The sequence below is a fragment of the Oryza sativa genome, chromosome 2, assembly GCF_034140825.1.
Source record: "Oryza sativa Japonica Group chromosome 2, ASM3414082v1".
In the NCBI taxonomy this organism is placed as follows: Eukaryota; Viridiplantae; Streptophyta; class Magnoliopsida; order Poales; family Poaceae; genus Oryza; species Oryza sativa.
In genome coordinates this window covers 31,094,141-31,211,927 of record NC_089036.1, presented here as the reverse complement: position 1 = coordinate 31,211,927, position 117,787 = coordinate 31,094,141, and the positions used below count along the sequence as shown (strand labels likewise).

The 117,787-nt window shown below is 46.0% G+C and overlaps 11 protein-coding genes, 1 long non-coding RNA gene and 1 other non-coding gene across 19 annotated transcripts; 2 read left to right on the top strand and 11 right to left on the bottom strand.

Moving 5' to 3' along the window:
• Positions 1-2,809: 2,809 nt before the first annotated feature.
• LOC112937982 (uncharacterized) lies at positions 2,810-3,790 on the bottom strand. Its single transcript, XR_003241018.2, has 2 exons — positions 3,648-3,790; positions 2,810-3,242 (listed from the first exon to the last, which is right to left on the bottom strand). It is a non-coding gene; the product is annotated as an uncharacterized lncRNA (long non-coding RNA).
• An 8,780-nt stretch (positions 3,791-12,570) lies between these two features.
• LOC4330653 (E3 ubiquitin protein ligase RIE1) lies at positions 12,571-15,100 on the top strand. Its single transcript, XM_015771537.3, has 5 exons — positions 12,571-13,175; positions 13,325-13,444; positions 13,865-13,997; positions 14,104-14,262; positions 14,549-15,100. The coding sequence occupies exons 1-5, from the start codon at positions 12,646-12,648 to the stop codon at positions 14,708-14,710; spliced, it is 1,104 nt and encodes a 367-aa protein (XP_015627023.1). The 5' UTR covers positions 12,571-12,645; the 3' UTR covers positions 14,711-15,100.
• A 607-nt stretch (positions 15,101-15,707) lies between these two features.
• Positions 15,708-18,027, bottom strand: LOC4330652 (pentatricopeptide repeat-containing protein At4g04370). The gene has a single exon (XM_015771536.3). The coding sequence runs from the start codon at positions 17,999-18,001 to the stop codon at positions 16,061-16,063; it is 1,941 nt and encodes a 646-aa protein (XP_015627022.1). The 5' UTR covers positions 18,002-18,027; the 3' UTR covers positions 15,708-16,060.
• Positions 18,028-18,740: 713 nt separating this feature from the next.
• On the bottom strand, positions 18,741-21,735 carry LOC4330651 (ankyrin repeat-containing protein At2g01680). Its single transcript, XM_015771778.3, has 3 exons — positions 21,362-21,735; positions 20,498-20,907; positions 18,741-19,853 (listed from the first exon to the last, which is right to left on the bottom strand). Exons 1-3 carry the CDS (start codon positions 21,648-21,650, stop codon positions 18,972-18,974), a joined length of 1,581 nt encoding a protein of 526 aa, XP_015627264.1. The 5' UTR covers positions 21,651-21,735; the 3' UTR covers positions 18,741-18,971.
• A 16,664-nt stretch (positions 21,736-38,399) lies between these two features.
• Positions 38,400-42,280, top strand: LOC4330649 (glutamine synthetase cytosolic isozyme 1-1-like). Of its 2 annotated transcripts, none has more exons than NM_001401969.1 (11): positions 38,400-38,714; positions 39,405-39,444; positions 39,647-39,750; positions 39,859-39,907; positions 40,328-40,434; positions 40,549-40,636; positions 40,753-40,881; positions 41,009-41,083; positions 41,171-41,262; positions 41,356-41,515; positions 41,699-42,279. In NM_001401969.1, the coding sequence occupies exons 1-11, from the start codon at positions 38,641-38,643 to the stop codon at positions 41,849-41,851; spliced, it is 1,071 nt and encodes a 356-aa protein (NP_001388898.1). In that variant the 5' UTR covers positions 38,400-38,640; the 3' UTR covers positions 41,852-42,279. The 2 variants fall into 2 exon arrangements, with proteins under 2 accessions (NP_001388898.1, XP_066163150.1); XM_066307053.1 differs by having other exon boundaries at positions 38,582-39,230; positions 41,699-42,280.
• Positions 42,281-44,196: 1,916 nt separating this feature from the next.
• LOC4330648 (mitochondrial metalloendopeptidase OMA1) lies at positions 44,197-47,820 on the bottom strand. The gene is made up of 3 exons (XM_015767381.3): positions 46,823-47,820; positions 46,581-46,732; positions 44,197-44,725 (listed from the first exon to the last, which is right to left on the bottom strand). Exons 1-3 carry the CDS (start codon positions 47,765-47,767, stop codon positions 44,476-44,478), a joined length of 1,347 nt encoding a protein of 448 aa, XP_015622867.1. The 5' UTR covers positions 47,768-47,820; the 3' UTR covers positions 44,197-44,475.
• Positions 47,821-52,540: 4,720 nt separating this feature from the next.
• On the bottom strand, positions 52,541-56,947 carry LOC107280146 (uncharacterized). Of its 2 annotated transcripts, none has more exons than XR_010739221.1 (3): positions 56,734-56,947; positions 53,023-53,180; positions 52,541-52,932 (listed from the first exon to the last, which is right to left on the bottom strand). It is a non-coding gene; the product is annotated as an uncharacterized protein (transcript). The 2 variants fall into 2 exon arrangements; XR_010739222.1 differs by lacking the exon at positions 56,734-56,947 and adding an exon at positions 53,736-54,456.
• Positions 56,948-57,760: 813 nt separating this feature from the next.
• On the bottom strand, positions 57,761-58,595 carry LOC4330647 (uncharacterized). Its single transcript, XM_015770492.2, has one exon. It carries the CDS (start codon positions 58,559-58,561, stop codon positions 58,163-58,165), a length of 399 nt encoding a protein of 132 aa, XP_015625978.1. The 5' UTR covers positions 58,562-58,595; the 3' UTR covers positions 57,761-58,162.
• A 2,031-nt stretch (positions 58,596-60,626) lies between these two features.
• LOC4330646 (plasmodesmata-located protein 6) lies at positions 60,627-61,743 on the bottom strand. The gene has a single exon (XM_015770488.3). It carries the CDS (start codon positions 61,697-61,699, stop codon positions 60,863-60,865), a length of 837 nt encoding a protein of 278 aa, XP_015625974.2. The 5' UTR covers positions 61,700-61,743; the 3' UTR covers positions 60,627-60,862.
• A 717-nt stretch (positions 61,744-62,460) lies between these two features.
• On the bottom strand, positions 62,461-74,789 carry LOC4330644 (peroxygenase). 3 transcript variants are annotated; one of them, XM_066307348.1, is made up of 10 exons: positions 74,730-74,789; positions 74,391-74,485; positions 74,184-74,309; positions 73,968-74,053; positions 64,324-64,531; positions 64,087-64,221; positions 63,875-63,960; positions 63,273-63,367; positions 62,995-63,120; positions 62,461-62,892 (listed from the first exon to the last, which is right to left on the bottom strand). In XM_066307348.1, the coding sequence occupies exons 2-10, from the start codon at positions 74,461-74,463 to the stop codon at positions 62,742-62,744; spliced, it is 1,086 nt and encodes a 361-aa protein (XP_066163445.1). In that variant the 5' UTR covers positions 74,464-74,485; positions 74,730-74,789; the 3' UTR covers positions 62,461-62,741. The 3 variants fall into 3 exon arrangements, with proteins under 3 accessions (XP_066163445.1, XP_066163444.1, XP_015625977.1); XM_066307347.1 differs by lacking the exon at positions 74,730-74,789 and adding an exon at positions 74,622-74,650; XM_015770491.3 differs by lacking the exon at positions 74,730-74,789 and having other exon boundaries at positions 74,391-74,666.
• A 1,216-nt stretch (positions 74,790-76,005) lies between these two features.
• On the bottom strand, positions 76,006-81,025 carry LOC107275967 (probable peroxygenase 4). Of its 3 annotated transcripts, XR_010739220.1 has the most exons (8): positions 80,885-81,021; positions 80,458-80,571; positions 79,988-80,073; positions 79,578-79,672; positions 79,067-79,201; positions 78,578-78,714; positions 77,816-77,985; positions 76,006-76,055 (listed from the first exon to the last, which is right to left on the bottom strand). XR_010739220.1 is itself a non-coding variant. In XM_066307351.1 (6 exons), exons 2-6 carry the CDS (start codon positions 80,588-80,590, stop codon positions 78,579-78,581), a joined length of 585 nt encoding a protein of 194 aa, XP_066163448.1. In that variant the 5' UTR covers positions 80,591-80,641; positions 80,885-81,025; the 3' UTR covers positions 78,014-78,578. The 3 variants fall into 3 exon arrangements, 2 of the variants coding, with proteins under 2 accessions (XP_066163448.1, XP_066163446.1); XM_066307351.1 differs by lacking the exons at positions 76,006-76,055; positions 77,816-77,985 and having other exon boundaries at positions 78,014-78,714; positions 80,458-80,641; positions 80,885-81,025; XM_066307349.1 differs by lacking the exons at positions 76,006-76,055; positions 77,816-77,985 and having other exon boundaries at positions 78,014-78,714.
• Positions 81,026-84,289: 3,264 nt separating this feature from the next.
• Positions 84,290-85,947, bottom strand: LOC4330643 (probable peroxygenase 5). The gene is made up of 6 exons (XM_015768698.3): positions 85,661-85,947; positions 85,410-85,520; positions 85,159-85,244; positions 84,946-85,040; positions 84,652-84,777; positions 84,290-84,542 (listed from the first exon to the last, which is right to left on the bottom strand). The coding sequence occupies exons 1-6, from the start codon at positions 85,737-85,739 to the stop codon at positions 84,389-84,391; spliced, it is 651 nt and encodes a 216-aa protein (XP_015624184.1). The 5' UTR covers positions 85,740-85,947; the 3' UTR covers positions 84,290-84,388.
• A 4,345-nt stretch (positions 85,948-90,292) lies between these two features.
• LOC4330642 (nudix hydrolase 21, chloroplastic) lies at positions 90,293-91,389 on the bottom strand. The gene is made up of 2 exons (XM_015767454.3): positions 90,936-91,389; positions 90,293-90,800 (listed from the first exon to the last, which is right to left on the bottom strand). Exons 1-2 carry the CDS (start codon positions 91,308-91,310, stop codon positions 90,693-90,695), a joined length of 483 nt encoding a protein of 160 aa, XP_015622940.1. The 5' UTR covers positions 91,311-91,389; the 3' UTR covers positions 90,293-90,692.
• Between the last annotated feature and the right edge of the window lie 26,398 nt (positions 91,390-117,787).

Below are 117,787 nucleotides of genomic sequence, written 5' to 3'. Positions count from 1 at the left end.
TAAATGATATGTCATCGGCACCTAGCCGATCGGCTATCATTTATAAATTTAACCGCAGTTTCTTTGCTTCTATTTCTTGTTGATTACAGGATTAAATCAACTGGCACGCTAACACACCCGAAGGCGAGCTTTGAACCTGCACTGGAGTTAAGCAGATCTCCCAAGCCTCGTGTTTTCTGTCAACAACCCTCTAAACTTGCTCATAGGATGCTCAACTTTGGTCCACACTCCATGCTTCAAAGTACACAGCACATTGGCACGCATGGGTACGAAAATCTCATGACGAACTGACGATCCTGAACAAACCCCCAGCAATTCTGCACTGCCCGAGACGAGAAAAAAGGCCCAGGCCACGTGGGAGAAAAAGCGGCGCCTCGGCCGGATCCATCCGCGGTGAGTCGGTCGATGGCCGGTTAAAAAAAAAAGAAGGCTGCGTTTGTCCAGCAAAACCATGTTGCGACAAACAGACACGGATTATCTTTTCCGGGTGTGTTGGTTAATCTGTCTAGCTCTTCCTGGTAATAAAACCACCAGTATTGCGTCCTACGACCTGTACGTGATGCCAAGGCGATCCAGTCATCCAGACGTTGGCAGTTTGGCACTGTACCACGCGTCTTTCCTATTCGCGGTAGACCGCGATACGACGACACGGTTGGTAGCGTAGCGCGTATCCTACCGGACGGGCTGTGAGAAAAACCGACGCCACGACGAGCACGCACCCGGCAGGCCGGCACCCGTGACCGCGCGCACGCACGTACGTACGTGGTCTCATATGTCACGGCGCGGCGGTTTTCTCCTCGCCCGTGTGCGGGTTAGCCCGTACTCCCGTAGCCAGCTGCCTCTGCCCGCGTCGCCGGTGGAGCGTGTTTACCCTCCTCCTGCATGTGCCCGGTAACGCAGTACGCAGCCGCGCTGTATCGAACTGGCTCTCGCGTGATGCCATCTTGACTTCCTGTCGCGCACCACCAGCGCGAGCGTCCATCCGCGCGCGCGGTTGTTTGTTCGTTCGCCTCGTTCGATCGGTCGCGTGTATTGGTAGATCGATCTGACCACTGACGAGATACGGCTGTTCTTCGCTGGCGTGAAGACCGACTCCGCCGGACCATGTGTAACTACTGTGTGCGCGTATATACGACGTGTTCGCCTCCGACCGACGCGTTGTTTACCCTGCAACGAAGGAAAGCCGGCGAGCCACGGCGCGTTGCTTCTTCTACCTGCTGCAGCCCGCAACCGTGACGTGAAGTCCAGGACCCTGAAGTATACACTAATAATGATATAACTGAAATGCTAAACCTCAAAAGATTAGAACTAAGACCCTGAACTAGACACAGCAGGTCTAATGCATAAAACTAAATGTAATATCATTCTATGAATCATATTGTGACGATCACAGTAACAAAAGACCTTGGATATTTGGCTATCAAATTGTAAGGCCCTATTATACATTTTTGCATCGGGGCCTCCAATTGTTAGCTAGACCCTGCCGTCAACGGATGATGTCACGGTGGTTGTTAACGGTGTAGGACCACAGTTTGCACCGGTGCATGTCGATGCTACTGATAGACGCACAGACATTTGAGGGTTCACATCCTTTACTATAATAACATTACAATTATAGATATAACGGGTGTGATAATAGAAAGATGTAACTCATATGTCAATGATTGTAATGATAGTATTATTACAGTAAAAGATTAGGCAAGAGAGGCTCAAACGTAGGTTTGGTTGTCGATCGGGCACAAATAAAGGCATCTTTATCAATTATCAGGACTTGTTTGGCACTAACACTGACAAGTTTTAACAAGTTTTAGTAATCCCTACAAAAGGAATTTGCCTTTTATTTTTTTGGCCAAATCGGGATTACGAGGACACGCATAAATAAACAGGCTAAGCTAAAGACGAAGAAAAGTCTTCTTGTTGCTTCAAGTCACAACGTTCAACTCAAGGTCCCAAAAAACAGAATCTAACTGCTCAATGCATGCAGTGGACCCTGTGTAACGATCAGTGTTATGGTTGGGTTGGTACTGTGGATTGGAGAGGATCCGAGGTGGTAAAAGCTGGCGTCACATCATAAGAAGAGTACCGACTAATCATCTCGTAGCTTTGCCAGGTCGGTCCCTAAACTCCTCAAGTGAGATGCTGTGCTTAGTGCTCAGTAGATCCTTTAAGGTCCACGTGTTATCATATTAGGTGACGTCCACTTCAGCTATTTTATCATATTATTTATGATGGATTGTTTATTTTATCGTATTATGATGGAGTATTTTATTAAAAGAATTTAACTGCGTTATTGAACCATTTGTTCTAAGCTATTTACTGAGTTTACTTTTTTCTGAAAAATATATATTTTACCTATGCAAACAAGTAGATTGTTAATCAGTTTTAATAATCCTCTGAATAATTTGTTTTAAGCTAGGCTAGAAAGATGGATAGTTACATGCTAGTGTAGAGTGTAGTGTTTGTTGCTGTTTTTTTTTTTTGAGGGAAGTGCTTGTTGCTGATGATCCTGTTTGTTAGGTGCGACTGAGCGCATAAGTAAAAAAAGAAAAGAAGTACTAGGTATGTTTGAGTGTTTGACAGATAATAAATTGTTCCGTAGACTACAATTATCTCCTACGTACGGTATATATAATCAGTGGAATAATGAAGTAAGTTAGTTGGTGAACAGCCTTTTTCCTTTTGCCATTTATAAGCATGTTTTCCCTTTGCATTGGATTGCATATTGCTTGCTTAGATTGCATGGGCCCATTGAGATGGTGCAACCTAGCCACATGGAGAAGTCAAAGCCAAGAGGACAGATGGCACCACATTCCAGTCATTAGTGATTTAGTGACATCACAAACCACATAATTCCCCCCCTAATAAAATAAATCGGATGCTTGGGGTCCAAAGCAGGGGATAATTTACACAAAAGAACAGATGATGGAGACACCACACATGATATGCTTGTGTTTGAAGGCCACAATGACGCCGGATGCCCATGTTGTATTACTGTCACATATAAGCTCATTACCAAGCAACATGAAGTGTTTTCTGAAGCTTTGCTTGTCTGCATACTGAGGAGTGACCAGCTGGAGAAAGTTTCTACTGAGGAGTGACCACTTCGCCATCAAAAGGCACCGGCTAGTGGCCAGCCAACTCCTCCATATGATGGATGGAGGAAAGAAAACCCCACTTTTGTTCATGCCACTAGCTGCTAAAAATCATGTGAACTTGTGCTTGCACCCGGTCCCTACTCTCATCTGAGAACGAATCATGATTTCAGCCAATAGACAGTAAAAACATATACACGCCCCACGACCCATAATTGTTCCATACTTAAGTTTTTGCAAGCATAGATGTTTTTTTTTATCAGCACTAACAAAACGACCTAAGATGTGTGCTTTGTGCCTGAGTACTATAACGAAGACAGAATCCTTTGACTTTGATATTGTGACGGATTCGTGGGTGTATGATCGTGCTTAAATGCTGATGTTCATAAATATAGTTATGTGTATCTTTGGTTGATATAGACATCGAAAGTTATGCTTATTTTTTATGATAAAAGAATAGAAAAATAGGCCAATAAAGAAAACCGGCATTGTGAAAGAAATCCATGTCAGTTGAATAATAGGTGTCTTTTACATATGATAAACGTCAATTGTTACCTTCGGAGGGTCGCCTCTCTTTTGTATTATCTTCTTTGTACTCCCCGTGTATCTTCTGCTACTATCTTCTAGGATTCTTGCGCTTGTGCGGGTGAAACCTGCCCTGTGTACTTTCGTTTGATGCAATATATTCAGGTGGGGAAACTCTCCCCCGGTGAATTAGTAAAAAAAAATAGATGTATGGATAGATTTCTATACAACTTTCAGAAACAGCGACCAACAAGGCAACAGAGCAAGAAAAATAATCCACCAGTCTGAGCTGAGCATGGTTACCGGGAAGATCACCACAAAAGTTTTGTTGGTACGCGAGGCCTGTCAGCGCCGCAGGTGAGTCCCACTGCAATGCAAATGTCGGCGGTCAAGAGTCAAAGCCTGTGAGCTTTCACGCTGCGAGCCTGCAACCGTCCACATGTACAGTCTACCTGACAAATCTTTAACTTTGCACCCAGCTCATCAGCCTCTGAACAGCCAGCGTGCATGCACTTCTTAATTGTTGATTGTTGCTTGCTTCGCTGCCCGGTTTAGGATTCCAAGCTTGATGCAAGGGCCTCTCTCTTCTTGGAGTAGCAGAAACTGCAACAGCGACAGCCAAGCACGAACGAGCTATCGAGAAAAAGGTGTACGTCGCCATGAACCCGCAGCAGTTGGAGTTGTTCGCCATGAACCCGCAGCAGTTGGAGTTGTTCGCCATGAACCGAGAGCTTTGCTTGCAACCGCACGCCGCCGTCGCCGAGGAATCCTATGCGAGCTAGGAGTAGTAGGCAGTAGCACAGTGCGAGCCGGCTATCGAGATAGCCACTTGTCAGAGGCTGTGTCGAGTTGGTGAGGCACCAGAAAGGCATGGGCAAGTAGTGAAGGCTGGCTGGATCGATACGCACACGACGTACGCGCGTCGTGGCTTGAAGCCACCGCTCTCGATCGTAGGCAATGCCAACAGAAACGGCCGAGCCTATGGCGAAGCCAAGGCAAAGTCGCCATCCATCGCAAGTGCACACCCACGCACCAGATCGGGCAGATCGCGCGCGTGTGCGCGTGGAGGAGGCGTCGTCACCAAGCTTGCCGACGGGATGGCGAGCCGCGAATCCGCCGATGTATATGCGATGCGGGCCATCGCGCGGCGGGCCGCGCGCGCGGGTGCATGCATGCGCCGTCGCACCGCGCTCGCTGGCTTTTGCCTTTTTTTTTTTCCTGTCAACTCTCTTTGTCCGATCACGACTAGACGGAGGCATGCACGATTGCGCGGTGTGTGGAGGTGCACAGGTGTTGTAGTGCAGGTGAGACCGTAGTGGCATCGTATCAGGATTGGGCATGTGGATCGATATGGCGAGCCGTCGACGCGTTGCTTTCGGATCAGTTGTTGTCCTGTCGAGTTGGGCCGTCGTCTTGCACTTGAAGATGGTTAGGACGGCCTAATCTGACCAATGTTGGTGTACGATCGATGTCCTTGGACAAGTTAGCTTATGTGATGTTTCCAGGACTCGTCTAGGTCCTGTTAGGAAGATTAGCACAGGGCTAATTTTAAGAGCTAATGTTTAGTCATAAATTGTTAGGCTAAACATTAGTCTAGGGTGGCATGTTTGGATCCATGGGCTAATTCAAAGCTAAAAGGTGGAGAGAGAGAGAGTAGAAAGAGAGGAGAGAGAAGGAGAAAGAGAGATAGCTGCTTTTTGATGGTCCCACATAAAATTAGCACCATTAGCACCTCTTGGAGGGGCTAATATTTTGAGGGGGGCTAAATTCACTTTAGCAAAAAATTAGCCCACCTTTTGAATCATTGAGGGCTAATTCAAAACTAAAAGGTAGGGGCTAATGTTTAGCCCATGGAACCAAACAGGGCCTAGGATTTACTCATTCCCTCCCCCCAAAAAAATTCTATTCTTAGCATCCCAAGATAAAACTAGTGAAGAGTGAAAATGGCTAAAATACTTTTATTATTAAAAAATAGTAATGATAATAGATAGATAAATGATATTGAAAGAATAAAATTACTCGTTTTATGTGCTGATGATAAGTATAATGGTAAATTTTGGTTTTTTATGGGATATAATTTAAACTTCAGAAGTTAAATTTTTTTTGAGACGATGGAATATAGCTTGTGTTTGTTTACCATCTTCTGTCTCCCTCTAGGAATCTTCACGGTAGTGAACTAGTGCTTGTTAATTCCAAGTTCATGTTACTTTCAGTTTATTCATCGGATTGTTGGATATTTGTTCCATAGTTCCATGTATGAAAAAATGTTTTAAAAGTTTTTTACTGCATTATTTAGACGACATGGTTTGATTATTTGTTAAATTTATTTTCAACAGTACTTAACTTATCTCTATAATAAAATAGATGATCTGCAATTCTGCATCGATGATACCAAGCTTCTTGTAAAGGTTTTCCTCTCCGCTTTCCTGTGTTTTTTTACTACGACAGACAGTAGTGAAAACTTATCATTTTTACTAATAGAATATATGTGGACTTGATAAAAGATAATCTACATCAATAATCTAAATCAAAACGGTGTTATTTATTTTTTCAGTGGTAGGTGACATACCTGTTGATAATGAGAGGTTCAATCTCAAAATCTATGTTGATCCATTTTTTCGGGAGTACTCAATGGTTACGACGTGTGTTAGTAGGGGTGAGCGTGTGCATGTTATATGATTTTGTTTTTTTACCGTGTTTCTTTTTTTAAAAAATCTAAATCAATCTGGCTCAAATTGCAGTACTTCTCCGTGCATAAACTTATGGCCGAGGATGCTTAATTGGGCTGGTCTCAGTGCAACCGTTGGGAACTTGGGCTCCAGAAGAAACGGCGTGGGCTTCCTTCGCTATATCATGTCGATATTCTAGCCCAGTCGTGACAGGGCAAGCTATACTTTAGGAGGGTTTGCGAGAAAACAAAAAAAAATGTAGAGTGGAGACTGGAGAGAATGATAGTGTTTAGTAGTTGTTGGTGTTTAGTAGAGCTGAAATATTTATACAGGACGATGCGTCTCTGTGTGTACGTAAACCGCAGGCTCCATAATTCTGCCTCCACTACACTATACATTAATCAAATGCACGTTGTGTGCTTGGAATTAATTAACCGGCAAATTAAGACCAGCTGTGCGCGCGTATTACACCTCTATGGCTCTATCTATCATGAACACAAGCAGGTACGTGCGGACGGAGCGGTAATGGTACGAGGTCCGGACCAATCAGTGCTGTTGTTACACGGTACGAATATAAACTTTGACACTTTGTTGGTTTCTTTTTTCAGTCAAGTTGCTATCGATTATACTCATCATCACTGCCTTTTCGAATTGTGACCTTGAGAAAATTATGAGCGAAACACGAAATTAAGCACCACCGACAGCTAGCAAAACCGATCGACGTAGCTCGCGAGCAATTAAGACTAAACATTCCCGGTGATTACCTGTCTGCACGTTCCAAGGCCATAAACAACCCAAATTAAGAGCTGTTAACGGTCCACGGATTGATCTTCCTGATCACGTACTCCTCTCGGCGTTTCCACCTTAGCCAACTTCCCGTGGGCCGTACGTGGCCAATCGCCACGCTACTCTAGCAAATAACCTCATCGTTGACCGACTCTCGTATGAGTATATGGCCATATGGGAATTTTTAATCCTCACTTCCAGCTACACTAGCCGTGCTACTTAACTTTCGGACGTCGAGTGTAGCATATGCTGTGTTGACGTGTTGTATGTTGGTTACTCCTATTTTTCGAGTGGTAAAAGTGTCCGAGAGAAAATGTCGCTGTTTCGTACTACTACTCCACCTGTTTTATAATATAAATCAATTTAAATTTTTTCTAAGTTAATTTTTGTTAAGTTTAAAAGTTAAACAACATCTACGACACCAAATAATTTTTATTAAATCTAAATTAAATATGTTTTGATAATATATTTGTTTTATATTCAAAATGCTATCATGTTTTTATGTAAATTTAAAGAAGTTTGATTAGAACGAAAATAAACGACTTATGGCATTGAGACGGATGGATTATGTACTAGCAGCTGTAGCAACGTGTTGCCTCGCCATGGCACGGCTATACCTGGCCAAATGGGCCGTGCCAAGCCGGGCCGGCCCAACCACGACCGCACTATAGAAGGCCCAGGCCCGGCACAGCACGCCGGCCTGTGGGCCATGCCGGCACGGCCCGTTTACCCGTGCCGTGTCTGGGCCGACGCCATAGCCCGTGGGCCAGCACGGCACGGCACGTTTACTGTAGAGGGCTGGCACGGCACGGCACGGCACGGGAGCGGCCTAGGGTAGGCACACCGCGCACGTGGCGCCAAGCGGCCGAGCCGCCGAGGGCAGCCGCGGGGCCAAGCGGCGGGAAGCGCGCGTCGCTGCGTTCACGCGTGGCACGTGGCAAGCGGCGTCGCGACGTGTCGCTGGGGCTGGGAGGCTGGGTCGCTCTCGCTCTGACTGCCTCCGTCACTCCGTGCCTCGTTGGGAGCAGCCGAGACGGTGACAGGCGACTCAGCGAGACCCCGTACGGCGGCCGAACAGCTAGTCAAACGACGAATGCGAGAGTGCCACGTGTCCCCAACGGCTAGTGAGCTAATCCAACGACCGCTGTTTTTGAGAAGTAGCCGTTGGAGAGCAAAAAAATGGAAAAAAATTCGAAAAAAATATGAAATTTATTTCTATAAATAGGACACCCACCGGAGCATTCTGAATCATCCATACCTCCCATTTTGTGCTCTGTTGTGCTCTTTCGTGTGATAGATCGATTTTTTGATTTAGACAAAATTTGACAAAATTTTGTCTAAAATCAAAAATAGTTTGTGAATAAAAATAGTGCATACAAGAGGTGTAAAGCCAAGCAAAGGTGGTAAGAAAGAAGTACGTCATATATTCAGTTTTATGTATTATTTTATTTTATGTTATGCGAATAAATATTCTGAAATTTGTTTATGTTGTTTTAAATTTTCAGAATGGACGAATCGAACATTCCATCGTTCACGTTAGGTGATTTCGACCCTAACTACATGTCGAGGTCATTCCCAACTGGTGAGTATGATGCCACCGGATCGGCTCCAACACCACCAGTTATGGAGCCACCGGCGGGTTCAGAAGCATCTGGCACTATGAGTGGGAGTGCATCGACGAACACCGGCTCAAAGAGATCAAGAACTTCCGGTGTTTGGCAACATTTCGATGAGGTGGCCATGACAGGCCCTGATGGAAGGCAGGTAACATTCGCGAGATGTAGAATATGCAAAAATAAGTTATCTGCAAAATCATCTGGTGGAACAGGACATTTGAAGCGGCATGCCGAGGCTTGTGCAAAGAAGCAAGGAATCCAACTACGACAGCAACAACTACTACTAAATCGTGATGGTACGGTACGTACGTGGGAGTATGATCCTATGGTAGCTCGAGAAAATCTTGCCCGTTTAATTGCTAGACAAGATTTACCCTTGAACTTTGGTGAGAGTCCTGCATTTGAAAATTACATAAAAAATTCTCATAATCCTAGGTTTCAAGCTGTTAGTAGACAAACCACAACCCGTGATTTGAAAAATGTCTATGACAAAGGTTATGAATCACTGAAGGAATTATTTAGTACATGCACCTTTTTCTGTCAGTGTCACCTTAGACATATGGAGTAGTAGGGCTAAAGAGGATTACCTTAGTGTAGTTGTACATTTCATTGATGATGATTGGCAAATGCAAAAAATAGTTCTTGGCTTAAGGTTAATTGATGTTTCACATACTGGTGAAAATATAGCAGAGAGAATTCGAGAGGTTATTGATGAGTTTAACCTTGCAGATAAAATTTTTGCTGTAACAATGGATAATGCATCTGCAAATTCTAGGGCCATGGAAATTCTACAACCATTATTTTGTATTTATGCTCAATCATTTCTTCTACATCAGCGTTGTGCATGCCATATCATTAATCTAATTGTTAAATGTGGGTTTAGGAGAGTTAATGTACACATCGACGCTGTTCGTCAAGCAATCACGTGGTTAACTGCTTCAAACCCACGGATTGCACAGTGGAAAAGGTATTGTTGTGCATCGGGTGAGCCCCCACGTAAGTTTTTAACCGATGCAGACCATCGGTGGAATGCCACTTATTTTATGTTAAAGGTTGTATTACCTTACAAGGATTTACTTACTGTTTTCCTTCAAACACGTAATGGCCCAAAAAACAGTGACGGCCAGCCAATACTGACTGATCATACCTGGCACATTGTTGAAAGGTTCAATCAATTTCTTGAAACGTTTCATGACTGTACTCTTCTGTTATCTCAAGTATATTATCCAACAGCTAATTTAATTTTGCATAATATTCTTGAAATTGCCACTTTGTTGAAAGAGTATGAAAATGATGACCTTTTAATGCCCGTTGTCTTTAATATGAAACAAAAATATCTTAAATATTGGAAAGACATCCCCATGTTGTATTCTTTTGCATTTATTCTTGATCCTAGGGGAAAATTACAGGGATTCCTCAATATTCTTTCACTTATTGGAGATATTATTAATGTTGATTATTCTACCTATTATGCTGATGTCAAAACTAAATTCTATGAGGTATTTCGAAAGTATGAATTAAAGTTTTAGGGAGATCGCTTGCAAAGACCCCCACCTGTCCCTGCAGTAGGTAAGAAAAAATTACAGTGGAGCAGAATTTGGGGCGGTTCATCTTCTAGCCATGGTGGTGGTACCAGTTCATCAGCAGCAAGTGGGGACGCTAGATCGCATGGTCCTGCCGAAGAGTTGTCCAACTATTTGGATAGCGATGCCATCAGGCATGAAACGTCAGACTTCAACGTACTCGGGTGGTGGAATGATCATAAGATGTAATATCCTGTGCTATCAAAACTAGCACGGGATGTGTTGACGGTGCCCGTATCTTCGGTATCCTCCGAATCAGCCTTCAGTCTATGCGGAAGAATTATCGAGGATAGGAGAACAAGTCTGAGCAGCGATCATGTGGAAATACTATTAAGCGTCAAAAACTGGGAACTTGCTGCAGAACATGCCCAATACACTGCTGACAACCAAGAATTGGCCGCACAGTTCGAAAACCTTTATTTAGATGACGAACAATTAGGGTAGCTAGTTTATATTTTTTAAGTATTGACCTGTTGGCTGTATTCTTTTCTTTGTCATGGTTTTCTCAAATATGAGTTTTTACATGACAAAGTTTTTAACGAGGCAGCATGTATCATGTAAACATTAATAAAGGTCATTACTCTTTTTTCCCCATATTTTTCTAATATTTTTCTAAGTCTAATTATTTTTCTATTTTTCTCCAACTATCCATTAATTTTCTCTTAGCTTAGTTAACTTTCGGACCTTTCTCTTTGATTTGAATTGTTCCACTGACAGAGTGACATGCGATAGACACACGGACAGAGGCAAGTCACTGAGTCAGCATTCAGCAAGTCCAGCGCCACGTGTCGCCCTTCGGCCGGCCGGTCCCGCGGCCCCGGCCGCTCGCTCCCGGGTGCCGCGTCCAAATTTTCATCCGCGCGCGCGCCTTGTCGGCGTTGTCGCCTTGCCAGCTTGCCTGCAGTCGATCGTGCCAACGGGCCGACCACGACCCATGGGCCATTGACGTGCCCGTGCCGGCACGGCACGGCACGACGTTCCCTCGGGCCGTGCTTGGGCCGGGGAGTAGGCACGTGGGCCGGCACGGCACGGCCCGCTACAGGAGTCGTGCCTAACGGGCCGTGCCCTAGCGGGCCGTGCCGCCGGCGTGCCCGTGCCGTGCTGGGCCGGGCCGCCCGTTTGGCCAGGTATAGGCACGGCTCACCCGCGGGAACCAATAGTAGGGTTGACCACGCGTGATACCACCAAGTGCACCAACTCGCGCGGCATAAATGTTGCTGCGCCCAGCCGCCCACACACTGACAGCCTCTGCACCATATCCCACCTCGACCCGATTTTGAGTACTTGACTCGCCTCCTCGGCTCTCCTCCCATCTCACACTCTCGCCTCCGGCACTCAGGCTCTACCATCTCCATGGATCCACCGGCGAAGGCGGCGGTGGTGGCGGAGGAGGAGGAGGAGGCAACCGTGGGAGCGCAGCCGCCACTACCGGCGCGGTCGCCGGGGAAGGGGACGACGCTGCTGGACGTGTACGAGGTGGAGTGGATCACGCGGGAACTGGAGAGGCTGCTCGTGAGGGAGAGTGGGTGCCGCGGCGGCGGCGGTGGCGGACGAGCGGGTGGTGATGGGCGCCGTCGACGGAAGGGGACGACGACGAAGGCGGCGGCCGGTTCATACACGAGGCCGGCGACCGACAAGGGCGGCTTCCTGACCGAGCTCCTGGGGAGGCACGCCGTCTCGGTATGCGGCGACACCGCCGCCGTGGTCAGCGGCGGCCGCGCGCGGCGAGGGCGAGGAAGCTTCCGGGAGGTGGAGAAGGTGTAGAGTCTCGAGGTGTTCAAGCGTGGATTACTGCATAGGTTTGGTCGTGGATGTAGGTCTATACAGCTCTCTCTCATTTGGCAGTCAAATCTTCTGAAATCTGAGTGGTTAGTACTGGACTTGCTAATGGCACCGTTAATCTATAATTTCATGTACATTCGTTTCGCGTTTTTTGTTAGGATCCTTTTCCATTGACCCATCACCCATGTAAATATATATGGATGTGAAAATATTGTCGTGCCGGCTTGATATTGATCTATAAACATTTTTTTCTGAATGAGGCGTGTGCTTGAAGCAAGGTTATTTCTTAATTTGGATTAATCTGCATGAAATGTGGACTAATATGGAGAAATTTGCGTGGTGTTTGGCAAAAAGATTATGATATTTGTGGATTAATCTACAAAACTTCGGACATGGGCTATTTACGTGCAACACGGTGGATCGGCCCAGCCCAAATTGAAAATCAGAACGGCCTGGCCCAAAATGAAGGGAGCGGAGAGAGAGAGAGAGAGAGAGAGAGAGAGTCCGAGAGGCCTGTGTGGTGGAGTCGGGAAAGCAGCAGAGCGAAGACAACGGAAGGACGCGCACGGAAGCTCCCCCCACATCTCCCGAGATGGAGGCGGCCGCCGCCTCGTCGCCGTCGCCGGAGCAGCCGCTGCTGCGGCCGTCGGCCGCACGCGCCGGGTCGGGGTCCGGGAACCTGTCGTCGTCGCCGCCGCCGCCCGCGGCGAGGCCGAGCCGGCTCGCGGCGCTCATCGGGCGCGCGGCGGGGCGGCGCGGGCCGTCGATGCTGGTGCGGGAGACGGCGGCGATGCAGCTGGAGAGGCGGCGCGCGGACTGGGCCCACTCCCGCCCCGTCGTCGCGCTCGACATCGCGTGGAACGTCGCCTTCGCCGCCGCCGCCGCGGCCGTGCTCGTCGCCTCCACGGAGGAGAGCCCCGTCACGCCGCTCCGCCTGTGGCTTGTCGGGTACGCCCTCCAGTGCCTCGTGCACGTCGGCCTCGTCTGCTCCGACTCCCGCCGCCGCCCGGCCCATGCTCGGAGCTCCGACGTCGAGTCCGCCGACGGTGACGCCGCGGGCGCTGGGACCGACAGCTCGGACAGCGACGACGACGACGACGAGGGTAGGGAGCAGAGGAGCAGGTAACGCAAGAGGGTGAAACCCCGAATTCCGGTTTCGCCGTGTGGTGGAACTTGGGATTAGGGTTCGTGCTACGAATTTATGCCCGTGTAGTGAGTGTTGACTCACCAACTAACTCAACCACGTCTGATGATTTGGGCTACTCATGCAGTTTTGCGAAGCGTTGTGAGTCGATAAACACGATGGTGTCATTTCTGTGGTGGATAATTGGGTTCTACTGGGTGGTGTCTGGCGGGGATGTGCTCGAGCAAGATGCTCCAAGGCTGTATTGGTATTGTGGCCCTAAACCTGTACCCATCACTGACTACTTTATGATCGTACAATCAAATGTTCACATGTAAATTGATTTTCATACTGGTGCCATGGTCAGTGTAATAATGCCATGATTGGAAATTGCAACATCCGAATTACAGTAAATCCTGTGTTCTTGGGGGTTGGGGACAGGCCTCTACTTGAACAAGTGCACTAAGGCACCTATTTGATTAAGGTGTCACACTTGTTTACATAAGCAATTTTAAAAATCATTAGTTGTGAATTGTGATGTGTATTGTCTAGGTAATGACATGAAGCTGCTAATTTTTCTATCAAAATATTGCATGCGATTGATTTATATGTCTCCACTACTAATTAATTAGAGCTATTCTGTCTGTTATGCCTGACATAGTTACCTGCTTTGGAATATTTTGTGCAGGCTAAGTGTTGTTTTTCTAGCATTTGATGTCTTCTTCGCTGTGTTTTGCGTTGCTATGGCCTGCTTCATCGGGATCGCATTGTGCTGCTGCTTGCCTTGTGTCATTGCAATTCTATATGCACTGGCTGGCCAGGTAAATAAGAAGAACTCTGCATTTGAGAAATTTTCTTCTTCTCTACCTTGGTACTACCAACATTGTTGATACATATTGCTTACTTCGTTCTCTTCGAAATATGTAGGAGGGTGCATCAGATGCGGATATTGGCTTTCTTCCCAGATATAGATATTCTGATCCCAGTGAGGATGGACAAAAAGGAACTGACGAGGGAGTTATGATCCCTGTTCTGAATAATAGCGGAACATCAACCAGTGAACGTATTCTCCTTCATGAGGATGCTGTAAGAACTTTGCTCTTTTTCTTACAACATTCTGCAGTTGGACCTTATTGTTTCCACATGAAATTGTTCATTAGAGTATTGATAAAAATGATCAGAGATTTCTTGGCATTGGCCCTCCATAGCGCAGATAAGTTCCTTAGAGATGTCATTGGTTGCTTGAATTGCTTTGCCCATTAATCCAGAAATGAATCTGAACATGTCAGTGCAAAGGTTGCAGACAACCTATTATTGTGAGTTGGATATCCCATTCTACGCTTATAGCTTCTTTCGCTCTTTGTTCTGTCAGGAATGCTGTATCTGCCTCTCATCATATGAGGATGGAGCGGAGCTATCTGCCCTCCCTTGCAACCATCACTTCCATTGGACATGTATTACCAAATGGCTACGCATGCATGCAACCTGTCCACTTTGCAAGTACAACATTCTTAAAGGCAGTGAAAGTGCATGACCAACTTACACTGACACAATTTCCATACTCAAAGGCTGTATGATTGGAGATCCTACTTGACCACTTGTAGAGAAAGCAGCAAGTGATGCTTTGTGATTCCGATCTGTTTGTAAGCTGATGATAAGAGTTTTTCCCCCCTTCTAAGTGAGAATTGGTCGTGTGCCTTCCTGTTTAGGATGTGGTGACGGCCTGTACATGAGTAAACTCACTATACCGTGCTAATATCAGTTGTAAAGATCTTCTCAAGTTGTGCTGTCTTTTTTTCCTTTTGTACATAATGGGGTTTGAAATTGATGAAAAGTCCTGGTTATGAACTCGTCAGACTTTACAACATTGTCTGGTGGAAGCTGGTGAATTTCTATTTGAATAGAAGCATTATAGATGGATATCCACGCAGTTTATTTGAATGGTCTGAGGGGTTTTGGATCTCTAAATTTACAGATTGTAGAGGCTACCAGCCTAAAACTTTGTTTAAATCACATTTTAGCTGGTGTGTTTTTGACATGAATCGTCGTGGAAATAAATCATAAATATTGTCACAGCTAAGACTCTTGCTTGGAATTTTCCATGACTTATGGGTATGTAAGTGGTAGTTTTACTACAATGGCTATCATCAAATATTCAAATGTGTTTCTCTGGAATGATGCAGAATTCAAATTTCAAGACAAGCCTGCCACCTATTAATTGTAAGGGTTTTGAATGAGTAATGTATCGGAAGGAAAGGGAATAACATGCTCAATTCACGCAATCCTTGCGCATTTTTCTTTTCATTCATGTGGGATTAAACTCTTACAGGCCGGTTAAAGCAGTGGTTTGCACTACATCATTCTACAGAAACTAAAACCCACTGTCTTCCAGAATGAACCTGCCTACTTTCCCTTATGATCATATGACTGTTGGAATCTAGTAGTAGTAGCTAAAATTTGATCTTTGAAACCCTTGCGATTCACGGACAAATGTAATGCTACGGCTGAAAAAAGGCAGTCCACAATCTTGATTTCATGAAAAAATGAACCTTGTATACAGCTATCAATCAGCTGTTCAATAGAACATATACAGTACAGGTCCACATGCATAAACATATCATCAAACCAGACTGAAGGCAGAGAATGTATACTCTATTTGACTTGACAACAACTCTTCTCTACTATTACCCTCTTTTTAGGATATGAGGCACTTCCTTTTCCTTGAACAATCACAGAACTAGAATCCAAGTTAGTGACGAAAAACTACTATAGTCCTTAGTATACAGGAAATACAAATTTTGCATCTAAGATTTGTATCCACAAGGAAGACAAAAGTATTCCCATACATTCTAACTCCAGTGTAAAATGAGATATTTTCTTTTCTTCAGATCAAGTAGTCATCTCCATAGACCTTTGAAAATGCATCAAGCACATATGAATTCCTTTCTTCGATCATTATACAAACATTTTCAGCATCCTGCTGACGCATGCACTTGATATACATATGAACAAGTATAGTTTGCATTACCACGTTCATTTCAGAACCCATCTTGATGAGATGAGCGTGTATCTGCCTTCCATAATGCAATAGTCCTTGGTACCGGCAAAGGCTTAAAAGCCCTGCCAAAGTGTATTTGTCAGGCCTAATGCATGCCAGCTCCATTTGGCGGTAAATATTTATCGTTGCAACTGGCTGTCCATCTGCTGCATAACCTGAAAGTAGGGCATTCCAGGAAATAAGGTTTCTCTCATTCATCCGAAGAAATAGTAGCCGAGCGACCTCAATGCAGCCACACTTTGCGTACATGTCAATAAGCTCCGTTTCCAAAACCACATTCATCTTGTTTATGGTCTTAATGGCATGCCCGTGAATTTGCCTTCCATACTCTTTATACCTCTGACTGCCACAGAGCTTAAGAAGGTTAGCAAAATTATGCTGGTTATACTTTATGTTTGCACAACCCATTTGCCGGAAAATCTCAAGTGCTAAATCAACCTGCTCATTCTCAACATACCCAGACAAGAGTGCATCCCATGATACATAATTCCTCTCATCCATCCTGTCGAATACAATGTGTGCAAGTTCCATGTTGTGGCATTTACCATACATGTCAACAAGCGCGCTGCCCTGGATGACATCAGTATCCAACAATCTTCTAACCAAATAACCATGGAATGCACGGCCGCTATCTATATCAGCCAAACGGGCACAAGCTGTAACTCCGCTGCCAAGGGTGAAGCGATCGACAATGTAACCAGACTCTTGCATCTGCACAATCATGTCGAGTGCCTCTTCACAAAGACCAACACGGGCATAACTTGAGATTAGCGTGTTCCAACTCACTTGATCCCTGCCGATCATCGTCTCAAAAACCATCTTGCAACTGTCAATGTCACCACACTTCCCATACATGTCCATCAGGCAGTTCCAAACAGTAGCATTCCTATCAAATCCAAGGACAACTGCTAAGCCATGCAGCTGCTTCCCATGTACCAGGCGTCCCAATGCACCGCACGCCTGAATCGCCATTACAAGAACAGAATCATTTGGAAGCACCCCAGCACGCCGCATTGCGGAGAAAGCATCCAATGTTTCTTCCCACCGAGAAGAACGGGCATAGCCACCAATGAGCACACTCCAAGAAACTATATTGGCGTCTGTTATCTCATCGAACGCCTTCCTCGCATCATCCACCAATCCAAAATCAGTATACCCGTCAACCAATGCAGTGCCCACGATGACATGCTGGCACAGGCCGCACTTGATGACCAAGGCGTGCACGGCTCGGAGCATCCCGATGTCCCGCAGGCCGGCGCAAGCCGCGAGCACGCTCGGGAGCACGAACCTGCTTACGGGGACGCCGCCCCTCCGCATCCGGCAGAAGAGCTCGACGACCTCCGCGTGCCGGCCGGCATGCGCCAGCGCCACGATCGCGGCGCTCGCGCTCTTCCCGCCGCCGTCCCGAGGAGGCGCCTCCAGAGGCCGACCACGCTGGCCCGCGCCGCACGTCCGAGACATTTCGTCGAGCAGGTTATCCGCAGCGGAAACCGTCGCGACGCTCCTCTCGGGCATTCTGTCGAACAGCGTAGGCGGGTTCACTGGACCGGGGCTCTGCGCGGCTGTTGGGGTGCGCGGCACCGTGAGTTCCTTCTGCAGGGTGGCAGCGGAGGCGGCGACGCACCGGAGGAAGTGGTGGCGGCGGCGGCGGCGGCGGAGGACACCCCATTGGAGGTGGGTAGGTCGAGGAGTAGAGGTCGGGGGAGGGGGAGGGGGAGGGAGAGGGAGCGGCTGTGGATAAGGGTGCAGGAGGCGGCAAGAATCCATCCGTTTGGTGGCCGGCTCGGAAGCCGCTCAAAAGGAGCTCTCATTTCACCGAGTGCTAGTGGCCAAATGACCAAATCTACTGCCTTTGGAATGAAAATTTTGCCCGCTGTAGCAAATCACATTATTACCGAGATGAAATAAATAAGATAAATAAAACACACCCCTCCATTTTAAAATATATAGCACACTAGTATTAGATTGAACATAACCTTATCCTTATCTAGATTCAAAATAGTAGGTTGTGTCCAGTTAGGTTGCTAATATTTTGTAACAAAGAGAGTACGAAGTTAGAACTGTTTGGAATAGCGATGTTTTTGCAAGAAATTCATGGGAGTGATGAAGTTCAGTTCCGATATACTACCTTTGATTTTAAATATGACACCGTCGATTTTTAAGTTTATGTGACTATTCATTTCTTTTAGGATATTTGTGCAAATGGACAAAAATATAAGGAACATTTAAAATACTTTTGATGCCAAATCTAGTTAATACTCTTTTCACTTTACTTGAATAAGTAATTGAAGAAATATTATTGGTCAGAGTTTGAGGTGAAAAATCACTGGTACTATTATACATTAAAACAGGAGAGTAATAATTACTTGAAAACAACCTCTGTTTTTTTCTAGAGTAACAACAACAAAGTTTCACTTCAGTTGGGAAGGATTCATTTGGGGGGGGGGGGGGGGGTCAAAGATTTCCAGCACATGTGATCCTCAATAGATGGATGGAATTGTAACCATAGCTTCAAACTGCATAGGTGCTCTTCATTGTTAAGTGCTAATACTAGTACACATTAGCAGGTACCAAGTATCCAAGTACACAAACCATCAAGATGGTGCAGAAAAAGGTCTGCTTGGGCCACCTCACCACAGACCTAAAACAGCTGAGCAACTATATACAGGGATGATTGTTTTCATCCAATTACATGTTCTTAAGTGTTACATGCAGCTAAAGCAAGACCTTTTACAATCTACAGGGCATAAATTCTCTTCTCATGATCAGAGAATGCTTCCAGGTCTGATATCCCCTCATGGATAGACCAGGAGAAGGACTTGCTGCCACTTGCCCTTTTGATGCGCCGCTGTCTATCTTCACCAAACTTGAAGCGAGGGCGCAACAACAGATAGGCCAGGAACAAGAGAGTACCAATCATGATTGGCCCTCCGATGGCTGATATGGTGAAAGCCATCCAGGCATTCTGGGGGCCAACTACCACATAGGCCAATGAGATAAAAGCCGCACATGTACTAAGGCATGCTGACCACATCAGCTTATTTACAATCTTGATAACCCGCTTTTGAGCACCGGTTTCCCAGGCAACCAAGGTGATCTGAACTACGACCACTGCAAGGGAAATGAAAAGGGCGGTAGCATTCAGCAGACAAAAAACTCGGAAACCAGTAAGGTTGGCTATGTGGGCTTCACCAATGTCTCCCCCACTATCCCTATCAACATAGTACTGGCCTGGCAAATTGAATATGGCTACGAATGCGATGGAGGCAATCAGGGTTGCTACCATAGTAACTGAATTGATGGTGTTCTGAACAGCTTCTCTGTGTAGTTTCCGGAGCTCTTTGGCTATTCCTGTCACTCTTTTATTTGTCTTGGCATTCTCATTGAGCTGTGCTTGAACATTGTGCTTGATATCACTCACGGTTCTCCTAAGCTCTGATGCCTCATCAATTTTCCCCACATTCCGTGCATTCTTTGCGCCAGCTTCTGTCAGCCACTCAATTATTTCCATTTTAGACTCACCATAAGGAACTTTCTCAGCCAAATCCATAGCTGTTTCATTCTGATTATTGATAGCATTGACTTCAAGCGCCTCGTAGCTAAGCAGAAGTTGTACCATCTGGAGGAAAAAAAGGGAACATATATATAAAAAATGTTGGTACATGATTGAGACAAGAAAAATGCTGGGATATAAGCACCACATTTCCATGAGTCCACAAGAAAAAAGTGCACTTAAGATGCAAACTAAGCTTCAGATCAACAACTCTAAAAAACACTTTAGTCTTTGCTGTCTTAATGGACACATAGTAATGTGATATCCTCCAACATACTAAACACTCTGTTGTTACCTCATTGCTGATCTTGTACTAATATCATCCTAATGGTCCACCAGTCTGAATCCAAATGTCTACGAACAATTATTTAGTGCATAAACCAGCTAGACCACAAAGCCAAATATTCATGAATAGATGGAACTTCTGAAGTTTTGGTGATAATGCAATCACTGAATGAGCTGTAACTAGGAGGATATTGTGATCTTAATACGGAGTAAGTTAGTTGTGTTCCAGTAACGAAGCATCAACTAAGGGGCAAAGCTATTGAAAAGCAAGGACACATATGGTATAAATAAATCAACTAATACGCTGAAAATTTGAGAACGCATGAAAGAAACGACACTGCTATACATTCTCCAGGCATGGTATACATCAAACGAACAGACAAGGTAACAGACTAACAGTGCATGGTTTTAGCAAAGAATTATACCTGGGGCCTCCATTTTCGTGTAGCTATGTGCAAAGCTGTATTTGCCTTCTTGTCACGCACATTGAGTATGGAAACATCAGCCATCAGTAACTCTTCAACTACATCTGTATTTTTACCTTTTACAGCCATGTGAAGTGCAGTCTGTCCCTTCCTATCTCTGATTGGAACAATCCCCGGATCCCTTTCTATAAGTGCTTTGACAATACGATGGTAACCGATTCTTGCAGCAGTGTGTAGTGATGTCTTCCCATTTTTCCGCACAATCCTTATGCAGCTGTCATCAGTGTCCAGTATGGCGTTAACTACATCCAAGTGATCTTTTACTGCTGCAGAGTAAAGAGGGCTAGTATTGGAAGAGTCACAGATTGAACATAGCTCCGGCCACCGCCCCAAGAACTCCTTCACAGCCCCTGTCAGCATTTTGCAGTTATGTATTATGCATTTGTTCAACAGTAACTTTTCGAGCAAAAAAAAGATGAACATGACAAACAGAGTTCCATATGAACTGTGGCTATCCACATATCAATCTCTCTGTAATTAATATGAGAACAAATAACCACTATGTCAACACTCCCACAACCACAAATTTTGAGAGCTCCTCTATCATAAGCTTAGTGTCATACACATAGCCAATCAATCGGAGTGATGTTCAGATCATCAAACAACTAAACTATCTAGATCAAATCAATTAACAGAGGATCCCGATTTTCCAGCTTAATACACCACGAACTGCCACGCTCAGCTAGAATTAGTACTACCGAGCTCAAAACATCAGGTAATCGCAGGAAAGCTTTCCGCCTCCCAATCAATTGCAAGACAGCTCGAATCATACGGGGAGCAGGCAGAGAGAGAGCGCGCGCTCACCGGTGTGGCCTTGCTTGGCGGCGACGTGGAAGGCGTCGAGGTCGAGGCGGGAGCGGACGGTGGCGGCCTCGAGGTCGTAGAGCGGGATGAGGAGGCGGACGATCTCCTCGGAGCCGGCCTCCGCCGCGACGTACAGCGCCGTCTCCCCGGCGTCCGTCTGCGCGGCGGCGAGCGCCTGGGTGGTGGGCCCGGACGCCCCGGCGTCGGCCAGGAGGCCGGCGACGGCGGCGGCGTCCGCGGATCGGACGGCGGCGAAGAGCGCCTGGTGGGAGAGCGGCGGGAGATCCATCGTCGCCGGCGGCGGCCGCGGCCTCGCGGCGGCGTCGGGATGCGTGTGCGAGCTCGCCGTCGTGCTACTCCTGTCGCTGCTCACTGATTGATCGATGCGGGGGTGGACTCGATTAAAGCTAAGCTGCAGCTGCTGCTAGTTTTTTTTTTTTTTTTTTTTTCTGTAGCTTCTTCTTTTCTCTTTCTTTGTTTTTTTTTTGGGGGGCGTGGGAAAGCGAAAGGAGAGACAGGGGCCAAAGCACCAACCAACCGGCACGATAGCACGAGCCTTTTGGACGGTCGCGCTACGGCGCTACGCGCATCGGGCTAGCATCGTCGCGTCACCCACTCACTTGTGTTGAGTCGGGCTTCCTGCCTGGTTCGAGTAATTATATTCCCTGGATCCGTCATCTGATGCTACGTTTAGATGAGTAAGCGTGTGTGTCCATTAAGGCTGTGTTCGTTTGGAGAAAAAGGGAGTTTGTTTGTTTCGTTTTCTGCGTGCACGTTTCCTAAACTACTAAACGGTGCGTTTTTTTATAAAAAATTTCTATATGAAAGTTGCTTTAAAAAATTATATTAATCCATTTTTAAAGTTTAAAATAGTTAATACTTAATTAGTCATGCGCTAATGGCTCATCTCGTTTTACGTATCTTTTCAATCTTCTCAATCTCCTCTCCCTCTAACACAGCCTAAGACTAGAGAGCCTCTCCCATCCTAGTAGAGATAGCTTCATGCTGACTGCAGTTACTTCAAAACGTGACCCTCTCATTCTGCAATCCACAATGACTTGATCTTTTGAGCTGCATTTCAAAACCAAAATTAACCAAAGGATCTTAACACCTGAAGAAAAAAAAAACTGCAGAAGCGAGGATCACCCAACAACATTCTCAGCTACTTTCCAGTCTTTGAACGTGCATCCCTAGTTTTCCAGCTTTGTGTGTTTTATCCGATAACAATAAATTGATATAGCAAGAACAGCCACGCTATCAATCACCTTTAGAAAAATGATCTATAGAAAAAAATATATTTATGTACGGTGTACCTCCATATCAGGAGAATCTTTGATTGGGTTTAAAAGAAATAGCAAGTTTTATGTACAGGGGGTTCAGATGTAAACATCTTACAAAATATAATTTTCGATGCAGCCAGTTGCACAAATACTGCTAGGAATTAATGGCATTCAAATGAATCACATATTTTAGGGAACAGAGGTGCAAAGCAATCGCAGAATTTCAGTATAATAATCTTCAACATAAGATATTATCCTCCAAAGATCAGATCTTATAGGTGATTTATTTCACCTAATACATACAAAGCCACACGTAAACTAAACTGTGAAGAAACACTCAGCAGTGACGGTGAGCAGCGGCTCAGCCCAGCAGCTCAGATATTCAAATTTATCCAATGGAAAATCACATCATTTTTTCAGTATTTGTAGCCAAACCTAAATATAGGAAATAGCATCCTCAATCTGCTAAGGGGAAAATCAGCACGAAATGACTCAACACTGAATGAACGTGCGCTTGAATTTCTTTTAGAATTATTCGTGTACATAAGTTGAATGTGAAAAATACCTCGAAGCTACTGTTACCATGTGCCTGCTTCACTTCCAAAACTTCCAATAAGTTGACACATGGGCTGTACAATAACGTGGAATATATTACTCCCTATCATGTAAGTAGAGAGCTTGAAAATTCACTTCTTGACTCAACCAAACATATTGGCTGAAAATAATGTGAATCAAATTCACCATACTGAGTGCTACTAAAGAAAGTAGCAATACTGGTGTTGGTGCATGATTTAAAAGAGAAAAATGCTGTTAATAAATGATTTCTACTGATATTACAAGTCACAGGGAATTGAGGTGGCATTGTATAACGAGTAATTCACACAAATCATGATTAACAGCAACTTACCGGGGATGGCTGCAGGCACGCGATGCGAAGGCTTCGCCTGGCTGCACAAGATCTCGCGCGAAGCTGCGCTGCCAGGGCGCTCGACCAGCCGGGGATTTCCTCGCTGCTACGCCGGCTAAGCCACCGGCCTCCCTCGCCGGTTCGTTGGCTCGTCGCTGACAATGCGGGTAAGTGGTTCTAGGGTTTGGGGTGGGAGGTTGAGGGGTCTGCGGGGGTGGAGGACGCTGAGGTTTGGGGATAGGGCTCGGGCGCGGGGCGGGGGGAGTGGCAGCGATTCATGTCCTGAGACATGGCGGCGTTGAGGGAGTGGGGTGAAGAATAGATCAGCCGATCAGGCGGCCGGGAGGGGTCACGACATCATCAACGTCTGGTGTGCGGCGATGCGAGGTGACGATGGCGGCGTCTGGTGTGCGAGAGAGATTAGGGGAGGGGGAGCGTGCGGGTCCAAGGTGCGCAGAGGGCCGCCTCTTGTGATGCGCAAGGCGGGTGGCGATTACGACGTGAGAGATGCGCGGAAGAGAGGGCGGCAATCCAAACCATTTGATCGGATGTAGATGAATACAGAGCGTTAGATTTGATGAATGAAGTATGAAGGATGTAAGTGGTAGTTGGTGAATTATAGGGTAGAAAAAGGGGAAAGAAAGTAAGCGCGTGTAGACGTGTAGTTATCATTTATCAAAGAAAACCCTCTGGTTTTTTTAAAGAAATGGTACTAAAATATATTATCTATGTTTTAAAATATAGAAAATTTTAGAGTTGTACATCGGTAGCGGGAAGTTTTGAAATTTTGCGTCGTGATTAAAGTGGATTAAATTAAATGAAGTTTGTTGTACTAAGGGTGTGTTTAGTTCACGCTAAAATTAGAAGTTTGGTTGAAATTTGTCACGCCCCGAACTAGTCTCGACCGGAACTAGCCCGTGACGCTCCAAATTAACCTGTTAATCGATACCAGTCCCAGGAAACAGTGCTGGTATCACAGGGAGACAGAATATCACAGCAACGGAGGTCTCTTTATTATAGAATAGTTGTACAGTCATGTTGGGCTGCGGACAGATCCCGAGCTCACAACTGCATTACAAAAGGAGAGCGGAAGCCAGGACTTGGACCAATCATCACAGGCGCGACTTGGGAACTAGGCCGAAACCCTAAAACTCATCGTAACCGGCTTGCTCCTGGAAGAACTCCTCATCAGCAGGATCCGCTTCATCTTCATCAGCAACTGGGGGGGATATTTATATAGAGCAAGGGTGAGTACGGGAGTACTCAGCAAGCCAGGGGAAATAAGTGTTTAATGCAGGCTTCAAGGAAAGGCTGTTGTTTTCGTAATTGATTTTATTTGAACTCGTTTCTAAAAACATCTAGGTGAGTGCTTCTCAAACGACACGGTTGAGACAGTGCGTCCCGTCCGGTCGGAGTACGTGCAAGGTATCAGTCTTTAGAATTTAAACAAGGTTGGCACCCGGCCAACAGCTTTTTCAACGGCCACCCGGGCCAACAACTTTTCAAACGGCCACCCGGGCCTAGCTGATCCCATCAGCTGCAGATTTTTCAAACACCAATCCCCTTTTCACACAGCAATTTCACAAGCAGTAGTTAAACCAAACTACGCTAGGAATCACCTCACATCCGCCCATGACCGTGGGCACGGCTGTTCGAACAGTTTGTTAACCTCTGCAGAGGGGGTACACTTTACCCACACGACATTACTAACCCGGATCACCCAGCCCGTGGGGATCAGCCACGTCGGGAGACCTCCAAGCTTTCATGACAAGGCATTTCCAAAGCCGACACAGGCTTACCATATGCCGACGAGAGGGGTCCTAGACCAACAACAGGTTAGGTCCCAGACCATACTGTGCCAGGAAGCCCAGGGGGGGTCCTCTCCGACACCACCCCGACGAATCCACATGTCTCTCGGCATCATGGCTCCCCTGATAAGCTAGTTACTCAGCCAGGGGTGTCCCATTCCACCCATGTGGTCGTACTTGTCTTATGTTCGGATGAAATTCCAAGGAATCGGTCCTTAAGTGCGGGAGCGGGAAAACCGTACACCCGGTACGTTCCCCGGTCCGCGGTTTTAGAAATTCATTTTGTTCGCAAGCACCGACCCAGGTGTCGGGTTTTCCAAATCTTTTGTAAAACCCAAGTTTTACCCAAGTTGTTTTTCAGATTTTAAGTTTGAAGGCGACCGTCGATACTCGCACAGAGTGCACGAATATCGAGGCGCAACTGGGTGGTTACAAGGGGACACGATATAACAATTATCAAAGGAAGGATCAAATGCAACAAATTAGGTAGGTCCGCCAATCTGCCTTGCAGACGGGACAACAGATTAAGTGCGATCCTATCAATGCATAATATTTTTCAAGCAACATAATTAAATTTCAAATATAGGCTCAAGATGTTCAAAGGTGGCTTGCCTTGCTCGAGACCTGGAGCTTGATCCTCGAAATCCTCGCACTGCGGGTCTTCGGGCTCCGGAACTACACGCGAAACGGGACAACTCAACAAACGGCGAAAAATAAAGCCCTATTAATGACCTCTAAGCGTGCCATTAGATAGATCTCGAGATTTGGGGAATTTTGGAAGTTGAACGGAGTCAACGGATTTACGGTTGGGAAGATATTGAATTTCTAAGATTATTGAATTTTTGGCCTAAAGGAAAAGGATTTAATTAAATCCTTTTTGGAAAAGAAAAAGAAAAGAAAGGAGGGAGGAAATTTAGACTTTCCTCGGGCGGCTAGGGTGCGGCCCAAGGGATTTGGGGCGGTTCGGCCGAGCTTAATGGGCCGGCCGGCCCAAAAGGCGGCCCAGAGCGCGCGCGGGAGGGGAGGAGAGAGGGGACCGGTGGACCGGGCTCACCGCGCGCGGTCCCGGGTGGGACCCGCTTGTCAGCGGCTCGGCTCACCGCGCGGAGGGAGCACGCGGTGCACGCGCGCGGGCGGGGAAGGGACGCGGTGCATGCGCGCGGTCCGCGGTGGACGCAGGTGCGGCGGGCCCACGCGCAGCCTCACGGCTCGCGGTGGATCGCGCGCACGCGGAAGGACCGACCGGGGTCGGCCCGACCCGGTCTGGCTGAGCTGGCGCCGACGTGGCGCCTACGTGGCTGCCACGCAGGCCGGCGGGAGGTAGACGACGACCCGGCCGCGAATGGACGGCGGGCGGCGGCGGCGAGCGGCGGAGCGAACCACGGCGATACGGGCAACAGCGAGCACACCGGGTGGTTGCACGTGACAAGGGGAGGCGAGCCAACGGCTCGGATTCGCCGGAGGTTGCTCGACGGCGGCGGATTGCGGCGGCGGCAACCGGCGGCGGGAGAAGAGGGAAACGGCAACGAGGTCACGAGAGGTCGATTCCCGGCGGTGAGAGCATCTACGCGGCTTCGGGAACTCGACGCTAGCGTCGGATTGGACGGAACTACGCCGAGTGAGGCCGGCGACGAGCGGGTGCTACGGAGCTCGGGCGGCGACGAGCGGGTGCTACGGAGCTCGGGCGGCGACGGCGGCGAGCACACGGCGAGCGACGGCAACGGTCGGGGCGGCGCCGGCTAACTACGGGGAGTCTACTCAAGCTACTACCGAAAGCTAGGGGGAGGAGATGGAGCGAGGATGAAGAACGGAGAGAGACACTACCGTGCGGGACGGGGCGCAGTGACGAGAGGCCGACGGCGCGGGAGTGATCTCTCCGGCCTCGGGCCGAGGAAGAGGAAGAAGGGGGCGCGCCCGGAGTCCCCTTCCGCGTCCACGAACGCACCGGCTCTCCCGGCACTTGGCGATGGACGGCGGAGGCGAGGCAGAGCACGGGAGCGGCGACAACGGTGAGGAGGCGAATGGGAGAGGAAAGGAAGGGAGGGGGAAGACGGGTTTAAAAGGGTGGCAATGTCGGTTTGAGAGAGGGGAACCGACATGGGCGGTCAAGCCGGCGAGCTGGCGCTCCGGCTAGCGTCCAAAGCAGCGACAGGAGGTGACGCCGGCGAGAGGGGAAAAAGGGGAGAAAAAGAGGAAAAGGAGGGAGAGAAAGGGGCTCGCCCCTTTGCCGATTCGGGAAAAGGAGGAGGGAGCGGGGCGACTCGGCAGAGGGAGAGGGGCTCTCTGCCTCCGCCCCTTGGAGGCTAGCGCGCGGAGTGGCGGGGGCCGGGCGATGACGACGGCGATGACGGCGGGGCGGTTTGGAGCGGCGCGACGACACGGGCGACAGGCGCGGGCTGGCGCGGCAGAGGGTGACGGCGGCGGCGACCGGGCGGTCGGCCACTCGGCACGCGCGCGCGGGAAAACAACGGGCGGCGCGGCTGGGCAGCGGGACCGGGCGACGCGGACGGCGCAGACGACGCGGCTCGGGCGGGAATCCACGCGGGCGCGCGCGCGAGCGACGGCGCGCGGGGCCGGCTTTGCGAGCGGGGAGCTCGCGCGAGAGGAGGGGGGCGCTCGGCGCGGCTCTCGCACGCGCGAGCAGCGAGCGGGGGGGGGGGGGAAACGCGCCGGGGGGGGGGGAGAGCGCGCGAGAGAGAGAGAGAGAGAGAGAGAGAGAGAGAGGGAGAGCGCCCGGGGAGAGGGGGCCAGGGGAGAGATGGGCCGAGCGGAAATCGGCCCATCGAACCTGGGGGAGGCAAACTAGACTTTTGCGGAGGAATTTGATTTGGAGGGATTGGATTCGGAATTGAACTCGACGATAGATCGGGGATTGAGATCTTGAGATGGCACGGACACTAGACAACAAGCAAAGAAACAAATTTCGCAATTAGGGTTTTTAAGAGATAATTTTCCCGCTATGCGCCACGACGGAACGGGCGCTACAAAATTGGAATGAAGTGATGAAAAAATTGAAAGTTTATGTGTGTATGAAAGTTTTCATGTGATGAAAAAGTTGAAAGTTTGAAGAAAAAATTTAGAACTAAGCAAGGTCTAAGTTGAGATAAGAAAATTTGTGGAGAAATTAAATAAGAGATGATTGTTATTTGTCGAAATAATGGGTAGGTGCAGAAGGCCCTGTTCGATTGCTTGCATATGTTGCTGTGCTGCAGTAGCAAAGCAAACACAAATACTCCATCCGTCCCATGCTTTGTGCCTGTGCTCGTTGCAGTGTACAACGTAGCCGCAGCACTGCTGTATCCCGGCCTCTAGAGCATTCCCGAAGTTACCATATTTGAAGATAACTTTTGAACATTTTAACTTATATATAAGTAAATATATTATAAGCACTATATAACTTATATATAAGTGTATTAAAAATATATAACTTTATACCTAAGTTAGTTAGGGTGCTACACATATTATGTGTTGTAATTATCATTTTTTTTTCAAAGTCGCCACTGAAGCGGCCGCTGTGGAATCCAGCACCCGTAGCTGCCATCGCTACAGAAACCCCGTCACCCCTACCTTCTCACCTCCTAGTGCTTTCATTCTCGTTATTAGAGCGCGCAGCCCAGCCCACTATCCGTGGGCCTCTCAGGTCACAATTAGGCTTGCTCTACCATAGATCTAACCGGAGCCACAATTTTAGGTTCTAGGCCTATACAACCCAAAAGACTAGTCCGATGAAGGAGGACCACCTCCACCTTTTAAGTCGTGCTCCTCCATCATCAATTACCGATGTGGGACTAAACCCAACAATCTCCCCCGTCACATCAATCCATGTGACTCCGAAGACTTGTTACCTGGCCTCCCCACCATGTGACCCATGGAAATTGTTCCGGGTTCCAAAACTGGGCTCTGATACCTCTTGTTATAAAAGTTAGTCGATATAGCGGAACGACGACTAACCTTCTATATCGCTTCAATCAATGATCACCCAAGGCACGCCAGATGACGACACAGAAACGCACGATATTTGTTAACGAGGTTCAGCTGAGGCCTATATCCCCAGGGCTCTGATTATGGACGCTTCTCTCCAACCAATATAGCTTCTAGCTGCTACAAGTACATGGCCTTGATGCCATCCTCTGTCTACGCTACATTGTAGTCGACATGCTTACATTGTGATGCCCTCCTTTATTTAAGAGAGATGCCGGTTTATAGAGTCTGACTCTAACTCCACCTCCTACCACCTATTACAACTCCAAGTTCAACTGTAACCAAATATGACTAGTATATTCGACACATATTCTACCACTCGTATAGTCGTATGGTCCCTCTTTCAGTTCAGTTGGAATGAGGCTCCACGCTATCTCGATCCTTCTCATCGATGCCATGAGAAGAGAGGCCGCGCGGATGGACACCACGACGACGCACGCGATCGGACGGCTGCTAGCCGCACCGCGCGAGGGCAAAACCGTGTGAAATAGGTTTTGCGAATTATAATTGGCTTATGCAAGTCTTGGATCGGATCACACTGTAGTTGTGAATGTTTGGGCTGCCGAGGTTGAGACATTGCCGTGTTCGGGAATTAGACGATGGCAACATCAGACAGTAATTCCGCAGAGCATACGTACAGATTGACACGATGTCAATCACCGGCATTGCCTGTTGGTGGTGCCTGCCGCGCTCATGCTGGCCGCCGGCGAGTGACGCGGATGTGAGCGTGGGATGAAGGTCGTGCGAGGTAGTAGGCAACTTTACTACAGTCCCAACAAATGTCGCTCGCTCACCACCAGCAGCCGGATTGTCACGCTCTGGTACCGCGCATCGGCATCCGACCTTTAGGCCGTCGGCTGCCTCCTTGCAGAGATGTTCTCCAGCAAAGCCGCGCTCATCGCTTGCTTCAGATGTCCGAGCACAGAGCTTCTCTCATATAGTTCCAGATTTTCAAGTCAACTGCAACCTGAGCCACCTGAATTTTAAATGCAGATCGAGCAGTTGCGCATGATGTTTTTTTTTTAACGACTCGCACTAGTGCAAAGTTCATATTAATAGAATAGGAAAAAAAATATAAGATTACCTGAGAGGCTATAACCAGGAAAACGAAAAAAAAAACCACCCACACATCGACATTGCTAACATACTTATCCAGGAGAATGCTAGCATTTAAATAGATGACTACTACTGGACGTATGGCCATGTCATGTCAACTCCACTCCACTACGGGGAAGTCTACCATGCATCCGTTGTTGATCCTGCTGCTTCTCATGGTGGAAGGGAAGTGAGAATATATGATATGCTTTCGTATCAATATATACCGTTCAGTTACAGTGCCAAATTTTTCCGGCTCATTTTTCTGTTTATGTGTACAGGCCCAAAAGGAACGAGCGCTCTCAGAAGTGAAGGGACATCATCACTCAGAGGGTCAACATCTCAATTGTAAAATTCTCCTAACAAAGAGGTAGAACACGTACAAATACCATCTTTTTTTCTCAATGGTAATTCTCCTAAGCTCGATAATTAAAAAAAGATTAATAAGCTAGTCTTGTACACCACTGTCCAACGTGCGGCGCCTCTGTCGCGGCGGCGGCGCTGCAAGATCGTCCTCCGTCTCCGGCGACGGCCGCTTGTGCACTCGAGTTGCTGTTGGGTTGCTGTTAGCGTCTGCAGATAAAGCCCTGAAGCGGCGCAAGGCTCCGGCGAACGCTCGGGCTGCCGCAAGCTGTGCCTCCGCGGCCGCGGCGTGCCCGCGCAGCGCCTGCGCGAGCGCCTCCTCGCCGGGCCTCCCCGCGAACGCGGCCGCGCCCCGCGTGAGCTTCACCTTCAACAGGATGGCCCTGACCGAGGCGACGGCGACGCGGCCCTCGAGCCTCTCTACCTCGGCCAACTGCGCGGGCGAAGGGACGTGGCCGTGCCGGACGTCGGACTCCATGGCGTCGCTTACGGAGGCGATCAGCTCCGCCATCCTCGGATTGACGAGGCCGCCTCTAGCCGCGAGGCTCCTGAGGTCCTTCTCCCGCAGGCGGCGCGCGGCCGAGGCGATGCCCGCCGCCTCCGCGCGGCGCGCGTCGGTCCACGCGGCGTGCTTCCGGAGCACCGCCTCCTCGGGCCGACCGGTCCCGGCGAACACGGACAGGCCCCTCCTGAGGTTCTCGACACGGGACGCCAAGCCATCCGCCACCTTCTGGGCGCCGGACTCTGCGGCGGCTGCCCAGTCCGCCAGCTCCGGCGAGGGAGGGTCGGGGTCGTCGAGATAGTCGGTGACCATAGATAAAACTGTCGCCATGGATTCCTCGAAATCTCGGTCGTCGGCCTCGTCCTCCGGGCCCGTGTTCATCAGCTCGTCGATGAGCTCGCGGAGGTCGTCGTCGACGACGGCCGGCGTGCCCATGATCGATGCACGCACCGCACGGCAAGCAGACGCAGAGGAGACGTGTGTAGTGTAGATCCCTCTCCCTGATGGCTTCGTCAATAAATAGACGAGAGGTCAGCGGGAATCCGAGTCGGAGTCCGTGTGTGGGCCTTGACAAAACGAAGTCCGCTACGCGCACGGGTGCGTGGCCCACGCGACGTTCCACCTGGGCCTCGATCTGTATGGGTGGGCCATCATATCTTGAGCCCATTAATTAGTTTTTGCTCGGGCTCGGTTGTCTGGTGGGCAATCGGGGCCCACTGTAGTTAAAACAGGAATAAGTGTATTTCTCATCCCTCACTTCTTGCTCTTTGATTGAATCGTCTCCCTCACCTGCAAAACACTTACAATTACATATTACAGTACAATTACACTGCATTTGTATTTGACAATGATAGTAAATATATAGCGAAAAGATGGAAAAGAAAAACAGCGTGCCTAACGTGGCATGGGTCTTTTTTTTTTGGTGAACGTGCAAAAGGATTCCACGTCAATATATTATAAGAAATAGAGTTTTAGTTACACTGCATTTGTATTTGACAACGATAGTAAATATATAGAAAAAAATCGAAAAGAAAAACAGCGTGCCTAACGTGGCGTGTGTCTCGTAGGCCTAATGTGCGCAGCAGCGTGAAATTAACCGGACCGGCGGGGCAGAGCCCACTTCCCAACCTGCAAACCTCGCGACCCATGTGACACGCGGCCCCAACCCCAACCGCGTAGGCGCGCGCGTACGTTTTTTCCGCCATGCCGCCCGTTCGACCTGCGCGAGACGGCGAGAGCTGCTGCAAATGCAAGCGCAGTCAAGCAGGTTGGACTTTCCGCGGCTGCCGATCGATTCAAACGGGGGATAGTTACGTGGAAATCGTTCGTAGCCGCCGCCCGCCGGACGGATTTCAATCAATCCACGAGTTGGTTGTTGGATGGGGCCATGGAGGGAGCGATAAGGCCTCCGTAACCTCTTGTTTAGCCGAGTGATCCACCGAGGCCAGAGTCATTATCACAAACCTAATCAAAGATCCATTATTTAAGCCCACCTACTATATTCTTGATTCCTACGTGAATTTTAACCGCACGTACGCCCCAAAGATTCTTGGATCGCTGAAAGTCTCCCAAGTTTGTAGCCGGAAATGCAGGTGGTAGAATACGGGTCAAGCGATAACGAACGATCTGCAAACGGTATGCATTACCGATGCTAAGCATAAGTGGATCCAAGCCGTAATTCACACGAACTGCAACCATCAAGTCGATTGCTTAATTTCCCACTAGAATCTGAGGACTTGAGCCTACAATCGTCAGTGCTAAGTACCGACGACCTGAAGACTTTGAGGCAAATACACAGGTCAGTCGTCAGACGAAAAGCAAGACTTCCTGTGAAACAAAGGTACAAGCGACTTTAAACATTCACAAGACTGTGCCACAACCTTGCACTAGTTGGACACTCTGAACCCAAGTTGTCAATCACCCACAATTTGTCTCGGATCAAGTAGTCCAATGCCGTAGCTTTCGACAGCGTGGACGACGACGAAGCGTATCGGATCATTGCTGCACAAGACGGCGACGGCGGCAAGGAGTCGTCGTTGATAGGCTCGCTGGTTCGGTGAAAGGGATCGGAATCTGGATCTACACGTACGTATGTTGCGTTACTCTTCGCATCTTTGATCTCTTCTCCCTGCCAAGAAACAAAAAAATGTTCAGAGGAAATGCGAAAGGAGCGTCTTACTGGCTGAGCAAGTTGACATTAGGTGGCACCTATGAACTCCTTGCTTGCTGGTACTATCATAATGCAGTCAGTATGTTGGATTTATTCAGGTCAACTGTTAAAAACATAAGTTTTTCCGGTCAGTTTTTTTTAGGGGTATTCTGGAGGAACAATCCATCGTATCCTGATCTAGAACATGGCACGCAGACGCAGCACGCAGCGTTCTCTGGTGTGCGAATAATATGCGGCGACAACGCTGATGAAAAGCAACTGAAAGTTCAATGTCTCGAAGCAAATTTGGTAGCTGACTCCAAAGTATGATTAATACTAGAAAAAAGAACAGCAATTCCATTGATGATAATATTGACAAGGGTTATGATATGCAGGACATTATAGCTGGCTTGCACATGAGTCAATCGCCTGTTGCGCTAGAGAGATGGTGCTGCCAAATTACATTGCTTTCATTCTGTTTTCCAGCTATTTTTGCTGGTATTTAGCCACTGTTGTTTATATTTGTATATACATGCATTCTAGCAGTGTCCTACCGTCATTTCCTGACTAATGATTCAGGAATAGTTTAGTGCCAGAATTTCAGAATCTTTAGGTTTTCTTTATTAAAGTCAGATGTCGGAAGTTTTTTTTTGTGGACTAAACCATTCAGTGATCGAGTAAGTGCACGGACAAAACAAAAAGTTTTCCATGTGACCTGTACGATAATATAGTTAAGAACTTCAGATGCATTATTTTTTAGAACAACTTCAGATGCATTGCCTTTGGTATATATAGCGTGTAGGCGACTACTGATACACCACGTCCACAAGTGCGATTGTCGCCGTCCTGAAAATTGCAAATACCCAACCTGTAGACTGAACCCACAGTTTTTTTTCCACTGAATTTCTGAGGTCTCCTTCGCTTATCTGAAGCTCATTTTTATGAACTTTTACTGAAGTGATGATCCAGGGCAACAAAGTTGTATATATAGTATTTTTTTAAAAAAAATACAGCTTCATTATCCAAAACTGATATGGACAGCAATAGCCCCCTCCCGCTGTTTGGAGTTGCGTTTTTAACCGTCGCAGTAGTTTCTAGCTTCAAGTCCCCCCTTTAGGCATAAGCCAGTCTGGCTGATTGCTTTGTGTAACAAAAACTCTTTTCCTGCTAATATATTGACGTACAATTCTTTTGCGCGTTCGAAAAAGAAAAGGCAGAAACTACAGCATATTTGATTTGTCGAAGTGCACTGTCAGAGACTCAGAGCATACCTAACGCGAAGAGAATGTGCATCTCTTTTAACCTGAAATCGTCAACAGCTACTACGCAAGCAGCAAGCCTTTTGCCTTGTTGCAGGCACGAAGCTAGGGCTGCATTGGCCAGCAGGTTCAACACCATGGATCGTGATTTAAACAAGGGGAGAAAAAAAAAGCCATAACCTGGTCGATCCTGACAAGAAAAGCTCAGACCAAATCTTTCTGCGTATATCTGTGAGTAGTGAGTGACGCTGCGAACAACAAGGATGAAGGATTCAAGAATCGATGCAAGTCGTCACGGCCTAATTAATTGAAAACAATCCAATGCAAGTTGGAACCGCAAGCCCATCTAGTCAGGCCGCATTGCTGCGATATTGGAGCAGAGATAGATCCAGCACTTGAGGAATTAAAGAGGGTGATTCTTTTTTCTTTTTGAGAGGAAAAGAGGGTGATTCTGATGCAACTAAACCGTGTATACATCGATTCTAAAATATAAACATTTCTAAAATTTTTTTATGGATACTAAGGAAACTAAATGGATATATAGGATCTGTTTCGCTGCCTAGGCTGCAGCTGCACAGCAGCCACCAGAAACAGTCTACACCGCAGCCCACCTAACTGGCTACCGAATAGGCTTATAATTGTACTTGGGGTGTGTTTAACTACACGCTAAAATTAGAAGTTTGATTAAAATTGAAAGTTTGAAGAAAAAAGTTAGAAGTTTATGTGTGTAGGAAAGTTTCAATGTGATGAAAAAATTAAAAGTTTGAAGAAAAAGTTGAGAACTAAACAAGGGTTTGGTTGAAATAACAAAGTAGGTGAAAAAAATAAATATTTTTTTTATAATTGATTGAGATAAATAAAAAAGCTGCTATATTTTAAGATGAATTTTAAGCATTATAAAAAGGATTGGAAGATTGCTGTAGCTCTTGAGTTGTGAGTTGTGAGACAACCAGGGTTTACGATTCCGACGAAATCCGGTCGGATTTCGTGAAATTTTGAGGTTTCGACGAGGCTCGAAAGTAGAAACCGTCTGAGATTTCGAGGAGTTTCATCCAAATTCAAATTTGAATTGATAAAAAAAGAAAAATAAAATAAAATCTTATAAATACTATGATATTCATAGAACTTATTGGGACATAAATTTTCGAAAAAAATGATGTATTGTGTGTATTTACTGAAACTTACATCATGAAAGAAAAGAATAAAGAATTAAAAAAAAGAAAACACTTACATGGGCCAGATTGCATGTACTAGGCCCAGTTACTGATCGAAATTTCGATGATTTCGATCGGAATTTCGCCAAAACCGACCGGTTTTCGAGAACTTATTGGCAAACTCAGTGAATTTGTATTCAAATTTTGGTTTATGAATTTTGTTCGGAATTTACCGGTTTTCTACCGGATTTCGTGAAATTCTGAATTCCGCCAGTATCCGAAACGGAAGAGCCTGTCGGAATCGTAAAGACAACAATCCATGGGGAAAAGCGGCACTGTGCACAAGAGATTGTACTGCCTATTTGCAGCTCCAGTTGCAAAAAAAGACGAATGCAACCTGCAGGCATCTTCCTGGATGAGATCACAGAATCGAATGCCCATGTGACCCAGGAATATTGTTGCTCCCACATCCTGCAATATGCAGATTTACACACGAGCTACAGTAGCATACTAGCATCAACTCATCCTGATGCATATGCGGCCTATCTTTTCGCTTATAATTATCAGCCAAAATTTAAATTTCCAACCTTACACTTAAAGTTGATTTTGAGGTTTTTTTTCATCGAAGTTTATTTTTCAGCTTTTACTTTTAGATCACTAAGAATACATATATAAAAAAATATTCACATATTATTATTCATTTGCAAATATACCATGAAACGATGGGGCCAAATGATCTGTAATTCTGTATTAATAATATCCCAGCTGAAAATTCTCCTTTAAAAGTTCCAATTTTCAGTACTCGCCAATTATTTCCCCCAGTTTTCAAACGCTTTTGCATTAAAAACAACAAACAATTCGTGCGAATTACGCAAAAACGAGGGGACGAGATTAGAAGTCTCTTTGTACTTATTTTTCAACTATGGACAGCGCGCATGCGAAGTCGTTGAGCTGATTCTGTGCGCGTGGGTACCAAATGGACCACGGAAACACGATTGGTACTAGCATTTAAAGTTTGTGTTTATCATATTTTATCACCTCCGGTTGGATAAATTCGCGCTAAAATAAACTTTTTTGACCAAGTTTGCCGAGTACTACATACAGGGAATCAGCAATTAATTACTTTTCAGAAAAAGATTCAGCAATTAATGGGCCCAAGATTCAGAAATCAAACGTGGAAAGGAGAGATTCACCGCACCCGTGTAGGGAAAGCTGTGGCCGCCGTACGACTGCGCGTCGGTGTGCTGGCCTTCCATCGATCCGTGGCGCCTTTTGTTCCGTGCCCTCACGTGCGTTTCCAGCTTGTGATTTCTACGGTGCCTTGTGAGGGTTTTTACCTTTCTGGTTCGTTTGGTACGATTTTAACTTTTAAATTTAACTTAAGAAATTAAATTTAAAGTAAAGTTCTGAAGCTGGCTAAACCCAATTCCACATCACAATTTATCTTGTAGAGCTGAAACCGTTTGATTGAGCTTCAACTTCAGGAAAGATAGAGATAGAGCTGTATCAAACGGGTTCTTATTGAATGTAAGACATCGACCCTTAATAATATGATAGTTTTCAATGAATTCTAATCAATTGTATTGTTTTAAATTCAAATTCTTAAAAACTGTTCAAATTTTCCTCGCAATATGCTTTCCTCCCACGTAGAAACCTCAAGTTTTTCCTTTTTTAAATAAAATAAAATTAAAAAAATGTGAACCTTGCTTGTCACCTGGTAATTGTACTAGATTGTGTCCAATCATATCTTGGGTTACTCTATTTTATAATGGAGAGAGTGCTATTCTATTCATCACATACAAGGTGCACATATACAATTTTGAAAATACTACTTGTAACACACGCTCTAAGGAACGGAGGCGGATAATAATCATTTTCTCAGTAAATTCACATACACAAAGATGTCTCATAGGCATCATGACTTGAGTATGGTAGATGGTGTCATGATCTCACGCCGTGTCTATCACCTTTGCATTTTGGTTAGCATTCTCTCAAAATATTATCTCAAGACAGTTACCAATGTTTTGATAGAAAAAAGACGATTACTACGTTAAAGACCTCTCTAATTAGAGCATCCGTGTTACTCCTATTTTCCCCATGTGACAGAAGATCCGGGGCCCATGACGATACTACGAATCTACGACCCCATTGGCACGACAAAGAACAGGGAGTGGGGTCTTTTTGGTAGGATGATTGAATCCAACAAAATTTTTCTATTCAATTCTTTTCGTTTTTGGACCTCTCCAAAGCATCGGTGAAGTTTAACAATTTTTTTCCTTTTACCTCTATGCTTGGAACTCATAATAAATCACCCACTACTGCTGATAAAGCTGCCGCTCGGGATAAATAATTTTTCCCGCAACAAACATCATCAAGCTCACCCACCCACTGACATCTGGGACCCACACCTCCTGGCCCCACAAGTCAGCCAATACTGACCCACCCTCATGTGCAAAAAAATTACGTAACAGCAACGCACCTACCGCGGCTGATCAGACTAACCGAATATATTATCCCCGGAACTCGAAAAGCGGGATGTTGTTGCTAGGGTTCAACCGTATAATCGTACGTATACTGTACAGGTACAGATATACGCGAAGAATCATTTTCTTTTTCTGAAAAAAATACAGATATACTCGAGTATACTGTGCGTGCCAACTTGTTTCTTCCTTCCGGTCGTCGTCGCCATTATATTGCCGCCTTCCCCGATCTCCAAGCCCTCGCACCACCCTCCTTGTTACAGCTGTGCCGCCTCTTGCTTCCTCCTCCTCATCGTCCGCCATGGCTTCTCTCACCGATCTCGTCAACCTCAACCTCTCCGACACCACGGAGAAGATCATCGCCGAGTACATATGGTACTATGATATTATTGTTATCTTCTTCTTCCTTTCGGATCTCTTCTTGGCTCTTGGTTTTGATGGTTCTTTTCATGGCGACGAACGGGTTATTGTTTTCTTGGTTTTGATGGGTAGGGATATTTCGGGGGATTTCGGGAGGGGTGCTCCTCATAGTTTGTGCGGATTCGTAGAAGGTTTCGTTTCTTTTCGCTTTTCCACTCGATGACTGAAGCGGCGGCGGCGGCGGCGGTGGTGATCTTGTTGTTCTTCTCTTCCTCTCCTCTGCTTTCTCCTGTTCATGTCACCACCGAGTAAAAATCGTTCTTTTCCGTTTCTTTTTTTTTTCGCCGTGGATTACTGTTCAACCCCGGTTTTCTTGATACGCTTGACGAGAGATGGAGATTACGAGTACGAGCAGTACTCTCTTAGTTTTTGTCCTTTTGGGGGAGGATGATCTCTGAAGTGGCAGCCTCTGTCTGCCACCTGGTCCTCTCTGCGCCACCATTTGGCCACGGCGAGATGCTCTCTTGTTCGGTTGGTGCATGGATTTAAATCTCATCCCCTAATCACGCGTACTTTTGGTCAAAGATGCAAAGCTTTCGATCTTAACCACCTTCAGATCGCAAGATTACTGTTTTTTGGTGCTCATTAAGCCATGGTGATAACTGATAAGTGGTGTTTTTCTTTTTCTCCTTGTTTTTAATGCAGGATCGGTGGATCTGGCATGGATCTCAGGAGCAAGGCTAGGGTAAGATAAGATTCCCAGAACAAGGACCCCATGATCCTGTTTGTTACTACTCATATGTCTTATCACTTTTTCTGCCAAGTTATCCACTGGCTGAGCTGTTCTTGCGCTTATATTATCATCCAGAGCCTTGCTACTCCTAAACAGATTAGATTCTCTTTTTTTTTTATCAATCATATTAAATTTTGGTTGGTTGGTGGTGCAGACTCTCTCCGGCCCTGTGACTGATCCCAGCAAGCTGCCCAAGTGGAACTACGATGGCTCCAGCACCGGCCAGGCCCCCGGCGAGGACAGTGAGGTCATCCTGTAGTAAGTATCTTTTCATGGCAAATCAGAGTGAAAAAAATAAACTCTGTTTTTTTAATTATGTTTTTACTTTGGATGCAAGCAGTAATTTTTTGTTCTTCCATCTTGCAGCCCACAGGCTATCTTCAAGGACCCATTCAGGAAGGGAAACAACATCCTTGTAAGTGGTGACCACTTTTTCAGTTTGTCATGGATGTGATTTATATTCTGCAGTGTACATCCATCTCTGTTCATCCAGATCAGCACATGTCTATAAAAACTGTGTGCTGATTTATTCGGTTCAAACTACATATGGGATGTACTAGTAGATGCACCACTGAAGGGGGGAAAAACTTAATTTAATCACTTCAGGTGTAAAAGATGAACTATTTTTTGCACTGTTGAACATTAAATTTTCTTTTTTTACCTGTTTCTGATGTCATGGGATGTGATCTTGATTAGCGCTTTCACTGTATTTTTGACTCCTGCGATCATCTGTTCTACCTAACCTTATGGCTAGTTGAGGAATGAATCCAATGGGTTGTTTCGTCACCATCTCGAATAATTGGCACTTTATTTTCTAAATTATCGTAATTCACAGGTCATGTGCGATTGCTACACGCCAGCCGGAGAACCGATCCCCACCAACAAGAGGCACAATGCTGCCAAGATCTTCAGCTCCCCTGAGGTTGCTTCTGAGGAGCCCTGGTATGCCCACTAATCTTTTTTGCCGAATGATTATCGCAACGTGTCACAGCCATCTCAGCATAATTCCCTTTCTCATAATGGTTAGTTGATCTTCTTTGTTCTTGCAAATTATAGGTACGGTATTGAGCAAGAGTACACCCTCCTCCAGAAGGACATCAACTGGCCCCTTGGCTGGCCTGTTGGTGGCTTCCCTGGTCCTCAGGTACAATCATTTGTCTGTTTGATTGTGGCTTAATTACTAAACTGATATGGTCAAACCAATCTTCAAGTGTGACCTAACTAATACTGATCTTACTCTTTTTGTGTGTGCGTATTCAGGGTCCTTACTACTGTGGTATCGGTGCTGACAAGTCTTTTGGGCGTGATATTGTTGACTCCCACTACAAGGCTTGCCTCTATGCCGGCATCAACATCAGTGGAATCAACGGCGAGGTCATGCCAGGACAGGTGAACACTACTCTCAAACCTTGCCATTTCTATCGTCTTGAATTAGTGGAGTACATTTCTGACCATGCTAATATCGTGATCAGATCTATAATTGGTAATGTTATTAACATTGTGATCGGTTTTTCAGTGGGAGTTCCAAGTTGGCCCGTCTGTCGGCATTTCTGCCGGTGATCAGGTGTGGGTTGCTCGCTACATTCTTGAGGTATGGATAATGACATTCTTCTATCAATATCTCAAATTGTGATTCAGAACGGTCTGATCGAATGCCACTGCCCCTAATTTTTTTCAGAGGATCACCGAGATCGCCGGAGTCGTCGTCTCATTTGACCCCAAGCCCATCCCGGGAGACTGGAACGGTGCTGGTGCTCACACCAACTACAGGTGAGGGATGCTTGAACATGAACAGATTGATATGGTTTGTGTTACTCTTTCATATTATACTACTCTGCTGATCACGATCACGTCGGCTTTCAGCACCAAGTCGATGAGGAACGATGGTGGCTACGAGATCATCAAGTCCGCCATTGAGAAGCTCAAGCTCAGGCACAAGGAGCACATCTCCGCCTACGGCGAGGGCAACGAGCGCCGGCTCACCGGCAGGCACGAGACCGCCGACATCAACACCTTCAGCTGGGTACGCGCCTCCGTCTTCTTCTTCCTCCTCCTCTGAAACACCTGAAATTCATGTCAAATTACAAGTCCCGATCATGAAAAACACCTGAAATTCATGTCAAATTACAAGTCCTGTTCATGAAAAACAGCTGAATTTCATGTCGAAATAAGTCCTGATCATGAAAACACAAACAAATTTTTGCAGGGAGTTGCCAACCGCGGCGCCTCGGTCCGCGTCGGCCGGGAGACGGAGCAGAACGGCAAGGGCTACTTCGAGGATCGCCGGCCGGCGTCCAACATGGACCCTTACATCGTCACCTCCATGATCGCCGAGACCACCATCATCTGGAAGCCCTGAAGCGGCTTCTTGACGCCACGACATCCTCGTCATCGTCCTCCCCAGCTCGCCGTGTCGCTCCGGTTGCTCCATTGATCGGACGATCTGGTGAATTGCATTTGTGCTGGGAGAAGTAAAAAAAAAAGGAAAGAGAAAAAAAAGAAAATCACGCCAAAAAAAATTCTCATTCCATTTCGATTTGGTTGCATGCTACCACTACTACTACATTGCTCATCTGCCATTTAGATTAGCTCCTTTTTCTTCGTCTTTTGGGTGAGTGCGTTTGGGTGCTCTTGTGTAATCCTCCAATAATGGCCGTACCTACGGTACTTGTCCCATCCTGTGGATCATCGTCCTCCTTTCCACATGTGGTTTTATCATCATTGTTATTAGTGATCACCTTTATATAAAGTTCTTGCTGGGCTTCCAATAGCCGTGGCTTTTGCGTTACTACTCCCTCCGTTTTTTTAATAGATGACGCCGTTGACTTTTTCTTATATGTTTGACCATTCGTCTTATTAAAAAAATTACGTAATTATAATTTATTTTGTTATGAGTTGTTTTATCACTTATAGTACATTAAGTGTGATTTATATCTTATATATTTGTATAAAATTTTTGAATAAGACGAATTATTAAACATGTGAGAAAAAGCTCAACGGCGTCATCTATTAAAAAACGGAGGTAGTACTACACTTTTTGCTGCTGGTGCGAGACAACATTTTAGATGGATGAGAATTTTTAACAGAAACACTACTTTTGCTCAATGGTTGCAAAGCTATTAGGATTTTTTTTCTCTTCTGTTTTTGAAACGAACAAGTGATCGTGATGACTAAAATGTCCAACGAACGAGAGAGAGTCACGGAACAGATTCCACAGAATGCTTGTCCTTTAGCGGAGGGAATCAATCGGAGATTGCGATGAGCGGTTGAGCGCGATTACGCGACTGTTTAGCCACCTATCACTCCATCGCCATTCATTTGTATCGCTAGCCATTGATGTAGTGTCAATAGTGACAGTCTGACACTGACCACCCTTCTTCTTACATAAGTACTCCCTCTGTCTTAAAAAAAAAACTACTCCCTCCCTCTAAAAAAATGAATTTCAATATAACTTGTTTTGTGAGAGTAGGTCCATAAATGAGATCATTAGTAGTATTATTATTGTATAATATAATATATTATGTGCAACAGCCAACAGTGCAATTTTGCCATATAATTTCAATGCTTTCAACAATCCAACTACTCCTGGGGATGCCATTGTTATGGCCTTCTTTTGTTGACGTTGATTCACAATGTTGACCTGCAGCTAGCTTTCAGCTTCAGCATCTCCACCAACTCCTGCAGCTCTGTTATGCAGATCACTTATGTAATCATCGCTTCATCACTTCATCAGTTCACATGAAAATTCTTAAGCTTAGCTGGTCAACCTTTTAGTGTCTTGGTCTCACACGGCTAAGCTCGCATGGTTAAGCCGTCACCTAAGCTTATCAGGTACTAACACGCTTCCCTGAACTTCATTGCTTCCAACGCTGAAACTGGATCATCAAGTAAAAAACACACAGCATGGATGTGACATTGTGACCCAAGCAGCAACCTGAAGGGCACTAGCCTTTAATAGCCGAAAGGGCTGATTAATCCAGGTCCAACCCTGCAGCATCAAGATCACAATAGATCTGTACGAAAGCAACAAATCAGCAAGTGACACTTCGTGCTGCGAAAAGCTAAATGGCACCTTGGTATTAGTAGTGGCACTATCTTGTATAATGCTAGGAGCTTAATTAGCTCCCAGGTTATGATAAACTACTCTGGTTTCGAGGGAGGCGTCTTCGTATTCGATACAAGAACAGCAATTTGCAAGCTCCATGGGAGACACCAACGGAAGAGACAGAAATGGGGAGTAGGATAACAAGATAGAGAAAGCCTTGGATTGATCAAGACGACACCAAAATGCCGATCAATCCAACACAATATTCGGTTGCTGCTGATGAAAGCAAGACGTGTTGGCGTGTCTGATATGAGCTGGTACTACGACAGAAAGATGAGCGGTGGATGGGTGCATACCACTCGTCATGTCAGGACTCACGACAGGTGCCGCTGCAATTTGGACTCCTGACCAGATCATGGTACTACTACCACACATGAAATTATTGATCGGTTGCATAGTACTTTACATATGGAATTATTGATAGGCTGTCGTTTATGGATTGAATGAACAGCACAAGCACATCAAAGGTTCCAGTTTCTGAAGTCTAACCAGCCATGATGCAATTATCCACGATTTGGTAGACTAGATTGGTAATAACAAGAGCTACTGGACTGATCACCAACATCGACGAACCGAAGGGCAATGGGGGCAAAAAAAAGTGCTGTAAATCAACAATTATTGACACAAAAAAAAATGTAGTACTAGTATTTACTCTTTCCTAGTCACAGATGACGCAGCTGACTTCCTGCTTCGGTAACGAGGGTACACATTTACCCTCAGAATTCAGAACTGGCGATACCAAGCACTCAGACGCAGAAAGAAACAACCAAAAAATTATAGGATGACGCTGTGCAGCTGGTAAGAGCGTGTTCTTTTGTTAGGGCACTAGTAAGAAACCAGCTCGAGAGTTTTGAGATCTGAATCTGAAGCCATAGAACCTACAGGAAACCTTCAGTGCCTTGGCCAGAGCTAACTTCTCTGTATAATCTCAGTGCTTCATCCATGACCTTGGCTTGCCTCAAAAGCTGTGCTCTTTTCTTACTCGAAGGATGAGTGGAGAGGTAATTACTCAACGTTGAATCTCCTGCGATCTTTCCTAGTTTCTCGTAGACTGAGGGAGCTACGCGTGGATCGTAACCAGCAGCACCAAGTACCAGCAGCCCAATATGATCTGCCTCTATCTCCATCCTGCATAGGTAACAACATCGAATGAGATCCAGACAAACAATAACAACGCTGACAACTGCATGACGCACAAGTAAATTCAGGCAAGATCCTTATTGAGAGATTATGTTGAATTTCATCAATCATCATATCAAAGACAGTCATGATTCACCACTGACTTCCAATTATGCACAAAAACAATGACAAGATCAAACAACCATAATTGTTCCGGATACACAATTATGGCCAAAAACTGTTTAAAACAATCAATAAAGGGCATGAATCTAACAACAGAAGATGAACAAATATGAAATATCCATTGCTAATAGACGAATGGTGTACATGTCGTGCTATTGTGAGATTGCCATGCTCCGTGGCTTCTTGGTAACGTCTGGGAACAGCTTTGTTCGGCTGGCTAGGCCATGACCCCCACCGTTTCCTCTATTCAGCATCAGACAATGCCAAAATTTAAATTTTAAAACTCAATTTTGAAGTTTTTTCATCGAAGTTTATTTTGCAGCATTGACGTTTAAGTCGCTAAGAACATATATATAAAAGCTTAACCTACAAATTATTAATATTTTGCTAATACGCCATATGGCGTATATCCATATTTGACCAAACGATGGGGGCTCATGTCAAAAAGCAACTATTGAGAATTTGGGGAGAGGGTAAACTGATGTGTGATGGGATAATGTACTGCTCAACTGAAGCAACACTCGTCCCATTTTAATATGGTTCAGAGCGTTGCGCCCCCCTCAACAAGCCCCCACCCCACCTCCCAAAAAAATAATTTCAAATGATTCTGGCATATCCAATGCTTTCAATTTTTAAACATGTAACAGATGAAATAAACAGGGAAGGTATGAATTCCAAAACAGCTCATCGCAAAGCAAAAGGTTCTATGCAGCCAAAGGTAGGCAACAGCTGTTTCGACAAATTTTACATAAATGTGAAGGGCAATCATTGGTTTCAAATTTTACTCCTGCAAAACCACTCAATTATCCTTTTTTGTATATATTAATCCACCTCATTGAACATTATAACTGACTGATGCTTCGAACTGGAGTAAAATGGACTTGACATAGTGACTGACATTACCCTAATTCAACAGCGTAAACATGCCTTTTATTATTAAAACCACTGTCTCAACTATAGATTGGCTCATCTTCTCAATAATCGATAAATGAAAATTCAAGGTGTAGTACACTGTAAACAATAATTTCTTTCCATAGGAGTTATAATAGTTGCACAGTTACATGTAGCAACTTATGGTATTATGGAGTAGGTGTCATACAATCCACGCTATGTGCTATTTGAATCTTATCTAATTCTAAAACAAAAGAAGCAGCTACACATGACATTGTAACCTACCATTCCAAAAAGTAGTGTGGAAACAAAAGAATTTGATGTCTTTTGTGAAGTCTTGCTTGGGACAAGGACTGAATAAAAACATTTTTCTACTTCAACTTTCATGCGGAAGGAGTTCTTTTAGTTTAAATATAAGATTTCTGTTAGTTTCAAGACAACTTACTGTTAGCACGTAAACCCTGAATTGCAGGAATATACATCTTCAAATTATGAGCCTAATCAAGTAGCAGTTGATACTAGTCTATCTAGCTGAATCAACACAATTACAGTTTTGATAATGATGATTCAAACCTATTTGAGGTCTAGCAGAGGATATAAGTACTATCTTTGACCTAGATGAGAGCTCATTGACCAGACCTCTAGTTTAATGTGACTTAGGGAGTCGGAGCTTGAACCCAAATGCTTGTAAGCTTATAACAATGCTTCTTATCTCATTCCCATGAAATGCAACTTACCACATGCAGACTGTAAACCACCACGAAAGACATCAAAAGGAAGAAGTGAATACCTCCGTGAGAAGGGAAGCTTCAGGAGTAGCGTCGACATTGCATTAATCATGTCTGGCATGTAAATGAACTGCATGATCACAATCTGCAGGATCCAAAACCACAAGTTCTTCGTAATCATCTCAGCAGCGTGCCTTGCAATAGCATGCCCAACCTACAACAAAAGGCACAACTGTCAGTTCCAAATCTCCAATCCACCGCAACTAACCAAAATCACACATGAACCCGGAAATCCCAAGTCCACCTCGTGCCCAAGCACAGTAGCAATCTCAGCATCAGTCTTGAAATGGTTGAGCAGTCCAGTAAAGACTACAATCTTGCCACCGGGCAAGCACATTGCATTGATGAGGTCATCTCTGACAACGATCACCTCCCAATTGAGCCCATCAAGATGCCTCGTCTCCGGCTGTGCTCCCCGTGCCTTCCCACGGTCGCGGCTCTCGGTGACCCATCTGTCATCCAGAACCTCCTCGTCTCGCTGGGCCGCGGCAGCCACGCTCGCGTTCTTGTTGCCACGGGACCGGCCGAGCATCACGTCTTCCGCGCCGGCCTCGTGGTTCTTGATGACGACGTCGGTGGAGATGTCGCCGTAGGAGGCGTCATCCGCGGCGAAGGCGTCGTGGTGCCTTCCAGCGAGGCCGCGGTGGACGGCGCGGACGACCTCCGAGGCGATGAGGCGAACGCGGATGCTGTCGGGGTGTAGCGGGGGGAGGATCTTGGGGCCCAGCTCCTTCTTGAGATTGTTGAACTGGGACTCCCCGAGCTGGCGCTCGAGCGGGGGCGAGAGGAGGATGAGGTGGGTGCGATTGGTGTAAGGCACGGTCTCGAGGTTGCCGAAGTAGACGGCCGCCGCGGCGCCGCCCGAGACGACGACCACCGTGGTGAGCTTCCGCGGGTCGTGGTACCACCGGGACCCGCGCCGGCGGTTGAAGTGGACTACCTTCTGCCGCTGCGGGGAGGTGTAGAAGTACCGAGACGGCGGCGCCTGCGCAGGCCGCGGCGGCGGCGGCGGGCTTCGGAGGAGCACTCGGCCGAAGCGGACGGCCTCCGGGCGACTCGGGGAGGTGAAGTAGTACCCAGCGGGAGGCGCCTGCGGCAACGGCGGCGACGGTGGCAGCCGCGGGCAGCCGGTGGGCTTGTGGCGGAGGAGCCTGGAGAGGACGGAGCGCGAGTTCTTCAAGTAATTCATGTTCTTGTTCTATTTTTGCCCCGTATTTTGGGGATTTTTCGGGGGCGGCGTTTGATCGCTGCGGGGAATGGGTGAGGGGGTTTCAAGAGGTTTGCCAGGTGGCATATGGCGGTGAGTCGCTGGGCCCGGGAGAAACTTCTAGGCGCGCCGCCCAAGTCGCTCATTTCGGGCCGACCGCTCATGGGCCCAACAATGCAATTTCCGGCCCAATTTGGGGTAGCGCTCAATCCAGTCATACGAATTGTTGCACCTCTATTAATTACTTAAGCTCGAGCTAGCTCGTAATCTCTAACGAGCTTTGAAGCCAGTTTGGCTCGTTAGGAAATTCAAACGAGTCGAGCTAAGTTGAGCCTAGCTTGTCATGAACCGAGCGAGCTAACGAGCCACGAGCTTCCTGTCCATTCCTAAGCCTACCTCATGGCTGAGCACCGTGGCTGCTAGATCGGCGTCCTTCCGGCAGAATCTCCTGAGGTACCAACCGAATACCACGATCAGTGTTGATCACACGCACCCTCCAGTTGAGGCCGCGGACGGCACTATACATGCTCGGTCCTCTCCGACAGCCGATCCGCTGCTCGAAAACCTCGTCCTCGCACGCCGCCGCGATGATGTGGGCGGCCACACGCCGCACCCGGACTCGTGTCGGGGTGGCCGTCCGGGAGGGCACGGGTTAGGAGCCTAGGAGCACCTCGTCGCACAATGTCAAGCTCGGCCTACTCGCGGAGACTTTGCTGATCTCCTTGCGCAACCAGACGACCGCGCGGAGCCGATCGACACGACTGCCGCCGCGGCCGCAACGCGTGGAAGGAGACGACAAGCCAAGCACCTAGGGCTGCAGTGCTCGTGTTGTTGTGACTCAAAAAACACACGGAGAAAAAGCGGAACAAAGCGGACTCAAAACACACGGATACGACAAGCCAAGCACCTGGGCCCCGCTCGCTCGCTCACATCGTGCTTTGCTCCTCCGCCCATCGTGCTCGCTCGCTCGACGACGACGGCGCGCTCAAGCGACGGCCGCGGCGGATCTGGTGGTGGGGAGGGCGGCGGCGGCAATGGCAAATCCGGCGGTGGCGGCAACGAATCCGAAGGCGGGCTCGGGCGACGGCAGCGAATCCGGCGGTGGTGGCGGCGAATCCGAAGGAGGGGAGGGCGGGGATGGCTCGGTGGCAGCGGCGGAGAATCCGGATGCGGGCTCGGGCGACGGCGGCGAATCCGGCGGTGGCGGCGGCGAATCCGAAGGCGGGGAGGGCGGGGATGGCTTGGTGGCGGTGGCGGCGGCAAATCCCCGGCGGTGGCGGCGGTGAATCCGAAGGCGGGGAGGGCGGGGATGGCTCAGTGGCAGCGGCAAATCCACATCGCCGTTGTCTCTGACGTCGGCGCTACTCCTCCTTCCGCCCGCGCCACTGGTCACCGCTCCTCCTTCCACCCACACCGCCGGTCGCCGTGCCGCTCCGCTCCTTCTGCCGTGGTGCTAACGTTACTCCAAACGACATTCATCCCATCCCTACCCATCCCTTCTACCAAATAAAAAAACTAGATTATTCCATCCAATAAACCAAACAAGTAAATAAATGGAATCAATCCATCTCTAAAATCAGGATGGTATCATCCTATCCCACGTAGTCTCCTAACCAAAACACTACCAGGCTAGCGATCGAGCCTCTGTCGGGCCGGTCTCGGCATCCTGTTTGGAACTTTTGATTCGAACACGTTCTGCGGTGCTTTGTCCATCTTTCCGATGTTTTGGTTCCTTCACAAATTTGCAAGTGCACGGTCTGTGATTAATTACTGACCTTAAAAATAGAGGCTACGTTACATGATCTGACAGAATCTGCTGGCACTTGCTCTTCCAGTCCTACACAACTACAAGAGAACAAAACATACATGCTTGAGAGCCTAAGATTATGGTTGACATTTCATAAAGCTATGTTCGGCATAGAGGGTTAGCGACTAACGGCCTTATTTTTCCAGTTATGTTTATAATTATCAGTTAAAATTTAAATTTTTAACATTAAATTTGAAGTTGATTTTGGGGGTCTTTTCACTGTTTATTTATTAGCCTATGCTTTTAGATCATTAATAACACGTGCATAAAAATTTTATTCAAAAATAATTTTTCGTTAGATAAGTATTAGCTTTAAAAAATTTTTGAAAAATAGATTAATATGATTTTTTTTAAAAACAACTTTTGCATAAAATTTTTTCGACAAAAACACTCAGTTCGTTAAGCGTGTACAAAAAAAAAAAACTATAGGTGGAAGTTAGGAAAGTGGAGCGCCGAACACACTCTAAATGATCAATAGCTCACGGCGATCAGAGATGTACGAAAACATAATCAGCATAGCCCGTACCGATAAAAAATTGTATATGTACAATAATATCAGGGAACAATATCCCTAGTGGTTTGGTTGAGTGCTCGCCTTGATGACCAGCTATGTCAGAGGACGACCTCCTCGAGCGGAGGACCGTGAGGCCCCTCCTTTGTTAGTTCGGCCGAGGGCAGCGAGTGAAAATTGAGGAACTAGGAGGATTGGGAGAGATCGAGGGCCGGGAGTCGGGCCCCCGATGAAGATGAGACACTAGGGAGTTATCCAGGTTCGGGCCGCTAAAAAGCGTAATACCCTACTCCTGTGTATGATGATTTTTCTGAGTTTACAAAGTCTCTGAATTTCTGGTGTACAAGCTAGGGCTAAGCGTTCCACCTCTTTTTTCTTCTATCCCCCTCTTCACTGGACATGGACCTCCTTTTATACTCCAAGGGGTTCCCACATGCACCGGGTGTGCTTCCCAGTGAAGAGGGAAAATATTCTCTATATTAAATGTTTGTCTCGTGCCACAATCTGGAAGTCATCTGAGCATCGGCTGCTGTGCAGGGCCCATCAAATCATGTCGGCTGACGTAGGCCGACACAGGGAGGATCCCCGTCATTCACCATTTAATAGATGTAGACTTCCGGCGCGCACGCACTGGAACACGATCCCCAGTGTGTCCAAAGCGGTCAAGCCAACTTCGGATGGTTGAGAGGCGTTGTGCCTCTTATCATCGCGACGAGACAGGGCATACCTGCCGCACGCCGCCTAACACCAGGCTAACGCGCACGTGGCTTCCCGCTGTCCTGTCTGTCATTCGACCGGCCACGCACCGGTCACAATTTGGTCAAGCGCGCAGCACGCCGCATTCAATGTGGCGTGGTGCGCTTGCTCTGCCCGCACTAAAAGCGGTTAGGTGGGCGTAGAGGGGCGTCCACCTAACCTCACTTGCATGACGGCCACGTGGTGACCGTCCCGATGGGTCGGGGCAGCCCAGGGTCGGGCTAGGGAGGGGTGGCTACCACCTATCCACGGGCCCGACCCCTCGGGGGAAAACGCCACGTGGACATTGGGGGGGGGGGGGGGGTAATCTTCTAAAGTTGGCTCTTCTGCTAACTTTTTGATTGGGTCCACATGGCACCCCTCCCTTTGACGAAAAAAAATCATGAATTCATACTAGAGAAAATAATCTGAGAATCACCGGTGAGAAAAAAAATAAATTCATCAAATATACTATGCCTACTCCAAAACTATCTTCCCCTTACAAATCACACAAACTTCCATTCATTTGCCTTCTTCAAATATACTATGCCTACTCCATAGTAGGCCTAAAAATCTTGTGGAACAAAAGGAAATAAAAAGAGGTCTTGCAGATGCAAAGAGGAAACTTGATTGTGGATTTTATGTTACAGATTGCGTTGCAAAAAAAAAGAACTCTTAATATACTAAATGTTTGCTCTTTCAAATATTCAAACCTACAAGTGTACATGTTGGAACCAATTAATTTAATTGAATCTTAAATTTGACTTGCATATATTTTCTCAAAATTGACGTTTACTATAAACATGGCATTAAATTCTATCCTTTTGCTTAACATTGCATACGAGTTTATATTTATTTATGATAAAAATATTTTTATTTCTATGCATAATAAATAAATTATTTATACATACATATTTTTTTCAATACCATATGTACCAATTTGTCAAAACCAAAATAACGGTTCACAATTTCATTTATAAAATATTTGATGAAAAATATCAAAATTCCAAAAAAGAAACTGAAGTATATATATGTTTCAAATTAGTAAGCGCACCCCTAGCGTGTTTATTTTACAAAAGATAAAAAATAAAATTGTCGCCCATTTTAATCATGTAGTATCTGTTAGGTGATAGAATCATCTTGGATTTTTGGTTCTAATTATACTTTTACACCCAAAAGGCATACCAGCATTCTGGTTGCCTAAGATAAAAAAAAGTTCACTATAATATTATTACATGCTACACTAAAAATTAGAATATCACTAAGAGGCCTTATAAAAAATAGAGTGTATATTTTTAAAGGTATTAATGTGTGACTTTTACAACAAGGCTAACAAGCGGGTCAAGGGCACGCTGATTTTTAGTCTATGTTAAGGAGGAATAAATGTACAAATAATTCACTGGTCCTGCAGTTGAACCGGTCGGTTCAACGGTTCAACCAACTAATAACCCGTGAAAAACCAAGAGGTCCAGTGTCTAATATTTTCTACTATGTTCATGATTGCGATGTTGGCCTTGGGTGAAGCCTAGTTATTTACATCTTCATCATCACGTTTAAAATTTTGTTTCATCCGAGGATGTTTTATTTTTTACCTATTTTAAGTGTAAGGCGCGTGGTCTAAAAACAGAGAAAAAAAGGGAAAGTCAATAATTCGCCTTATGTTGTAAGCACAAACTCACTAAATATGAAAACATAGATCAATATGTGATAAACATGCAAATTTTAAATTTTTAACATTGAAATAATAAACATCCATATGCCATGAGATAACCATTCATGATGTCGGCTATCGCATTAGTAATTTCTCGTTAAAGACTCTCTTAGAAAAGAAAAAGAAATATCTTTGAAGGGAGCTTAAGCCTTAAAGGCTATGCATGCACATGTCGTTGTACGGCTTCACGGAACACCTCCAATGCCTCCCCCATCACTTTCTCCTGCCTAACTTCCGCCGCGCGCCTCTGCAACGGTGGATGTGTAGTACCCTCCCCATTTCCAAACTTCATGAGTGCCTCCCAGAAGTTCGGGTTTGCACGTGGGTCATATCCTGCCGCAGCCTGCAGCATGAGGCCGATGCGGTCTGCCTCTAGTTCCGTTCTACGATGATCACAAGGCAAAACACAGTAGGCGTTAGGCTTATTGAGTAATCTGTGTTATACATATGTACATGCATATACGAGGTGTCACCTGTGGAGGAAATTCCGCATAAAAAGGGACACCCACTCAGCGTGCGGGATCCTATCGACCGGAACATAGAGGAGCTCCTCAACAAAGTTGGCAAGGACGGAGACCCAAAATTTGTTCCGCTTCCTCTCCACACGGTGCCTTGCGATGACATGCCCGACCTGCCAAGAAAGTTTAATGTATGTAATCATCTACCCCTGTGTTTCATATTATAAATCTTTTAACTTTTTTCTAGTCAAACTTTGTTATGTTTGATCAAATTTATAGAAAAATTTAGCAATATATAAAATATTAAATTAGTTTAACTAAATCTAACATTGAATATATTTTCATAATATGTTTGTTTTGTGTTAAAAAATACTGCTATATTTTTCTGTAAACTAAAGTTTAACTTAGAAAAAAGTCAAACAACTTACAATATGAAACGGAAGGAGTACTGGAGATTCCTTCGCCCATATAAAAACAATGTATACACACTAATCTTGTGTAATAGTACTACATCTATAACTAAAGGAAAAAGTACGAATTACCCCTCCCCCGAACTATCGCGGTCGGCCGAATTACCCCCTGAACCATAAAACCGGACATTCTTGACTCCAAACTATACAAACCGGACAAATTACCCCCCTCGACCTAATCCGCGGTGGTTTTGGTTTACGTGACGTACGCGTGGCAGTCCAGTTAGCATTCTATTTATAAAAAGATGTGGGACCCACCTGCCATACTCTTTCTCTCTCTTCTCTCTCTCACTCTTTCTCTCTCTCTCACGGACGGCGGCGCGAGCGGCAGCGGCGAGCACGGCTGGTGGAGGGCAGCGGCGGACGGGCAAATGACGCGCGGGGTTGGACGGTGATCTCATGGGGGCAGTGCCGTGACGTCTCACTTGGGGGAGGTCGCAACGGCGGTGGGCGGCGTGCTCGTAGTACCCAATCCTCCTCTCCCACCGCCGCCCCTTCTCCTCCTCGCCGGAGGAGCTGGCCTCGGATCCCTCCTCCTCATCCTCGTCGTCGTCGGTGTCGTCGGAGTCGGAGTCATGCTGCTGCTGCCGCTCACCGCCAGGAGGCGCTCGATGTGATACTGCGCATCCGCATCCCGCGCGCAGCCGCCGCCGCCTCCGCGTCCCCGCCTCTGAGTCCCGCGCGCAGTCGTTGCCGCCTCCACGTCCCGCGCGTAGCCGCCGTCGCCGCTGCGTCCTGCGCGCAGCCGTCGCCGCCGCCGCCTCCGAGTCCCGCGCGCAGCCGCCGCCGCCTCCGAGTCCCGTGCGCAGCCGGCACCGCCTCCCAGTCCCGCGCGCAGCCACCTCCGCCTCCGCATCCCGCGCCGCCGCGGCCTCCGCATCCCGCCCGCCGCCGCCTTCGCATCCCAGGTGCCGTGCTCACCGAGAGAGAGGGAGAGAGAGAGAGAGGGGAAGAGGAGAGAGACTCACCGAGAGGGAGGGAGAGAGAGAGAGAGTGAGAGAGGTGAAGAGGAGAGAGAGATAGCATATTGGCAGGTGGGCCCCACCATGTTTTTTTAAAAGAAAATATTGACTGGGCTGCCATGTGTGCGTCACGTAGGATAAAACCGCTTTAGATTACGTTGAGGGGGGGTAATTCGTCCGATATTAAAAGTTCGGGGTGAGTCATATCTGGTTTTCGGGTTTAGGGGGGAATTCGGCCGACCGCGATAGTTCGGTGGGGGTAATTCGTACTTTTTCCATAACTAAATAAAGCAACTTTTAACATGTATATGAAGGGAACATATTCTATGCAAACAAGCTTTCCGTGCACACTAATTAGCAAATGTCACGAAAAATTCTATAAAAGATTGTACACTTACTTCAAATAGTATTGCACCTACATGTGAAATTTTATCTTCAAATTCATTATATTTTAGCCATAATAAAAAAGACAAAATTCTGACAGATTTTTGCCCTTAAAATTATCAGATTTTTCACTTTTTTTATTACGGTAAAATATAGTGAATTTGAAGTGAGACTTTCTAGATATGTGTAATATGAATAGGAGTAAATGATTTTTTTAGAATTTTTCGTGACATTTGCTAGTTGGTGTACACAGAGTATGCACGAGAAGTTTGTGTGCATAGAATATGTTCCCGTACATGGACAAATATATGTTTAGATGAAAGTTAAAAGTTGCTACATTCTTAAACGACCGAATGCGGGGGGGGGGGGGGGGGCGTATTTGCCAACAACATACCTCGTGGCCGAGCGTCGTGGCTAAATCGTCGTCCTTCTAACAGTACGCGTTGAGGAACCCAGTGAAGACCAAGATCTCACCGCTCTCCAAACAACCCGTAAGGCTCTTGTCGTCGTTGATGACGTGCACCCTCCAGTTGATGCCGGGGACGAAGCGGTGCCCGATCCTCTCCGACAGCCTCCGCTGCCCGAACACCGCATCCTCCAGCGTCGTCGAAACGATGTTGGCGGCCACCCGGCGCACCCGAACCGTGTCGGGGTGGCTTTCCGGGAGGGCCGATCGAGCTAGGAACGCCTCGCTGCAGTATGTCAAGCTCGGATTGGGTCTCGGGGAGGCGTTGGTTTGATGGCCGAATAACCAGACGGCCGCAGAGGCGACGACGGACGCGGCCGCCGCCGTGCGTGGAAGCGGCCTCTTGTACCAGCGAGCGGCATGAGGAGGAGTGGTGGATCTCCCGAGAGCAGGATGGGGAGAAGGCGTCGATCTCCAGAGGAAACGGCATGCCAAGCACCTGACAGTGCTCATGTTTTGACGTGTTGCTCTCGGTGGCGAACCTAGAACAAAAATTACCGGGGATCCTTGATATGCTTATAGACTAATTTTTGAGTGATATAATGCTTAATATGACCCTAAAACACTTAGAAATAGATAAGCTACCCGGTATCCGAAGACACCGGGTAGATACACGTAGGTACGCCCCTGGTTGCTCTCACGTGTAGAAAAGCAGAACAAGCAAACAGCAAACTTTGTAGTTTTGCGGCTTTGTCGCGGAGGCCAAGCGGGCCTTGAAACAATGGCCTATAAAACAAGGGTTAACAATGGCCAGGCGGGGCACGGAGGCCAGCGAGCCTTTTCGAGTCGGTCTCGGCATCCTGTTTCGATCTTCTACGGTGCCACGTTTGTATGTTTGCAGTGTTAGGGCTTTCTTTACCAAAACCTAGTCATGTTTATGTTTTGGCACTACGAATAATTTGATATGATAGAATTCTTAGTAATGTGTTTAGGTTGATACTTAGTCATTTTAGCATTTCCCACATTTATATTGATGTTAATGAATATAGATAGATATATATATTTAGATTCATTAACATCAATATGAATGGAGAAATGTTAGAATGATTTACATTATGAAACAGAGGAAGTACCAATTAGAAACCAAATTTTATGTTACGATGAAGAAAATTCTAGAATTATACCAGATTAAGTATGGGAATTACCATCCATTTCGCTTCAAACCAAACCATCATATTTACTATTCAAACTATAAAAAAAATAGCACGGCACATTTTGGCATCAATCAAGTGGCCCTTAATCTCTTGTCGTAAAATTAAGGCCCCGTTCGTTCTAAAGATTTCCCTCGGTCTCCATTACCAAATATATTTCAACCTGTTTAAAACCGTGCAAAAACTTTCTTACATAAAAGGATAAATATCATCTTGAAGTTTAATTATGGCTTTTCTACCGTTTTCCTATTCGAACTAGGGCCTAAGTATACGATACATGAGCTGGTACTGACCTGAAACATGTACATTACACGATCCGACAGAAGAAGTCAGTTTGTTTCCACTCCGAACGAGATCTTCCAAGAAACCAGCATAAATCCATAATCTAGAAAGGATACCTTTCAAGGAACATGTCAATAGACTCCAATGAATGTTCCCAATAACAATGTACAGTAGATACTGGCTGGAGTACCACATAAAAATGTGCTTCAGTTAACAAGAACATCAAAGAACATGCATATAACCCTTTGCATAAAAGGGGAGCGTGCTCAAGTTGTTGAACTTCGATTAACTACTTCAAGTTGTGCTCAAGTTCATGCACTCGATAACACTTTCACAAACTTTGGTGTAAAGTATAACAGCTAATCCTAAAAAAAATAAGTTGCAAACAGCTTATTCGTTTGCATTGCATCTTTTACCAATGCTTGCACCAAACAAGTTGCAATTCCCTTGTTCACAAGCTTGATCCAACCCTACCCGCATCGACCTTCGTGATAAAACAGGTAAAAGCTATTATTCCCACTGATCCAAAAATAACCTAGTCTCACATTTGCAACAACCTTTTTCTGGAGAAATTGATGTATCATGTCCTTCATAGGATAAATCAAGAGCAAATATAACGAGGGATGTGCTCCAACTTACTTTGTAAATAGTGATAATCACCAGAGTGGAAGAGTTATAAAGGAAAAACAACATCATCACGGCTTTGGACTCTACCAAATGATTTACAGAGAGAATCACTACTAATAAGATGAATTTACCTGTAGCAGCTGGTTTTTATCAGTTTTGGCCCAGCCTACCATTTCATCGCCTACCGTGAACAAATGCAGTGAAAATTGCTCAAGTATGTGGCAAATTAGCAATTGCAATCAACTTGCGGCAAAGTGGAAGGGGCACTATGTGGTAATGGCACAATTTCCCCCTGAAGAATTTTCTCACAATCAGACAAACTTCTAATGTCTAACATCACAAAAACAATCGCCTCACTGATCAACATCTCAGAAGTACATGCCCTAACTCACTGAAAACCAGAAGTGGAGCTTTCCTCCAAGATATAGAGAGTTTGCATTGCATCATTTACCAATGTTTGCACCAAAACCCAACCCACATCGACCTTCGTGATAAAACAGGTAAAAACTATTATTCCCACTAATCCAAAAATAACCTAGAGTCTCACATTTGCAACTTTTTTTTTTGGAGAAATTGATGTATCATGTCCTTCGTAGCATAAAAGACCAGAATTTACTCAAACTAGATCTGAAGCAAATAATAGAACGCTCAAATCCGCATCACGATCTCAAGCATCCATATCCATACTACAAAAAAACACAGCAACACGCATCACATGATATATCTAAGAACACAAACGAGTAGGGAAGAAACAGCGAAGCCACCGGTCAGGTCAGTCGACGCGCTGAATCAGGGAGGGGTAGCAGGATCAGATCAGTCGTCCCGCTTCTTGAGCTTGTCGACGCGCTGCTGGAGCTGGTCGAGCCTGACGACGAGGGAGGTGATGGAGAAGAGGATCCAGTAGAGGAGCAGCGCGGCGGCGATGAGGAGCGCGTTGCGCTGCGACTTCATGATGGACTTCTGGTGGCGGAGGTGCTCGGACGGGGTGCAGTGGTGCTCGTCGTCGCAGGTGGGCCGCGTCTCGTACTTCCAGTAGATGTCCATCAGCAGGAAGAGGCAGAAGGGCACCACCGACATCATCGGCTTCAGCGCGCTCCGCACCACGGAGATCATCCCCCGCCGGAGCCCGTCCAGCCCCGGCAGCGTCAGCAGCAGCAGCATGATCGCCTCCGCTCCCGCCGCGTACCCAAGCACCACCCACTCCAGCGCCATCGCTGCCGAATCGGAGGCTCTCGGACTCGAGCTCGGGGAGGAGGAAGAGGAGGCGAGGGATTTTTTTGGGGGGGGGGGGGGGGGGGGATGGGGGAACGGATCGACGAGTCGAGGAGGGTTTCGCCTTTAGCGAGGAGAGGGCGGTGGATCGGAGGGCTCCTGGGTGGAATGGGTCCACGGGATGCGAGGGATGGAGAGAGGGGGAGGTTCTCGTGCGGTTCTCGTGGACGCGGTGCAGGCAAGTGCACCAGATTTAGCCGGACGACACGTTCGAGGAACCCGATGGCTGAGTCATGGCTGTACGGGAAGGGCCGGATGGGAACGCGTGTGGAGCCACGTGGACGACTCAGATGGAAGAAACGGGCGGTGGAGATCAAGCGAGTCATGGATATTCGAAGATGACGGCAGAAAGAAATCCAAAAGAGAAAAAAAGTGAGATGTTTTGCTTCGCTGTTAAGGCTGGAACTTGACACGACCGCACGTTCCGTTTTGTTGGATCCTTCTGGAACTCGACATCAGGTGGATGGAAGTGCAGTTGGGCCAGGCCAGTACGGGCTAAAACTGTCAATGGCCAAGTTGGGCCAGGCCGTGGGCCCGTTACCACTGTCTGAACTGCAGCACTGCACTGAAAGAGTGAAAGGAGCAAGTTCATTTGAATCTCTCAAATATAAGTTCAATCTGATTTGTATCTCTCAACTCTAATACTGAATATTTGATCTCCTAACCGTTAATGTAATTTGATTTTCAGAACACTATTTACAGCAATATTTGTTGACATGACTCATTGATCTGGTCGAACCGATTAACTCAACAGTTAGCATATAGGGCTCACATATCAGCGTCCCCACCTCTCTATCTCCCCCTTATCTCTGGTCCAAATGGCATGTCCAAGCTGAAAGCCTGAAACAGCTAGTGAACTAGCTTCCTTGAACAAGTATGGAGAACTATCTCCCGGCGAAAGTAAGGAGAAGAACTATCCTAACAAAGTTAAAGTGTATTGCTTGCAAACAAATTTTCTCCACTACCGATGCAGGGGTGGCATCGCCGGCTAGAAAGCTATGTGATCTAGCTGGATCTTCTCTCCACATGAAGCACAGTGGAGTGGAGTCCTTTCTCTAGCTTGTTCCATCCAGCCCTAGTGCTTGGTGTTCATTCCTTTGACCCATTGCATACCAAAAGAGAAGGCATGTATGGTAATAAGAACAAGGACAGCAAAAGGAAAGGCGGCGTTCCAGCAAAAAGCCACCGGTATGATCCAATCATAGCATGCAAGCTGGCGACCTTGCAACAAGCTTATACTGGAGAGGTGACAATAATGTACGGTGAAACTTAAACAGATACGGCATTCAGCGGGATAGTAGTAGTACTGATTAACTTAATCCAAAGTAGTAGCTAACAGGCCTAGTAACTAGTGAAAGGGCTGGCAGCTTAACCTCCTAAAGCTTACAAAAAGCAAACCACACTACGCTGCTCGCAATGTGAGGGATACCAGCGATATCCCTCCATTTCAATGCTAATCAAGCGAAAAGCTGAATCATTTGAATCCCCTTTGAGATATTCTACTAAAACTTCATAGTGATCACAACGATAAAGCAAGTCCATGTCAAAAGTTTCCTATCAAGAAAAGCTCAGAGCAAAGATAAAGGCGAGGAGAATTAAAGCACTTTTGGTCTTCTTGCCAGTAGCATGCCTTTGAGCACTGCATTATCAGTTCAGACACCAGACGATCAGACCAGGTATTCAGGGTCTATGTGGAGGAGGGTATGCTGCAGTGTTCTAATTGGTGTACAGCACGTTCGAATTGTTAGATACTGGTGATTAGTCGATTAAACAACTGAAGGTATGATATCTGAGCTGGCCAGTGAAATTTCAACAAGACTAGACTTAGCGCGGTAGAGTTATGGTTTTGTCATTTGTGGACACGCTCAGACAGAGAGGGAGATGCTGCATGTCAATTTGTGAGTTTCTGTTTGTGCACGAGGTGGAACTTTAACAGCACCACCGAATTAAAGGAACTCTACTGCAAATGCAGATCAACATGATTGATCATTTTAGAACGAGGAGCTACACATAACTGCAATTTTAGAATATCAAATTTACAGTTACAAACTTGATAAGAAGTCCATTTAAGTTAGAAAGCATCAAGTTTAATTTGTTCAAGCACAAGGAGTAAACCTGCATCGCATCACATATGCAGATATGCTGATTAGTGGTTACATACCACGCATAAAGCACACAGACACAGGCACTCTAGTAGTCTAGTTCACGATCATTGATCATACTGCAACTGTAATTCAGTAACTACATGAGTACAAATATATAGGCCAAGGAAGTGAAGAAACCGCCGGCGACGGAGAGAACGAACCGGTTGCCGGACACGCGATGCCCAGATCCGTACGCGTCCCCGGCGGCGCCGCTGCTGAATCCACCGCCCCCGTTCCCCCAGAAGCGCGCGTAGCACTTGCCGAGGTACACCTCGCCGGCCGTGGCGTAGCCGCAGCCGGCCTTGAGCTGGCCGGCGGCGGCCGAGACGCAGTCGGAGCAGGCCTTGGCGCCGAGGTCCCCCACGCACTGCGACATGGCCTGCACGCCCCCGGACCCGCCGGCGCGGTAGCCTCCCCCGGCGGGCGCCGCGGCGGCCACGAGCGCGCCGAGCGCCGAGTCCCGCATGGCGGCGCCGCCGGCGTCCCCCGGCGAGCCGCCGCACTTCTTGAACAGCACGGCCGTGTCCTGCTTCCCGAGGAACGTGTCGTTGCCGTAGCGCACGAAGCAGGCCCGCAGCTGCACGGCGCCGCCGGTGGCCCAGGCGCAGAGCGAGGAGAGCCTGGAGATGGCGGAGCGGACGCAGCCGGTGCAAACGGAGGCCGGGAGGTCGGAGCGGCACTGGTAGACGCCGACCACCGAGTTCGACGTCGGCGAGGTGAAGTTGGCGTAGGGGGAGTAGGGCGCGCTGTTGGCGACGGAGGTGAGCACGGAGTCGACGTCCGACGCGTACTGCGTGCCGGAGGCGTAGCGCCCCTGCGAGCACCCGGCGTACACGAACCCCGAGTAGTCGTCGTCGCCCCGCGCGCGCGCCAGGAGGAGCGAGAGGAGGAGCGCCGCCGCCACGCTCGTCGCCGTCGACGTGGCCGTAGCCATGCTGCTCCCGCTTGGTTGGCTTGGCTCTACGGGAGGAGAAAGCTGTGAAGCCTCTGGAGCGGAAGAGTTTTTAGAGCAGCATGTGCGCGTGCGGGAATTTACGTCGGTTGAGGCGAGCCAGGTAGGCCGGATCGCGTGAGATGGGCCTGATATCAGGCGAGATTCCGTGTGCAGGCCCACGCGTCCGGCGGTTTTGCGTCTCGCGATGTCGCGGTTGGGCTGAGCGCAACAATTGTGGGCCTGACTGGTCCGAGTCCATGGAAATTCCATTCGTTTCGTGGACCATATGGACATTATCCGAGTCCATGGACCATATGTACTGTATTAGCTGGCCTGCACAGTTCAACCTGGACCACTTTCTTCGGCTTCACCTGCACAACAGAACAAGTAGGATTTTGCATACTGTTTTTTTTTTGGGTTAAATGTACTTTGTTTAATTTGCCTCATCATCTCTAAGCGCCATTTAACAGTAGAAAACCCACCTAATTCGCTGAATAAACAACTATTTTGCATAGAAGCTCCACCTGATGAGATGATTGACAACTAATGTGTTCCCCTTGTGCGTGACTTGCCAGCATAGAAACACTGCGATTTGTTAACAGTACCAGGCGATCACGATCTGCAAGTAGAGAAAGGAACGGAAGCTCTTCGACCTGCCAAGCACACACGAAGATAATGCTGCTAACTGATTCAGACTTTCAGAGTTCAGATAAGACAAGCATCACGGCATCACGGGCAACTACGGGCTAAGGGACGCCAAATGTATAAATAGTGTGCCATTGCTTGCAGCCTTGCACTGCCAACCATTTGCAGGTATAATAATATAAACATTCAATATCCCCAAGAAACCAACAAAAAAGGACAGAACTAAACGATCCATCCCCATCTGCAGATTCTGTCCACACTTGTTCATACTTCTATCTTGCATGACTATCTTTTTGTGTTCAGACATCATCTCAATCGTTCTCATATCACAGTGGCACATGATTTGAGATGCTTAATCAGGAGAATCAATGGAGATGATCCCATCAGCTGTCACCAATCATGCTTGGTTTTCGTCGTTTATCCTTGCCGCCGCCAGCTTGGTAAACAGGCTTCCATCGTAGACTTCTCGCACGGCCTCCTTGCGAAGAAGGCCGTCCTTGTCCTTGCCGATCTTGTACAGAATCTTCCACTCTGACGATGCTGCGACCCTGCATTTCAATTCGAGCAAGAACAGCAGCATATACAGTAGTAAGATCACATGAAAGTTCATTAATATTTTGAGTGGTAATAGCCAGAAAATTAATTACTACCATCCAGTGTAGTCACCGGGCTTGCGGTTCGCTTGAAGCAGCTCGTCTATCTCGTCCGATGTCAGAGCATCAGGCACGGTCTTGGCGTGCTTGGCGAATATCTCCTCAAACTTTTCAGCAACGAACCTGAAAACTTGAAATATTAGCAATCATACTGAAATAGATACACCGGAGTGAAAATAGTCTGTGAAATGAATCGAATGATCTTTGGATGAGAAGGGTCAAATTGAAGAGCCAAGGTGAAAGCAGAAAGTAGTCTGCAACCGCAGCTTAATTACCTTCCTTCAGAATCATAGGCGCTTGAATCGCTTCCATGAATCCCCTTGTAGATGTTCTCTATGTAGATAGATAAGCGTGGTGCTGTTCCATTGTCCTGCGTGAATTCAACATGATCCAACGATTAATTGAACATCTCTTTTCGTATGCCATAGGAAATGGATCACTTATATCGATATACGTACAAAGACGTTCTAACAATCTTAGAGAAAAAATAGCTATAGATCACAGTAAAAAGAAGGATAGTAGCAGCTAATCCTAATCAATATGTCACGCCTACATCACAATTCACACCCTACTGTCTATACCGAACTTATCCAGAATTGAGGCCTGATTACGACAGTAGTGGTGAAGTACAAGGAAGGGTTAGATTTTCAATACTTCTGAAGTTGATAGCCTAATACAGAATTATGTGATCAGATAGTTAAGCGCTGATGACAACTTTCAAAACAGCATATCATTGTAGTGATGTAAACAAGCAAGAATTCTCTGCAAGTAATTACAGGCTAATAAAGCACCTTAAATTCAGTAATAAAAACATAAAGACTTTCAGATAGTAACATTTTAGCCAGAGTGAGAGAAAGAGAGAGAGAGGGAAGCGTACAGGTCTGGTCTTTGGGGAAAGGACGCCATTGATGAAGGCGGCGCTCAAGCTGGAGAGGCCAGACCCGAGTCCGAGTGCTCGTAACCCTGCGGTGCATCCGAGATGAGGATAAAAAATGAGGCGAAAATTCGGAAGGACGACACGGCATGAACAGACCAAATCGTGTTCAGTTCACAAATAAAATCACAAGTGAAACGAGATGGGGAGCTCACCGTCGTATGTCTCGGAGAGGGAGACGATGCCGTCGCCGTCCTTGTCGAAGAACGCCGCGTGCTTCTGCAGCGCCGTCACGCCGGCGTCGCCTGAAGCCTCTCCGTACGCCGCCGCCGCCGCCGGCGTATGGCTCCCTTTCAGGATTCAGAAGCGAGCGAGCAAAATCAAACAGCGCCGCAACAAAACAAAACTGAAAAAACGAAACAAAAAAAAAGAGACGGAAATCGCAGCCTCACCGAAGAACATGGGGAAGAAAAGAAGAGCCGCCGCCACGGCCACCGCCGGGGACAACCGCCTCCGCCGAGCGTCCATCGCGCGTGCGTCGCCGGCGGTTTCTTCTCGGCCCTGCCTCGCGCGTTGACTGCTACGAACTCTCTCGGCGGTTTCTGTTCCTGAATCTCTCGAGTCTCGACGGCGTGTGGCCTCTGTGTCCAGATATCCGCGCTATATATAGCGAGCAACATGATAGATATGTCAGGTCCCTAACTCGCCAGCTTAGGCCGGGTTTACTTCGTGTACCAAAATATATATATCGACGTATATTTGAAGTATTAAACGTAGACTAATAACAAAATAAATTATAGATTTCGTCTATAAACCACGAGACGAATTTATTAAGCCTAATTAATCTATTATTAGTAAATATTTACCGTAGCATTACATTGTCAAATCATGACGTAATTAGGCTTTAAAAGATTCGTCTCGTAATTTACATGCAAACTGTGCAATTAGTTTTTTATTCGTTCACATTTAATGCTTCATGTATATGTCCAAACATTTGATTTGACGGAATTTTTTGTAGTTTGAAGGAACTAAACACTGCCTTAACCTCGATTTTTTTTTGACACCAGGCCTTAACCACGATTTGGAAGAGGATAATGCCCACACTCTTAAACAACATTGCTGCGTGCCGTGTACTCTCGAGACAGTGCTCAATTTTTTTTCTTGAACGAATGGACGAGCGCCAATTTTATTGAATAGAGAAGGGGAACTTTATAAAGTAAAAGAAAAAAAGAAAGGAGCTAGGACCTTTGGTCCGAGCTAACTAAAAGAAAGCCAGCTATTAAAACTTCTCGCTCCTGTTAAGGCCCAAGTTTTGGCCTCTTTCTTGTTCTTGGCTAAAAGGGAGGTAGCTGAAAGCTCATTCTGTTGGAAGGTTCTGCGATTCCTTTCGTTCCATATCTCCCAGGCGACCAACAACATCAAAGTGCGGAGTGCCTTCTTAGGTGTCTCTTGTATGTTTACGGTAGCCTCCCACCAATCTAGCCATTCATCTATCCATTAATCTTAGGAATGGAATCAATTGGCGAGAATCGCTGTCATTCTGTATCTGTCACAGATTTCTCGTCAGATTGTTATGTTTCAATTGATGAACCTGTCTATCAGATGACTGGGTTTTTCTCGCTGAATAGGAAACCTGTAAAATTTGTATAGTGTGCATGACTGGCTACGCGAAATTAAATGGTTGGAAAAAGGTTTACTATTTTGACTGGCTGTTTGAGGAGAGTAACAATTACTGATTGGGCTCCGTGACAGCGAGAAAACAACAACGGCTTAAATACAAATGAGCCAGGTTGTTCGTGTGAGGAAGCCAGAAAAGGCCATAACCACGTTGTTCTTACGTGCCGCTGCTTTTCCACCGTTTGGTGAACGGTTTCTAAGTTTCTGTCCCCACGCAAATGCATATGACTTCCGAGGATTTCCTTGGTAAATATGGATCATTCATTTCAGCCCTGTTTTTCCTTGCTTCTCAAACAGACAAACACTCTAGCAGGATAGGGACCTTTATACCCTTGTAATCCAAATATAAGTTTAACTTTGTGTTACTCATAATTACCGGTAAAGTAAAAGAACCCCTCGTATATACCGTTTGGGTGGATAATATCAAGCATCTGGAAATCAAGAACATTGGTAATCGAAAATCAAGAACATCTCATCGAATTGCAGACCAAAAATCAAAGCTACTGCCAATTTCATTCTTAGAGCCATAGATCAGCATGCCACCATGTATCCTGGGCGTGGGCAGCTTCCAGTCTTGCCGCCGATGCTGTCCAGCCATGCCGCCGATGCCGACCAGCGACCATCCTCTGTGGTCATCACACCGATGCCATTATCACAGATGAGGCGGGGGCGGGAGACCTCGTTTGAACATTGCAGATCAAGGCCGTCTATACGGCGGTGGCATGGACTGAAGCCGCCTCGACAGTGGCGAGGGCAGTTGAGGCTGCCGCGACGGGGATGTCGAGAGGAGCCGAGCAGCCTTAGGCCAGAGCGAACTAGCGGAGCATGGTGGCGGCGACGGGATGATGGTGTATTGGTGTGGGGAGGTGTGTAGGCGGCGGCGGTGGGGAGAGGCGGCGCGCTGCACGGAGACACGAGCCCAAGGCGGAGGAGACTGCCAGACTGGGAGGTTTTTATTACCTATATACCATTAAAAAAGATAGTATTGTCTCCGTGCTACTAAAAAGTTCGAGCCTCTCCTATGTCATCATCGAACTTTATCGCGCCATCCACACCATTCCGTCCGTTTTTGTCCCAACGGCGGGTAACAGCGCAACCAAATGACTTTGTTGCCCTTAGGGTTGAGAGAGAGAGAGCGCGCGCGCTAGCCTACCTCCTTGAAGCGCGGGACGAGACGGCCACTGAGGTGGAGGCCCATGAGACCATCGATCCCGCCGACGGGGGCGCCACCGACAAAGAGCGCCAGGACGGCGGCGGCGGCGGCCGCGGACGCCGCGGCCTCCTCGGCGGCCCCCATGGTGGCGAGGAGCCGGCGCATCCCCGACGACGACCCTCCTACCAGCGTCAGCCCCAACCTGCGCCACGACGATGGGATCGACGGTCGACGACGAGGCGCATCCCCGACGATGACGAGCTCCGGCTGAGCCGGCCGCACTGGATCAGGATGGCATTCACCTCTTCCTTTGTGTAGATCGAGGTCTGCACCAGCACCCTACTTACGATGACGGGCTTCGACTTCTCCTCCGGGACGGGCCTCTTCACCTCCTCATCCGCTGCCTCGCTGCTCGTGTCGGTTGGCCGCCACACCACCCCGTCCCTCGGCTGGTTGCCGCCCGCCACACCGGTCGCTTGCCTCAATGCCGCGCTTGGCTGCTTGTCCGCCACGCCGCCTGGCCTCTCTCTGAAACGAAGCAGACACTAAAAGGGCAAGAGCGACATTTCCTGCCCGGGCCCACATGTCAGAGCTGCCAAACGGTTAAACTCACACAGAATAGCGACGGAATGGTGTGGAGGGCGTGATAAAGTTCGACGATGGCATAGAGGAAGGTTCAAACTTTTTAGTGGCACAGAGGCAGGCACCATCTTTCTTAGGGCTTATTCGGATTAGAGGAACTTCACAGGATTTTTGGAGGAATACTGTATATAGGATTTTGTTCCTTTCCTGTCATTCGGATCATGAAAACTGGTTGTAGGAAATCCAAAGGAAAGTTTCCTTTGATGCTAATTTCACAGGAAAAGTACAGGAAAATCCATCCACCTCGAGCTCTTTTTTTTCGCTTTCTGCATGCAAATCCTAGGCAATCAATTTCCTGTGATCTGAATGCTCTCAACTTTTGTATTCCTTTGTTTTTCATTCCTCTATTTTACACTTAAATTCCTTTCCTATTCCTATAAATTTCCTATCCTAAGTTTTTCCTATCCTATAATCCGAACGAGCCCTTAATGGTATACAGGTAAAGACCTCCCAGACATGTATCAGAGGGGTAGAGGCGCAGAGCGGATGAAGCGAGGAAGAGTGGAAGACTAGGAGCGCAGTGTGGGTCGGATTTCTGTCGTAATTTTTGCGTGGGCTCCGAGGTAGTTTTCCCGGTGGTAATGGGCCTTTTCCAACGGATTGTAATACGATAACAACCCATCCAAGCGTATATTTGCTGAATAAGTCTATTTAGCATCCCTGATTTCTATCTGCTGGTTGAATAACCTCATCAAGCATCAATCACACAACCAAGTATAGGGCCTCCCTCATCTTTAAAATCCGGTACAAATCGTCTCCTCGTATTCTCGAAAAGAAAAAAAAGGACATAATCTCAATTGTTCTCTTTTTTTTAAAGGAGGGCAAAAGCTTTGTCTCGTATATTGGTAGAGAGGGAGTAAAAGAATACACAGTCAGCCGTTCACATAGCACAGTGGCACATAATCTGAGATGCTTAATTAGGAGGATCAATGCAGAAGCTCTCGTCAGCTGTCAACAATCATGCCTGGTTTTGCTCCTATCTCCTCGCCTTCACCAGCTTCGCAAACAGGCTTCCATCATAAGCAGTCTGCAATCTATAGATTGCAGGCTTAATCGCCTTCTTTCAGAATCATAAGCTCCTAAATCACTTCCATGAATCGCCTTATGGATGTTCTCTATGTAGATAGATAAAGTCAGGTAATGATGTTAATGGTTCATTTTTGTCTTTGTCTTGTCCTTCTATTATTGATAACCTATGCAACATAGGTATTAATCTTGGTAGCTCTAGTGCTGAAATTTTAGGTTCAATAATTAGTTTGAAAAATGTTGAAGAGACTAGACTTAGAAATTATGTTGCACCTAAAGCTGATTTAGTTGGAAACATAGAAGGAGAACTTGAGTCAGAGGAGGATGAGATGGTGGATAACTTAGTCCTTGGTCACTTATGTGGTGGCTTAGTGGACGAAGTTATGGACGAAGAACCCGATCACCTAAGTTGTGACTTAAAAAAGGGTTTCAAGGTTTATAAGTCCAAGTCATTCTTCAAAAGAAACAAGGGACAAAAGGTGAAAGTGATCTTGAAAAATAAGAAAAGTATGTCATGAAAGGAATTTTTTGGAATAGCAGAGATCTAGGTGACTTGGCTAAATTTAGATTCCTTTCAGAGACTTCCAAGGAGTGGAAGCTAGACTTCATTACTCTTTTGGAAACTGGAAAACATGATTTTTCATATTCTAGTCTAAAAAATATTTGTGGTGGTAAAGATTTTATGTGGCATTGGACAAGACCGAAGGGGAGACCTGGGGGTATTCTTTTGGGGGTTAATTTGGAATTCTTTGAGGTTGCAAGTATAGATGAGGGAGATTTCTATGTAAAGTTCCATGTGCAAAATAAGGTAGATGGCTTCCAATGGTGCGTTCTGGCAGTGTATGGGGCAACACAAGAAGAATATAAGGAGGCTTTCCTTGTAGAGCTTGTTAATGCTTGTAATAAAGAGTCTATACCTATTCTTATGGGAGGAGACTTCAATATCATAAGGAAGGCTAGTGAAAAGAATAATAATAACTTTAATGTAAAGTGGCCTTTTTTGTTCAACGCTGTCATAGACAGCCTGGATTTGAGAGAACTAGAACTCTCTGGTCGAAAATTTACATGGGCCAACTCGTTGCACAATCCAACTTTTGAGAAGTTGGATAGAGTGCTAATGAGTACTGAATGGGAACAAAAGTATCCGTTAGCAACTGTCAGGGCTCTTAATAGAGAACTCTCTGACCATACTCCTTTGTTGCTGGATACGGGGGCTGGGACACATGCTAATAAACAACTGTTGTTCAAGTTTGAGCTTGGATGGTTGCTAAGAGATGGCTTTGTGGATCTAGTAGCAGACATTTGGAGAAAGGAAAGTAGAGGGTCTAATATGTTGGAAAAATGGCAATTTAAGATTCGTAGGCTCTGACAGTTTTTGAGAGGGTGGGCGAAGAATGTTAGCGGGGCGAACAAGAGGGAGAAGGTTCTTTTGATAGCAAAAGCAGACAAGCTAGAAAAGAAGGCTGAAGTCCAACTGTTGTCTAATCAGGAGTTAGATTTGAAACTCTTTGTAAAAAATAGATTGGCCCAATTGTTGAGGGAAGAAGAAATAAAATGGTACCAAAGGGCAAAAACTAAGCACATAATAGAAGGAGACCGTAACATGAAATATTATCATTTAGTGGCCAATGGCAAGCATAGGAAGACGAGAATCTTTCAATTAGAGCAAGAGGAGGGTGTGATTAAGGGTGATGTGCAATTAAAGAAATACATATCCAAGTATTATAAAAATCTTTTTGGAGCGCCGAAGGAAAATAATTTTTCTATGGTGGAATCCCAAAGAGATGATATTACACAAGTCACGGATGTTGAGAATGAGTTGTTGAGTGAAAGCTTCAAGGAGTTGGAAGTTAAAGAAGCAAATTTTCAAATGGAACACAACAAAGCTCCGGGACTTGATGGTTTCCCAGCAGAGTTTTACCAAGTGTTCTGGGATGTAATCAAGGATGATCTTATGGCCCTCTTTCACGATTTTTATGAAGGAACTTTGCCACTGCACAGATTAAATTTTGGAATCATTACTCTCCTTCCCAAACAAAAGGACGCTAGTAGAATTCAACAGTATAGGCCCATTTGTCTGTTGAATGTTAGTTTTAAAATTTTTACGAAGATAATGGCCAATCGAATAGCCCTAGTGGCTCAGAAGGTCATTAAACCTTCGCAGACAGCTTTCCTGCCAGGAAGGAACATTATGGAAGGAGTGGTAATTTTGCATGAAACACTTCATGAATTGCACAAGAAAAAGAAGAATGGGTGATTCTAAAGCAAGACTTTGAGAAAGCATATGACAAAGTTGATTGGAAGTTTCTACAACAGTCATTGTGAATGAAAGGTTTCTCTTCTAAGTGGTGCGATTGGATTGACTCGATTGTTAGGGGTGGGAGTGTGGCAGTCAAAGTAAATGATGAGATTGGGAGTTATTTTCAAACAAGGAAAGGTTTGAGGCAAGGTGATCCTTTGTCACCTATTCTGTTCAATCTTGTTGCAGATATGTTAGCCATTTTAATACAAAGAGCGAAAGATCAAGGCAGATTCAAAGTAGTGGTACCTCATTTAGTTGATAATGGTCTTTCTATTTTACAATACGCTGATGATACTATTCTTTTTATGGATCATGATCTTGATGAAGCCAGAGATCTCAAGCTTGTACTAAGTGCATTTGAGAAATTATCTGGCTTAAAGATTAATTTCCATAAGAGTGAGTTATTTTGCTATGGCAAGGCAAAAGATGTGGAGCATGAGTACGTCAAATTATTTGGGTGTGATACCGGGGATTACCCTTTTAAATACTTAGGGATTCCAATGCATCACAAGAGAATCAACAATAAGGATTGGCAGGGTGTGGAGGAGAGGATTCAAAAGAAACTGAGTAGTTGGAAAGGAAAATTTCTCTTGGTAGGAGGAAGGTTGGTCCTTATCAATTCAGTGTTAAGTAGTTTAGCGATGTTCATGTTGTCCTTCTTTGAGATCCCTAAGGGTATTCTCAAAAAGCTAGACTATTATAGATCTAGATTTTTCTGGCAATGTGATGAACATAAGAAGAAGTATAGGTTAGCAAGATGGAGTGTATTGTGCAAACCAAAGGAATGTGGTGGCTTGGGTATACGGAACTTAGAGATACAAAACAAATGCTTGCTTAGCAAATAGTTGTACAAACTCATCAATGAAGAAGGGGTTTGGCAGGACATTCTTAGGAATAAATACTTGACTAAGAAAACCATCACACAAGTCGAGAAACGCCCTGGAGATTCACATTTCTGGGCTAGGCTAATGGGGATGAGGGATGTCTTTTTTAAAGGCGGTGCCTTTAAGGTGGGGGATGGTTCTCAGATAAGATTCTAGGAGGATTGCTGGATTGGTGATTTACCTTTTGAAAAGTTGTACCCTAATTTATACAATCTTGTAAGGAATAAGAATGCTATTGTTGCGGATGTTATAGATAAAGTGCCGTTAAATGTTGAGTTCAGAAGGGCTTTGGTGGGGGAGAATTTGGTTGCATGGTTTAACCTAGTGGCTAAAGTGGTTCTTGTTAGGCTCTCAAACCATAGAGACAAGCTTATTTGGAAAGTTAACAAAACCAGAATATTTTCGGTTAGTTCCATGTATAAAATGATTATGTATGAGAATGTAGTGCCAAGGAAGGATTTAATTTGGAAGCTTAGAATTCCTTTGAAAAACAAAATCTTCCTCTGGTATTTAAAGAAGGGAGTGATTCTCACGAAGGACAATCTAGCAAAAAGAAATTGGAAGGGCATCACTAAGTGTTGTTTTTGTAACCACAATGAAACGATACAACATCTCTTTTTTGATTGTCATGTGGCTAGATTTGTTTGGAGTACCCTTTTTATAACATTTGGGATAAATCCGCCTAACAGTGTTGCTAATATGTTTGGGATTTGGCTAAAGGGTTTACAATCTAGGCTAAAGCACCAAATCTTTATAGGGATTGTGGCGTTGTTGTGGGCAATGTGGATTTGTAGAAATGATGTGGTCTTCAATGGCTCCAATTTTAACTCTTACTTGCAGGTTATTTTCAGGGGGACGTATTGGGCTCGACAATGGTCCTTGCTGCTTAAAGAAGATGAGCGCGATGTGATGAAGGAAGGATGCAAACTGTTAGAGACATCTGTCATGCACTTCTTTGGTAAAGATGGATGGAACATGAGAAAGCGGTTAAAGGAGTAATGTGGTCATTAGTTTATTTGGAAGGTCTTTTCACTTTGAAAGGCGTTGGAAGTCTTTGTGCTCTTTTAGTTTTATGTAAGGTGTGCTTGAGCCTTTGTGCTCCTTTTGTTTGTGAACATGTGTGTATGAACTGAGCTTGTTTGGTCGGATTTTCTGTGGCTGTATACATCCCCGTTGGTGTAGAAGCCGGGTTTTATAAATTCCCATTATCTAAGCGTGGTGATGTTGCATTGTCCTGCGTGAATTCAACATGATCCAACGATTAATTTGACGCCTTTTTTTTTTGTATGTAATGTGTCATTCATTGGAAATGGTTCACTTAAAAACATACTCCTTTTATTTTAGGTTATAAGATATTTTAACTTTGGTCAAAGTCAAACTTCTATAAGTTTGACTAAGTTTATATACAAACATAGTAATTTACATTACTAAATTAGTTTTATTAAATTAATAATTAAATATATTTTTATAATAAATTTATCTTTGGTAAAAAATATTACTATTTTTTTCTATAAACTTGGTAAAACTTAAAGCAGTTTGATTTTAACCAAAGTCAAAACATCTTATAACCTAAAACGAGTACATGGAGAGACGTTCTAACGATCTTAGAGAAAAAAATAATAATTATAGAACATTACTGTAGAAGAAAAGCGGCTGTCCAGAATTGAGGTCTGATCAGGACAGTAGCAGTGAAGTACATGGAAGGGTTAGATTTTCAATACTGGCCGTGTTTAGATTCTAACTTTTTCCTTCAAATTTTCAACTTTTTCATCAGATCAAATATTTACACACATGTATAGAGCATCAAATATGGATGAAAAAAAAACAATTGCACAGTCCGACTGTAAATTACGAGACGAATCTTTTACGCTATGATTTTACAATGTGATGCTACAATAAACATTTGCTAATGATGGATTAATTAGGCTTAATAAATTCATTTCGTAGTTTATAGGCGGAATCTGTAATTTGTTTTGTTATTAATCTACGTTTAATACTTCAAATATGTATCCGTATACTAAAAAAAATTGGCACACGAACTATACTAAGCCACTACTGAAGTTGATAGCCTAACACTACACAACTACCCCCTCCGTCCCATAAAAATCAACTTAGTACTGAATGATAAATCCTAATACTACAAATCTAGATATATGTGGACATACATATGTCCAGATTCATAGTACTAAAATATGTCATATTCAGTTTTAGATTCGTTTTTTAGGGACAGAGGGAGTATTTGTCATCAGTAGTTAAGCGATGATAACAACTCTCAAAACGGCACGTCATTGTAGTGACTAGTGAGGCACCTTAAATTCAGTAAATAAAACGATAAAAACTTCAGATAGTTTTTTGAGCCGGAGAGAGAGAGAGAGAGAGAGAGAGAGAGAGAGAGAGAGATACTGATCGTACAGGTCTGGTCTTGAGTGAAAGTACGCCATTGATCAACGCAGCGCTTAAGATGGAGAAGCCAGCTCCAAGTCCGAGGGCGCGTAACCCTGCGATGCATGCAACCATGAGAGGATAAAATGAGGCGAAAATACGCGCAGACCAAGACCAACCAAATCGTGTTCAGTTCACAAGCGAAACGAGAAAGTACTAGAAATTTAGAAGGCCTTTGAAGCTCACCGTCGTATGTCTCGGTCGGGGAGACGAAGCCGTCATTGTCCTTGTCGAAGAACGCCGCGTGCTTCTGCAGTGCCGTCATGCCGCCGGCGCCTGAAGCCTCGCCGTACGCCGCCGCCGGCTGGCTCCCTTTCAGGACATAACCAAACAAAAAATGTAAAAAAAGGGAAAAAGAAAAGAAGAAGAGAGAGATGGAAATCGCAGCCTTACCGAAGAACAGGGGGAAGAAAAGAAAAGCCGCTACGACCACCACCGGGGACAGCCGCCGCCGTCGAGCGTCCATCGTCACGCTTCGCCGGCTGTTTCTACTCTCAAACATATTTTTATAATATGTTTATTTTATGTTAAAATACTAATATATTTTTTATAAACATAGGCTTTAACAAGTTTAACTAAAAAAAGTCAAATAATTTAAAATATGAAACGTAGGGAGTATTTTACGAGTTGACTGTTAGATCTCTTCTCCCGAGTCTTTTGGAGACGTGTGGCCACTATGGATGTCCGCCTTATATATATAGGAGCAACATGGTAGGCAGAAGAAGATAATACCTACACACTTAGTTCAGCACCATGTGCGTGTCGTGTGCTGTCGAGAGTCGATCGAGACCGTGCTCATCTATCAATCTTAGGAATCAGTTGATTAGAATCGCTAATATATAGTTAAAGTGTGGCTTTAATTTTATTAGCTATATATTAGGCCTGGTAGCTTAAAAAGTATGATGAAGTAATATGTTAGGTTGGCATACTCAAATTGTCAAATATGAAATGAAATGTTTGGCATACTCAAATTGGCAATACTAGTGTATTGAGTTGGCCTACTCAAATTGCCAAATACGAAATGAAATGTTTGGTATACTCAAAATGATAATACTAGTATGTTGAGTTGGTATACTTAAAATTGCCAAATACGAAATAGGATGGTTGGCATACTCAAACTGGTAATACTCGTATGTTTTAAGTTGGCATATACTCAAATTGCCAAATACGAGATGAAATGAAATGGTTGGCATACTCAAACTAGCATACTACTACTACTACGGAGTAGTATGATTAGTTGGCATACTATTATGTATAGTTTAATCAATGAAGGGGCCTATCAGATGACAGTTTTTTTTTAAAGCTGAAAACATGTAAGATTGTAAATGACTGCCTACACGAAATGAAATGGTAGTTGGCAGAAGGTTACTACTATTTGCGTGTGAAAACTGAAAGTTGAAGACAATCCCACCGTGGATTTATTTTGACTGGCCATTGAGGAGAGTAACACCTGCTGATTGAGCTCCGTGACAGGGATAAACAAACGACAGCTTAAAGCAAAGCTAGGTAGTTCGTGGCTTCGTGCGAGAATCCAGAAAAGGTCATTAGACTCATTACCGTTGTTAAGACGATGTTCTAACGTGCCGCTACTTTCCACCATTTGGTGAACCGATTTCCACGTTTTTGTCCCTACGCAAATGCATATGACTTCCGGGCATTTCCTAGGTTTTCTTTTTTAGGACTATTTCCTAGGTAAATATGGATCATTCGTTTCATGGCGCCCTGGCTCTGTTTTTTCTTGTTCAGACTTCAGAGAGACAACCACTTTTGCAGGGTGCTCTTTGATTTGCAGGCATCGACCGATATATCACAAACTTATGGGCTTGTTTACTTTATTGACACTTTCAATCTATCAAAATTGTTTGTTGTTTTTTTTAGGTCTTTATTTTTTTCTCTCTGCCAATATAAAACCCCACACTATCTTATACGATTCGTTAAAGGAGAACATCAAATTTTGCTAGGCTAACGAACTAAACATGGTTTTATCAAATGCTATATATCCTACCAAAATTTAATAGTTTTGGAATTTTTCCTCTCATAAAAATGCTGCCAAATCTACTACTACTTAAAAAATAAGAGGTGCTTCCATCGTCCGTCAAAAAAACCGGGCAGAAAAAACCAAGTTTGTCTGATCAAAAAAACCGGACGAAAAAAAAGTCCGATCCAAAAAAAAAAGTGAAAAAAAACCGGGCGAAAAAAACACCCGTCCCTGGCAAAAAAACACCCGATCCCTTAAAAAGGGAAAAAAAAGTCCGAGAGACAAACCGTTTAATGAATAAAAAAAACGAAAAAAAAGAGTTCGATTCCCTGGAGAAAAAAAATCTGATTTCCCTGGAAGAGATCCGATCTGTATTGGATTGGAGAAAAGAAAAAAAAAAACACTTCTCTAGGTGCTTCTGTCGTCCGTCAAAAAACGGGAGAAAAAAACCGAGCGAAAAAAAAAGAAAAGTCCGATAAAAAAACCTGGCGAAAAAAAACCGGGCGGAAAAAAAACAAATATGTCCGACAAAAAAAAAGGAAAAAAAGGAAAAAATACCGAAACGAATCCGACTACATCGACGCGGTAAAAAGAGTTTAAAAAAATAAAAAGAAAACTGTCCTATTCCAAAGAAAAATGAATTATATGTATCGTGGAGAAAAAAAAAAGAAAAGTCCGATAAAAAAACCTGGGCGGAAAAAAACCGGGTGGAAAAAAAACAAATCTGTCCGACAAAAAAGAAAGCAAAAAAAGGAAAAAAATCGAAACGAATCCGACTACATCGATGCGGTAAAAAGAGTTTAAAAAAATAAAAAGAAAACTGTCCTATTCCAAAGAAAAAGGAATTATATATATCGTGGTAAAAAAATCGACCGGGCGAAAAAAGAAAAAAATAGTCCGATCCGAAAAAAACAGGAGAAAAAAAAATGGGCGAAAAAAAAATTTGTCCGATAAAAGAAAAGGAAAAAGCTGAAAAGAATCTGACTCCATCGACGCGGTAAAAAAAGGCGAAAAAAAACTTTCCGATAAAGAAAAAGGAATTATATGTGACGCGGTAAAAAAATAAAAAAACCAGGCGAAAAAAAAGATAAAAGTCCGATAAAAAAACGGGGCGAAAAAAAAACAAATCTGTCCTATCCAAAAAAAGCCAAAAAGGGGAAAAATCAAAACGAATCCGACTCCGTCGACGTGGTGAAAACAGGGCGAAAAAATTCCAAAGTAAAGGGAGAAAAAAAATCAAAACGAATCCGACTCCGTCGACGCGGTAAAAAAAGGGCGAAAAAAATCCAAAGTAAAAGGAATTATATGTGACGCGGTAAAAAAAATCGATCGGGCGAAATAAACCGGGCAAAAAAAAATCTGTCCGATCCAAAAAAAGGGGAAAAAATCAAAACGATTCCGACTCCGTTGACGCGATAAAAAAGGGCGAAAAAATTGTCTGTTTCTAAAGAAAAAGGAATTATACGTGATGCGGTAAAAAAAATCGAATCCTATTATATCTAGAAAGGTTTGACACTATGTGAAAGTGGTGAAAAAAACCCTTCGTAAAAGAAATGCACGAGAAAAAAAATTAAAAGAACGGAAAAAAGCGCGGAGGAAAAAAGTCAAATTTATATTCGTCGTTTTTTAGTCCATTTATATATCTTTTTTATCTCTAATCTAATCTAATCTAAAAAAAGGAAAAAATGTCAGAAAAAAGCACAAAAGAAAACGCGCTAGAAAATAAAGTTTCGTAGTTCTAATTTTCTGATTGTTATCGACATGGTTATGCATGAAAAACGTATATTATCATTACGTTTTTTCACCCGTTGCAACGCACGGGCATATTTGCTAGTCATACAAAAGTATTAAGCTAAATATTTATACAACAGTACCTTGGGTAACGTCAAAACTTATCAAAATTTAATAAGACTGATTTTAACAACAAAGTGATGAAGCCCTTGGTACTCCGATCATAAAGAGAGGTAACCATCACAACCAGCCATGCTTGCTTCGCGGCGCAGAAGGACCCTTAGGGCCTGTTTGGTTTCCAGGGACTTATTCCAAATCCATGTCACATCGGATGTTTGGATATTAATTTAGAGTATTAAACATACACTAATTACAAAACACATTCCATATCCTTGGACTAATTCACGAGACGAATCTTTTGAGTCTAATTATGTCATGATTTTGACAATGTGATGCTACAGTAAACTTTTTATAATTATAGATTAATTAGGCTTAAAAAAATCGTCTCGCGGATTAGCTCTCATTTATGAAATTAGTTTTTTTATTAGTCTATGTTTAATACTCCAAATTAGCGTCCAAACATCCGATGTGACATGGGCTAAAAAGTTTTAGCCCCATCTAAACACCCCGTTAGAGTGTGTTTGGACCTCTAGGTTCCCAACCCAAATCCCTCGTTTTTCGCGTGCACGCTTTTCAAACTGCTAAACGGTGTATTTTTTACAAAAAGTTTCTATACAAAAGTTGTTTAAAAAATCAAATTAATTTATGTTTGAAAAAAAATTAACTAATACTTAATTAATCACGTGCTAATAGATCGCTCCGTTTTCCGTGCGGAGTCACTATGTTCCCATCATCCACATGCGAACACAGCCTTAGTCGTCATTCTCCTTCGCCAGTTTACTGAAGAAGCTCCCGTCGTAGACGGCTCTGACGGTGTCCTTGCGAAGGATGTCGTCCTTGTCCTTGGCGGCCTCGAATGTCGCCCGCCACTCTGTTGCAGCCTGGAGCCTGCATTTTCTCGATCTTAGGCCGAGTTTACTTTCAAAATTTTTCTCTAAACTTTAAAATTTTTCATCACATCAAAATTATCCTACACATACAAACTTTCAACTTTTCCGTCACATCATTCTAATTACAACCAAACTTCTAATTTTGGCATGAACTAAAGACACCCATTACTCCAACAACCACAGGTGAATAAATATATATAGTTATACCATTTATGATTCTTGAAGCACTAAGTTTTCTATTTGATAGACTAAGTTCCTAATTAAAATAGTTGTATATATCCGGTTGGATATAGATGCCGGGTAAAAAAATACCCTATGATTCTTGAAGCAACAAGCTAGCAAAAGATTACCATCCTGAGCTGTCTTTGTGCTCTGTATGATCTGCGTATGCATGAAGCATCTCGTCCAGCTCGTCTGATGTCAGGCCGTCGGGTACAGTTTTTGCATGCCTGGTGAATATCTCATTGAATTTTTCACTAACAAACCTGCATAGCAGAGGCCTAGTCTAGTTTAGTTCTCAACTTTTTCTTTAAATTTTTAACTTTTCTATCACATCAAAACTTTCCTACACATATAAACTTTCAACTTTTCCGTCACATCGTTCTAATTTCAATCAAATTTTCAATTTTAGCTTGAACTAAACACACCCAAGTTGAGTATAGCCGTATTTAGGTATTTTTTTGTGGGGCTTCCTCGGAATACATGAATTTTGCATGATTCTCACATGAAAAAGTTTAAATCCTTAAAAATTCCAAACCAGATAAGCCTTTACTAGTTTAATAATCACAAAATGCATGTGGCATCTAGTACTCGTTTATAATCTAGACACGTTCCCAAATGGATGAGGAGAGCACGGTGTACCTTCCTTCAGAATCGAATGCACCCGTATCACTTCCATGGATCCCTTTATGAATGTTCTGTACATAGATAGAAAACCATGACCCATCTGCGTCTTCCTGCATGCATTTGGAAAAGTTCAACTCTTGAGGTTGTCATCTTAAATATGAGGTGAATTATGCGTTGAATGAGAACATATATATAATATAAATTATACAAAGGCGTCATGCGCTGTGTATATAGAAAAAAATATGTGGTGCAAACTTTATGTATATTGTGCAAAGCTGAAAACTATCGTAGGATAGGAAAATGGACGTATAAGATTTATCTGTCTCCATGAATAAACTATTTACTCTATGTATGTATGTATATATGTAGAGGTTGCACTACATATTTTTTTTATATACGTTCACAGGGCATAAGAGAGATCATACAGGTCTAGTTTTGGGGCCGATGTCGCCATTGATGAAGGTAGCACTCACGGTGGCGCCGAAAATCCCAAATCCGAGGGTGCGGAGCCCTGGCACCATATAAAGTCCAAAATGCAGCCTAAATCACATCCCTTTATCAATTGAAAAAGCATACTACCCTCATTTCAAAATATATGATACCATTGGCTTTTCGCATATCGTGTGATAATTCGTTTTATTAAAAGAACTAGTATAAATATATTAAAAAATTAGTATAAATATGTAAAAGTGTAAGTTAATATTATAGTTCTTTGATGATAAAACATATCACAATAAAATAAATAATATTTATATAATTTTTTAAATAAGATAAATAGTTAAATATTATATAAAAATTAACGGTATCATATATTTTAAAATAGAAGAGTACAAGGCCAAGTAGAAATTATCGAATACTCTAGCAGAGAAAATCAAGGCAGGGCGGGCGTGGCCACCTCTGTACGTCTCGCCAAAGGTGATGATGCCGTCGTGGTCGCTGTCGAAGAACGCCACGTGCTTCTGTAGCTCCGTTGCCGGGGCGTCGCCGCCCACCGCCGCCGGCTGGCTCCCTTCCTCGATCGTAAACATAATTGGAAACGAAACGCGCGTGCCAGAGGATGACTAGTACTCCCTTCATCTCTAAATATTTAACGCCATTGATTTAAACACATTTGACTATTTATCTTATTTAAAAAATTTAAATAATTATTAATTTTTTTCTACCATTTAATTCATGGTTAAATATACTTTTATATATACATATATTTTTACATATTTCACAAAATTTTTTAAAATAAGACGAACAGTTAAACATGTTTAAAAAAATCAACGGCGTCAAAATTTAGCGAAAGGGGGAGTATTAATTACAGGGGCCTTACGTACAGAAGCATGCGGCGGACAGGAGGAGGAGAGGCACGGCCGCGACCGCCGCCATATCGTTGTCGCCGGCCAGGGACGACAGCCGCCGTCGTCGAGCCTCCGCTGCCGTTTCCGGCTGTTCCGAGCCACCTCTGCTTCTTGATCCCTCGCTTACCCGCTGAAGGCTGTATATGTGCTCCTCTCCCTCTGGCGCCACGTGCTTCGCGTGTTTCTACGATCGGCTAAAATTTTCCATGCAAACCTATCGCTTGCAGGCGATACTCACCCAAATAGTCAAATACTCAGCATCTATAATAATGGTGCCACAAATCTAAGCTCCACACAGTCGGATTTTAGTTCGCATGATTAAAATAACATTAGTAAGTTACGGTTATAATCAAAGGCAACACAAATCATTAATATGCTAAGGTGAACTTTAAAAATAAAAGCAATCTGGTTAAAATACACAACATAAATTAACTTTTATCTAGAAAAACTATCAACGAATATTTACAATAAAAATATATAAAAGTTATTGTGTAATTATAAACTAATTACACATGTAACTATAGTGTAATTTGTAGTTACATATATAATTACTGTATAAATAATGTAGTTACATTCACTGACTAGCACGTGTCATGTAGAGAAAAAGGACTCGCCACCTTGGGAACAAGTTGTTCGATCGGCTTGTCTAGATGCACTTTGAAGCTTGCACGAATAGTGAAGAAGATTAGATGGCAGACAAAGTTACTTTATTTAGCCGAAAAATATGTCGACCCGAAGTTATATGTGAAATATATTCTGATTTTTAAGATCTATTTTATACAAAATGGGAAAGTATTTCTCATGTTTTTTTCATGTCACCTAGATAGTAAAAAAAATACAAGATATATTACTATGAGATATATAACTTCACAAATATGTAAGTTGAAATTCAACTTCTACAAATTTTAGTAAAAATAAAAAATACAGCTGTGAATCCTTGTCCATACGAAATAGAATATATGCATGAAATTAGAGAGGTTGTGAGTTTAATCCCTAGGTCCTGGCGCACTTGTAAATTTTTTTCCTCCTCCACTTGTAAATTTTTTTCCTCCTCCACCAGCACGAATCATGAGGCGATCTGACAGCTACAAATTCGAAAATTTTATGGTAGAAAATCTATCGCAAGTTTTTTTAGCAGTTATGTTACTATTTGCGTGTAGGGGTGAAAACGGGTCGGGTTCGGTCGGATCTCATCCTTTCCGTATCCTAACCCACATTTTAAAATAGGGATCGGGTCGGGCACGGATATTATCGGATACGAATACAAGCACGGATAATGTCGGGATTAAATACGGAACGAATACGTACCAAGTCAGATACGAACACTATCGGTTACGAATCCTTATTCGGATATCAAATCAAAGCAATAACCATATATACCACATAGGCAATAGTCGTTCAATCATTCCATATACGTATAATATGAATATATATTAGAGACTTAGGGAATGGTAATACCTATCAGCACAACAGATCCAAAGTAGGCGTACAGACTCAAATACTCAATGGTGTAGACCATAGTTCACGGTTCAGCATTTTGCTTTACGTTGTTGCTCCTCCACACTTGTAACTTTGTCCTTGACACAGATACTAGTGTTTGCATTACCACTAGCCATTCTATCCTAATCCTACAGCCAAACAGTAAAAGTAAAATAAAACACTGAACTTCAAGTCGTAAGGTGATGTTGATAAAGCAATAAAACACTGAACTTTTGCTCACCTGGATGACCTGCTGAGAGGTGACTACCGGAAGAGATGGTCGGCGCCTCGGCGGTGGTAGGCGGGGCCTTGCGACGGTGGTCGGCGGCGGTCAACAGCGGCCAGCGGCCAGCGGGCGCGGGCGCGCAGCAGCGTAGCCACTAGCAGCTAGCACAGCGCCTAGCGGCTAGCATGCACGACGCCGGCGGCGGCGCCGGCTGTGCGCCTGTGCCTCAGTGCCAGTGGTTGGTTGCTCGCGTGCGGCATGCGGCGCCCTCAGGCTGATGCCTGCTCGTCTCCCTGGTGGTTGTAGCAGTTCGGGTCATATACGGGTAGTTAACTGGGTAATACCCGCATAATTTACCGGATACAGATACTGTCCTCCCGAACCCGATCTCGTATCCGCTAGAAAAAATTCGTATTTGAATCCGATATCCGTGAAAGTACTCGGGTACCCGAATTTTTGACCCGAATTTATCCCAGATTAATACGGGCGGGCGGCGGACGGGAAATACCCGCCCCGTTTTCACCCCTATTTGCGTGTGAGAAATAAGAAATATTTCCCACTAAAGCAGTGCTCTCCACTGACCACGTAGCAGCAATCTTAACTACTAATTGATTCATTGATTTATGAGTCCTACTATCAGTAAAAAAAGATCATTCTATTATCGATAGTTAATTATATATGGTAGTGTATATTATAGTTAACCATTGATTCATCGATTTATGAGCCCTACAATCAGTAAAAAAAAGTCATTCTATTATCACTATTTAATTAATTAATATGGTAGTATTACTTATGTGGTATTCTTTTCTCCCGTAGATGAAGATTAAGTGGTTTACGCAAAGTGAGGTGGTATTAACGTATGATTAATTGAGTTTTAATTATTACAAACTTAAAAAATAGATTTATCTGATATTTTAGAACAACTTTCATATAGAAAGTTTTTGCACGAAACGCGATGTTTAGTGGTTTGAAAAGCATGACACAAGTATCTAAATTTTCATCCATTTCTCATCGTAAAAACTACTCATAAGGAGCATCGTAAAAACTACATCTTTCCACTATGCAGAGGGGATGAAATTTTGGATACTCGTGGCACGCTTTTCAAACTGCTAAATGATGTGTTTCGTACGAAAACTTTCTATATGAAAGTTGCACTAAAATATCGTATTAATCTATTTTTTAAATTTGTAATAATTAAAACTCAATCAATCATACGTTAATGCCATCTCGTTTTACGTAAAAAACTTAATCTTCATCTTCGGCTGTGTTTAGTTCACACCAAAATTGAAAGTTTGGTTGAAATTGAAACGATGTGATGGAAAAGTTAAAAGTTTGTGTGTGTCGGAAAGTTTTGATGTGATGAAAAAGTTGAAAGTTTGAAAAATAACTTTGGAACTAAACACGGCGTTCTTCTTCATCTTCAGAAAAAAAGAACACCAAACATTAATAGGTGGATTGAATCGAGAGGCCGTTTGTGGATTGAAATCATTATACTAGTGCTTGATCTCCCAGTCAGGGAGAAACAACAAACGGCTTAATCCAAAGCCCAGACTGTTCGTGTGAGGAAGCCAGAAAAGGCCATCACCGTTACTGAAACGTTGTTCTTATATGCCACTGCTTTTCCGCCATTTGGCGAACGGTTTCAACGTTTCTGCCCTTACGCAAATGCAAGCCACTTTGGAACATTTCCTGGGTAAATATATATGGACCATTCATTTTAGGGATGCCTTGACATGTTCTATCAATTTAGTACATTTTTCCTTCCAAAATCCCAATCATGCTTGGTTTGCAGAGGGACCCTTCTTCTTCGACGCCACTTTACTGAAGAAGCTCCCATCGTAGACAGTTCTGACAGTGTCCTTGCGAAGGAAACCATCCTTGTCCTTCCCGAGCTTGAACGTCGTCTCCCACTCCGTCGATGCTCCGACCCTGCATTTTCTCGTGGTACAAAAGTAGTGCAAGCGAATACAGTGAGCAGACCATTTGAACAGATATACATGCATATGGTTTCTGAAGCTATCAGCTAGCAAGAGATTACCATCCTTTGTAGTCCTTGGGTTCTCTGTTTGCACGAAGCATCTCGTCCAGTTCGGCTGCTGTCAGGCCATCGGGTACAGTTTTTGCATGCTTGGTAAATATCTCATCGAACTTTTCATTGACAAACCTGCAGCAGAGTTGAATATACTACTAGCATATCAAAAAGATGATTGTGAATTATATGTGTGGAAGAACGTAAAAGAATAATCTATGTTGCAAACAGTTCAGACAATCCAAGGCAATTTGCTGAACTCGCTTGTATCATTACTGTTTGGAGAGTCTACGAAATGACTACCTTCCTTCTGAATCGAATGCGCCAGTATCACTTCCATGGACCCCTTTGTGGATGTTCTCTATATAGATAGAAAACCGTGATGCTGTTGCATTTTCCTGCGTGCATTTGGAAATTTGGAAAAAGCACAAACTGTCAGTTTTTTTCTTTATATCACGCATAACCAGGGGAATTATGCGCCAAACGAAACATATATAAAGATGTGACAGATCATACAGGTCTGGTCTTGGTACCGAGGGCGCCATTGATTACGGTCGCGCTGAATCTGGAGGTAACAACTCCAAATCCGAGCGCACGGAACCCTGCAGGCACCATTAAAAAAAATATCAAAATGCAGTCTTAGATCTCCCTTGAATTGAAACAACATATTAAAAGAAATTATGCTGTAACAATTTAAGGGAGATATAAGGCTGCGTTTGACATTTAGCAAGCAGAAAACGGAGGATAGGACAGGCATGGCCACCCACCTTCGTACGTCTCGGAGAAGGAGATGATGCCGTCGTGGTTGCTGTCGAAGAACGCCACGTGCTTCTGCAGTTCCGTCGCAGCGCCAACCGCCGCCGCCGCCGCCGGGCTCCCTTTCCTCGGATCGATCGCAAATTCGTAATGGAAAACGTAGCGATCGAGTAAGCAAATTAACGAGACACGAGACCAACAAATCAGACGCGCACGCACGCGCGCGTGCCACAGAGGATATTGTGTGTTACAGGGCGTTTACAGGAGGACGACGAGGCGAACAGGACGAGAGCCATGGCCGCAGCCGTCGCCGGAGACGACCATCGTCGACGAACCTCCATTTGTTGTTGGGTCACTCGCCTCTGGTGCTGCGTGCGCGCGCCTCGTTTGTACTCTCCGACGATCGGCAAAAATTTCCTATGCAAAGCTTTGGTCGATTCGTTTGCGGGCCAAATAAACTCGCCCAAATACAACCTATAATTAGCCAATTCCGTCTCCAACAGCCTATCTATGAGTCTATCTATCTATACATCTACTTAGCTAGTATATATCTATCTTTAATTTTGGCGTCTAGTATTTACATTGATTGCTTTGTGTATAATCGTGTATGAAATATATTTCTATTTTAAAATATGTTTTGTATTTAAAAGATAAACTATATGAAATTAGAAACTAAAAGATATATATCAAAACTAATTTATAGAAAAATATGCATTAAATCTAATTATTCCTTATCTCAATTGGGTATGAAACTCCACAAAATTAGGTGTAACTAGTAATATATGCCCGTGTATTGCAATGGTTCTATATGGTTAGAGTAAGTTTCACAAGTTTATATATGAGATGCGAGCATGTGGTGGGAGGAGAGAATAAAAGTAGGACGGCTCTTCTTCTTTTATACCGTTGTAAAATAAAGATAATCCGCTAACTTGCTTCTTTGTCATTTCTAGTTTAGTGAGCCCAACCTAATTTACTACTAGTAGTATTTTGCAGGAAAAAAAAGTCTATTTTGTCTCTCATTTGTATGAGGCAGAAACTTGTCCCACGTATGGTTCAAAGGCCGAGCCCCACCCTTGTAATAATGTCTCTTGCCTCTGTTTAAATCGCTTCCCTTAACCTAAAAACCAGGCATAACGTTTCTCCCATCTTTAAAACCACTGTAAATCGACTCATTCGTGGTTTCAAAAGCGGTTTTATTGTGGTGCTTGTAGGACCCACATGTCAATAAAAATTAAAAAAATAATCACACATGTCAATCATCCTTATTGCCTTTTTCTTTTTCATCTCTACTCCCCTATCTCTTTCCGTTCTCTCTCTCCAGTTGGCGGCAGCGACATGCCAAGTCCTTGGGGCCCACACCCTATAGCCGGCCGACAAGCTTCTCCCCTGCGCACCACCCATCTTGCCACCGCCTTCAACGGCTCTTGGCGATGATGCCATATAGACAAGCCCAGCAGCAGAGAGGGACGTCACGACGGCAACCGCGTCATCTCGTCCATCAGTCCCTGCCCTGCACTTCGTCACACTCGCATGGCTTCGCGTCCTTCTCCCTGGAAGCCGTCGGCATCTTTGCATCGCATCTTCCTCTTCCATCTCCTGACTCCTTTTTTTCCCCGTGCATCGCCACCACCCCCGGTGATGCTAGCCTTTGCTGCCGCCTGGAGAGAGAGAACGGCAGAGAGAGGGGTGAGGTGAGGAAATAGAAAAGGAGATTAGGATAATATGTGGGGCAGTAAATTTTTTTTTACTGATATGTGGGTATCACGAGCGCCACGTAAGATAGAACTGATCCTGAAACCATAAGGAGTCTATTTACACCGGTTTTCAAGAGATGTATGGTTGAGGAAGTCGATTCAACCAGGTCTAAGAGTTGAGACGGAAAATAGACCAATTCCTTTACGGGCTAAACTTAGCCCAAACAGAGCAAATTCCTACCCATGAAGCCCATCTGTAGAAACAGAAGGATCCAGTGCAGGCCAACTCCACAGCCGCCAGCCCAACAAGCGCTAATGGTTCACGGACCAACTCGACGCCAGGTCGGTCTCGGTCCAGCCGGCGTGCCTCCCTCGTGCTCGCGCCTGCTGCACACTTGCTCACTGCACCAACCGCGCCGCCGTCGGGCTCGGGCCGCCAACCCGCCCGTCGTACGCTGCGACTCCGTGACTTGATCGTGTCAAGTTGCCACTTGGCCCCCCCGGTCCGGTCGAGCTGCCCCCGCTTGAACGAGCCCGTCCGTTCGCTCGGCCGGACCGGAGACGATTCTTCGCTGTTTCTGCCCGTAATTTTGACAAATTGACCCTCTGAGAAAACTTATTTTAAAAATAAACCATACCAAAAACTTATTGCAAAAATAGGCCGTCGTCTCAGCGCCAAACTTATTGGCGCTGAGGTATAATGCCTTAGCGCCATGTATATTAGCGCTGACATTTCATCTGAGATGGTAAAAAAATTTGCCAAGTCACTGGGGTTAGTGGCATAGCTTACGGCGCTGAGCTATTGACGTTGAAAATGATCTTCTGGACTTTTTGGTTTGCATGTTCTCGTGTAGTGTGGTGGCAGGAGACTTTGCCTCTCATCTCATTAACCACGGTTCAATCCCTATGTTTTACATCCTTTGGATGTTTTTTTTATTTTTATAGCATATTTTTTATTAGTCTTATAAATTAGGAACAACTAAATTTGAGAACATAAATTTTATAGCATTAATACTTATATTCATAAAATTTTGAAAGTACGCAGCATTTAACATTTCATATGTTTTATGTTTAAAACAAGATCATTACACATAAATGTAAGAAATGTAATTTTAAAATAAAAAATTAGGAGGTAAGTGTTAACATAAATTACATAGTATTTATTTTTATAGTTATGAGTCAAAAGAACCATAATAAAAATATGAGAACATGTAGTATATAGCATTTCATACTTACAATTGATAAAAAAAAGTACTAGTATATAGCATTGAATGCAAGCAAAATGTGTAGTTTGCAAAGAAAATATAAATTGATAAAAAAAATAATTCTAAAGATGTGCATGCCTGGGTTCGAACTGTGGTCTGTGCACTGGGAGCAAAAGCACATGACCATCCCACTAGCATCGCGCACGCATAACAGAATGTTCCAGAGAGTTTTTAATACTGCTAATAGGTCAGCCCCAAAAGCTATGGCGCTAACCCCTATTGAGCTGGTAATTTTACCTCGGATGAAATGTTAGCGCTAATATATATGGCGCTAAAGCGTTATACCTCAGCGCTAATATTTATAACGCTGAGCCGCCGGCCTATTTTTGCAATAAGTTTTTGACACGGCTTATTCTTGAAATAAGTTTTCTAAAAAAGTCAATTTGTCAAAATTAGTGTGTTTCTGCGGCGTGAACTGCAACTACTATACGGCGAGCGTCGTTCCATGCAAACATGGCACACGCAGCTCACGAACAGTTAAGAAACCAGGCGGAAGTGAGAGTTACCAGCATTAACGCCTCCTTCATCAAAAAGAGAAAAGAAAAAAAGAAGCACCAAAAAATAAAATCTTTGTCTAGTGGTTTTGTCTTCGTTGACATGTCACAGCGTCGGTGACGCAAGTTTATCGTCGTCTCCCTCTCACATACTTACGTCTCTACACGGTAAAAAGCGGATTCCACTTCCACCGCGAGGAAGGAAATAAAGCACACACCGAATCACCGGCACCAAAATTTCCACCGATGGTTACAAGCCCGAAACGACAGATTAATTAACACGATTAGTTAAACTTTCACGCCCGGTGTGGAGGGGTCCAAACAAAACAGAGGGCGCCAAGTTGTTTTTATCATCTACTAGTCCTACTTGGCTCGCGTAAGCGAGAGCCGGGACTTGTCACTAGTTTATCTCGCAGCACCTAACGCCTTGACAGCGAGGTCGCGTTGCATACGTGGACCAGAGCAACACAAGGTGCCCAGATTGATTAATCATCTCGTCTCATCTCTTTCTAAGCACTGTATTATGATTATGATTATGATTATTATTATTATTGCCCCGTCACCGTGCCGACCAGCCCCAATAATTTTACGGCCCCAGACAAATCTTATTGCCCTCCCTAAGTCAAGTCAGTCTACGCATTAATCCGAGCCGATCGGGGTCGCCGTCGGGCATGTCGCCGTCGATCGGCAGTGCGGCGAGGCAGCAAGGCACCGGTTGGCTTTTCTTCTTGTTTTTTTTTTTTTTACTCATTGGAGCAGAGAAAATACAGGGGTGCACATGGCCCCATCCGTTCTTATCTGCAGGCCACGCTTTTGAAAAATCGGGGGAGCCTAGTGACAGCCCATAGGGCGCGGCCCGTGGGGCCCAGATGCAGTCGCCGTCGAGGGAAATTTCGGTTTTTTGGCAGGGCCCGGTTGTTCCAGATGAGATCCTCCCCGTAGTAATTAATTGGTTATTACTGCTCCAGAAAGGGAGAAGTGTGCGGTGTCATCTCTCTTTCCCCTCTGAAAATGCTGTTTAATTTGAAAACGATGCGTTTAAAGTTTGTGTATCAAGATGTGAGATTGAGAGTGAGAGTTCGGTCCACTACGTGTCGTGATCTTGCACACTTGTTTCAATCGAGCAATGTAGTAGAGAGGGATACTTCTTCTGCAAAGCGAAGGAATCTCATTTAATTTCCAGCCACGGGTAAGAACCAAGATAATCGCGGTACACACGCTGAGATAAGGAAGAGCGTGTCCACATGTAGCTGTCGATGAGCTTACCAGCAGGTTTATGAGCTGTCTGGTGTCAGTAGGGTGAGTAATTGCTTGATTTTCTTTTTGCTGAACACTTCAATTACCATCAATCAGCTCATTAATTGTACCGACACGAAATGGCACTGGTAATTACTGCGGTTCATTTTGACACTTTTTGTTGCTTCAAAGGAAGAATCTCGAATTGCTTTCGCAATGTGGTGTTTTAAATTAATTGGCTTGTTCCAGCTTCGATCTTTTTTTACAAGATGCCGAATCTTCAAACTTTCTAAAATTCTCGCGCCGTTATTTCGCCGCGACGTACGTATACACGACGACGACCCCTGCAACCCCAAATGAAGAGTCGTCGTCGTCGGCGTGCTCCGATCTCCGCGCGGGGCATTCGTCCGCCGTCGTCTCGCTCTCCGGTGAGGGCGGCCAAAATATATGGTGCTCGATCGAGATGTGATCGAGCCCGGCCGGCCTGCCGCTTCACCGGGAGAGCGAACACGACGCCGGCGACTTCGCGCCGCCGCCCGTGCTGTGCTCGTAGCCCGCCCGTTTCCCTTCTCGCGCGACTCAGCTCGCTTTGATTTTGGTTGGGTTTACAGCGCAGACTGCAGCTTGTTGGTGGCGTGCCGGGAGACGAGCCGCTCGAGCGCCTCACGCATCCAACCGTGCTGGCATCCATCCATCGCCTGCTGCACCGTGGCCTGCACAAAATCGAATCGGCATTTAGACGCCCGTGTTCGTTCTTTGGTCGATCGAATTCGATCGTTCTCGCCGTAGAATGGCGAATTTCCGTGTATCAAAGTGCGATGGGGGGGTCATGTACTACTACTACTCACCCAGGTGCGCTTGCGGGAGGACATCTCGGGCCACTGGAGGAGCTCGTCGGTGACGCGGAGAGGGAACATGAAGCCCTCGTAGGTGGTGTCGTAGCGGCGGCTCTTGTAGTACCAGCAGCCGAGGGACGTCTCGGTGTCGCCGCGGACGCCGGCCTCCTCGAGCGCCTCGCGGCGGGCGGCCTCGTCCATGGACTCGTCGAGCTCCCACCCGCCCTTGGGGAACATCATGCCGTGCCCCTTCTGCGACGTGATCACCAGCACCTCCATCTCGCCGCCGCTGCGCACCCGGTACGGGATGCAACCCACCACGATGCGGCCCCCGGCGCTCGTGTACCGCTGCAGCTCCCGCCCCTGCCTCGCCACCAGCACGGCCATCGAATCTTTGATTGTTGGAGAGAGAGAGTAGGGTTGTCGTTAGGGTTAGAATTGGTGATGCGAGAGGATGGTGCTTTGCGGCCATGGAGGTGGAGCTCGCGGGTATTAGTAGCGGGAAGCGCGTCAGGTCAATGGAACGCTGTCGCTGTCGCGGCCGAATGAGCGATGGGGTAACATGGGGTATGGAGCATGGACGAGCCCAACTGGTGCAAGGTTGGTGGACGCAGCGTACTGATCTTCTGTGGCTCAGCTTAAGTTCGAGGAGCCAGATTCCGCTTGGCCTCATCATGGCCTGGTCCTAGAGTACCTGTTTCTCTTTTTCCTTATAAAAAACCGGGATAACATCTACTCTAAGAAGACCCTGTTTAGTTCCCACACATAAACTTTTTATCATATCACATCGAATGTTTGGATACATATATAGAGTATTAAATATAGACAAAAAAAGTTAATTACACATATTGCGTGTAAATTGCTAGACGAATCTTTTAAGCCTCATTTCTTCATGATTTGACAATGTGTTGCTACATTAAACATTTGATAATGATGGATTAATTAGGCTTAATAAATTTGTCTCGCAGTTTATACGCGGAATATGTAATTTGTTTTATTATTAGTCTACGTTTTATACTTCAAATGTGTGTCCATATATCCGATATGACACGCTAAAACTTTTCACCCCTGCAACTAAAAAGAGCCTAACATAGAGATAACCTGGTCTTTCTTGTGCGTCTTGTGCAGATAAGTAAAGAAGGAAGAATGTGTAAAATTCTTCTGGGACTGATTGGTTTCCTACTATTTTTCTTGACCACTTTAGTGTATGTCTTTATTAAAGCTAAAAAAAGATGATGATTTCTTTGCAACTCTAGGTATTTGATGTTATAGGTCTTGTGGTTAACCATAGATGTAATTTATTAGCATGAATGCAAATTAAGTGGTGTATTTCACCTTATGTCCGTTGTCCAAGAGAATATTCAGAATTAAGTGGTCCTTCTCATGAAACATGTCATGAGGAGACTCCCTATCCTAAAACAGATCAAATCCTGCGTATAAATTTAGGCCGAGTTTAGTTCTAAAGATTTTTTTTTTAAACTTCCAACTTTTCTATCACATCAAAACTTTTCTACACACACAAACTTCCAACTTTTCCATCACATCATTTTAATTAACCAAACTTTTAATTTTAGCGTGAACTAAATACACCCTAATACATATGGTTCTTCATATTCGTAGTCAGAATTTATTTTTTTATGGAAAGTAGGAAGTACCTACACGTACATTTCAGACATCATTGCTATGTACTTCTCCTGTGCATATCTAGAATCGATTATATTTGTGGATAGATGTAATACTATATACACGTGTGAATGGGTTTAGTGATAAAGCGTGTAGCCTGATCAGCGGGTATGCATGTGTCCAAATAAAAGAATATTCAGATTTGTTTTCAAGCTAATATATCTCTAAGACATTGGTCATTTGTAATCCCTTTCATTTTGGGTACACCAAATGAAGGAGTACTCCTTTTCTTTCTTTTATTTTTTTATTATAGCACATTTAACTTAGCTATTGTAATCACTAAATCAAATGTCATCAACTTTTGTTAGATGATTGATTAAGACCCTCCTCTTATCCTTTTCCTTTTAATAAAAGGGAGTACCGTTCATTAGAAACTTCCACAAGAAATTTGCACCCCGGTTGCATCAGCTGTACTGAAAAGAGTATATGTACAAAGAGTAAAGTACTATCAGTAACTTGCAAGTAATGAATTTTTACCATAGTTTTCAACTTTGGAGGCTAAAGTTTTAAAGTAAGCACTAGATGAATCCTTGCTTCCACATGTACTGGACCACAATGTGAAGGATAAGACCACCCAGAGAACAATAAATAGGTTCTTTGGATTAAATTCGTCAGATTTAGCTATCAAGATAGACTGTTCCATGGAAAACAATTTCATATCCAGAAGATATCAACGTGGCAACAATGTTCTTTATTCTACGTTTCTACTCCCTACATCCCATAATATAAGAGATAATGGATGGATGTAACATATTCTAGTACAATAAATCTAGACAGACGGTTTGTTCAGACTCATTGTACTAGAATGTGTTACATACACCCATTATCCCTTGTATAATAGGACGGAGGGAGTATGTTATTGAGAATCCGTTTGTTGATCGTGTATATGTCTATGTTATTTCATATTGTAGAAAGGAAAATATATTTGAACTTGAAACAATAGAAATATAACGTTGAAGTGACAACGAATTTTTTTAGGAGAAATATTTCTTTTTGAAAAAAAAACAGAAGTATATTTAACTCTGTATGTTAAAAAAGAATAAATTAAATGACCACTTATGACAAAACAAGATATATGCAACGAGGTGTCTATTATTCTAACGCTACGTTTCACAGTATTTTTTACTGCATGCTCAACACATCAGATTAGCAGATCCACCCATAGTAAATGTAAGGATATGAGACTGCATATATACTTAGTCACATCAAGAAAATCGTAGTGCTCTCTGTTAAGCATGGTCGACAACAAATAAACATACTACAACTATCTCTCTCCTCAATCTCTCATTTTTCATGTAAGTGAAAATTCAACTTGGATAAAATTTTACTACTTACATACGGCTGATACACCAATTGTACATACCCTTAATTAATACTCTCCCGTTCCTAACCGCTTTTATAAAATGGCCAGCAAACTTACTTCAAAGAATAGTCAATAACCATACCCGGTTGTGAATTGGCTGCTAATAAAGTAACCTTTTCTTAAACTAAAGAAACCCTACTGGAACATGCACCCTTCCTACTACTACTTCCTACTCCTTCCATTTTATATTCCATTTTATATTACAAGTCATTTGATTTTTTTCCTTAACTAAATTTTTTTAAATTTAATCAAATTGATAGAATAATATGCTAGTATTTTCAATACAAAATAAACATATTATCAAAATATATTAATGTTAAATTTAGTGAAACTAATTTGATGTTGTAGATGTTGCTATTTTTTTCTATAAACTTGATCAAATAGCACGGTACAAACGTATATGTCCACGTGTACCCTCACCTACTGTGAACACATATGTACACTATGTGTATATCTGTATGATAATTTCCAAAAGGCTAGGCCGAAATAAAGGAAGTACTTCCTACTCAAGTAGAAAGTGGAGTGCCCTGTCCATGGACTGCGTCCACGCAAGTAGGCCGGGGAAACGGCGTCCGTGTTGCCGATCGAGAGCCCGAGAGGTGGAGATGAAGCGGACAAAGCGCGTACCTACGGGCTACGGCTGAGTGGCCGCGCCCGCTCCCGCGCTTCGCAGTCGCTTCTCTCGTTTTCATCTGAACCCATGGATGGATTGGCCTATCTCCTCCTCCCTCTCCGGCCAGTCACCTGCGCGTCCCTAGTGTACACATCCATCGCTATAAGTTTTAGCCGAAAATCCCGTCGATGGCCAAGTCCATCTTCTTCTCCATCAATTTAATTCCCGCGCTTAATTAATTACCCCAGCTTGCTCTAGCTAGCACCTTGTTTTATCGTATCCGACTATCCGTCGGTGTCGCCACTGACGTCGCTACGTTGTCTCCCTCCTCCCGTTGAGTTAAATTAATTGCTTCTTTTTGTTTTGTGCCTCGATCGACGAAGTAAACCAATCTGAGCTATTGTGATCGTAGTACAAGTTGCGTGACAGGGCTGTTTTGCGGCGACGTTCACACACGCACACTGCGTCGTCGTGCCCGTCTCTGCCTCTCCTCCTCGTCCTTTTCTTGTTTTTTTTTTCCCTTTTTTGAATCAGTGGCCATCTTTGATCTCTTCCATTATGGAAGGCGACGACGACGTGGTTTAAATACGGTTCGTTCTCTTGTTAACAATCTGGACAAACGTACATACATACGAGTAAAGTACGTAGCAATGGCGCAAGAAATACATGGCGACCGATCGTATCACGCTAATTTGGCCACATGAGAAACGCCGTACATATATACTGTAAATCGCCACGTTTCCAGGAGAATGTGAAAATTACGTGCGTACCCGTGTGTTTTCACACGGATATACCGGTGCGACGGTCTAATTCTGCTGCTTTGGATATTTTGTTATTAGTGATTATTACACCATCGTCATCCACGATCCCGTCGGTCCTGCCATTGTCGCCGACGCGAAATTAAGAAGCAGCAACGACGACGACAGAAGGGGCCGGGCCGGGGTTAAGCTTTCCGGCTATGTTGCAACCAGGTTTTGTTAAAGGCGAATAAAAGGTAGTATTATTTCTAGCTCTGGTTGGCGGACAGTGTGAGTCGCCAGGACTACCAACCAACCTACGGTTAGTTGTAGTTGGTTCTTCCAACCGATATCGTCACCATCCCGCGGCGTGGTGATTCGCACGGAAGTTTCACCCAATCATGCTGCCCATACTGCGCAAGATGGACGTACGGATACTTGTCCCGCCGAAAAGTCGAAAAATGCAACTATAGTTTGATGCATCGAATCAGGAAAACAACTTGGTTTCTGTACCGATCAATTCAGGTTTCTTTTTACGAAATCGGATCTGACTCTATGTCAGCACGTACTACTATTCCTACGTGCAATGAACCCACTTACTTTTCGTCGAACAGGCCAGTTTTATTTTTTTTTTCCTGTAGTGACAGGTAGCACGTTTGCTCGCTGTTCGGGACCAATCCGGTCACACCGCCACGGCCGTGTCCAGCCGCTGTAACCCAACGCCGCGACCGAGCTTGACGCCCCCGCGGCCCGCGCGCGCGCTCACCAACCGATACAAATCGCTCGCCACCGCGCCGCCGAGGGGAGCGTGGTGGTGACCACCGCGCCGAACCGCCGAGCTCGACAGGCCATGGCCCCGCGCGCCGTCCCGCCGCGCGCGCGCGTCAGTCCAGCGATGCGTGCGGTGCGCATCTGCCGTGCCGCGCACTTGCCTCGTGCACTGTCTCCACCAACATGGGCACACGCATTGATGGCTCGCGCGTGGCCGTGCCGCCTTGCCTGTTTGCGCGGTGGCTGCCATATCTCCGTTTTGTTTTTTTCTTGGCCCCGCGCTCGCTCGCTGCGCTGCGCTGCTCCGGCCTGTTTGGTCGAATAACGCCTCGAGAACGTCCTCATCGTCGGGCGATCGATCGGTTTGATGATCAGGTTTCGTCGGTTTGCGACTCGCGAGCGGTCGATCGACCGAATGCGATTTCGTGATGGCGACAGAGGTGGGTCGTCGTGTCGCTACTAATCGGGTGGTTGGGGCGTCGATGCCGGCCGTGTGTATGCAGTTGCGGCGAGCATGCCTGCATGTGTGTACGTTTATGTCTATCTTGCTGGGGATAATGTTATTATGGGTTCAGATCGACCATACTGGTTGTTAGCTAGTATGGGTGCAAGCTTAATTTGCAGCTGATGCAACTGCATTTTGATATGGCACAAACTGTGTTCATTTCGTGGGCAGCGTTCAGACTTCAGACGTGCATGGAGGCATGGAGAGCCAATCGATCGATCAAGTGCATGCATGCAGCATGCCTCAAAGTCTTCCATGGAGCAATTCATGTGCAGCCTTAAGCCCTTAAGTCGTTCACTGGTCCATCACCTGCATGCTGACGTGAAACGCATTGCTCCAAAATAATTTTGTTGCCATGCGCATTTTTATCGCCCTCTTTTCGTTTCTCTCTGTTTTCCGGAAGTTTCATCGTCAAGAACATTCTCCGGACGGTTTGGTGAAGTTTGGTCTCAGTTCCATGCTGAATCTTCTTTACTGATCGGTCCTACTTAGTACTGAAATTGTACTGCTCCATCAGTGTAGTTGGTCAGGATGCTTAAAGTGCTCAACTTTCCTGCGTTTGAATCTATGTTACGACTACGAAATGACTACATAGCGAATCAGAATTTCGCAAATTTGATGCGTGTTTGTCAGTTAAAATCAATGGCGTCTTCTACGTGAAACTGAAAGCTTTAGTTTCACGCGTCTCTGTCCAGTTAGAATCTCAGCCAACCCGTCGTTCAGTTAGATGCCACCAAAAATGCCTTTCTTTCAAACTAGTTTATGCAGATAATCGTCCATTATTTGTACGAATTTATGATCCTCAATAATGCATCAACCGTCAGCCCGTATTAGTGAGATTCGGTCAGACCATCGACTAAAGAAATTTTCTAATCGATGATAGATGCCCTCGAATATTTCTGCTGCAATGCATGTTCCATGCATATTATGAACAACTAAGTGCTTAATTAATCTCTACATCAAATTCCCCCTGTATGATTAAATTGAACAGTGACACCATGCTTACTAATATCTTAATCAGCAGGTCGATTTAAAGTGCACGTGAGCTACGAAATTATCATGTAATTTGGCATAAAACCACTTGAACTGCAGCAGAGAAGCTCTGTAAGTCTGCATATGGTCAATAGTTTCTTGCCTGCTTCTGATCAGAAACCTGCTACCTCTAGCTCGTGATTTTCTAAGAAACTGCAGCATATATTAGCCTAACAAACACTAATTAATGGAGAATCAAGGAGTATAGTGTACACTAATTAATCAAAGTCGATGGAGTTGTTTGGCGACGAAACAGAATCAATAGATAAATAATCGACGACAGGACGTGATTTACTATTCGGTCGATCAACCGATGGAGCAATATATATTTTTGACAAATTTGGTTGATTGCATCCGCGGTCGACGTGGACATGTGCAATTAATATTGTAAGATCCGGGGAGTAACATGCACTGCCGATCGTCGACTGACCGATTGGCCGGTTTGTCAAATGATTTGCTTGGGGGTCTCAAGATAGTCAGACACCGATCTGATATCTTAACTGAGCATGTGTATTACTTGGAAGGTGAGGCTTGATTATTCTTCTCTGACGACTTCAGAGTCCGGTAGAATGTGTATCATATAGTTAAGAGGAGTACCCTGCAGAAAAAAGTATAGTTAAGGGGAGTAAGTACGCAATGCATGTGATGGATCATGCTTGATGATATATATATAAACACTAATCAAATCATATATCGTTTTGACTAGCCTCACCTGACGTTTAGCTCTTCGAATATTTCAGCATTGCTGATTATTTCAACATTGCTAAATCTAAACCACTGATTCGAGTTAAAGTACTATCTCAATCTCAAAATATATTAATATATTAACTTGTACTCTATTATATTTAAAATATAATCATTTTTAGAGTTAGACAGATGTACTACGAAAATAGCTATAATTAAATAGAAGATTGTTGTGAATGAGAAAAGAGAATAGACGGAGGATTAAACATGGGAGATATTGTGATTAGTTTAGATAAGAAGGTATATGGAGAAATAACTATAGTTCAAGACATAATTGGGACACTATCGATAACTATATTTTAGAATGTAGGGAGTAGCATTCGAAATTATCCTATAATATAGTACTCCACCTACTCTATCATCTCTTTTCTTAAGACCCTACTCTATCATCTCAATCAACCACAACCATCTCTCCTTTTCACTTATTTTTTTATCTCAACCAATCAAAAATTTTCTATATTTAACACATATTTCTTAATCGCCGTGCAAAAATTTAAAAACCTTCGTATTTTGGGTTAGAGAGAGCAAGAGCATGCTCAAAAGTAGTGTATGCACGCGTGCGCGCACACACACCACTCCATTAATAACTGGCCTATCACACATACACACAAAAAGAACACGAATATTAAGGAATGACATAATATAATCTCAAATAAATAGAACGGGTGAGACTTTAAACCTAGGCCGGTTAGCCCACCATCTTAATTGTGGAGCTAGCCGGAAGACCCGTGAGCGTTTCTCTATCACACATACACACCACTCCACTAATAACTGGCCTATCTCTATATCTCACATAGTTTATTATAGCCCGTGCTACCGGTGCATGATTATAAATTTGTAGCACATTCTTCTTTCTTCTGTCCTCTCTCTCCTCCATCTAAACATAAATTTAATATGTACTCCCTCCGTCCCATAAAAAACCAATCTAGTACTGGATGTGACACATCCTCACATCCTAGTACTATGAATCTAGACATACCTCTGTACAGATTCGTTGTATTATAATGTGTCACATCTAGTTTTAGATTTAACTTTTTTTTTTTGGACAGAGGGAGTAACTCTTTCAGCTCTTTTATATTATCTTTAATATCCCCTCTAAGGGAGTACTAGATGCTACGAGCCCGCTGGTAGCCTTGGTAGCAGGTGGTTCTTGATTACTTGTTACTGGTTAGAGCATCTCGGTTGGAGAATATTTCCGGCGATGACAATGTGACCTATTCTTTGGAGCCGTTTGGTAGCTAGAAACGGTGTGGTATTATTATCATGCATTGCAAAAGTCATGACGGTGTACTACTAAAAAAAAATCCATAAAAATCAGCACTATAGGTACGGGAACAACTAAAACATGTACCTATAGTGATTTTACCTCCTCCACAGGCTGAAAACACATAAAACCGACACATTTAAGCAACTATATGTGTCGGTTCTAAAGAAAAACCGACATCTATAGTATAGGTGCCGGTTTTTTAAAACCTAGCACCTTTAATATATTAAAGGTGTCGGTTAATTAAAAAGGCACCTAGGTATCAGTTTTTTTAAAAAAACCGGCACCTATCCAAACTGAGCCGAGCTGCCGAGCCAATCTAGGCCGACGCATCGGCCTTATCCCCTATATGAGTGAACCTTATCCCCTCTCCATCTCTCTTGTCACGCCCAGAAATTTAGCCCAAATCTCCAGACTATTTTGTGTATTAAATCCTTGTCCAGGACCAGCCAGGGTACACAAAACGACAAGTAATATACAGTTCCAAACGTAAATAAAGCGTAAAATACTTACAAAAGAGGCACTTAGTCCTCGCACCGAAACGAAAGCAGCAGCAGCGGAAAAAGGCGATCCTAGCGGGGCTTCAGCTCCACTCCACAGGCAAAACTCAACTGGGGTCTGAGCCTTGGTCCTCTAACTTCGTCTTCAGCTCAGAAGTACTACACTTCTGAAAAGGGGGAATAAAAGCAAGACTGAGTACAACCACCGTACTCAGCAAGCCACACCAACGATGCAGATGTGCAAGGGGATACAAGGATGGTTTGTGGCTATTTGCATAAAGGCGGTTATAAAACATTTTATTGAGCAAAACAGTAAAACTGTTGAGTAATTAAAGTAACATTAAATCTCCACTGATCAACGCTACACCACGTTGAACAGGCCCAACCAACCCACCTGAACTACAGTGTATTGGGTCGATTTATTAAGATGGGACTAATCACGGTGAATCTGGTCGACCGCCCATAACCGCGGGCACGGCTATTCGAATAGCTTTACTCTTATCAGAGCTGTACAACTGTACCCACAAGACACAGCCCCACGACACGTTTCCGTGCGCCGACATGCCACCACGACATACCGGAAAGAGGCCGTGACAGGACCCTTCGCATAACCCCCTCTAGCCAAGCACACCACACCTCAGGTTTCACCCCCGTCCCCAGCGGGCAACAGGCAGTCCCCTCTCGTGCCTAGGTGAATCCGGAAGCGACAGAGGCCGTCGCAGGGCCCGCCCCGCTCCATCACGCCCACCCTTGCCTGGATGCGTCGACTAGAGGAAAGCTACACTACAAGCCCAGCCGTTGCCCACGCTGGCTTGTGGTAAGTACGATAAGTTCTTCCAAGGCATCCCGCGAACCGGTCCTTAACTGCCATGGGTGCGACCAGCAAAACCATGCAGCCACAGCCCACCATTCAGTCGCATTTTAGTTGGATAATTACGACCATGAAGCATGGCCAGATGTCTCGAGCACGCAGCTCACTCTGATACTAAAAAGGTCTAATACTGTAATTATCCCATCAACTGAGCTAGTGGTAATTAAGCATGGCTAAGCATATAGTTCTAGCTAGGTCACATAAGTAACATGAGCTAGTCGATTCATTATCTAAGGTTGACAAAGAACAGATATCAAGTAAACATGGCACAAGCGAGCAGATAGGTAATACCCGGATCCCATGTAATTAGCAAAACATGCATATTTATTTGTAAACGGTAAAACATTTATAAATTGGGATCAACATGCTCAAAGGGAATGTGTGACTTGCCTTGCTTCTTCACTTGGATCTTCTGAACTCTTATCCTTGCGAACGCGATCTTCCGAAACGACGGGAACTACACGCTGGCACGCAAAACGAGGAAAAACTCTAATAAAAACCAAGGAAACAGTACATAAAAACTAAACAAACATGTAGAGCTCAATTTTAGATGAATTTTGCAAGTTGAACGGCTCAATTCGGAGTTCGAATGAATTAGATATGAATTTTAGAAGTTTTGAGCCATTTAAATGGATTTCTAGAATTATTAACGAATTATGACGCAATTATTATTTATTTTTCCAAAGGAAAAGACGGTTGCTGACGTCATCAAAGGGGGAGGGGCGGCGCCGGCAAGCGGGCCCCACCGGTCAGCGGCACAAGGGCGCCGGTCCACCACCGGTCCACGGGAACCGACGGTCCGGATCGGCCCAAGCCGATCGGGCGGCCAGGGGCGGCGCGGCTGGGGCACAGCACGGCACAAAGCCGGCCTAGCTGAGCCATGGCGCGGCGGTAGCGCGGTCTCCGGCGACGGCGACCGACGGGCGGCGCGGGAGAGGCGGCACGCATGGGCGGCGGCGGCGCACGAGATCGACGCGGCGCGACAAGGGGGGTCCGGGCGGCCCAGGCGAGCGGGGCGGCGGCGCACGGCCAGGTGGTCGCCGGCGGCGGTGTCACACCCCGAAGTTCTCCTCCCAAGCCTAAATTTAATTTATAAATGACCCTAAGAAAATACCGGTGCAAAGCAAGAGTAAACCCTTTTAAATCAATGCAAATAATAATCGGAATTGGCATGTGGAATTTTTCTTGAGTTCTACATGTCGAAATTCTCTAACAGGATTTTTAGTGGAATTTTCAGAGCCCTAGAAATAATTTTAACCAATTAAAATTGAGCAAGCAATATTTTAATTCCAGGAAAAAACCTTTTCTCCTTTTTCTTTTTCTTTTTCCCTCCTTTTTTCGAATGGGCCGCTGGCCCATTCTCTCCTTTCCTCCCCCTCCTCCCTGCTGGGCCGGCCGCAGGCCGAGGCCCAGCCAGGCCGCCCCGCCTTCCTCCTCTTCCGGGGTCGCCGACAGGTGGGGCCCACCTGTCGGGTCCTTCCCCAACCCCGCCGCACGCGCCCTCCTCCTCGTGGGCCGGCCCAAGCCGCCCCTCCCTCTCTCCCCGGGACGCCGACAAGTGGGCCCCACCTGTCGGACTCGTCCCCTTCCTCCAGCCGGCGCCGCCGCGCCCGCAACCGCCGCCGCGCCCACGCCTCCGCCTTCTCCGGGTCACGTCAGCCACGTCCGCGCGTGTGCCGCATCTCCCGCGCCCACTCCCCTCTCTCTCGCGCCCGCGCCCGCGCCCGAGATGGCCGGGATTCGATTTTCGAATCCCGCCTCTCTCTCCTCCCCCACTTCCCACGTTGGCCGGCGAAGCCCCACCTCTCCCGGCCACGTCCGGCCCTCCCCTCCCCTATTTAAGCTTCTCCATCGCTCCCTCTCGCTTTTTCCCCATTTCGCCGAACTCCCTCGTGCTCCCCATCGCTCCCGCGCCGTGCAACCACTCGCCGCCGCCGTCTCCGCTACTCCGGCCGCCGTTAGCCGCCGCTAGGCTCGCCGCCGCACCGCGCCGTCGCCGCCGTCGGGTTCGCGGGGCCGAGATCCACCCCGTCCACCCCTCCTTCGTCGAGGTTCGTCGCCGGAGCGCCATTCCCATCGTGCGTCGGTGAGGGTCGCCATGTCCGCCGCTTTCGGCCGGCATTCCCGTCTCCTATGGCCCCTCTCTTCCTCTCTAACCTCTTTCTTTTCGCTCTTTAGGTCGTCCCGGTCGCCGTCCGCCGCGTGTCGACCTCCCTCCGTCGCTCCTCGTCGCCGGACGCCGCCGTCCCCTCCGGTGAGGACTCCCTCCCCTTTCCTTTTCTTCCCCATTTCCCCGTGCGTCGCTGCCGCTCGCGCTCGCCGTCACCTTCGGTCGTTGCCGCCGTCCGCTGCCGCCGCTTTCGCGTCGCTTTTGCGCCGTCGCCCCGCCGCCGGATGCCGTCGCCGGCAACGCGACGCGCGCGTGCCGCCGCCGCTAGCCCTGGCCGGCCGGTCGGCTTTGATGCCAAGCCGAGCCCGGCGGCCGCCTCTATCGCCGCCCGTCCGATCGGCCCGAGGGCGATCTGGGCCGTCGGTCCCGTGGACCGGCGGTGGACCACCTGCGTGGTCCCGGTCCACGGTGAACCGCTCTCCCTTGAGCCGCTGACCAGTGGGCCCCGCTTGTCGGCGCCGCACCCCCTCCGTGCTGACGTCAGCCCTGGGAAAATATTGCGCAATAAAATATTTAAGGATTTTTGTTATAGTAATAAACACAGTGAATCTTCTAAAATTCATAACTAATTCATCCGAGCTCCGTTTAAGCCCATTCAAGTCTCAGTAAATCAAGAAAATTGTGTAGAATCCTTTAAAAATGGTTTTGTTCTCTGTTTCAGTAGTCTTATAGCCTGTTTGCAATGTTTGCCTTGTATGTCGCTAGATTCCGGTTCCTCCGACGCTCCGGTGTACTTCGAAATAGTCGCCGAGGTTCCTCCAGCAGCAGAGCAAGGCAAGTCATGCTTGTCACTTGAACATGTTGATCCTATATTGCAAATGCTCTATTTTTTTCCTTCAAATATTGCATTGTTTTATAATGTTACTATGGGGTGTTTACCTATTGTCATAGCCATGCTATTGTTGTACCATGTCCCTTTGTCAGCTTGGGGTTATAACATGACTAGAGATTGGACTAGGGATTGCTTAGCCATGCTTAGTTCAACTAGTGCACAATGGGGAAAATCTTATTAATGTTCAGATTGTTGGATTAGTGCCACCGCTTTGATGCTGGTTAATTAAAATAAATCACATGGTGGGCTGTGGGTGCATGGTTTTGCTGGTCGCACCCATGGCAGTTAAGGACCGGTTCGCGGGATGCCCTGGAAGAACTTATCGTACTTACCACAAGCCAGCGTGGGCAACGGCTGGGCTTGTAGTGTAGCTCTCCTCGAGCCGACGCATCCAGGCAAGGGTGGGCGTGATGGAGCGGGGCGGGCCCTGCGACGGCCTCTGTCGCTTCCGGATTCACCTAGGCACGAGAGGGGACTGCCCGCTGCCTTGCGAGGAGTGGGGGTGAAACCTGAGGTGTGGTGTGCTTGGTTAGAGGGGGTTATGCGAAGGGTCCTGTCACGGCCTCTTTCCGGTATGTCGTGGTGACATGTCGGCGCACGGTAACGTGTCGTGGGGCTGTGTCTTGTGGGTACAGTTGTACACCTCTGATCAGAGTAAAACTATTCGAATAGCCGTGCCCGCGGTTATGGGCGGTCAACCAGATTCACCGTGATTAGTCTCACCCTAGTGTAATCTTTTGGAATTTGGATAGTTTAGGTGGATGGTTGGGCCTATTGCAACGTGGGATAACGTTGGACAGTGGATAGTTAATACTAATTAAATGTGACAACTGTTTAATCTTTCAACTTCTGTTTATAAATGCTCGCTTTATGCAAATGAACCACTTTAGCTCTTCTTTGATGATTCCCTGCATCATGCCTCTATTCCGGTATGACTTGCTGAGTACAGTGGGTAGTACTCAGTTTTGCTCTACTTTTCCCAATCCCAGAGTACGAGAGTGTGTCAGATGAAGGTTTCTCCGAGGAGTAGGCTTCGTCCGTGCCGTCGAGGATGCCTGTGGAGTGGTGTTCCCGCTGCAGTTCTAGTCAAGGCGTAGCTCCTGTCGTCTTTCTTTTCTTCCGCTGCATTTGTGTAAGACTTTTATGATGTTTGTAAGACGTGGATCTGAATGTCAACATTGTCGTTTGTGTACCCCGGCCGGTCCTGGATGGGGATTTTAATGCACATTCTACTTGGAATTCTACTCGGGAATTTCTGGGCGTGACAGGCGGCCACCGGCGCGGCAGCGCGCACGGGAGACAGAGGAGGGAGAGGAGGAGCTCACCAAGGACGCGGCGACAAGGGGCGGGGAAAGGCGGGGAGCTCGGCGTCGGCGCTCCTCGGGACGAAGGCGGAACGGCGGCCCGGCGGCGTTCCGCGAGCGGGAACCAGCGGACGGCGGCTGGAAGGACCTAGGGAGGATGGGGGAGAGGTTAGGAGGGGGAAAGAGGCCTCCCAGCGGCATGAATCGCTGGTCGGAGGTGAGAACGGGCGGCAGATGCTCACCGGCGCGAGGGGAACCGTGTCCCGGCGGGATCCTGGCCGTGAAAAGCGGCGGCCGAGGTGCTCCTCGGCGCTGCGAAGCGAGCGGCGGCGGCGGCGCTGCTTGGGGTGGTTAGGAGCGGCGCCAAGCGGCGGCTGGAGGTGGTAAAGACGGTGGAGAGAGGTGGTGCGCGTGGCGACGGTGTTTCAGAGGCGGGGAGGGGAAATGGAGCGGATGCCGGGGTGCGGTGGGACGCTGCAATGCTATAGGTGGCAGCGGCGCAGTGCGGGGGCGACGGAAGCGGCGACGGCGCGCGGCTGGAGGGTCGTCGGCGTGCGGCGGCACACGGGAGTGGCGTGGGGAGCTCGAGAGAGCGCGCAGGAGGGGGCAGTGAGTTGGGGAAACGGATGAGGGGAGGTCGGGGTGCATTTTTATAGGCCCCGGAGGGGGAGATCGTGGCCATGGCGGGCGGCAACGGCCGGCGGATGGAGCTCCGGCGACGTGGGCGAGTGGGGCTCGAACGGCGCCGATTTTTGGGGGGGAAATGGGGGAGAAAGTGGAGGAAGGGGAGGACGTGGGGTGGACCACGTCTGCACGCGCGCGGGAGCGTGGAGGCGCGCGGAGGAAGCGGCGTCGTGGGGTGGCTCAGGCGGCCATGGCGGCAGTTGGAGCTGGAAGAAAGGGATGACAGGTGGGGTCCACGGGTCCCACCTGTCGAAGAGAGAGGGAGGGAGAGGCCGGCTGGGGAGGCAGAACAGACTTGAGGGAGAGAGAGAGCCGAGCGGGCCGAGGGAGGAGGCCGGCCCGAGAGGGAGAGAAAGGGGGCGCGCGGGCCGCGGAGAGAAAGGAGGGATTGGGCCGAAAGGGGCCCAAAGAGAGGAAGGAGGATTTTATTTGTTTTCTTTTTATTTTAATTGATGCAATGATCTTTGTGCTATTAAAACTATTTCTCGAGCTCCGAAAATTCACGGAAAATTTCGGAGAGTACATTAGGGCACAAAGAATATTACAAAATATTCCCGGCCAATAATTTTTAAAGGAAATTTTTAATTCCCTCAATAATTCACTTGATTAAGTTGATTTAACTTTTATTTAATTTCTAGAAAATGTATTATTAATTGATTTTTATTCCCGAACGAAAATCGGGGCGTTACATCTCTCGTCTGTCTCTCTCTCTTGCCCCCCCTCTCTCTCTCGGCTCTCTCACATCTCTCAGCGTGTGGCTGTGGCTAGAGGGGCGGCGGCGGCCTCCCCTCTGCTGGATCCGGCGGGAGGGGAGGCGGCAGGCGGCGGGCGGCGGCGGTGCCCTCCCCTCCGCCGGATCTAGCGGGAGGGGAGGCGGCAGGCGGCAGCTTGTCACACCAGAATTTCTAAGCTGAATGTGCATTAAATCCCTGTCCAGGACCAGCCAGGGTACACAAACGACAATTGTTGATATACAGACCCACGTCTTACAAAAATATAAAAGATTACAAATGCAGCGGGAAAGATAAAAGCGAGCTAAACCGGGAAGCTTGACTTCAGCAGCGGGCGACTCCACTCCACAGGCAAACCTTGACGGCAGCAACAAAACCAACCTCTGAGACGGCTCCAACTGAGAAGAACTTCAACTCTGGTGTGGGGGAAAAGAGAGCAAGATTGAGTACTACCCACTGTACTCAGCAAGTCATACCGGAAGAGGAGGTATGATGCAGGATATAACCAAAGGAAGCTAGGGGTTCTTTTGCATAAAGCAGGCATTTCAAAGCAGTAGTTGAAAGCAGTAAAACAGCTGTAGTAATTAATCAATATTAACCAATCACTGTCCAACGCTACACCACGTTGCAACAGGCCCAACCATCCACCTGAACTACACCAGTTCATTAAGCTAAACTAGGGGTGAGACTAATCACGGTGAATCTGGTTGATCGCCCATAACCGCGGGCACGGCTATTCGAATAGTTTTACTCTGGCCAGAGGTGTACAACTGTACCCACAAGACACGATTCCACACATGTTGCCATGCCCCGAAGTATCACCATGATACTGCAAAGGGGGAAATCATGACAAGACCCTCCACATAACCCTCCCCTAACCATCCACACCACGCTAAGGTTTCACCCCCACCCCTCAAAAGGCAGTGGGCGGTCCCCTCTTGCGCCGCGGTGAATACGGCAGCTGGACAACCGAACACCTCGGCCGACCCAATTCCATCACGCCCACCCTCGCCACCGGTGCCTAGGAAAGGGTCGAGCTATACTTCAGATCAAGCAGTTACCCATTCCCGCTTGTGGTAAGCACGGTAAGTCTCCCAGGGTTTCCCGTGAACCGGTCCTTAACTGCCATAGGTGCGACCAGCAAAACCATGCACTCACAGCCCGCCATTCAGAATATTTTAATTAACTGACACCCTTGCGGTGGCACCAATCTAAAGCTATGCCAATAGTTAGAGTCTATGTAATAATGTGATCTCCATTTGTGTACTAGTTGAACTAAGCATGGCTAAGCATTTCCTAAGCCAACATCTAGTCATTTTGATACCCAAGTTATCAATGGCATAAGGTAACCAATATGTGGCTGAGGAATAGGACTCATCCCACATTACATTGTAAAAGAATGCAACATTTAATAGAAATGCGGGATATTGGTAAATTGGGTACAATATGATCAAACGTATTGCATGACTTGCCTTGCTCTCGAACTGATGAGACCTCAGCAACGTCTTCGAGAAACCGCGGATCGACGAAACGGCCGAAACGCGACAAACAAAGCACACAAGAAAAACATGCTATAAGACTACTGAAACAGGAAACAAAACCATTTTTAATGGATTCTTTGCATTTTTCTTGATTTACTGAGACTTGAATGGACTTAAACGGAGCTCGGATGAATTATTTATGAATTTTAGAAGATAAACTGTGTTTTTACTAATAAAGAAAAAGTCCTTAATTAATTATTGCGCAATAATACCCAGGGCTGACGTCATCTAGGGGGGCGGCGCCGACAGGCGGGGCCCACGGGTCAGCGGCTCAAAGGGGAGAGGAAGGGGGCGCCGGCATGTGGGCCCCACGGGCAGTGGCTCAAGGTGGCCGGTCTACCGTGGACCGGGACCACGCGGGTGGTCCACCGCCGGTCCACGGGACCGACGGTCCGGATCGGCCGGGAGGCCGATCGGACGGCACGGCGGCAGCTAGGCACGGCTCGGCACGGCTTCAAAACCGGCCGGCCGGCCATGGCAACCGGCGGCGACGCGCACGGTCGCCGGCGACGGCAATCGGCGGCGCAAGAAGCGACGGCGGACAGGGTAAAGGACGGCGGCGTCGACCGAAGGCGACGGCGAGCTCGTGGAGAAAGTCGGCGCAAACGAGAGAGAGGGGAAGAGGGAGGGGGGATCCTCACCGGCGAGTATGGCGGCCGGAGCGGAGGATGAAGGTGGCGGCGATGACCTGGCGATAAGGAGGGGCGGACGGGCGGCGGCGGCACCTACGGAGGGAGTTGAGAAGGATTAGGAGTAGAGAGGGTGACCACGGCGGCCACCATTGTTGGCCGGAGACGAAGGAGAATGGATAGCTCACCGGTGTGCGAGGAGAACTGGGCTCCGGTGGGGTTTAGCGGAAACCGAACGGCGGCCGAGGTGGCTCACGCGGCGGCAATGCTAATGGCGGCGGCGGCTTGGCGCGGCGGCGGCTCTAGCGGCTGCGGCGCGTGACCGGAAGCGGCGGCGGTAGGAGGCACGGGAGAGCGCGGCGAAAAGGGGAAAAGGGAGAGGGAGATGCGGGGAAGCTTTATAGGGGCTCGAGAGGGGTGGACATGGCCGGGAAACCCCCCGATTTGGCCGGCGACGTGGGGGGAGAGAGAGAGAGTGGGGGGGATTCAAATCGAATCCCGCCCATTTGCGGGCGCGCGTGCGGGCGGGAATGGCGGGGAGGGCGGCGACGTGGGGACGCGGAGTGGGGGCGCGGCGTGGAGCGGAGAAGGCGGCGGCGCGGACGGTTTCGGCGACGGTTGCCGTCGTGGGGTAGGCGGCTGGAGGAAGGGGACGACTTGACAGGTGGGCCCCACCTGTCAGCGTCCCGGAGAGAGGGGAAAGGGGAACGGGCCGGCCCAAAGGAAGGAGGCCGAGCGCGGTAGGGAGTGGGCCGACGGCCCAATAGAGAAAAAAGAAGGAAAAGAAAAAGAAAAAGAAGAAAGGATTTTTCCTGGGATTTAAAATTGCACTTTGGTGATTTTTAATTGGTTAAAATTATTTCCAAGGCTCTGAAAATTCCACTAAAAATCTTGTTAATGCATTGGAGCATGGGGAACTCAAGAAAAATTCCACCACGCTATTTCTGATTATTAATTGCATTTATTAACTAGGGATTTAGCTCTAGGTTAATGAAGATAATTTCTTCGGGCAATTTATTTAACCAATTTTTAAAGCAAGAAAAGGGGGGGAAACTTCAGGGTGTGACACAGCTGATGGGTTGCGACGGCGCCCTCCCCTTCGCTGGATCCGGCGGGAGGGGAGGCGACAGGTGGCGGGCAGCGGTGGCGCCCTCCCCTCTACGCCTCTCCCCAGTCTATTGTAGATTTTTTGTTGATGTCTGTGTGAATTTGTTGTTGAATATGTTCATTATGTGATTCAATTTATTTTGTTGATGATTTGTGGATGATTTTGGGGTTTGGGGCGCATGCCCGGTGACGGCGCTTGGTGAGTTCTTCTCGAATTCGAGCCGGCTCTCTCTCTCTCTCTCTCTCTGGCTCGAGCAATGGTAAAGGTCCCGGTTCTATTTTCGTTATAGATGTCGGTTGTTATTATTGGTGCCGACTAATTGATGTCGGATGAAAATCCGGACCTATGGGCCATTAGGAACCGGCACCTATGGTAGCAGTGTTGTTCGTTCAACAGTTGTGTGTTGCTACATGTCTACTTTTTTTTGTGTGTGTGTTTCAGCTTATAAGTTGCCATCAAAATTTAAATTTGAAACTTAATTCTTTATTTTGATTTGAGATTTTTTTAATCATAGTCTATTCTTAGTATCTGTTTTTAAATCGATAAGGATACATGGTGAGTGTTTGGCACCCATTGCCTGCGGCAGTTGAAAATCGCTGCAAGCTGCAGCCATTCTGCAGCCGCAACGCTGCTGCAAAACTCTCATCCGAACACGCCAATATATAAAACATTTATGTATAGATTAATTTTTTAGTTGTTGATAAACCGTTTACGGCTTATATCAGTTATGAGAGACAAAGCATAGGATATAAGAAGCTCAGCCGCGCCTCTATTCAGTTCCTTCTAGATGAAGATCATACCGAGTGGACATTGGGTTGCTGAAGTACTCTACCGTGCAGTAGCACCGGGCGGATGGACATTGATCGTTTTATTGTGTAGCTGAACAACATTCTATGGCAGACAATTCTAGAGGGTAGGGTAAAATGGGAGTAATGTTTTTCATTTCAGAACTACTCCCTTCTGTCCCTAAATATTTGGCGCAATTGACTTTTTTTAAACATGTTTGACCATTCGTCTTATTCAAAAACTTGAATAATAGTAGTATATTGAACAATGAATCAAATGATAGAAAAAGAATTAATAATTACTTAAATTTTTTAATAAGACGAACGGTCAAACATGTTTAAAAAAGTCAACGGCGCCAAATATTTCGAGACGGAGGGAGTAAAATATAATCTTGTTGATTATTATCGGGGGAGGACCGGAGGAGTCGAGAGAGATCGGGATGATTTCGTTGTCATCACCAGCATGCCTGGGATGAACGGGTCCTCGCGATGTGGACAAGGCCCTCTTCTATAGCCACGTACTACAAAGTACTTTATGCGTTCTAAAATGTAAAGAATTTTAAATGAATATAATGCATCTTCCAATACAGACTCGTAGTAAATTCATAATATTTTAAGGCGGAGGAAGTATACAAACTTCTACTGCAGTGGTAAATGAATGCATCCGAACGATCAAGAATATGGATCGATGTTACAGGTAAGTGTGCAAGCGAATAAATCTATAAATTTACTTATAGTACAAATAAACGGATAATCGATGAGTTACCTGTTTATTTATATTAGAAATGGGTTCATAAGCCTACCCACTTACACCCTTACGTACAAGGTTGCCAAGCAGGACCGGTCACCAATCAAATATTGGCGACGGCGTCGACGACGACGTACGGTCAGTCTCTGGAGAAATGTCTTGACCAGTGCGGCCCGCTTTTGTGTGCCACTAGCTAGGCCGGCCTATATGCCGAGCAGAGAGCTGTAGCCAATCGCTGATTCGCTTGCCAGTGTGGCCAGTAGCTTGCCGTGGACCTGTGTTTTGGGCTTTGGCTATCCAGTTTCCGAATAGTTGAACCCTGAAAGCTCTGCCTGATCAGACATTGTGAGTACTCTAATACGCCGTTCTTTTGTCTGCTACTAGTACGTCGGAAGCAGTCTTCCACTCTTTCTACGTAGCCTGAAAAGGCGTATATGAGCTGCGAGTCAAAATTCGGCTGGGAAAAGGCGACCAGAAAAAGGTTCCAATTAAGCGAGCTCTTATGAATTAGGACACCATATTTGCAGTGATTCGTGTTTCCGTGTTTGGTAACTCGGCAGTTCGGCTGTTTGATATCTCGTCGTGTCACTGGGCTATACGCTTGGCTGTCACATACTCGCATGGCTGGCCGGGGCTCGTGGATTCCGCGGTGTTTTTTGCACAATCGCCGCGCGCAGCCTGCTGGTGGAGGTGCCGATCCGTCTGTCCGACTCCGATGCGATCCCTTGGGCTTGGGGGTCGGACAATAAAACTCCCAACCCCCTTGCATCAGCTTGAAACAATGAAAAACGGAACGACAAAATGTTCTGGACGCCTATGAATGCCTCTTCCCTTAAAGAAATAGCAAACGAAATTCCGCTCCTGAGGATCCGAGATTAAAACTCACATCCCCTTGTCTTTTTTGAGAACACATCCCCTTGTCTCGCTTGCCAAAATACTCCTAACGGCAAAAAAAAAATAAAATTCGATCAGCCTTTGCGGGTCGGAGTTTTAATCTCAACTCCTGCAGTCCTGCTGTTCGTACAACTGTGTTGTATACAACATGCGTCCAACCATGCTACGTCCACCAATCACCATGATCGGTTTCTCTCTATGTAGGACCACGCAAGCAAAAGTTATGCTTGTGCATGTTAGTCGAATGCAGGTTGTACACATGGCACGGGTAACATGTATAGCCATTTCCTTTAATCTCGGTATGCAAACCATGCATAGTTAGATACGTGCTACGATTAGCTGCGCAGAGGGAGATTAAAAAATAATCTCGTGTTAGGTACAGTATTTCGGCAGTTCGGGTGCTTGATGTTGATGATATCGTCTCACCGTGTCACGAGCGTGTGCGTGCATGTTATACGTCTGGCGATTGAATGGTGTTTTTTTTTCTCTTTTGCACGGTCGCCGCTCGCGGCGCGCGTGCGCTTGTGTGCCGCGCGGCCGTCCAGTGACTCCAGTCCATGTCACCGCCACGAGGTAGCGGCGACCGGCAGCAAATCCTCTCCGAAAAGCTAAGAGATTCGGTGAGTATTTTTTTTTTTTACTAAATCACGGGGGGAGAGAATCCCCACCTAAATATATTGAGCCAAATGATCTTACACAGGGCAAGCTTTACCTACGCAAGCGCAGTGACCCTGGAGGATAGTAGAACAGAATACATGGAGAATACAATGAGGAGAGAACAGAGAAAAAAAACCTCCTAAAGATTACAATTGATGAACGACACATGCAAAATTATCTTGCCAAATTCCAAACCTACTGCTAAACCCCAACTAATCAACATCCAATTCCTCACACAGCCACAAGCATGTCGGAAGAGAAGAGAGGCCAAGGGAATGCTGTTGAAGTCCAAGGCCACCCGCATGAAGCTATCCAGAAGCTGACTTGATCTTGTTGCTGTTTGGATCAGAGCTCGCCAACGCCCTTTGGGGGAAGGAAGCCCCAAAGGAGGGAGGGCCACTGAAGGTTGTGGCTCGAGGCCACCCGCATTAAGTCTTCTTTAATCAGGCTTTATCAAGTTGCTTGTTAGATCAACTCTCTCCAACGCTATTCAAGGGAAGGAAGCCTCAAAGGAGGGAGAAACACTGATCCTTGCGGTCCTGGACATCTCGAGGAAGAGGGTGTAGACGAGCAGGGGCTAGACAGAAGGAGAAATGGCCAAGGGGATTCTTACAGAGGAAGGACATCAACGGCAACTTTGGAGGAGGGCATAGAACCGCAACAATCCGAGCTACTAGAGGAGCACAATTTCCAAACAAGCACGCTAGATTGAGAAGAAGTTGAAGGGCAAGATCACTAGTGATGTTTGGAACTAGGGGGAAGAGGGCACACAAACGAGGATACTAGACAAACGAGGATACTAGGGGGAGGGGAAGAGGAAGACGAGGGTGCGGTGGCGACGGCACCCACAGGACGCACCGCCAAGTCGTCGCACCACCGGCCAAGGCATCTCCGGAGGCACGCAGGCCCCTGAGCCTCGACCGAGGGCTGGGCCACCGACCACCGTTACCGTCCTTGCGTCGCACGCCGCCCTAGGCACATGTCGGCCGGAACCCGCCCTCGGCGCCGGGGCCGCTTCGACGCAGCGCCGCTCTCCTGCCACCGCCGTCCACCGCGCCACGCGACGAGGCGACAACGCCAGATCCGACCGCTAGGTCCCGGATCCACTCCGGCCTCCACCCCGCTGGCCGCCAGCACATGCACCGCCGCCCCACTTACTCCGCGCCCCGTCACACCGCCGCGGACGGCAATGACGCTCGCCTCCGGCCAGGTCCAGCGGCAGGGCGCCGAATCCAGCCACGGGGGTGCCAGATCCGGTGGCGGCACTGCCGGATCCGAAACTTCGCGCCGCGCCGTCGCCGTCGCCCGCCCATCGCGCGCCGCGTCGTCGTCCTCGTGCTGAGCCGTCGCGTCGCCGGGGAAAGGCCTCGCCGCCGCCCTCACGACTGGCCGCGCGGAACTCTGTCGGCGCGCTCCGGCGGCGGCGAGGGGTGGGAGAGGAAGGGAGGGGGCGGCGGGGGCTAGGGTTTGCCCTCCGTGCCGCCCGCGCGAGAGGGCGACGTGGAGGTCCGCATCCTCTCGATTCAACGTGCCATTCGGTGAGTATTTGTTTTAAAACTTTGATTCGGTGAGTATTGGTAGTAGAACAAGCACGTTTTGCACACAATTTGAGTTGAGTACTGCGCTGTGCGCCTTCTCTGTACACGTGAGTACTCGTCATTATTCGATCACAAACTTGCAGCGCTAGTAGCCTGGTAGGCTTTATGCCTGTATCACTGTCGGCCAAGCATCGAAAATATACCTCCGCCAGTGCACGACATGGCCAGCGACTTGTGTGTGTTGACTGCGCGTAGAATCCTCTCCAGAAAGGTGGGGGATCCAATCCGATCGGCTCGCAGGGATGATTCTGCACAAGGCCTCGATTCAATCATCCGTCCTAGGGTTCGGAGTTTTTGGGTTTGTTTGGTTTAGCACCCTACCAATATGTTGGTAGTGCCGAACCCTAGGCAAGTTTTAGCACTACCAATATTTTGGTAGGGTAGAATTGTAAATGGGTGTCTTTAGATTTATGCCAATTGAGAGCCAATTTTAAATTGTTTTGAAGAATATTCTAGAATTGTGACAAACTGAGTATAGGCATTACCAAATATTTGGCTTCAAACCAAATCATCACATTTACTATTTAAACTAAAAAAATTAGTATGGCAATATTTTGATATCAAACCAAAACGCCCCTTTATCTCCGAACCCCTTGGCCTCGATCGTATGGGCGAGTTGTAATCCTGTAGACCGCTGGATCGGTACGTTTCACGTATGCATTCTGCGTGGCTCGCCTGGTTCCGTGCAAGGCTTCGATCCGATGACCAGATCCAGATGTGATCCATGGGGACTCCATCTCCCGGGGGGGGGGGTTCGGAGATGAATGGGGGAGATGAATGGCATGTTCATATTGTAGTCAAAATAAATCTTACCAAATTTTGGCAATGCTAAAATTTTGGCAAGATGGTAATATTGCTAAAATTTTAGCAAGATTTCTTATGTATTTACCAAATTTGGTAACAAATTAAACGTAGATATTTTTTTACAACTTTATAAAAAAAATAGTATGGCTGAAAATGACATCAAAATGAATAGACCCGAAAACTCCGACTTGTGCCCTCTCTCGATGTACGTAATTAATAAACCAGGCCAACTCCAACCGCCTTTCTCTAGATCGAAAATTAACAATAGAAATTCTGGCTTTCGTGGATTGAAGATTAAGTAACTGTTTAGATTGTAGCTAAAATAAACCTTACAAATTTTGGCAGGATTTCTTATATATTTATCAAAGTTTGACAACAAACTAAACGTAGATATATTTTTAACAATTATGTCAAAAATAATATGGTTAAAAATGACATCAACCTGAACAGCCCCTAAACCACCGTACCCTCGTTTGTAAAAATAACTAAAATAACTAAAAACTAGCTCGATGGAGACTCGGCTCTGTGAATGGTAGTAGTCGCAACGTAGCATTCAGCCGGGCCTATCGGCCTTAAAGCCCGTCCGTTTCTGCTCGTGGTGCTCTAAACGAGCTAAGCCCATGGGCTTTAATTTCGTGATTTACCGGAAACTGCAATTAGAGATCGATCCAGCTTGCCATGGCTCCGTGTGTGTCTCTGTCCCAATTCCACACGTTTCTCTCGTGCGGTTGCCACTTGCCATTGGTTCGTTTCTTCAGGAGTCCCTGTCGGCCACATATCACATACGAGTGCTAAGTAATTAAGTTGACGCGTTTATCCCGTGTAAAAACCGGCACGACACGTTTTCCTTGCGTAGAAATGAATGCCACGCACATATATATTCATAGCTTATCAAACATCGCTACCAAATCATGCACAGTTATGCTAATCCATAGCTTATCAAACATCGCTACCAAATGCGCAAAAAATGCCAAATCGTATCTGCAAGCCGCAAACACACGTCCATCCCGTCCAGAGACAATGGACAAATGCACGACGCAGCTGCCTCGCGAGCTCTTCTGAACTCTGAAGCACACCGTACATACGATACGATCGAACGTCGCGTTTGCAGGGATTCGTATTGCCGTACCCATACGTGTTAGGTATTTGCGGCAGTTCGGCTGGTTTGATATCTCGTACTCGTAGTGTCACGAATGGGCTATACACACCGAGTACTCGCATGGCCGGGCACGTCGATTCCACGGTCTTTTTTTTTTTTTTTGCACATTCGCCGCTCGTGTCAGTCGTGTGTGAGCACGGCTGACTGGTGAAGGAGTGGCCATCCGATACGCTCGCTGGTTAAGGAGTGGCGTGGGGTGAAGCCGTCAAGTGGTGATTCCGCGCGCGGTAGGTGCGACCGTGCGAGGTGTCAATCCGACCATCCGATGCGATCCATGGAGTTCGGGGAACAATACTCCGGAGTCCGAACCCCCTCGCCTCCCTACAAAAAATTCTGGCCTCTCCTTTTGCCCTCGCTTGAAAAAAGTGACAAACGAAATTCCGCTCCCGAGGATCCGAGATTAAAACTCACATCCCATTGCATCCCTTACCAAAATACTCCTAATTACAATTTACAAAAGAGAACTTCGGCCACACATACCGGGGGTCGGAGTTTTTTAATCTCGGTATGCAAACGATTAGCGGAGCGGGGAGAGATTGAAATCATCTCGTGTTGGAGTACGGTATTTTGGCAGTTCGGCCGCTTGATATGATGATATCTCGCGCTGTCACGAGCGTGTGCGTGTCATACGCCTGGCCATCGCGTGGCCGGGCGCATCGATTGAACGGTGTTTTCTGCACGTTCGCCGCTCGCGCAGCGTGCGCTCGTGTCAGCCGTGTGCCGCGCGGCCGTCCTGCAGCGAATCCTGACCAAATGGAGTATTTGCTTGCAGTACGTAAATATGATGAATCAAAGCTTGCACATTCGCTGGCCAAAAGCGAATCCTAAACATGCACGTTTTGCACACACTTTGAGTGAATGTGCGGTCTGCGGCTTCTCTGTGCGTGTGAGTATTGATCGCCAGTCGATCATAAACTTGCAGTCGTAGTAGCAGGCCAGATTCTATTTTAACTACACCGAGAGTGCTAGTTGGATAGTGCTAAGGAGTGACACCCTCCTTTCCAAAAAAAAAAAAGCTAGTACACTCAATATCTATGTATTTTTTTTCTTCTTAGAGAAGTTTCTCTTAAATTACTTATCCGATTTATAATCCGATTACGTCGTTGTGTTCGTTGCAATTAAATATTTACAATAATA

Bases quoted from the DNA above. Each gene is read 5' to 3' on its own strand.
- LOC4330653 (XM_015771537.3), top strand. From the start codon at position 12,646: ATGGAGGCGGCCGCCGCCTCGTCGCCGTCGCCGGAGCAGCCGCTGCTG. The intron at 13,445-13,864 runs GTATTGTGGCCC...TATTTTGTGCAG, and splicing joins GATGCTCCAAGGCTGTATTG to GCTAAGTGTTGTTTTTCTAG. The intron at 14,263-14,548 runs GTAAGAACTTTG...TTGTTCTGTCAG, and splicing joins TTCTCCTTCATGAGGATGCT to GAATGCTGTATCTGCCTCTC.
- LOC4330652 (XM_015771536.3), bottom strand. From the start codon at position 18,001: ATGGATTCTTGCCGCCTCCTGCACCCTTATCCACAGCCGCTCCCTCTC.
- LOC4330651 (XM_015771778.3), bottom strand. From the start codon at position 21,650: ATGGATCTCCCGCCGCTCTCCCACCAGGCGCTCTTCGCCGCCGTCCGA. The intron at 20,908-21,361 runs GTGAGCGCGCGC...AAATGCTGACAG, and splicing joins CGCCAAGCAAGGCCACACCG to GGGCTGTGAAGGAGTTCTTG. The intron at 19,854-20,497 runs GTATAATTCTTT...TTTTTCCTCCAG, and splicing joins CACGAAAATGGAGGCCCCAG to ATGGTACAACTTCTGCTTAG.
- LOC4330649 (NM_001401969.1), top strand. From the start codon at position 38,641: ATGGCTTCTCTCACCGATCTCGTCAACCTCAACCTCTCCGACACCACG. The intron at 40,637-40,752 runs GTACAATCATTT...GTGCGTATTCAG, and splicing joins GTGGCTTCCCTGGTCCTCAG to GGTCCTTACTACTGTGGTAT. The intron at 40,882-41,008 runs GTGAACACTACT...TCGGTTTTTCAG, and splicing joins GCGAGGTCATGCCAGGACAG to TGGGAGTTCCAAGTTGGCCC.
- LOC4330648 (XM_015767381.3), bottom strand. From the start codon at position 47,767: ATGAATTACTTGAAGAACTCGCGCTCCGTCCTCTCCAGGCTCCTCCGC. The intron at 46,733-46,822 runs GTGGACTTGGGA...CTTTTGTTGTAG, and splicing joins CTACTGTGCTTGGGCACGAG to GTTGGGCATGCTATTGCAAG. The intron at 44,726-46,580 runs GTATTCACTTCT...TTACCTATGCAG, and splicing joins AAGCTTCCCTTCTCACGGAG to GATGGAGATAGAGGCAGATC.
- LOC4330647 (XM_015770492.2), bottom strand. From the start codon at position 58,561: ATGGCGCTGGAGTGGGTGGTGCTTGGGTACGCGGCGGGAGCGGAGGCG.
- LOC4330646 (XM_015770488.3), bottom strand. From the start codon at position 61,699: ATGGCTACGGCCACGTCGACGGCGACGAGCGTGGCGGCGGCGCTCCTC.
- LOC4330644 (XM_015770491.3), bottom strand. From the start codon at position 74,499: ATGTTTGAGAGTAGAAACAGCCGGCGAAGCGTGACGATGGACGCTCGA. The intron at 74,054-74,183 runs GTGAGCTTCAAA...CATGCATCGCAG, and splicing joins CCCGACCGAGACATACGACG to GGTTACGCGCCCTCGGACTT. The intron at 63,961-64,086 runs GTGAGCTCCCCA...GATGCACCGCAG, and splicing joins CCTCTCCGAGACATACGACG to GGTTACGAGCACTCGGACTC.
- LOC107275967 (XM_066307349.1), bottom strand. From the start codon at position 80,936: ATGGCGGCGGTCGCGGCCGTGCCTCTCCTCCTCCTGTCCGCCGCATGC. The intron at 80,572-80,884 runs GTACGTAAGGCC...CGATCGAGGAAG, and splicing joins CCTGTCCGCCGCATGCTTCT to GGAGCCAGCCGGCGGCGGTG. The intron at 78,715-79,066 runs GTAATCTTTTGC...GAGAAAATGCAG, and splicing joins CACAAAGACAGCTCAGGATG to GCTCCAGGCTGCAACAGAGT.
- LOC4330643 (XM_015768698.3), bottom strand. From the start codon at position 85,739: ATGGAGGTTCGTCGACGATGGTCGTCTCCGGCGACGGCTGCGGCCATG. The intron at 85,041-85,158 runs GTATGATCTGTC...AAATGCACGCAG, and splicing joins TCGGTACCAAGACCAGACCT to GAAAATGCAACAGCATCACG. The intron at 84,543-84,651 runs GTAATCTCTTGC...GAGAAAATGCAG, and splicing joins CCCAAGGACTACAAAGGATG to GGTCGGAGCATCGACGGAGT.
- LOC4330642 (XM_015767454.3), bottom strand. From the start codon at position 91,310: ATGGCCGTGCTGGTGGCGAGGCAGGGGCGGGAGCTGCAGCGGTACACG. The intron at 90,801-90,935 runs GTGAGTAGTAGT...GATTTTGTGCAG, and splicing joins CCTCCCGCAAGCGCACCTGG to GCCACGGTGCAGCAGGCGAT.